Source organism: Pan paniscus, chromosome 12 (assembly GCF_029289425.2).
Source record: "Pan paniscus chromosome 12, NHGRI_mPanPan1-v2.0_pri, whole genome shotgun sequence".
NCBI classification, from domain to species: Eukaryota; Metazoa; Chordata; class Mammalia; order Primates; family Hominidae; genus Pan; species Pan paniscus.
Genome location: NC_073261.2, coordinates 34,633,185 through 34,777,363, shown reverse-complemented (window position 1 = coordinate 34,777,363; position 144,179 = coordinate 34,633,185). Strand labels below are relative to the sequence as shown.

At 45.5% G+C, this 144,179-nt stretch overlaps 2 protein-coding genes across 2 annotated transcripts; one reads left to right on the top strand and one right to left on the bottom strand.

Annotated features, from left to right (window-relative positions):
* The first annotated feature begins 51,236 nt into the window (after positions 1-51,236).
* LOC100972110 (proton channel OTOP1-like) lies at positions 51,237-83,275 on the top strand. Its single transcript, XM_034952266.2, is given in 8 exon segments — positions 51,237-51,735; positions 54,023-54,027; positions 64,650-64,830; positions 64,887-64,897; positions 69,264-69,410; positions 73,836-74,104; positions 74,106-74,783; positions 83,009-83,275. Coding segments are annotated over 8 exon segments (1,860 nt in total). The 5' UTR covers positions 51,237-51,337; the 3' UTR covers positions 83,180-83,275.
* A 14,885-nt stretch (positions 83,276-98,160) lies between these two features.
* Positions 98,161-133,697, bottom strand: LOC100971766 (uncharacterized). Its single transcript, XM_034952267.3, has 6 exons — positions 133,589-133,697; positions 132,145-132,178; positions 121,733-122,141; positions 117,190-117,324; positions 116,742-116,819; positions 98,161-98,864 (listed from the first exon to the last, which is right to left on the bottom strand). Exons 1-6 carry the CDS (start codon positions 133,695-133,697, stop codon positions 98,811-98,813), a joined length of 819 nt encoding a protein of 272 aa, XP_034808158.2. The 3' UTR covers positions 98,161-98,810.
* Positions 133,698-144,179: the final 10,482 nt, after the last annotated feature.

Sequence of the window (144,179 nt, the reverse complement as noted above, 5' to 3'; positions counted from 1 at the left end):
TAATGAGAATAATCTCTCGGAGCCATACCTCCCTGCTTGGGGTCTCAGTTTCCCCAACTGTCTCCAGACAAGTTAGGCTAGAAGGCCCCTGAGCCTCAGCCCCTCTATATCCCTCCTGTCACCCAGACCTGATCTGGGTCTTGCACCCTGGGTGCAGCATGACAGGGGTGGGCAGGGGCTGGCTCTGGGCCAGAGGACCCTTTCTGATGGACTTCAGCTGTTGGCCTTCCAGGGGAGACTGATCAACCTCACAAGAGTCATACGGTGAGTAGCAGTGGGCAGATCCATCCCCCTCGTCTTAGATTTATGGGGAGACAGAGAGAAAGAGGAGACACTCCAGGAAGACCTGCAGGTGGGAGTACCAGGTTGAAACCAAAGACACATTCCTGGAGGAGCTGCTGTTTGAGCCAGCTCTGAGAACAGATGGGGACAGGACTGGAGAGGAGGAGGGGGTCCCCTATGAGCAAAGACTGGCCACCACCCCATCTAACACCCCCACAGGGCCCCTGTGGCATCCCTGTCCAGTCCCTGTCACCACCCAGTTTTTCCCTCTGGACCCAGGAATTCAAAGTAAGCAAGGAGGTCCACTGCTCCAGTTGGCTGCAAATAATTACAACCTTGAGCCCAAGCAGCACTTTGGGTCCTGGTTTGGGACCATGAAGCGGCTCGGTGAGACTGAGAGGTAAGGCCAGGACAGGAATTGGGATAGTAGGATTGAACTCTCCCTGGGGGCCAGCCTCAGAAAGCCTATGGCCATGGCCTCTTGGCCAACATCAGATCCTGTGGTCTGGCAATGCCTGGGGTACCCAGACCTCACTCTGGACAGGCCCTGGGAGGGGGCCCTGGTGAGATTCCTGGCAGCCTCACAGCCACTCTTCTGTCCGTAGCTACAACATGTCATGCCAGCTGGAGGCTCCATCCCAGTTGGCTGGGAGCACAAAGGCCAGGAAGATAGACATCACCCACCACAGGGGCCAGTCGGGGCCTGAACCAGGGCGGGCAGAGGTTGGCTGCCTCGGGATATGGGTGGGCTCAGGGAGTCAGACAGCAAGGGACTAGCCTCCCATCCTACTGCTGACCAGCCCTGTGACTGGGGAGAGTCACCTTACTTCTCTGGGCCGAGTTTCCCCCTCTGTGGAGTGACACTAAATGCTCTCTCTGGAGACGGGAATCAATAGGGCACTGGTGATTGACCAGGCACTCAGCACATGCCTGGAGCACACAGTGCAGGGCTGTGGTGGGGAGGTGGCCTGAGTTCCTGGGGAGTCACCCATGTGTGCCTGCCCTTCCGACCAGCCACCAGGCCCTCAGGGCAGAGCCCACTACCAGCAGCAGCTCACACCCCGAGACCAGCTCAGAGGCGGCCCCTACCTCAGCAGCAGGACATCACGGACACTTTGAGCTGCTACTAGGGTGGCTTCCCCAGCTCCCACGTGGAGAGGGGTCCCAGCTGAGTCCCACTCACGTGGAGTCTCATGCCCATGAAAGTGCCATTCACCACTGGCCAGGCTCATGAGGCCGAATGAGAGGGGGGGTCACTGGGGAGGAGATATCGGGGTAACAGAGAGGGTGGTTGAATTTTTGTATAATAGGCAGTGCAAGTGTTTACCGTTTGGGAGGGGAAAGGTTTGTTATTATTAGCAATGCTACACTTGAATATTATACTAAAATCCACTTTCTCTATAACCTGGGAGTTGCTCTTTTGTTCTTTCTTGTCGCATCTTAATTAAAATGAGATGCAGACTCTCATGGTCCACAGTCGATTAAGAAATCTTGCACGGCCATCAGGTTATGTCTTGGAGAGCAGAGTTTCAGTACCATCAGCCTGGCAAGGAGTCGGGCCTGCTCCTCAGAGCTCCCGGGACTGTGAGAATTGGCATGTTCACAGGGCACTGTCACAGCCTCTGAAACACGCTGTCTTTAAAGACGTTTGCAGGCTGGACGCGGTGGCTCACTCCTGTAATCCCAGCACTTTGGGAGGCAGAAGCAGGTGGCTCACTTGAGGTCAGGAGTTCGAGACCAACATGGCCAACATGGCAAAACCCCATCTCTACTAAAAATACAAAAAATTAGCCAGGTGTGGTGGCAGGTACCTGTAATTCCAGCTACTCGGGAGGCTGAGGTAGGAGAACTGCTTGAACCCAGGAGGCGGAGGTTGCAATGAGCAGAGATCACACCACTGCACTCCAGTCTGGGCAACAAGAGCAAAACTTCATCTCAAAAAAAAAAAACACACACACACACAAAGACATTTGCAAGGACCATGTCCTCACCCAGAATGGTGCCTGCCTTTCTACAGTTTCTCAGGAAGAGGAAACATTTTCTGCTTCTCTCGCTGAGGTTTTTTTTAACCACGCATTAGGAACCTATAGATTTCAGGATCGAACACTGGGATTTCCTCAGCACTAAAGGAGGAAAATTGCAAACAGAGCTGAAAGTGTAATGTGCAAAGGTCAGGCTGAGGAAGGTTCTTAGCCAGTAGACCAAAGGCAGGAAGGACACTGCCTCCTCAGTCTCCCACTTTGTGATTCTTGTCCCCTGACCTCAGAATTCCTTGTCATGTTTGTTTTGTCTCCAAGGGAAGGGTTTGAATTACAGAATTTAAGGCTAGAGTGGGCCTCGTGCAGTTAACATTAACCCTCTCTCTACTTCGCTGGCCGAGGTGAAGTCCAGGAACATGTAGTTCTGACATCCACTCTCTCGGAGGATCACCAGTTCACCCATCTCACCCGGCAAGCTGGGCCCTAGTTTGGCGACAGGCATCTTCCACCTACCTGGGAGGCAGGGTTCTGCCTCTGATCTTGTTTCCTTCTTCTGCCATCTGCTTAGGCAGCCAGAAGGGGTTGTCCAGCCAGCACCTGGGCTTTGGCACTCCTCAAGCAGGTGGAGGAAGTTTCAGGCACCTGGCTCCTCAGGTGTCTGCCATCCAGCTGCTCTTCAGGCCTGCCCAGAAGAGCTCTCTTGATCCAGCTAGAACTGGCCAGAACTGACTCACTCAGGAATGTGTAGACTTTGACATCAGGGGCTGCTTTAATTTGCACAATTTCCAAATACCTCTTTTTTCTTCTTTTTCTGATGAGTCATCTCCCTAGACTTGCATTTTAAAGAGATAGATAGTTATCAGATTCCAGAGAAGACATGGTAGAACATTTATATCTCAAAGACACAGAGCTGAGACTTCAGGTTTAGATACTATAATTTGCCTAAACCAAAAAGGAAGGTGTAGGTAAAGTTCCAGTCAAGACAGGATGGCCAGGAAAAACACCTTAAACCAAGGGACGGCTTGCTTTGCTGATTTAAGCCAATGGCTTCTTTATCATAAGACTTCCCAGTGATTTAGTCCTCCCTCTCTTCCAGTGCACAGAGACATACCCCTCCTTACAAATAAAAATGTTCTTTATAGATGTAAATTTATTTTACAAAAATGTTTCAAAATAACCAGATTAAAATCATCCTTATGCCAGAAAGACTTGTTTTTTTTTCATTACTAGAAATGAAACAGTAAGTATTTGTTGTATTGACATACTTAGGCTTAGACCTATGTTTAACAAGAAAGCCTAATAATAGCACTGTGGTTAGACTGTAGCCTATTTTTCCAAATCATCATTTTATTATTAAGGAAACGAAGGATCAAATACCTTTCATTCATCTGATATGATCCTTTAAAACACATTCCACTAATAAGTCCCATTTGGAACAGCTGAAAATCTTTTAATAAAACTTTTTAAAGATGAGCTCATGGCTTAGTGTAAATTTCACAAGCTTAATTAGGTCAAATGGAAGGAACTCAGATGAGTAGTTGCCCAATCAGAGCCCATTATTTGTAAGTCATCAGACCCCTCCGTGACCTTAAAACTCCACTCTGACCTAATTATTGCAAACCTATATACAAAAAAGTGAAAGGATTAATTTTCATTCATCAACCTCTCAATCCCAGATTTTCAAAGAAAAAGCCTATGTAAGGAATACTTGCCAAAACCAGACAGGAAAATTAGAGCCTGCATACTTAAGAGTCAAATTTGTTCCACTACAGCCAGGTGGCATACGATTACATCATTTGGTTCTTCATACACTCTAGAACTGACTAGGACAGAGTTTAGCATAGAAAAACTGTAAGAAATAGGTTCTGAAACATAGAAATTGCAAAGTTCAAAAGGCTATGAAAAAAACTAATGCAAATGAGAGACTCCCCTCCCTTTGTTTTAAAGAAATAGACCCATCAGAGAAATGCAAATCAAAACCACAATGAGATACCATCTCACACCAGTTAGAATGGCGATCATTAAAAAGTCAGGAAACAACAGGTGCTGGAGAGGATGTGGAGAAATAGGAACACTTTCACACTGTTGGTGGGACTGTAAACTAGTTCAACCATTGTGGAAGACAGTGTGGCCATTCCTCAGGGATCTAGAACTAGAGATACCATTTGACCCAGCCATCCCACTACTGAGTATATACCCAAAGGATTATAAATCGTGCTGCTATAAAGACACATGCACACGTATGTTTATTGCAGCACTATTCACAATAGCAAAGACTTGGAACCAACCCAAATGTCCAACAATGATAGACTAGATGAAGAACATGTGGTACATATACATCATGGAATACTAGGCATCCATAAAAAATGATGAGTTCATGTCCTTTGTAGGGACACGGATGAAGCTGGAAACCATCATTCTCAGCAAACTATCGCAAGGACAAAAAACCAAACACCGCATGTTCTCACTCATAGATGGGAATTGAACAATGAGAACACTTGGACACAGGAAGGGGAACATCACACACCAGGGCCTGTTGTGGGGTGGGGGGAGGGGGGAAGGATAGCATTAGGAGATATGCCTAATATAAATGATGAGTTAATGGGTGCAGCACACCAACATGGCACATGTATACATATGCAACAAACCTGCACACTGTGCATGTGTACCCTAGAATTTAAAGTATAATAAATATAAAAAAATAAAAAAAGAAATAGATGTTCTGTAAAAATATACACAATTTTTACAGACAAATACATTTATAAGTTGTTTTTATCTTAAAAATTGGGGATATTTCATATTTATAACTAATTATTGAACCTTAAGTTTTCTTGGCCATTTCTAGGCTAATAAACTAAGAATCATGTAAACTAAGCCAAAGTAGAATAGACATAAAAGTCCTGAACACTTCAACTTCCTATCCTTCAAGAAGTATACCTCACAAAGCTCTTTTGAGAGAGGAAAAGCTTTCCTCCACCCTCTGTTTTACAGCGCTGAGGCTTCTCATCACATTTCTATGACTTGTAGCTTAAATCCATGTTACATGGTAACTGGCATTGTTAGTTCTTCTCTTTTAACACAGTAGGAATTAATCAATTTGGTGGTGTATTTAATTAATTCTATCACTAGAGGATTGTAAAATTACATATATGAATACCTCACTTTAGAGGCCACTTAATTTTTTTCCAAGGGGATATTTGACTACATTTCACTTGTGTCTTATTTAATGATTTTATAATTTAAACCCTAAATTATAAATCTAGATTTTAGAAAGTATATTTCCCCACTGGATTACATTTTTGGAAATATTATTTTATATGTGCACAAATATTACAAAATCACTGTAGACACCTGAAAACTATATTATCTTTTAAAGGCAATATTTACATTAAACTGGTATAACAAAATTGTTTGGTGCATTTTTTTCCAGTACATTTTGTATATATTACATGTTTAACCTTTTTTTATTCAGCAAATAATTTTTGAGTATCAACTAAGTGCTAGGTTCTGCATTACTAACTAAATTTAAAGAGTGAAATAACAGACATGGTCTCAGACAATAAAAATTAACATTAGGTCACCTATTTATATATTTTAAAATGGTAATTATGAAAACTTTTTGAGATTTTTAACTAGATAACATTATAATAATACACTTGATGTTGTTAATATTTGCCAGTGAGCAAAAAAGAAAATAAAAAGATGGTTTTATTCAATATACACTTTAAAATTGCAGAAAATAGTCAAGTTTCTCTGCTTTGCAGTTGAATGTCTATGTGTTTTTCTCCGCAACTTGCCTTTTGTGGAGTGAAACAATTATTCTTCCAGCCCAATAAAGGCAGAAGAGTAACAATAAATCTCATATTTTAAGTGCTTCTCAAAAGATAGTAAACATATTATTTCAGAATACTGAGTTCAATAAGTTGACCTACAAAAAAAGCCAAACTGACAGTATTACTGAATAAGGAAAGGCCCAAAGAGACAAAATACTTTTTATTTTGTAACCTCGGTATGACACAACTTACCCTAACTATAAAGACCCTAAATTACCAAGATGGGTGCTTATAATAAGGAGAGTAAAAAAAGTCATTTGACTTTTAGCTTTTTTATTTCTCTCAGAATAAAAAGTGTATAAGGAGTTTATAAAGAAGTTGATACTATAAGTTAGTACTACAATGACAGCACTTTTCAAGAAAAGACTTTTTTCTCTCTTACAAATATCATGTTAGCAGTATTTGTTTTCTCCAGAAATAATGAGGAAATAAAAACATCAGTATGTGGGTAATTAGTGTAGTTTCTTAAAGAAATGAGTTAGGCAACAGGCTAATAATGTATACTTCGCTGGCTTTTGAATGCCAACAATCATATTCTTTATAAGGCACAGAGAAGATTTTTCTAAAGAATAAGTATGTGAACCTGAAAAGTAATCACCACTTGGTAGTGACAATATGGATAAGGTGAAGGGCGTCATCAAGAAGCAATGAAAAGATACATTTGCAGTTCAATTTGAAAACCATGATGTTTAATACATATAGTAATAAAGAATACTTTCTCCTATTTCAAAATTATTTTACAATTTAAGATAGAAGCTAAAATACCTAGGGATAATGATATGACTATCAAAAATTAAAAATTAAAGGACATTTTGAGTATTATAAGAATGATAACTTATTACCCAATGAACAGGGGTTAATTCATTATACTCCATATCCATTGAATTAAAAGACAGGCCCATTACCTGGATAATTTGAAAGTTTAATTTTATTTAAAAGTCTTGTTTCATTCATCAAGCTAAAGGATTAGCTCCCAGAAATATTCTAGGATTGCATATCCCCAACTCTGTAGAAAGTATAGAAAGAATGTTATAAGGGCCACCATCTAAACATTATTATGTAAATAATTTAGTACCATTCCATTTGCCTTTGTAGATTTAAAAATGTAAATGGCTTTCTCATATTAGGAAACATCACTTTTCAAAACCCAGATAAACATAGTACATTACAAGAGAATAATTATTTTCTTTATTAAAAAAGAAATACTGGATGCTAAGTCCAAAAGACATAAATTATTTTATACTAATAAGTACTAATATTTTATTCATGAAAATATAAAGGTCAAAGATTTCAAAATGATCTTTAAATGATTAATAACATGTTGATCTTTTTCTTCTTTCTGTAAACCTTTTTGAGTCTTAAAAATACTAAACTATACAAGCAATATTAAATAGTATATAAACTTGGATTAAAATATTCAAATTTACTAGAATGTGGACATTGGAAAGAATGAAAATAAACAGAAGCATAAAGCAGCAGATATAAAATTAAGAAAGCAACTAAGAGTGTTTAAAGTACATATTCATCTGTAGTCTAATGTCTACCATAAACAATGACTCTTCTCAGTAAAACACAAATTGTTCATGAAGGGAAAAAGCATGTTGTATTAGAGAATATTCAACATAATTTTTTTAGTACTAACTTGTGCCTGGAGTATTATTGGTTTTTCTATTATGAACTTATGCACTTGTTAATTTTTTTCATAAAAATTATATGTACAACTCCATTCAAAAGCAGTTTTTGGTGGGTTTTTTTTTTTTTTTTTGAGACAGAGTTTTGCTCTTTTCACCCAGGCTGGAGGGCAATGGTGCGAATTTGGCTCACAGCAACCTAGCAACTTTTGCCTCCCAGGTTCCGGTGATTCTCTTGCCTCAGCCTCTCGAGTGGTTAGGACTACAAGCATGCACCACCATGCCTGGCTAATTTTGTGTTTTTAGTAGAGACATGGTTTTGCCATGTTGACCAGGCTGGTCTTGAACTCCTGACCTGAGGTAATCCACCCATCTTGGCCTCCCAAAGTGCTGGGTATGGGCAAGAGCCACCATACCTGGCCTCAAAAGCAGTTTTTAAAAGCAAACACAATATAACACCAAAGTTGAAAAATCTATGCTCACCCAAGGATGCCAGGTTTAATAAATTATTTATAGAATACTGCATCAAAAATAAGACCATAACCCAAAATATACCATTAAAGATGTATCCACTCCTACAACTAGAGATAATTAATCTATCTAGTAGCAAATGATACTTCAATCAGTTTCAGCATGTCTGAAATCTTTAAGGACAAAAGTGATAAAACATGACTTCATTCTTCATTAGACTCTTAGAACACTTGAAGGAAAATAATTTCTGAAGCACAAAGAAGTAAAGAGGTGTAATCTTTCAAAAAGATATTCAGTGTTCAAAATCCAAGAGTGCAATATCAGGCTGGGTGCGGTGGCTTATGCCTGTAATCCCAGCACTTTGGGAGGCCATGGTGGGTGGATCTTCTTAGGTCAGGAGTTCGAGACCAGCCTGGACAACAAGGTGAAACTCTGACTGTACTAAAAATACAAAAATTAGCCAGGCATCGTGGTATGCACCTGTAGTCCTAGCTACTTGGGAGGCTGAGATAGGAGAATCGCTTGAACCTGGGAGGTGGAGGTTGCAGTGAACCGAGATCATGCCACCTCACTCCAGCATCAGTAACAGAATGAGATTCCATCTCAGAAAAAGAAAAGAGTGTAATATCGGTATACACAGATAATATACTGAATGAAACAAATAGAATAATTTGAAGAGGTATCTTGATGAACAAGGAGTCATTAGAAAGGTTGTATTCATGTCTTTGAAGGAAATTGCAATGTGAGAAATTAATACTTTGACTACTATACTAAAAGTTTATTGCTAACATGTATTGAGTTATTAACGTGTGTTAGGCAGAGTACCATATAATTTACAAGTGTTACCTCATTTATTGTAGGTAAAATGTAATTTCGAACTCTGGGAGTATAAATGAATTAGATAGAATAAAATTCTATTTAAATGGCCATCAGTAAATTGGTATCTAGGAACAGGGTGATACGGTGCCCAAGTTTTCTATTCTTACTAAATGTTGTGTTTCATTTTCAATGTTTTCTTGGATATTGCTCTTTTTTGGTGATTTTGATTTTTTTTTATTTTAGAAAACTAATAAATTGACTCTTCTTGGTACTGACTCGGGTTTTATAGAAGAAAAAGTAATTAAATTATGTATATTTACCTTTACCTCATTTTTTCTCTTTTAAATTTACTTTAATTGACATATAATAAATGTACATGTTATGGGGTACAGAGTGATATTTTGATATATTTATGCAATGCGTAAAGATCAAGTCAGAGTCATTATCATATCCATTACCTAAATCATGTATTATTTCTTTGCAGTGAGAATATTCAAAATCTTTTATTTTAGTTATTTGAATACACACAATAAATTCCCGTTAACTACAGTCACCCAACAGTGCTGTAGAGAACTAGAACTTCTTCCTTCTCTCCAGCTGTAATTTTGTATGTATTAACCACATTTTTCTTATACTCTTCTTTCTCCTACTCTTTCCAGGATATGGTAACCAAAACTCTACTATCTACTTCTACGAGATTAAAAATTTTAGCTTCCATACATAAGTGAGAACACGTAGTTATGTGGTGTTTATGTTTCTATGCCAGGCTTATTTTACCTAACATAATGCCCTCCACTTGCATTCCTGTTGCCACAAATAACAGGATTTTGTTCTTTATTATGACTAAATAGTATTCCATTATATATGTATGTCACATTTCTTTATCCATTCATCTGTTGATGGACACTTTTGTTGATTCCATATCTTGGCTATTGTGAATAGTGCTGTAATAAACATGGGGGTGCAGGTAAGTCTTTGATATACTGATTTTCTTTCCTTTGGATATACACTGAAAACCATATGATTAAATTAATAAACACAATAAAAGTGTTTGGCAAAATTAAATATTCTTACATGACAAAAAACCTCTCAACAATTTAGTATAGAAAATATATGCCTTAAAACAGAAGGACATAAAGGACAAATCTACAGCTAAGATCATACTGAGTGTGGAAAAGGTGAAAGATATTTTACTGTGAACAAGAAAAAGATTTTACTGGAACAAGAAAAGGATGCCTATTCTCACCAATCATATTTCACATAGTGAAAGTCTTAGCCAGGACAATTAGGTGAGAGAAAGAAATAAAGGACATCTGAATTGGAAAGGAGACAGTCAAATTGTCCCTGTTTAAAGACAATGTGATCTTATACATGGAAAAAAATAAGACTCTACCAAAAGCTTCTTAGGGTGATACATGAAATTAATAAAGTTGCAGGATATAAATCAACATACAAAAATCAGTAGCATTTCTATATATTGATAGTAAACTAGCTGAAACAAGAAATTAAGAAAGCAATTCCTTTTACAATAGCTACAAAAATGTACTTAGAAATAAATTTAACCAAGGAAGTAAAAGATTTCGACAACAAGAATGAGAAATATTAATGAAAGAAATTAAAGAAAACACAAAAAAGGAAAGACATCCACGTTTATAGATTGAAATAACTAATATTCTTAAAATGACCCACTATCCTATGTGATTTACAAATTTGGTACAATCACTAGCTTGTATTTTTAAAAGCACCTTTGTTGCATATTCTTAAGATATTCAATGACAATGCCCAGATTTAAGTTTGAGGTATTATTATATCTATTTTATACTGGGCACAATATAATGTTATCAGAGGTAACGGTTTTGATTGGTCCTAGGTCATACAGTAATATATACATTGTGATTTATAGACATGCTATCTTTTAATACTCAGGCATTTAGAAAGTTCATTTAGACAAAGTTATAAAAACTTGCCGTCCTTTCTGCCTATATCACCTAAAAATCCTAATTTAAGAGGTAATAACATTTTTTATTTGATATACAATTTATCAACACAATAAAAATCTAACAATTATCATGTGCAGAGTGTGAAAATCTCATCAGATTAAGGAACACAAAGACATCTTTTTCATATTTCGAATGTAAAACTGTTTTGGAAACTGTTATTTTTAGAAACAGTTAAAAACATTTTTTCATTAGTTTTTCATGTAAAATTGCGACAACCAGCATGAAATAACTGTCATCACAGAAGCATGGTATATTCGATTCCAAAACATATTCTTTGTAAGTTTTAATATATTTATGTATTATTTATACTTAGATTGTAACCCATAATGTACAGATATTATTTTTCCTTCAACTCTTAAGAATATTCTTAAATAATAAAATTAAAATTAATGAATTATAATTTTTGTTGCTTGGGAAAAAGAATAGACACACACGTGACAGTGCATCACTTCACCCCATCATTTCATCTCATCATTTCATCATTTCATCTCATCATTTTATCTCATTTCATCTCATCCCATCTCATCTCATTTCATATCATCTCATCATTTCATCTCATCATTTCATCAAATCTCATCTCATCTCATTTCCATTTCATTTTCATTATTTCATTTCATCATTTCATTTCACTCATTTCATTTCATCTAATTTCATTTATTTCATTATGTCATTTCATATAATCTCATTTCATTTCATCTCATATTTTTGATATCATTTTTCATATCATTTTTCATCTCATTTCATCTCAATTCATCTCATCATTTCATCTCCTCATCTCATCATTTCCTCCTTTCATTACAACATTTCATCTCATTTCTTCTCAACTCATTTCAATTTCATTATTTCGTCTCATTTCATTATTTCACCTAATTTCATTATTTCATCTCATCTCATCTCAGTTCATCTGATCTCATTTCATCTCAGCATTTCATCTCATCATTTTTCAACTCATCATTTTTCATCTCATCATTTTTCATCTCATCATTTAATCTCATTTCATTTCATTTGATCTCATCATTTCAGCTCATTTCATGTCACATCTATTCATTTCATCATTTCATTTCAACATTTCATCATTTCATCTCATCATTTCATCTCATCTTTCAATTTCATTTCAATATCATTTCATCATTTCTTTTCATTTCATCTCATTTCATTATTTCATTATTTCATTTCATTTCAATTCATCTCATCATTTCATCTCATCATTTTTCATCTCATCATCTCATCATTTCATCTCATTTCTTCTCATCATTTCATCTCATCATTTTCTCATTTCATCTCATTTCATTTCAATTTCATTATTTCATTTCATTTCACTTCATTTCATTTCATCTCATTTTATCTCATTTCATCTCATCATTTCTTCTCGTCTCATCTCATCATTTCATCATTTCATCTCGTTTCATCTCATTTCATCTCATCTCACCTCATATCATCATTTCATCTCATCCTTTCATTTCATCTCATCGTTTCATCTCCTCATTTCATTTCATCTCATCTCACCTCAGCATTTCATCATTTCACCTCATCATTTCTTATTTCATCTCATTTTATCTCATTTCATCTCATATCTCAATTCAATTTCCTTTCATTATTTCATCTCATTCATTTCATCTCATTTCATTACATCTCATCATTTCCTCTCATCATTACATCTCATCTCATCTCATCATTTCATCATTTCATCTCATCATTGCATCTCATCATTTCATCTCATTTCATCTCATCATTCATCTCGTCATTTCATCTCATCTCATTTCCATTTCATTATTTCATTTCATCATTTAATTTCATCATCTCATTTAATTTCACCTCATTTCATTATTTCATTTTTTCATTTCATTATGTCATTTCATTTCATCTCATTACATTTCGTCTAATTTCATTTCATCTCATTTCATCTCATCATTTCATCTCATCTTTTCATCTCATCATTTCATCTTATCATCTCATCAACTCTTTTCATCTTATCATTTCATCATTTCATCTCATCACTTCATTTCATCTCGTATCTTCTCATCTCATTTCAATTTCATTTCATTATTTCATTTCATTATTTCATGTCATCTCATCTCATCATTTCATCTCATCACGTCTCATCATTTTATCATTTTATTTCATCATCTCATCATTTCATCTCATCTCATTTCAATTTTATTTATTTATTTCAATTTCATTTCATTATTTCATTTCATTTCATCTCATCAGTTCATCTCATCATTTCATCTCATCATCTCATCTCATCTCATCATTTCATCTCATCATTCATCTCATCATTTCATCTCATCATTCATCTCATCTCATCATCTCATTTCATCTCATTTTATGTCATCATTTCATGTCATCATTTCATCACATCTCATCTCATCATTTCATCTCATCATTTCATCATTTCATCTCATTTCAACTCATTGCATCTCATCTCATTTCCATTTCATTATTCCATTTCATCATTTCATTTCATTATGTCATTTCATCTCATATTTCATCTCATTTCATCTCATCTCATTTCATTTCATCTCATCATTTCATCTCATTTTATCTCATCTCATTTCATCTCATCATTTCTTCTCATCTCATCATTTCCATTTCATTTTCAATATTTCATCATTTCATCATTTCATTATTTCATTTCATTATGTCATTTCATTTCATCTCATTACGTTTCATCTCATTTCATCTCATCATTTCATCCATCATTTCATTTCATTTCATCATTTCATCTCATGATTTCATCTCATCTCATCATCTCATTTCATCTCATTATTTCATCTCATTTCATCTCATCTCATTTCATCATTTCATTTCATCATTACATCTCTTCATTTCAACTCATTTCAATTTCATTTCAATTTCATTACATTTCATTATTTCATTTCATCTCATTTTTCGTCTCATCATTTTTCATCTCATTTCATCTCATCATGTCATCTCATCGTTCATCTCATTTCATCTCATTTTATCTCATTATTTCATCTCATCTCATTTCAATTTCATTATTTCATATCATTTCATTATTTCATTTCATCTCATCATTTCATCTCGTTTCATCTCATCATTTCATCATCTCATCATTTCATCTCATTTCATCTCATCTCATCTCCTTTCAATTTCTTTTCAACTTTGTCATTTCGTCTCATCATTTCATCTCATCATTTCTACTCACCATTTCATCTCAAAATTTCATCTCATCATCTCATCTCATCATTTTGTCATTTCATCTCATCATTTCATCTCATCTCAAGTCATCTTATCATTTCATCTAAGTGAAATGACATAATGGAATCATGAAATGAAATGGATAGGATGCCCTCAGTGATGTTAAATTTAAAAATTGTTTCTTTTCATGCATGCATTTTTATATTTATATGTATTTATATTTATATTTACTAATATTTCTTTTTACTTATTTTTATTTATATTGTTACTTATTTCTTTATTCATAGACAAGGTCCTGTTCTGTGGCCTAGGCTGGAATGCAGTGGTGCATTCACAGTTCACTGCAGTCTCGAGAAAACCTCCCACATTAGCCTCCCAGGTAGCTGGGACCCCAGGTGCGCACCACCACACCTGGTTAATATTTTATTATTTGTAGAGATGGAGTCTTGCTATTCTGCCCAGGCTGGTCTCAAACTCCTGGGCTCAAGCAATCCTCCTGCATTGGCAACCCAAAATGCTGGGATGACAGATATGAGCCACAGTGCCCAACCTATTTATTTATTTATTTATTTATTTATTTATTTAATAAGGACAAGGTCTCACTATGTTGCCCAGGCTGGTCAACTCCTGGACTCAAATGATTCTCCAAACTTGGCCTCTCAAAATGTTGGGATTACAGGTATGAGCCACCATGCCTGGCCTAAAAATAGTATTATATTTTTGTATCATATAATTTTCAATTAGGTAATATGAATATTCTGTACAGGAAATATGCCCTTAATTACATAGGAATAAACATTTGTTACACTGAGAAAAATCTAATAGAGCTAAAAATAAAAATTAATTTGGAAAGGTCATTAGATACTGATACATTCTTACGTTTATACATTCTTTCATATATTCATATATTCTTTTAACAGTATCAATGGTTTGGAGTTATGTGTACAAAACCATGACCTATATGTAATACAACTAATAACAGGCATTTACAATTCAAGGCATATTATATACAAAGCTTTAACTTCTTATCAAAATATTTTGTTTTTTTTCTTCCTGTTTTGGCAGATACTATGAACACAACATTCAACTCACAGACACCATGGAGCCCTTACTAAGCATAAAGTACTGTGAAAGGCCAGGGCTAGGACAGAACTAAGACAGGGCCAGGGATAGGACAGAACAGGGGCAGGGTCATGGCCAGAGAAAAACCAGGGGCAGGGTCACAGCCAGGGACATGAGAGGACCAGGGCCAGGGCCAGAAGCAGGGCAGAACCAGGGCCAGGGCAGGGACATGGCAGGGCCAGGGCCATGGCAGGATCAGTGTCAGCAGAAGGCCAGGGCAGGGCTAGGGTAGCACAGGGCCAAGGCAGAGCAGGGTCAGTGTAGAGCAAGGAATGGGCCAGGGTATGGCAGGGCAGGGACAGAGAGGTCCAGGGCCAGAGTCAGGTCCAGGACATGGACAGGACAGAGCCAGAAATATGGCAGGACAAGAAAGGGGACAGGGCAAGGGCAAGGCCAGAGAAGGACCATGGAAAAAACATGGCCAGGGAGGGTCCAGGGCAAGGGCAAGGCCAGGGCAGAACCAGAGCCAGGGCAGGCCAAAGGCAGGGCCAGGGCAGGGAAAGGCCAGGGTAGGGCAGGGCCAGTGTAGGGTGAGGGTAGGGCCAGGGTGAGTTCAGGGCCAGGGCAGGACTAAGATAGCACAGGGCCAAGGCAGGGCCAGGGCAGGGCCAAAAGGAGGGGCCAGGGCCAAGCATGGCCAGTGTCAGACCTGGGGATTGTCAGGGCCAGGGTCAGGGTCAAGGCTGGGCCAGGTACAGGGCCAGAGCAAGGGCAGGGCCAGGGAGAAAGCAGAACCAGAGAGGATCCAGAGCAAGGCCAGGGTCAGGGCAGAACCAGGACCAGGATAAGGCAAAGCCAAGGCCAGGGCAGGGCAAGGCCAGGGCAAGGCAAGACCAGGGAAGGGCAAGGCCAGGGTAGAAAAGGCCAGTGTAGGGCCAGGCCAGGGTAGGAGAAGGCCATGGTAGGGCCAAGGCCAAGGCAGGGCAGGGCTAGGGTAGCACAGGGCATGGCCAAAAACAGGGCAGGGCCATAACAGTGGCAGGACTAGCAACAGGGCCAGGGCAAGCACTGGACCAGAGCATGGTGGGGACAATACAGGACCAGGACAGACAATGGCAAGGCAGGTCCAGGGCCATTTCATGGACTCGGTAGGCCTGGGGTCAGGCCAGGGCAGGGCAAAGGCAAGACCAGGGAGAAGGCAGGGCCGGGGCCAAGGCAGTGCCAGGGCAGGGCAGGACCAGTGCAGGGCCAACGCAGGGTGAGGGCAAGGCCAGGGCATGGAAGGGTAGGGCAGGACCAAGGAAGGGCCAGGAGAGGGCCACGGCAGGGTCACGGCCAGAAGGAAGGGTATGGCTGGGGTCAGGAATATGGTAGGACAAGGGCTAGGCCCAGGCTGGGACACGCAGGGCAGAGCATGGACTGTGCAAGGCACGGCCAGAGCCAGGCCATAGAGATGGGAGGGCAACACCAAGGTAGAGTCAGGGTAGATCCAGGGCTGAGCAGAGTCAGGGCAGGTCCAGGGTAGAGGCAGAGCTAGGGCCCAAGCAGGGCCATGGTGGCACCAGGGCAGAGGAGGGCAGGGCAATGCAGGACTGAGCCATGGCAGTGCCTGGTCAACTCCGGGGCAGGGCCAGAAGCAGGACAGGGCCAGGGCCAATGCTCAGGCCAGGGACAGGGCATGACAGGAAGTGCCAGAGCAGGGCTGGGCCAACGTTGGGGCAGGGCAAATCAGACCAGGACACCTCCAAGTCCAGCTCTGGCCCTGCCTTGGCCCTGGCCCCTTCCTGGCCTGACCTTGTCCCTGGCCCAGCCCTATCCATGCCCTGTGTGTTTGACCAGTATTTTATAACCAGAATCCTACAAGAAACTTAAATTAGTTCTTTTTGTGCATTTTTAGTAGAGATGGGGTTTCACAATGTTGCCCAGGCTGGTTCCAAACTCCTGAGCTCAAGCCATCTGCCTGCCTTGGCCTCCCAAAGTGCTGGGATTACAGGAGTAATCTGGCCAAGTATTTAACTTCTTTATGCCTGTTTCCTACATTTGGAAAATGGGGATGCTTTAAGTACCTAGCACATAGAATTACTGTGAGAATCAATGCCTCACATATTAACATATTGATAAAATTATACTCATAGAACACTACTGGAAGCAAAGATAGTATTAGTTAAAATTTAGTGATTACTGCAAATATTATTACTATTACAAACAATATAGTATAGACATTACTACTACTATAGTTATCTTAAAAATCTAAAATAAAAATAAAATAAAATAAAATAAAATAAAAATTTTACGTAATAGCCCAATGTAATCTCTCCTGCTCTGCCCTGACTCAGAGCCCTAGTGCCGGCTCTGCCCCTAGTCCTACTACATCCCTGGCCCTGACACTTCCCTGGTCCAGCCGCTGCCCTGGCCCTTCCCATCTTCAGGCCTTACCATGGCCCTACCCTGGTCCTGACCCTGCCCTGGTCTGGTCCTGACCCTGGCCCTACCCCAGAGAAGGGGTATGGCAGAGCCAGGGAAGGGCCAGGGCAAATAAGGGACAGGACACATCCAAATCCAGGAAAGGGCCAGGGCCATGACAGAGCCAGGGCGAGTCCTTGGCAGGGCCAGGTTCCAGGCCAGGGCCAGGAAAGGGTCATGGCAGGGTCACTGTATGGCCAAGGTCCAGGCCAAAGCCAAGGCAGTGGCAGGGTCAGGTCTGCATAAGGGCAGGACCACAGCCAGTGATACGGCAGGGCCAGGGCCAGGGCCAGGGCTGTGCCAGGACAGAACAAGAGCAGAGCAGGGCAGGACCAGAGCCAGGCCATAGACAGAGTAGGGCAAATGCCAAGGCAAGGCCAGGGTAGTGCCAGGGCTGAGGCAAGGTCAGGGAAGATCCAGGGCTCAGTCAAGGCTAGAACCAAGACAGGGGCAAAGGCCGGGGCAGATCTAGGGCACAAGCAGGGCAGGCTAGGGCAGGGCAACGGCAAGACCAGGCCATGGCAGGGCCAGCCCAGGATAGAACAGGGCACAGGCAGGGCAGGGCCAGGGCCACGGCTGGGGCAGGACAAGGACCAGGACTGGGGTCCAGGCCAGGGCAAGGGTATGGCCAGGGCAGAGGTAGGGCCAGAGCCACGGTCTGGGCAGGACCAAGGCAGGTCTATTGCAGGGCCAGGGTTCAGACCAGGGCCAGAGCAGGGCTGGGACAGGGCCAGGGCCAGAACCAGGAAAGGGCAATGTCAGGACAAGGGCCGTGGCAGGACCAGCAATGGGGCTGGGGCGAGGACAGGGACAGGGACAGGGTCAGGGCTAGGGCCAGAATAGCATGCCAGGGTAGAGCCAGGCCAAATTAGGGCCAGGACAGGGTCAGGACCAGGGCTGGGCCAGGGTATGGCCTTAAGTAGCGAATGGCCAGGGCCAGGGTCCATGCCAGTGCCAGCGCCGGTCCAGGGCAGAGGCAGGGCCATGGCCAGATCTAGGACAAGGCTGGGGCAGGGCCAAGGTCTGGGTCAGGGTCAGCAGAAGGCCAGGACAGAGCCAGGGGAGGGACAGGGCCATGGTAAGATCAGGTTACATCAGGGACAAGACACCTGCAAATCCACTTCAGGGCCAGGGTCAGGGCAGGGCCAGTTCAGGGCCAGGGCCAAGACAGGGCCAGGGTCAGGGCTGCCAGGGTCATTGGCAGGGCCAGGGCCATGGCAGGACCAGGGTCAGGAGCAGGGGTCAATGCCAGGCCAAGGCCACACATAGGACCAGGTCTGTGCTAGGGCCAGTGTGAGGGCCAAGGCAGGGTCAGGGCAGGGCCAAAGGGAGGGCAGGGCCAGGGCAGGGTGGAGCAGGCCCAGGGTAGCACAGGGTTAAGGTAGGGCATGACCAACCAGGGCAGGTCTATGGTTGGGGCCGGGGCAGGGCCAGAGCCAGGGCACAGCCAAGATAGTGGCAGCTCCTGGGCAGGGGCCAGGGTTAGGACCACGGACATGTCCAAGGCCAGTGCCAGGGCAAGAGCAAGGGCAGGGGCAGGGCCAGGTTCATCTAAGAACCAGGGACAAAGCCAGGCCCAGAGCTGGGCCAGGACAGGTACCTGGCAGGGCTAGGGTCTGAGACAGGGCCACGGCAGGACCAGGGCCACAACCAGGTCTGTGCTATGGCCAGGTCCAACACAGTGCCCAGGTAATGCTAGGGTGAAGGCCAAGGTAGGGCCAGGGCAGGGTCAAAGCCAGGCTAGGGCCAAGGCAGGGCCAGGGCCGGCAAGGCAGGGCCAGGAAAGCATAGGGCCAGGGCAGGGCAGGGCCAGGACAGTGCCAAGACCTGGGCAGGGCCAGGGCCAGGGCCATGGCCACGGCCTGGGGAGGACCAGGTTCGGGGCAGGAGCAAAACAATGGCAAGGACAGTGCAGGTTCTTGGCACAGCCAGGGTCCAGGACAGTGTCAGGGCAGGGCCAAGGCAGGGTCTGGGCCATAGTAAGACCAGCAACAGGGCTGGGGCTAGGCCAGTGACAGGACCAGAGTCAGGGCAAGGGCCAGAGCAGTGCAAGGCCAGGGTAGGGCCAGGCATTTCAGGGTCAGGGCCAGGGGAGAACCAGGGCAAGGTCTCAAGCAGGGAAGGGCCAGGGCCAGGACAGGTCCAGGGCAGGGCCATGACAGGGCCAGGGGATGCATTAGGGCAAGGGCAGGGCCAGAGCAAGGTAAGGGTCAGGGCCAAGGCCAGGGTAGGGACAGGGCAAGAAATATGGCATGACCAGGGGCAATGCCAAGGCCAAGGCTGGGCCAGGGCTGAGCCAGGACTGAGTCAGGGCAGGGCAGGGCAGGGCATGGTATGGCCAGTGCAGGACAGGACAAGAGCCGGTCCACAGAGAGAGCAGGGCTGATGCCAAGAAAGTGCCAGGCTAGTGCCGAGGCTGAGGCAGTGTCAGAGCATGTCCAGGGCAGGGCCGGGGCCAGGGCCAGAACCGAGCCAGGGCATAGCCAAGGCAGGGTAGGGCAGGGAAATAGCATGGCTGGGTCAGTACTGGGACAGGACAGAGCAGGGCAAGGAGATGGTAGCGGCAGGGCAGGGACAGGCCAATGCAGAGCCATGTTATGCCGGGGCCAGGACACCTCCAAGTCCACTTCAGGGCCAGGGCTATGGCAGCACAAAGACCACGGCCAGGATCAGGGCCAGGTCTGTGCTAGGCCCAGCTCCAGAGCAGGGTCTAGCGAAGACTAGGGTGAGGGCCAAGGTAAGGCCAGGGCAGGGTCAAAGGCAGAGTAGGGCCAGGGCAGGGTGATGACACATCCAGAGCGCAGCAGGGCAGGGTGATGGCAAGACCAGGGGCAGACCATTGCCAGCTCAGGGCCAGGGAAAGTCCAGTGCAGAGCCAGGAAAGGGTCTGGGTCTGGGTCAGGGCCAGGAACAAGGCAGAGCAGGGCCAGGGCCATGGCAGAGTCAGGGCAGGTCCTTGACAGGACCAGGTTCCAGGCCAGGGCCAGGGCAGCAGCAGGGGCAGGGCCTGGATAAGGGCAGGGCCAGGGATATGGCAGGACCAGGGCTAGGGCCAGGGCTAGGCCATAGTGAGGGCAGGGCAAAAGCCAAGGGCAGGGTCAGGGCAGGTCCAGGGCAGGTCCAGGGAGCGGCCAGCACCAAGTGGGGCCAAGTCACAACCAGCGCAGGGTAAGGCAGGGCAATGGCACCACTGGGCCATGACAGGGCAAGGTCAGTGCCAGGAGAGGGCAGAACAGGCAGGCCCATGGTGAGGCCAGGGCAGGGATGGGCCAAAGCAGGGCCAGGACATGTCCAAGGCCAGGTCAGGGCAAGAACAGGAGCAGGACCATGACCATTGGCAGGGCCAGTGCCATGACACGACCAGGGTCAGGACAAGAGGCAGGGCCGGAGCCAGGGCCAGAGCCAAGGTCAGGCCAGTGCAGGTTCAGGGCAGGGCCAGTGCCAGGGCAAGACCAGGGCAGGGACAGGGTAGCACAGGGCCAAGACAGGGTCAGGATGGTACCAGAGAAGGACAGGGCCGAGAGTCCAAGTAACAGTAGGGCAGGTACAGGGCAAGGCAGGGCAGTACAGGGCCAGATCCACAGCAGGCGCAGGGCAAAGCCAGGCCCATTGCCAATGCACCAGCCCTCCCTACAAGGCTCCTACCACCTGGCCACTGCTGCAGCCCGTCCATCGCTCTAAGCCTGACCCCCAACCCTGGCTGCAGCCGCCTGCCCTCCTAGCGCAGCCACTCTCCTACCGCTCTGGCGCACTGCAGTCTCCGTCACTGCCGCCCACCCGCAGCGAGGCAAGCCATGGTGTCGCAGGCTCTAGGTGTCTCCTCCTCCTGGCACAGAGCAGCTGGGCGGGCAAAGCCAGAAAAGCCTAGAGAAAGATGTGAGGGGTGCAAGGGTTAGAGCTTCAACTTGTCATGCCGGCCACTGGGTGGCAGGGGCCAGTTTCAGCAAAGGCACTCACACCCACCCTCCAAAGTCCAGCCTCTCCTTTTGGACCAAGCTGGGCAGGAACTGGGGTCTGGGGTGGGTGCTGGAGACACCACAGCACCCAGCTCCCCACTCCACAGGAACCACTGGGCCCACTGGGGCTGCACTCCTCGGGGAGCAGGAGAAGCAGAAAAATTCAGATCCAGCCAGCCCTCCACACCCAGGTGCCAATTCCTGTTCCGGACGCCTCCACGCACAGGGCCCTGTCCCCCGTGGTGTCCCCAGGGGTGCCTGGCAGCCTCTGAGGCACAGACCCACAGTACACAGGCCCAGGAACCACGGTGGGTGTGGGGGCTCTGCCATGCTCAGGATTCCCACGCAAACGCTGTTTGCCCTGCTGCACTCCAGTATGACCAAGAGTGGGTCGCCCTCTGGAGTGTGGAGTCAGGGAGAGGAGAACCACTCCTTCCTTGGATGCCAACTCTGTTGACCGACACCAGCAGTGCAGCCCCTGATAGCACCGAACTCGCCCCCGCTCCACGGCTAGTCCTGCCCTCAATAGCGCCCCCCACCTCCGTCCCCCAATGCCGCCAGTAGCGTATAACCGATAGTGCCCTAACCTGTCCTCCTCCATGGGCACTGCAGCCCCAGAAAGCACCCATAACCCACCCTCCCTGCCGTGGGCAGTGCAGCCCTGTACAGTGCTACCAACCAGTACCCCTAATGCAGGCAATGACACCCTGGATAGCGCCCCCAACCCACCCCACACTGCGAAAGGTGCAGCCCTGGATAGCCCCTGTCCTACCACTCTGGTCGTCCTGCAGTCTCTGTCACCACCACCACCAACCACAGTGAGGCAAGCCAGTGGGCCACAGGCTCTAGGACCCAGCAGCCAGGCATGGAGCAGCTCTCACTGATGGCTGGCTCCTACCACTCTGACCACGCTGCTGTCTGTCTCCATGGCTATCTTCTTTCACTACAAAGGAATAAAACTAGGTATCAATAAGAAAAGCAATTTTGGAAACAATACAATCACATGGAAGTTAAACACTACCCTCCTGAATAAATGACTAGCGGGTCAATGAAGATACTAAGACAGAAATTCAAAAATTTCATGAAACAAAGGGTAATGAAAACACAGTATACCAAAACTTGTTATGCAGAAAGCAGTACAAAGGCAGAGATTTACAGCTATAAGTGCCTACCATCCAAACAAAAGAAAACCTTCAAATAAACAATACATCTTAAAGGACTAGTAAAGAACAAACTAAACCGAAAATAAGAAAATAAATAAGATCGTAGCACAAACAAAATTGAAATAAAAAACACACAAGATTAAACGAAAAGTTGGTTTTCTGGAAAGCTAAACAAAATTGACAAACTTTTAACCAGCCTAAGAAAAGAGACAAGACTCAAATAAATAAAATCAACAGATTAAAAAAAGGAGACATTACAACTAATACTTCAGAAATTCAAAGGATCATAACTGGCTACTATGTGCCAATAAATTGGAAAGCCTAGTAGAAATTGGCAAATTCCTAGATGCATACAACCTACTTAGGTTAAACAATGAGAACATCCAAGACCAGAACAGATTGGTAACAAGTAATGAGATTGAAGCCATCAGAAAAAGTCTCCCAGTAAAGAAAAGCCCAGGAACTGATGTCTTCACTGCTGATGGCTTCACACCAATTTAAAGACCTAGTACGAATCCTGCTCAAACTATTTTGAAAAACAGGAGGGAATACTTCCAAACTTATTCTATGAGACCATTATTACTGTGATACCAAAATCAGACAAAAGCATCAAAGAAGGAAACTACAGGCCAGGATCTCTAATATTGATGCAAAAATCCTCAACAAAATACCGGTGAATCAAATTCAGTAATACATTAAAAAGATAATTCATCATGATCAAGTGGGATGTATCCCTGGAATGCAGGAGTCACTCAACATACAATGTGATACATCATATCAACCAAATAAACGACAAAAACAGTATCATCACGTCAACTGAAACCGAAAAAGCATTTGATGAAATTCAACATCCCTTCATGCTATAAATTCTCAAAGAAACGGGCACAGAAGAAACATACCGCAACATAATAAAAACTACAGGAAAGACACCCACAGCTAGAATCATATGGAATGGGGAAAAATGGAAAGCTTTTCCTCTAAAATCTGGAACATGATAAGGATGCCCCCTGTCACCACTGTTGTTTAACATAGTACCAGAAATCCTAGCTAAAGCCATCAGTGCAGCCCCTGATATGGCCCCCAACCCACCCTGCCCCTTACCACCAGCAGTGTCACCCCCCCAATAGCACACCCAACATACCCAAACTGCCCCGCCTCCCCACACCATGGGCATTACAGCACCCCATAGCGCCCTCAACCCGAAACCGCCCCCCCCCGACAGCCGCACAGTGCAGCCCCGGATAGCACACTTAGCCTACCTCACTGTTGCCAGCAATACAGTCTGGGATAGTGCCCCCAACCGGCTCCCCACCAAAGGCAGTGCAGCCCCAGTTTGGCCCCCAAACCACCACCCCCCCACCCCGGTGCAGGCAGCACAGCCCCAGATAGCACACCCAACCGGCCACCCAAGACGGGCAGTGACGCCTGAGATAGGGCTCCCAACCACTGTGCAGCCTGGATAGCGCACTTACCCCGACGCCTTTCTACGCTCTGGCTGGCTGCAGTGTCCATCGCTGCCACCAACCACAAACAGGGCTGCAAACAGGAAGGATTTTATTCACCGTCCATGCGGCCCCGAGTTGTCCCAAAGCGAGGCAGTGCCCCCAAGGTCTGTGCAGAGCAGAACGCAGCTCCGCCCTTGCGGTGCCACCGGCCGGCCCGCCCGGGTCTGTGCTGAGGAGAACATTGCTCTGCCTTCGCTGTATCTCCGAAGTCTGTGCAGAGGAGAACTCAGCTCCGCCCTCGCAATGCTCTCCGGGTCTGTGCTGAGGAGAACGCAGCTCCGCCCTCGCAAAGGCACACAGCGCTGGCGCCGGCGTGGCGGAGAGGCGGACAGCGGCGGAGAGGTGGCCAGCATTGGCGCGGCGGAGAGGCGGCCAGCGGCGGCGCGGCGGAGAGGCGGACAGCGGCGGCGAGGCGCGCAGCGGCGGCGCAGGCATGGAGAGGCGCTGGCGCGGAGAGGCGCAGGCCCAGACTCCACTCCCCAGCTGTGAAAGGGTAAGAACCGAGGGTGGCTGAGACTCGGGGTTGTTCAGGGCGGAGTGGGCTCTGGACCCAGCAGGCCCGGCACCCAGGTCAGGGCTCCAGGGGAGGCCAGATGGGCGAAGGCCAAGAAGGGGCTGGGGCTGGTCAGGAAGGGCTCCTGGTGACCAGAGCACTTTGCGTGTGTCAGCGTGGGAGGAAGGTGGGCTGGATGAGCCAGGGAGGCGCCGGGAGGGGCCTTGGCAGAGGCGACCCCCTCTGTCACCCCCAGGCCACTGAACCCTGGGTAGCGAGAACTGACAGGGGAGGCTGCAGACAGAGGAGTGGAGGCTCCCCGGCTTTGGGGGCTCTGAGTAGAAGCATCTAGGGGGTCCCTCAAGAGGCCCCCAAACGCTTCCCCATGGTGAGAAAAGAAGGCGCAGAGAGGGGCACGTCGCCGGCGCAGAGGGGCGCACAGCGAGATTTGCTGTGAATTCTTTTATTGCCCCAAGTGTACCTCATCTTGGTAGATTTCTATTGGCTTTAAAAATGTGTGTGTTTTGCTGTTGGGGAGTGGGGTATTATACGGATGTCAGATTTTGCTGGTTGACTGTTCAGATCGTTTGTAAATCCCTGCTCCTTTTCTGCCTAGTTTCACTCTGTCACTTACACTGGAGTGCGGTGGCACGAACATGACTCACTGCAGCCTTGACTTCCTAGGGTCAAGTACTTCCCCTGGCTTAACCTCCTGAGTAGCTGGTAGTATAGGTGTGTGCCGGCACACCTGGCTAAATTTAAAATTTTTTGGAGAGATGAGGCCTTGCTATGTTGCCCAGGCTCGAACTCCTGGCCTCAAGCTATCCTTTGTTTTTGCCTCCCAGAGTTCTGGGATTACAGGCATGAGCCACTGTGCCCGGCCTCTGCCTAGTTTTAACAGTTGCTAAGAGGAGGATGTTGAAGTAGATGTCTTCTTGGTGGGTTAATCCTTTTGTCATTAAGCAGTTGTTATGGTCACTTCCTTTTCACCCCATTGGTGAAGGAGGGGTCCCTGCCCTAAAGTGTAGGAGATGGCTGAACACGACACCTGACGTGGATGGATGAGATTGACAGCAGTGTTTTAGTCACATATACCCACAGCTCGGAGGAGGGCACTGCATGCCACACAGGGTCAGATGGGCACCGCACTCTGTAGTGGAGTGAGGGCTGGGGGCTGAGGAAGCAGCCGGGCTTGGTAGTAACAAGAGCACACGATGACCAATGGTTCCCGAGGGGGAGAGCAATTGGCTTGTTTGAATAAATTCATGGGCTGGCAGACAGGTGAAGTGAAACTTCTTAGGCTGAGGTGCAACTGTTCTGGCTGATAAAAGAACTAGCCAGGTGGGGAGCCTTTCCTGTTGGGTGGCGGGGTAGGGGGTGTCTGGTAGAAACAGGAAAACCCACGGCTAGGCCTTTGGGGCCCTGTGAGGCTCAAAGATGTCAAGGCAGCATAGGAAATTTTAGATCTTAAAATTCAGCGAAGACCCTCTCCAGCTCTGGTAAATTATTTTGCTTGAAGTCTACTTCATGAGATATTAATATATTCACTCCTGCTTCCTTAAAAAATTAATGATTTCACAAGATATCTTTCTCCATTCTTTTACTTTCAACCTACTTAGGTCCTTAAGTGAGTTTGAAGTTTCTTATGAACAGTATTTAGTTGGGCCATGTGTTTATTATAGGCTCTCCATCAATCTGTCTTTTGGTTTATTTAGACCATTTACATTTAAGGTGTTTATTGTTACATAATTGCTTATGTCTGATGTTTTTATTATTTGCTTTTTTGTTTCCTTTTTCTTTCCCTCCATCTTGATCTATTTCTGTATAATGTTGTTGCGTGTACCTCTTTGTATAGTCTTAAAGTGTTTGCTCTGGATGTTACAATAAGTGTATTGTAATATAGTAGTCTACTGGTACCAGTATTTACCACTTCAAAGTGTGGAAACCTGCCTTGCATTTATGTCTCTTTACCTTTTCCACTTGTATAAATCACTGGCTTGAGTATTAAGTGGTGGTATAGTTTTTGTTTCAGTCGTCAAATGTGATTTTAAGAACTGTGGATTGTCTCGCGTATGTATCCACATTTCTGGTCTTTCCTTTGTCCCTCCTCCCATAGTCCCATATTCATCCCTTCTGCATAAGAACTTTCTGTAGCCATTTTTTTATTTTGATTTTTTTGTTTTAATTTTTTGTATTGTGGAAATGACAGAACATATTTCTGTAGCCACTTTTTAGCATTTCTAAATTGACCAGTGACAAATTCCTATATTCTCTTCCTCTGAGAATGTCTTTATTTCTCTCTTCATTTCTGAAGGGTAGTTTCGTGGGATATAGAATTTGCCTTTCATGTATTCAGAGGTTTTCAGTATTCGTATAATCAAACCTGATAGTTTTCCTTTTGGTTTTGAGGTTGTGTCTTGTTTGGGTGAGTCTCCTACCCCTTTGACTACAGAAATGCCCTTTCATTTTAAATATCCTCCTATTATGAAACACATTTCCACATTTTCTAAATTTTTAATTTTTAGCTGAGAAATAAATTAGTAATTATTTAAGTATTAATTACTTTTATCTTGTTATTAATTATTGGTTTTATTTATTTACATGTAGTTGGCTTACATTTAGTTTAGTTTAACTTAATTACTTTAAAGTAATGTATAAATATCTGCAGTTTGTACCTCATGTTCTCACTCATAAGTGGGAGCTGAACAATGAGAACACGTAGACACAGGGAGGGGAACATCACACACCAGGTTCTATCCAGGGGTTGGGGGCAAGGGAAAGGAGAGCATTATGACAAATACCTAATGCATGCAGGGCTTAAAACCTAGATGACAAATTGATAGGTGCAGCAAACCACCATGGCACATGTATACCTATGTAATAAACCTACATGTTCTGCACATGTATCCCAGAACTTAAAGTAAAATTTAAAAAAATAATAATTAATTAAAAATATATATCTTCAGTTTGTAAACGTCCCAACAACACAGGAACAGAGTTAAAAGAGTGTGTGTCGTCCTTAGCTGCTCCCACCCCATCGTCTCCTCCCTAGCCAACCCAGCCGCCAGTCTGGCGTGCGCCTTCAAGGTTTCTTCCTAGACACTGGCAAACATAGATCACTATTTTCTGCCACATGGTATCTTTTAAACACACACGATTGTTTTGTGCAGAAACTTTCTATTTTTACCTCTCATAAGTGTCCTGTGGATTCTTTCCATGTCACTGTGGTGTGTGTGCATGTGTGAGATTCAAGTTCAGCTTGCTAATCTTGTAGAAAGAATTACACTCCACTTCCCCTGTGCTCTGGCCCTCCCTAACACAGCAGCCCATCCCTGGAGGCTGATGGAGCCCCTCGAGCACCTGCTTACCATTTCTGTTTGTTCTGTTTATTCAGGTTTTCTGCCTCCTGCTAAGCCAATTTATACATTCCAAGAAAATCTTCCATTTCATCCAGGTGAAACAGAACCTACTGGAATGAAGCTGGCCTCCCATGGAATGAAGCTGGCCTCCCATGGAATGAAGCTGGCCTCCCGTCTCCTTGATTTGAAGCAGCTTCTCCACGTTGGTTATTATGCCATTTTTCTAAATCTAACATTTTAAAATTTGTGCCTTTTCTTTCTCTTTTGCTTGACTTCTCGGAGGTTTTTTTAACGGTCTTTTCAAAGAAGTGGTTTTGGGTTTTATTTATCAAGTCTACTTTTATTATGGCTGTTTTAAAATTAAATACATTTATTTCTTGTTTCCCTTAAAAAAGCTTCTTGTATGTTTACTTAGTTTATATAATTTTATATGTCTTTTGTTGAAGCATATTAACAAACACTTCCAGCTATAACGTTTCCCCTGAGAACTGCTTTGGACACATCCAGAGATTTTGATAGGTCACACACTTATTGTAGTTTGTTTCTGAAAAGTTTTTCATTTTAGTTTTTATTTTCTCTTTTACTCAAATTATCATCAGCTTTCTCCTTTTATCCTGTTTCTGACAAATTAATCTGAGGATATAAATCTCTCCCTAAATGTCAATTTTGTTGAGTTTCATAATTTTAATATGTAATACCCTATTGCTATTGAGTTCCAGGCATTTTATAATTTTCATTGTGAAAACTAACTTTGTTTCCAAAACACACTTTTTCTTCTTTTTTGAGACAGAGTTTCACTCTGTCGCTCAGGCTGGAGTGCAGTAGCACAATCTCATCTCACTGCAACCTCTGCCTCCTAAGTTTAGGTGATTTTGTTGCCTCAGCCTCCCTAGTAGCTGGGTTTACAGGCTCTTGCCACTATGCCTGGCTAATTTTTTGTATTTTTAGTAGAGACAGGGTTTCGTCATGTTGCCCAGGCTGGTCTCGATCTCCTGACCTCGGGTGATCCACCCGCTTCAGCCTCTCAAAGTGCTGCGATTACAGGCATGAGCCACCGTGCCCGGCCCCAAAATGCACTTTTAACATGGTCTTTGTTACTGCATGTTTCTAATTTTGTTGCACCCTGGTGAGAGAATGTGATTTGTGTAACAGCAATTCTTGGGAAAGGGGCTGAGGCTTCCTGCTCCTTTAGCACAGCTAAATTTTCCCAAACGCCATCCATGAGCTTGGAAAGAGCCTTGTACTCTGTTGGGATGGGCTCAAATCTCTCTGTAAAAATGAGTGTTCTTCTGTTGTTGTTGTTCTGTTTTTTGTTTGTTTTGTTTTGTTTGTTTTTTGTCTCAGTCGTTTTGTTTGCTCAGATCTTTTGATGATCCGGATAATCTTTTAATTTATGCAGGATGTTTCTCTGCTTGTGCAGGCTGGTGGGATTGGGGACTGGAGAGAGGATAAGTGTCTGCTTGCCCAGGACTGGCAAACTGTCACTTGCCCTGGTTGTGCCTTGCCAGGAGCTCCCGTGCCTGTCTCTGAGAGTGTCATGAGCGCAGCGGTGGTAGTTGTGTGGTGGATGCATTTCCCCTGGGTTGGGGGGTGGGTGGCTGGTCCTAGCTCTGTTTGTTGTTGCCGATGAGACACAGCACACCTCTGCTTCCTGATGGATCTTGTCGGTCATTTGACTTCTTCCTGGTCTGGGCTCCTGAGCTGGCCCTCTGCAGGCCAAGCAGGAATGGAGCTGGCTGCTACAAGAGTTCCTTCACTAGAGGGCATCTCTCCTCTCTCCTCCCACACATGGGAACACAAGGGTGGGCTTTCCTCCACCCACTGTGATCCGCAGCCCGGCTTTCCCCTCCTCACCCTCTGCTCTCAGACAGACTTGCTTTTCCCTGGTGTCTGTGAGAGGTGATTCTTCACGGTGCCAAGAATGTGGATTTTTTTGAGAGCAGGCACTCTCACAGATATTTGCACACCCATGTTCAAAGCAGCGTGATTCACAAGAGTCAAAAGGTAGAAGCATTCTGAGGGTCTATGGGCGAGTGGATGGGCAAGCGAAATGTGGTTATGCATACAGTAGACTGTTACTGAACCTTTACCAGGAAGGAGATTCTTTTTTTTCTTTCTTTTTGTGGAAAATGCGGTCTCGCTATATTGCCCAGGCAGGTCTCGAACTCCTGGGTTCAAGCTATCTTCCTACCTCTGCCTCCCTAACAGCTAGGATAATAGGTGTGAGCCTATAATATCACCCAGCCAGGAGGGAAATTCTGAGAGGTGTGCCAACACGCATGAACCTTGAGGACATTGTGCTAGATGGAATAAGCCAGCCACAAAAGGACAAATACATTGTGATTTCACTTACATGAGGGGCTCAGAATGGGCAAATTCAAATACAGAAAGAGCAATGGTTAACAAAAGGAGGGAGTTGGTGTTCAATGGGCATGGTTTCCTTTTGGGAAGATGAAGAAGTTCTGGAGATGGACGGTGGTAGGGGATATGCGACAATGTGAGTGCACTTAATGCCAGTTATAACACGGGGAGTGCGTGTGCACACGGCTCTGGGAGTTCTCGTGCAGCACTCAGAGCTCAGCGTGGGCGAGGGCGTCACCCCTCTGGGGGCGTCCATGGGGCCTTGGAGAAGGGACGCTCCGGGGCACCAGAGCAGTCTACCGGGAGAGGCCGGGCCGAGCGCTTGTTCACCCCCAGCCCTCTTAGGGAACTTTCACATGCTTCTCCCACTAGGCCTAGGCACCCCTCCCTACCCTCCCTACCCTCCTGGTTCCCTGACCCTCAGTGACTGTGTCCTTCAAGACTGAACTCCAGAGTCCCCACCCGAGGACCCACAGTGCCCAGCCCCCGCGAGCTCGCGGGGTGTATGCCCACCCCGAGGCTCCACCGCGCCTGTGTGCTGGGAAGCCTGGCTCCATGGGACCCTCGGGCTCTGGGCGCGCCGTCGCTGCAGCTGCCAGGAGCTCCTGAGGAAGTGGCTCGCGGCCCTGGGGCGGGCCAGGCGTGCGGTGGGCCCGCTGCCCTCACACCGGCCCCGGCCGCACACAGGAGGCGCAATCAGCAGAGACGTTGGACAGGGTTGGACACTGGCTGTCTCTTTCGGGCCTCGGTTTTCACGTCTGAAATAAAAGCGAGCATCCTGGCCCTGGCGCTGTGCCTCTGCCGCGGTAGAGGTTTCCACCCCTATGAGCCCAGTGCGCCTTCCAGGCTCGAGGGAGAGGGAGTGTGCATGCGTGTGAACGCGTCACACTCTTGTGTGAACGCGTCATACGCTTGTGAAAGACTGTGCGTGTGCACACGCGTGTACGTGCATGTGAACGCGTCAGGGTGCCCGAGGATGCACACATGCACGTGTGAGTGTGCGCGAGTGCGTGCTCAGAGGACAGCTCTCAGCAGGCTGGGGACCTCCTTCCTCTCACCCCTGAGGGTTTTGGGGGACCAGCCCCCGTCTCCGGGTGCTGTGGGCTGCCCTGGGGTGAGCTCGCACCGCTGTGCTCGGGCTCCGGCTTTGTGGGGACCCGGCCTTCCCGGCCCGCACCACGGGGAGTTCCAAGCAGCACCCACGAGGTGGCGCCGCAGACTCGCTACCGCGGAGCGCGGCGGCTCCCGGCTCCCAGCAGCCTTGCCTACAGCTGTGGCCAGGGCGATCCCTCTCAGGCCCAGGCCGCTGCTGCCAGGAAGAGCAGGAACAATAGCCAGTCACGCCTGGTGATGCCCCTGAAGTGCTTATGCTCCCAGGCATGGGCTGCCCGCAACGTGCATTCTCTCCTTTTATGCCCCTACTATTTGGAACGCTGTATTTTTTCATTTTTATTTTTATTTTTTGTTGTAAATCTGCCACTTAAAAATACCCAGGGTGGAGCTAAAAGTACAGACACTGCTCAACTTACCCCTGGCTGCGGCCCGATAAGGCCGCTGCGAGTGGAAAATGACTGAGTCCACCTGACTACCGAATAGCACAGCGTGGGGGCCCACCTTGGCCTGCTGAGAACACTGCCCTGAGCCTGTGGTGGGCAGAAGCATCAACACGAAGCCTGTTTTGTAGTCAAGTGTCGGATACCTCATGTAATCATTGACTGCTGTACTGAAAGCGAAAAACTGGCTGTGTGGGACTCACACGAGGGTTTCTGCTGACTGTGGATGGCTTTTGCATCACTATAAAGTTGAAAACTGTTAAGGGGAACTGCAGTAAGTCGGGGCTGTGTGCACTAGAGACCTGAGTTCTGCCGCTCCATAGCTGTGTGACTTTGGACACATATTTGAGCCTGAGTGTCTTCTACACAAAATGCATTTCTTAGCATAACCTACACATGTGTACGTGCCCGTGAGCGTGCACGTGTGTTTGCATGAACACATCTGTGTATGCACGAGTGTGTGCACATTTGTATGTGTCTGTGTAAGTCCGTATGTACATTTGTGTGCATGTCTGTGTGTGCATATGTTTGTATGTGTGTGTGCTATGCATGTGTGTGTTAAGGCACTGGGGTGGAGCTGAGGAGTTGAGGGGATATGCTGGGAGGGCAGCCAGCACCAGGCATTTGTTGGCCAGGAGAGAAGCTGCCATCCAGGTGCACTCTGGAGCTCGTGCTTCAGTGGCACAAGGCTTTGGGAGTGAGGAAGCTGGGGGCTGGGGCAGGGCAGTCCTGCACCTCAGGGGAGGTGCAGAGTGAGGCCAGGAGGATGGAAAGAGTGCCAGAGAATGGGGGAAATCTGAGGCATCAGGAAAGGAAAACACAGGCCATGGAGAGGGCAGCTGGGCCCTGGGTGAGGCCAGCCCTCAGGAAGGAGGTGCCACAGGCAGGGGAGTGCCCAGATGGAGAGCCCAGGGGTATGGACCCACGGGTGTATGACAGTGGGGATACTCCTGAAACAGAGCAGTGTTATCCAACAAGCAGGGTTGGGACAACTAGTTATTTCATTTAAAAAAACAGGTCAATGTCAGTCCTCATACTGTGCTTTAAAATAAGCTCCAGATGGACTCATGTTTTACATGTAAGGAAAAAAAGGCAAAAAGAAAATAAAGAAAAGGCTTGTAAGCAGGTAGTTAATTGGAGGCAATCCCAGGATGCAGGAGAGAGGGGATGGAGCCACAGCAGGTCTGGGGAAGGGAGAGAAGCCGGCCCCGAGACCACGGCCCGAGGACCCATTCAGGCCAGCAGTGCCTTCTGTGCACTTCCACAAGGTCACACGTTCTTCCAAAGTTGCCATCATGGAGAGATAGGCTTCCACGTAGTCTTGACTCCACTGGATTTCAGTCCTTAGGTGACTTTTCTTGTGATCACACTCAGCCCTGATACAGTCATTGCTGGGGCCTCCCCTGGCTGGACGTTCCGCTTTTGGTCCACATTCTTTCCTCCTGCCCCGAGACTGGCCATGGACCTCCCGAAGGCTAGCTGGGAGGACCTCCCTTCCACGGCTGTGCTCTTGCTCTGCCCATGCTGTCGCCTCCATCTCCACCTCCCTCTCCATCCTCACCACCAGCCCTCGAGTCACTGGGGAGCTTTCCACTCACCAAGCCCAGGCAAGTGCATCACGTGAATTTCTCTTGCGCCTCCCGCTAGAGGTAGAGGCGCTGTTGTCACCCTATCTGCTGAGTATATGCTGGGGCTGGCAGGGGCCACCCAAGACCAAGGGTGTCACTGTCTCCATCCTGTGCCCACCCAGTCCTGCCCCCTGGGCTCCCTTCAAATCTTTTTTTTTTTTTTTTGAGACAGAGTCCTGCTCTGTCTCCCAGGCTGCAGTGCAGTGGTACAATCTCAGCTCACTGCAATCTCTGCCTCCTGGGTTCAAGCGATTCTCCTGCCTCAGCCTCCCAAGTAGCTGGGACTACAGGCACCCACCACCACACCCAGCTAATTTTTTATTTTTATTTTTGTATTTTTAGTAGAGATGGGGTTTCACTATGTTGGCCAGGCTGGTCTTGAACTCCTGACCTCGTGATCCCCCTGCTGCAGCCTCCCAAAGTGCTGGGATTACAGGCGTGAGCCACCACACCTGGCCCCCTTCAAATCTTAACAGAGAAGCCACCAAAGTCTCCTTGGGTCCATCACATGGATGGGCCTCCTGGGCCCCTCAGCCCCTGGGCTTCCCTTGAGGTCCTGGAGCTATGTGGGCTCCAGCTCTGGGAAGGTGGACCCCCATGCATGTGTCCTGCCGTCACTGTCTCTATGGAGTCTGGCTCACACTAAGTGAGCCATAAGGCCTTCTTCAAGGTCATCTGTCCCACTGATTTCAGACTCAGGGCGGAGTGTGAAATCATCTGTCCCCCACAGTGCACTCAGAACCCTGTCTGGACTAGGGCACACACACATGCATGCGCATATGAACACACATATGCATATGCACACACACATGCAAGGCTGCAAGTCTCATGCACACACACACATATGCACATGCATGCTCACATGCACAGGCACTCAGGCACCTAGAGCCTTCTCATCCTGCACTTTGAGTCCCCCCTCCCCTTGCCCATCCTTGCCCATCCTTCAAGGCCTCAGTCAAAAGCCATCTTTTACAAATTGTCTCTGGTTGACTTTCCTTTTTTTCCCCTCTTAGAAGAAGCGGTGCTGTCCTCAGTCATCAAGCATTCACTAGGCGCTTGGTGTGTGCCAGGCCCCGATGTGGGTCTTGGGCATGTTCCAGTTCTCACGTCCTCAGGGCTCCTTGGTGAGTCGAGGGTGAGGAGGACACAGAGGCACAGGAGGCCATGGGGCAGGTCTGGGTGCACTCAGGCTCCAGAGCTCAGCCCTCCCTGCTGAGTCAGGGCGAGCAGGATAGACGCCTGCTCCTGGAACTCAGTGGGCGAGGTGGACACGCATGCAGGGAGGTGCCAGCCTCAGGGGCTGTGGAACAGAGAAAGGGAGCTTCCAGGACATCAAACAATTCCTGGAGTGCCAGGGCAAGAGGGGAATCTGGGTGGAGGAAAGCGTGAACAGGGCAGAGGTTGGAGGTGGATGTGGCCCCCGAGCATGTCGGAGGCGACTGAGCTGCTCCTTGACTTTGGGCATCTTTGTTCATCTCTGCATTTGCACATTTGTTGAACAAACCTACTGAGACACTTGTTTTCTTTCCATGGTCCATACATTAGGAATATAGAGTTAGCTTCCTGGGGAACATTTTAAGAAGTATTCTTAGAGAAGAAACCAGGAGGCATCGTTGTGGGACGTTGGTCCAGGATCTTGGGTGTGTCCTTTGGTCTTTTGTGGGTCAGGTTAGCAGGAATTTTGTTCTGAGGTGTTGGAACTGCAAAGTGCAGGTTCCCTCCTGCCCGCACTGATGCCTTCAGGGAATGGCCTGTCCGCTTTTCTAAGAAGAACACTTAACTCAGCCTTGGCTGACTTCAGCTACCTGTGCTTTCTCCAGCCAGGCTCTGTGTTTTGTGCTTTTACTCTCAAAACAACCCTATTATTATCCGTGTCCCACAGATGAGGATGCTGAGCCCCTGAGAGGCTCAGTAGGTGCCTGAAGGCATTCCAGCCAAGAGGTGGCAGAGCCAGGGCCAGCCTGGCCTGAGGACTCTGAAGCTCCCACAGGCACAGCTCCTTCATGCCAGCTCTGTGTCGGGATTTTCTGTGGTCATCACAGCCATCTTCCTGGTCGGCTAAGTTACAGACAGGGTGGAACTAGGATGGCCAAGCTGGAAGCAGAGCTCATTCCTGAGCAGGGCACCCGGGCCCTGCCTACGGTGCTGGGCAGGCTCCTGGTGTGGAGGGTGGGCTCAGATCCTGCTGTCCCTGTGGCTGTGGGAGGCTTTTCTAGGCACCCTCCTGACTGCTAACACCAGGAGGGCCTATGATATGGGACCGCTGCCCCATGACGTGTGCCAGGTTTCTGCACGCGACTGCTGGGAAAGGCTGGCCCTGGGCTGGGTGGACCTGCACTGCCTGCTGGCCCCTGCACCCAGATGGTGCAGCCCACACCCCTCTGATGTCCACCCATGCTCGGCTCTGGGACTTCCCTCCTTCCACCGTGTCTGACCCTGGTTGCCCTTGTTCTGCCACTGGCTTGTAGCAGCCCTTCCTGAAGCCACGTCCTCCAGGGAGATTTGATTATGTCCTGGTGTTGCGACCTCGCTAATGCAATCAGGAAGTTTTCTCAAGACTTCAGCTGCTTTGCTGGCAGCCAGGCCTGACTCTCAGCAGCTCTGCAGGCTGGAAGGGCCCAAGAGACCCCTCACCCACCTGGTGTCTCCAGCAGCGGGGAGGGCTCCGGGGCATAGCCTATTGCTGCTCTGCTCTCCTTTCTTTGGGTAAGCTCCTTTGCTCTGATTTTATCTGGAATCATCGAGAGCCTCTATCTGTCTAGAAAAAGCACTTAGCAATGAGGAATCAGCACCGTGGAGAATACTCCAGAAAGCAGCCATTTTCCATCAAGATTAGGCTCTTAATTGAAAATTTTAAGAGGAGAGGAAATTAGGGGAGAATCCAGATATTCTCTCCATTATGGTAATTGGCTGTAATCAGAGCCCAAGAGCTGTGTTCAATCCTGGGGGTTCTTCCAGGATTACCAGAGCTGTCATAGTCACCTTCACTGACCTGCACTGGAGTCAGTGGGAGGGGCTGGCGGGGTCCGGGGCTGCTCTGGCAAGTGGATCCAGGAGGGCTGGGCTGGATCCAGGGGGCTGAGTTCAGAGGGGACTCTGCTTAGCAAGTGTGAAACACACGACAGGGCCTTCCAGGCAGAGGGAAGATTGAGAACTGTGGCCGAGCGAGTGCGTCCAGGGGCCCGAGTTTAGTTGAGGGCCTAAGTTTTCCCAGCAGGGCAAGGTTGAGGGTGAGGATGCTGCAGGCCAGTTTTCTATGGCCTCAGAATGAGGACAAGATAGGGGAGATGGGCCACAGGGATGAGGGTGCCTGCTCCCTGCAGCAGTGTGCACACCACGGCTGTGCAGAGGCAGCAGGTGGCAGGTATTGGGAAGAAGCCCTTCCCTTGTGTGTCCTAGGGGCTGGGCACAGCCTGATGGGCCCCCTTTGCTCACAGTTGCAGAAGCCCATCCATGTAGGGTCCTGCTGAACTGGCTTCCATGGGGCTGGGAAGGACTGGCCTGGCCTCTTTGCTCACTTCACCTTATGGGCAGTGTCCTGCAGGTTTCTGTGAGCAGAGCAGACAGAAAGGAGATGCCCAGTGACGTCAGCTGTCCCCCACAGAGCTTCCTGGAGCCTGGGCTCCAGGCTGAGGGTCCTTGGACAGATGTCATCTCCCTGGCTTCAGCAGAATCACCCACAAACCCACCCTGTGCCCACCCTCCCATCACAGAGAGCAGCTGCTGGAGAAGGCAGCATGAGACTTTGAAGACCTCGAGGAGCAGGAGACACAGGAGACAATGGCCAGGATGGTCATGGTGGCGCGGCTATGCCATCACTGATTTCTGCCTACCTGCCCCCTAAGTCTCACTTGCTACTACTCTCAATTTCCTACTTAATGCTTCAGAGAGCACCAGTCCTGAGATGAGAGGCGGGATGTTCACTCTCTGGGAGTTGAGATGGAACCCAGGCAGTTAGAAAAAAGTGCCACAGCCACGTGCCGAGCCTACTACTTGTCAGGAGCTCAGTGAGTCATCCAATTCCTAAAACAACTGTGCTGCATGTGCTCCACCACGCCTGGGCGACTCGGGGAAATGGGCTGCGGGAGGCTCAGTGACCTGCCCTGGGTGACACGGATGGCATGGATGCCCTGTCCATGCACGGGGCTGTGCTAGGAGAGGACAGGATCATCCCCAGAAGCTGGTCCTGTGTCCACTGCTCATGGTGGCAGCTGCTTGGGCTGACAACGCCCCCCACCTCCTGATCAGATAGTGATATACTTGGTCCAAACTTTGAAAGTAAAAAAGTTAAAACAGAAAAATATTCTCCTGGTCATTCTTGCTCTCTGGTTCCCTTTTCATTAGTATCTCTTTCTCCTTCTATTTATGGATCTAGTTATTTAAAGCACAGATGGTGACATTCTGTACATATTCTGCATTTTGCTTTTTAGGTCTATTTTATTATGATGTACAATACATATAGAAAAGTGGAAAAAACTGAAATGAATGAATTTTCATGAAGTAAGCATTGGGTAAACTGAGCCAGTACATTGGGAACCCCCTTCATTCTCCCTCCCAGTTACTGCACCATCCCTCCTGCCACAGGTAAATACTGCCCTGACCTTCATGGTAACTACTTGCTTTGCTTCCATTAGATATTCTATTTTTGTTTCAGCTGTGCTTTTGAACTTTATAGAAATGGATTCATACAGGGTGTATTCCTTCACATTGAGCTGGCCGTGTGCAGCATTGTGTGCAGTTGTTTCATACTGTAGCCGGGAACAGTGACTCATCTTCATTGCTCTTTAGCATTCCATTGTTTAATTGAATCCCAGTTTTCTTTTCCACTGTTGATTGTGTTTAGATTTTTTTCAGTTTGGGGTTACTATGAAGGATGCTATAAAGAGCATTCTTGTACATGGCTCTTGTAGCACAGTGAACACATTTCTGTTGGGTGTAGAGATGTATGTATGTGTGTGTGTGTGTGTGTGTATATATATATATATATATACACACACCCCAAGGGGTAAAATTGTTGGATGTACATACCTTTGACTTCAGTAAATCATGCCAAACTGCTTTCCAAAGTGGTTGTTCATCTTTTTTTCCTTTTGTTTTTCAGTGGATCCTTATAGTTTGGGATTCTTCCATAATGGTACATATAGATGTGTCTCATTTTTTTAAATAGTTGCATAGTTTTCACAGCATGGACATAAAATGATTTATTTAACCTGTCTTCTGTTGTTGGACTTTGTTATATTTATACTCAAACAATGCCACAATGAATAACCTTCTTCATAAGTTAATTAAATACTCGATGAAAAATACAGGGTTTTTTTGGGTTTATAAAAGTAATACTTGCTCACTGAGGAAAAAAAAAATCTGTAAATTACAGAAAAACACAAAGGAAATATATCCTATGATCCAACCAGAAAGAAAACTACTTTTCCTATGTTGTGCGTAGCTCTCTAGTTTTTTCTTTCTTTATATCAATTGGATTTTTTTTTTTTTTTTTGGAGACAGGGTCTCACTGTGTCACCCAGGCCAGAGTGCAGTGGCATGATCACAGCTCACTGAAGCCTCGACTTCCCAGGCTTAAGTGATCCTCCTACCTCACTCAGCCTCCCGAGTAGTTGGGACCACAGGCATGTGCCACCGCATCTGGCTATTTTTAGTATTTTTTGTGGAGATGGGGTTTCGCTATGCTGCTCAGGCAGGTCTCAAACTCCTGGCCTCAAGCCATCTGCTTGTGTTGGCCTCCCAAAGTGCTGGATTACAGGCATGCACCACCACCCCCGGCCTAATTGAATTTTTATTTTGGAAGAACCATATACCTTTAAACATATTCTTTCTATGACTTATTTTCTGTAGTTGAAGTTCAAGGGTGTTTGACAGTGTGATGTGGTTATTGTTAACCTGTATGTGGGGGCATGCAGATATGTTGTTTTACTTTTTCCCATAAGGCTAAGATCAACTCCAGAAATATTAATTTTTTAGACAGTGTGATTATAGTTATTTAATACTCATACTTATCAAAATATTATATATTAAAACCAATAACCATCTGAACTTATTTGAATATAGTTTTTCCTATTCTGTTCTTAGAAATTTCAGTCATTAACAATCTTTACACTTAGAAAGTGTTTTAATTTTACTTTGATGACAGGAATAGTGTTTTTCTCAATGAAATATATAATAGCAGCTTATAAGTGATAACTGTTTTCATTCTGTTTTTAAGAGAAAATACTTTGGTCTTTTTTACCATGATAGTTTAGTGTGTGATGTCATAAAAATGGGCTGTAGCCATTTAAATTCTTGTTCAAGTGCAGAAACTAAGAGACTTCAGTTTCTATTAAGCCATGTCAACTCCTATTAGGAGACCTTCAGTGGTTCCAGTTCCAGGGCCTTCTTGAAGAAATTGTGATTCTTGTGTAAGTATATCTAGAGTTTTCTTTCCAGCATTGGCTAAGTCACATAGCTGAGAAATATGATACATGGAGAAGGTTGCTGACTGGATGAACTTTTCTACATTGAATACTTTAAATCTGGATTCTAGAATAAAATATATTGATGCATATTTGAGTTGTCAACTGTTTATGTCTTGTTCTTTTCAGCTTCAACATTGCTTTATGGCATGTGTGGTCGTTTTTCACTCCATTGTTGTTGTTTACCCAGTTTATGGGGGTTGTAATGTTTATCACACTCCTTGGATGATTTCCGAAGGTAAGATATCTGGAATGGTTTTTCTAAAAATGAACTCATTTGAAAAATGTCTTTTATGACAATTTTCAGTGGATGGAGCTGTAACAGACTATTTGTGAATTATTTTCAGTCATGTTTACACCAGAGTTGTCCACACTAGAATTATCCATTCGTTGAACTCTGAGATAGACTCCTTTTTTTTGAGACAGTGTCTCACTCTGTTGTCCAGGCTGGAGTACAGTGGCATGATCACAGCTCACTGCAGCCTTGACCACCTGGGGGCTCAAGCGATCCTCCCACCTTAGCTTCCCAAGGAGCTGGTATTACAAACATGTGCTACCACGCTTGGCTAATTTTTAAAAATTTTTTTGTAGAAACAGAGTCTCCTTATGTTGCCCAGGCTGGCAGGGGTTGGGGGCTGAGACTCTTTCTTTTGTAAAAGTTGGTTCTAAGTGACTACTTTTTAGAGAAGGTACCCTGCCTTTCAAAGACCTCATAAAGACAGGATTTGTACCTTCCAATATAGTTAAATTCACACATTAGACCATTTTATGTTGAAATTATATTAATTTGTGTCAGCTTATATTCAATGACTGTTGGCTAGATCATTCTTAAGAAATGGGAATACAGGAAGAATGGACAATTTTACCCAACTGGGAAAAAAAATTCTACCATCTTCTAATTATTCTGACTTCCTCATAAAAATGTGTTGGATGACACAATCAGCTTTTGTTTGGTGTTATTTATAGAATTTCTGCCTCCCTACAGATCACCCCATCCTGAGATCTGCTGCCTTACACAGCGGAGGCTGTTTTCTGAGTGTCGGATAACTCTGTTATTAAATAAGTGCATATTGAGAATACTCACTCCAGATGCTTAGAGGCATGTTGAGAAGGACAAAGATAGTGCCTCCTGTCAGGTCACTTACTTCAGAACTTGCAGGAAACCTGCTTTATACAGCAGTTGACAGGTGTGGAAATTGAAGCTCATGGAAATGAAAGTTAATACACTAAATTTTCAAGGAGTTAATGAAAACTGACATTTCTGCTAAAAACAGCATGTTCTCCCTGTGGGATTTTAAAGGAAGGTCAATGGTAACTGTACAAAGAAGAAATGGACATAGTTTCATTGTTAGCAGTCTGAAAATAGTTGCTAGCACCTCCATGCCCACGCCAATGTCTCCAGCCTCCTTCAGTCACCTTGCTGTGTCTTGGAACCACTGGGAGCCCTCACAGGAGGCCCTTCGTTCCTGTACGCATGTGGTGCCACAAGCTGCTTTGGGCCCGGAGGAATCCTACACATCTCAGAACACTTCCTCACCTGACCCTGTCACCCATCTCTCCCCTTCTTATGTGCTCAGCCCCTTCTTTGACTCTTGAATTTTGAGTTTTTACAGATGTTTGGGAGCTCTTACTCTGACATGAATTTATCATTGTAATGGAGACTCAGACAATGTTGTAGATCACAGAGTGAACTATGCTTTTTAGTGTTAAATGCAATAGCTTAAGATAGAATGTTTTACTTGTTACATAAATGCTGGTTTTCTTTCAGATTTAAGGACATATACTTTTTTTCTTTTAAGAGATAGGGTCTTCTATGTTGCCCAGGCTGGCTTTGAACTCCTGGGATCAAGTGATCCTCCTGCCTCAGCCTTCAAAGTAGTCGGGACTACAGGCCCACGCCACCGTGCATGGCTGGACACGTAAATTTGAAGTGAATGGTTAAACATCCAGCTAGCTGAAAGCATGGCAGACCCTAAGAGAAAAGCTACAGTGTGTTTTTGCAACTATGAAGTGAATGGTTTCCTGGGGAAAATTGTGACTTTGTATAACTATTTTTGAAACCAGAATAAATTATATTTCACTTGCATATTCTTAAATTATTAAAATTTTCAGAAGTCAGTGATACAGAAATACTATTTTGCAATGTTAATCTGTTTGAGTCTTTGGAGAAAGTGGTTTCATTATAGGTACATGATGCACTCTTAGTATTTTAAACAAATAGTTCACTCTTCCACTTAAGGGATAGCAGTTCCTTGTATAAAATGACTGGATGTGTATAAAGGAATTATGTTGTCATGTGCCTTTAACCAGCTTTAGTAATTACTATAATCTCATATTTATGATAGTTTTGTTAGGTGACAGGACCAAATGAAAATATTTTATGTTTTCCCATCACTTTAGATTTTATCATTGTGTAAATTACTGGGTTTTTAGCATTTCCTAATGTGAAGTTTTAATCATTTTTAAGTATACATATTTTTTTCTGTACCATTTAAATAAAATATTTTTATAACTTTCTTGTGAGTTTTGTTCATGCAGACTTTGGAATGACTTCTGGTTTTTAGCTATTAGCACTTTGAATTAACCATAGAAATAACAAGGGCTAACTCTGTTCTTCAAAGACTTTATAAAGACAGTATTTGCACTTTCAAATGCAAATATATCTACATTAAATCTAAACAGCATAAGCATTGTGACAGAATGTACCTCATGTTGATTGTTTTCTCTGTAAGGTGACTTCTAGTAATGATTTGACTTAATCACCACTTGTCTCTGGTTCAGATCATACCCTGCCATTTACTAGCTGCAAGACCTTCAGTAGTACAGGTTTAGTATCCCTAATTTCAAAATCTGAAGCTTTTTGATTGCTGATATGGCACTCAAAGGAAATGCTCATTGGAGCATTTCGGGTTTTGGAATACAATGCAAATATTCCAAAATCCAAAACACTTCTGGTCCCAAGCATTTCAGAGAAGGGGTAGTCAGCCTGTAATCTTTTTTCAGCTGTGAAGTGGGAACAATATCTGTCTTGTAGGGTTGTGGGTAATAGTAATAATGTTTGTAAAACACCAATTACAGTGCCTGACACAGTAGGTGTCCACTCAATAAATGGTAATGGAGAGGGAAAGAAAGGGAAAGCAGAATCTAGGATCAGGAATATCACATCCCGTCATGATGTTTGCAAAGGGGAAAGTCAGGCATGATGAGTAGACAGAAGTAAACCCAGTTTGTTGTCATGGGTATGTGAAGGTGTGGCGAGAGTGTCATTTAAAATAGGGAGCAAGGCCAGGCAAAGGCCACAATCAGGCAGCCGAATCAGGCAGTGATGAATCAGGCAGTGATGTGAGGGTCCGGCACAACCAAGGCAGCAGCCCGGGAAGGGAGGGCATTTGGATCACACTCCCTGGAGGGAGCTTGGGTGGAGAGTGCCCCAGTGTCAGCCTTCACACATTTTATATCTTTTTTTTTTTTTCTTGAAGAGTATGTTTACAACATGGATAGAAATCTAAGGCTGGCATGTGTTTAAAACAATTAGTTAAAGCCCAGTTTCCCAAGAGCTAATAACTGGCCAATTAGGATGGTATGAAGATTGTCCTATTACTTAAAAAAAAAGACTTTTTGAGACAGAGTCTTTAACTCGTCATAACATGTCTGAACAGGATCTAGTTTGAGACACTAAGAAAGATAAGACATCAGTTTGAAAAGAGACCACATCAGTGCAACATTAATTCTGCTAAAATCGAAGCAAGAACAGACATCAATTTATTATGAAGCTTGGGTGAAAAATGGTAAAATCACTAATGCTTCATGAAAAGTTTATGGGAACAATGCCCCAAAGAAATCAACAGCTTACAAATGAATAACTTGTTTTAAGAAGGTATGAGATGATGTTGAAGAGGAAGCCCTCAGTGAGAGACCCTACACACGAATCTTTGAGGAAAAAATTCATCTTGTTTATGCCCTAATCAAAGAGGACTGATGATTAATAGCAGTTAACAATAGCAGAAACAATAGACAGTGTCATAGATGTCAAATTGGTTCAGGTTACACAATTCTGACTGAAAGCCAACTTTGCACTTGATGGGTGCCAAAACTGTTGTGCCCAGATCAGTTGCAAACAACAGCAGAGCTTTCAATGGAAATTTAAACAGTGGGATCAAGATCCTGAAGCATTTGTTCGAAAAGTTGCAACAAGTTATGAAACATGGATTTCGTAGTACTATCCTGAAGACAAAGCACAATCAAAGCAATGGCTACCAAGAAGTGGAAGTGGGTCAGTCAAAGCAAAAGCAGACCAGTCAAGAGCACGACTCATAGCAACAGTATTTTGGGGCTCAAGGCACTTTCCTTGTTGACTTTCAGGAGGACCAAAGAATGGTAACATCTGCTTATTATGAGAGGGTTTTGAGAAAGTTACCCAAAGCTTTAGCAGAAAATTCTTGGGAAAACTTCAGCAGAGTCCTCCTCCACCATGACAATGCTTCTGGTTATTCCTGTCATCAAGGGCAATTTTGGGAGAATTTTGATGGGAAATCATTACAGTCCTGATTTGGCTCCTCCTAACTTCTTTTTGTTTCATAATCTTAATCTGTAAAGGATACCCTTTTCAGTTAATTTGTAAAAGACTGCATTGATATGGTTAAATTCTCAGGACCTTCAGTTCCTTAGGGATGGGCTAAATGGCTGTAGCATGACTTACAGAAGAAGTGTCTTGAACTTGATGGAGCTTATGTTGAGACATAAAGTTTATATTTTCAATTCATTTTTTCCAAGTTTTGAAGTCCAAGGGTACATATGGAATGGCTAGATGGAGTTCATTAATATATGCATTACTTTGCATACTTATTTTTTGTGGTGAGATTTCTTAAAATCTACTCTTCACAATTTTTAAAATGCTATAAATTGTTATTAACTATAATTACTAAGCTGTACAATAGATCTCTTGAACTTACTCTTCTTACTTAAATGAAATTTTGTACCCTTTGACCAACATCTCCCAACCCCCAAATTCCACCTGCTGCCCAGCCCCTGGTAGCCACTATTCTACTCTCTACCTATATGACCTCAGCTTTTTTAGATCTACATATAAATGAGATCATGTGACATTTGTCTTTCTGTGCTTGGCTTATGTCACTTAACATAGTATCTTCCAGGTTCATATCCATACTGTTACAAATGTCAGGATTTCCTTTTTTTTTTCTTTTTTGAGACAGGGTCTGGCTCTGTCACCAAGGCTGGAGTGCAGTGGCACAATCTCAGCTCACTGAAACCTGGACCTCCCAGGCTCAAATGATCCTCCTACCTCAGCCTCCCAAGTAGCTGGGACTACAGGTGCACACCACTGGGTTTGCTAATTTTTTTTTTTTTTTTTTTTGAGAGAGAGTTTCACTCTTGTTGCCCAGGCTGGAGTGCAATGGTGTGATCTTGTCTCACCCACAACCTCTGCCTCCTGGGTTCAAGTGATTATCCTGCCTCAGCCTCCTGAGTAGTTGGGATTACAGGCATTTTTAGTAGAGAAGGGGTTTCTCCATGTTGGTCAGGCTGGTCTCAAATTCCTGACCTCAGGTGATCCACCTGCCTCAGCCTCCCAAAGTGCTGGGATTACAGGCATGAGCCACCACACTCAGCCTTTTTTTTTTTTTTTTTGTAGAGTTGAGGTTTTGCCATGTTGCCCAGTTGGTCTTGAACTCCTGGGCACAAGCAGTCCACCCACCATGGCCTCCCAAAGTGTTGGGTTTATAAGCGTGAGCCATTGTGCCCGGCCATTTCCTTCTTTTTAAGGTTGAATAATATTCTGTTGTGTATGTATACAATGTGTATACATACACACATTTTCTTTGTCCATTCATTCATCCATTGATGGATGCACAGGTTAATTCCATATCTTGACTATCATTTGTGTGTTATAGATTTAATTTTTGCTCACCAGAAGATCTGTTGAAATCTTAACCCCTGGTACCTCTGATTGTGGCCCTATTTGGAAATGGAGTCTTTGTAGATTTAATTAAGATGTAAATTACAATGAAGTCATACTGGGGTAGGTTGGGCCCTTAACCCATTATGACTGGTGTCTTTATAAGAAGAGGAAAAGAGACACAGATACAAAGGAAAGATGGTCAAGTGACAACAGAGGCAAAGATTGGAGTGATACAGCCACAAGCCAAGGAATGCTAGGGGTTGCCAGCAACCAGCAGAAACTGGAAGAGGCTGGTGGCGACCCCCAATTGGAGCCTTCAGAGGGAACTTGGCTCTTCTGACATCTAGATTTTGGACTTCTGGCCTCCCAAACTGTGAGAGAATAAATTTTCATTGTTTTGAAGCCACCCCGTTAGTGGCACTTTGTTAGACCCACCCACTTGGCTGTGCGCAGTGACTCATGCCTGTAATCCCAGCACTTTGGGAGGCCGAGGTGGGTGGATCATGAGGTCAGGAGTTCAAGAACAACCTGGCCAACATGGTGAAATCCCATCTCTACTAACAATACAAAAAATTATCCAGGCATGGTGGTGTGTGCCTGTAATCCCAGCTACTCGGGAGACTGAATCAGGAGAATCACTGGAACCCAGGAGGCAGAGGTTGCAGTGAGCCAAGATCACACCACTGCACTCCAGCCTGGGCGATAGAGTAAGATTCTGTCTCAAAAAAAAAAAAAAAAAAAGAAGTGAATACACTGTCTAAATCTTTTGTTCTTAAAAATACTGGGATTACATAGCTACCACCAAAGGTGACTGGGGGCAAAATGTGCTAATTGCCCCTTGGGACCTTCTATTATCTCTGGTAGTTGAGAGTGCCAGTGGGCCTCTGGCCTTGTGAAATCCTGTCAACTTCACTGGAAGAAGGGAGCTCATGTGATCATTAAAAAGGAAACAACAGGTGCTGGAGAGGATGTGGAGAAATAGGAACGCTTTTACACTGTTGGTGGGAGTGTAAACTAGTTCAACCATTGTGGAAAACCATGTGGTGATTCCTCAAGGATCTAGAACTAGAAATACCATTTGACCCAGCGATCCCATTACTGGGTATATGCTCAAAGGACTATAAATCATTCTACTATAAAGACACATACACATGTATGATTATGGCGGCACTATTCACAATAGCAAAGACTTGGAACCAACCCAAATGTCCATCAATGATAGACTGGATTAAGAAAATATGGCACATATACACCATGGAATACTATGCAGCCATAAAAAGGATGAGTTCATGTCGTTTGTAGGGACATGGATGAAACTGGAAACCATAATTCTGAGCAAACTATCGCAAGGACAGAAAACCAAACACTGCATGTTCTCACTCATAGGTGGGAATTGAACAATGAGAACACTTGGACACAGGATGGGGAACATCACACACTGGGGCCTGTCATGGGGTGGGGGGAAGGGGGAGGGATAGCATTAAAATAAATACCTAATGTAGATGACGAATTAATGTGTGCAGCACACCACCATGGCACATATATACATATGTAACAAACCTGCATGTTGAGCACATGTACCCTAGAACTTAAAGTATTAAAAAAAAAAAAAAAGAAAGGAAGGAAGGGAGCCCATGCCCGAGGGCACCATGCCTCCCTGTCCATCTGCGTGGTACTGAATCATCACTGGGAAGCAGCTGCCTGGTCAGGACGTTTCCAGCTTTTACACTGATTGAGCCATGCCACACAGTTCTCAGGACACAGTGTGGGCAGGGGTAACATGCACCAAATGTGGTGAAAACAGCAGGCCTGGGCACCACCAGAGCACCATTTCTGACCCCTTGTATCTGCCCATCATGGAGCAGGGGTCAGTGGCAAGAAATTGGGGGCCCCGTGTGGCTCAGACTTTTGAAAAAAATCTCACTGGTGGAAGGCAGAACACAGTGTGGGTAAATCTCTCAGTTTTATTTATGTATTTATTGAGATGGAGTCTCACTCTGTCATCCAGGTTGGAGTCCGGTGGCACAATCTTGGCTCACTGCAACCTCTGCCTCCTGGGTTCAAGAGATTCTCCTGCCTCAGCCTCCCAAGTAGCTGGGATTACAGGTGTGCACCACCACACCAGCTATTTTTTGTATTTTTAGTAGAGACGGGGTTTCACCATGTTGGCCAGGCTAGTCTCGAACTCCTGACCTCAAGTGATCTGCCTCGACCTCCCAAAGTGCTGGGATTACAGGCTCTCAGTGAGTTTTAACATTGTCTTGAGATTACAATAAAGGAGGCTGACTTTAGCCTCCAGAAACTTTCATTTCATTGCTTCTTAAAAAAATGCAGGCCAGGTGTGGTGGCTCATGCCTGTAATCCCAGCACTTTGGGAGGCCAAGGGGTGGATCACCAGGTCAGGAGTTGAGACCAGCCTAACCAGCATGGTGAAACCGCATCTCTACTAAAAATACAGAAATTAGCCGGGCATGGTGGCAGGCACCTGCAATCCCAGCTACTCGGGAGGCTGAGGCAGGAGAATCACTTGAACTCAGGAGGCAGAGGTTACAGTGAGCTGAGATGATTGTGCCACTGCACTCCAGCCTGGGTAACAGAGTGAGACTCCATCTCAAAAACAAACAAACAAACAAACAAACAAAAGTGCAGGCAGCCCAGAGATAGGCATTCCACTTGATTTTCAGATAGTGACTGATTGTTATTTATCTTTGTACTCAACGAGTTAAGGTACTGCTAGCTGCTGTAACATTTCAGACTTTGGTGGCTTAGCACAATGGAAGTTTATTTCTCACTGATGTAAGGTCCAGCTTCGGGAGGAAAAGCCGCCTCACTAGTCACTGGGGAGACACGCAGACAGGCTCTTCCATCTTCAGCTCAGCCTCCCAGGTTGCTCTGGCTGTTGGTAGGAAGAGGAAGGGAGAAGGTGGAGGATTCCCAGTAGGTTTGCTGGATCCTCTCTCTGGACTGCCTTTCCAGACCCCTGCTCCCTTCCACCTGGCCATCCACTCCTAAGCCTAAAGAATGTGCAGGAGGCTGGACGTGGTAGCTGGAGCCTGTAATCCCAGTGCTTTGGGAGGCTGAGGTAGGAGGATGGCTTGAGCCCAGGAGTTTGAGATCAACCTGAGCAACACAGCGAGACAAAAAACAATTTAAAAAAAATGAGCCAGGCGTGGTAGCACACACCTGTAGTCCCAGCTATTCGGGAGGCTGAGGTGGGAGGAGCACTTGAGCCCCAGAGTTCGAGGCTGTAGTGAGCTATTATCACACCACTTCATTCCAGCCTGGGAGACATAGGGAGGCCCTGTCCTTATTAAAAGATAAAAATAAAATAAAGAAAGAAAGAAGACTGTGCAGGTGTTGCCTCCTCCCTGAACCTCGCAGCCTTCCTGCAGACCTGGGCTCCTCCCAGGCCCCTGGTGGTAGCCCTGCTCAAGGGTGCTGTGCTGCTTACTCTGTCCCCACCCCCAAGCTCTTAGAAGTTGAGGGCTAAGTCTCACAGGTCACGCTCCCCAGCTTCCCAGTCAAGGCTCATTAGCTGTTTGTTTATTGCTGTTTCTCTACCTGAACATCAGCTCCACCTGAACAGAGCCTTTCATAGCTGAAACCCCAGCGCCTACAACAGAGACCAGCAAATGATTCATAGGTCAACACATACATGTGTGTTGATCAAATGAATGAATGCATGAATTGGAAGAATGATGGCGGCAAGGCAAGGTCCCCCAGGTTGACTTCTTGCCGGCCCAGGACTCCCCACCCCTCCTTTACTAGTCAGGACCTGCTATTGCAATTTGCTGCGCTTAGCGCAAAACAAAAACCTGGGCCCTCTTGTTCAAAAATTAAGAATTTCAAGACTGCAAGAGCCTTAAACCAAGAGGGAGAGGGTGTCTTCCGGGGCCCAGCCCCGGGCTGCTGCATGGTGGGATGGGGGCTCGCCCCAGGCTCGCTCCCAACTCCCCTCTCCAACCTGCGGCTGGGGGGCTGGGGTCCACCACCTCCTGTCAGCCACGCCCGACCGGTAGAACGCTCTTCTGCAGAAACTTCCCAGACCTCCACTTAATGGCACCCGAGCAGGGCGCCCTGGCAGACGCAGTCTCCTTCCGGGAGCAGGCAGGTGCAAGGCAGGCACCGGGGCTTTGGAAGGGGCTGGTGGAGATGCTTGGGCGCCGGTAGCCCCAGGGCAGACCCTGGGGCCTCCCTCATTCCAGCTCCTCTGCGTCCAGAACGGCTGCCGCTCCTTTGGGGGAGGGTGTGGGATGGTCTCTTTTCTTAGAAAGTGGCTCAGGTCTTATTCTGTGCCTGGGCATCTCTCAGCCGACACACAGGCACACCAGATGGACAAACAGAAAAACCCACAGAAGGCGGCCCCTCCCCCAATTCAGAGAGCCAGTGACTGGCGCTCCTCCACCCCTAACCAGACACACCCGAAAACAGACGGCCAGACACAGAGTGACCGGCACAGAGAAGACAATACAGAAATACGCAGGGACAAGGACAGACCATCGGACGCTCGGACACGGACCCAGGCAGGATCACCTGGACCTCTGGGTTCCCCAACGGAGACCCTCAGGGAAGGCCCGGAGCATCGCACGCCCCTGTGGAGCCCCGTGCGCCCCATTTGGCAGCAGCCACGCCCCCCGCGCACACCCCACCTCGGGCTGGCTCTGGAAGACCCCCTCTCCCCAGCCCCGCAACCCCGGGACCCTGGGAGGCATCTCTCGTCACCCAGCGTTTCTGGGGCGCCGGGACAGGGGCTGGGTGGGTGGGCGTCGGCGCAGGGGTGAGGGCTGCAGACGGTGGGCGGGGGCCGGGAGCGCGGGCGGAGGTGCGGGAGGACGCGCTAGTGTCGCGGCAGGGCTGGCCAGTATCCCAGGGATCAGGAGCGGGGAGCAGTCCGCGTGGGTCCCGGAGTGGACAGATGGCTGCCCCAGGCGTTGCCCAGTGAGGGGCAGTGGGCAAGGGAGCTCGTAGAATCCCGGGTCAGCGGGGTGGGGCGCTGGGTAAGTGGACAGGGTGGTACCTTGACTTGAGGACGAAGGGGCAGAAGAGGGGAGGGCGGGCGTCGGGAAGTGACAGGAGACGGGGCAGGTTGTCGGGGGCGTGGGGTAGGAATCGGAGGGGAGTTGAAAAGGGGGGTGCTGGTTGGCAGAGGCGTCGGGGCAAGGACAGGAGCCAGGAGCGCAGGCGGGGCCCGACGGCAGCCACCCCCGGGGCCAGACTTGGCGCGGGTGTCTTGAAGATGCTCGAGGGCCTGGGGTCGCCCGCCTGGCCCCGGGCAGCTGCGAGCGCCTCAGTCGCGGGGTCATCGGGGCCCGCGGCCTGCCCGCCTCCCTCGCCGTCGGCCCCGAGGTCCCCGGAGTCCCCGGCCCCCCGGAGGGGCGGTGTGCGCGCCAGCGTCCCACAGAAGCTGGCCGAGATGCTGAGCAGCCAGTATGGGCTGATCGTGTTCGTGGCGGGGCTGCTGCTGCTGCTGGCCTGGGCCGTGCACGCCGCGGGCGTGAGCAAGAGCGACCTGCTGTGCTTCCTGACGGCGCTCATGCTGCTGCAGATGCTGTCGATGCTGTGGTACGTGGGCCGCAGCTCCGCGCACCGCCGCCTCTTCCGCCTCAAGGACACGCACGCCGGCGCCGGCTGGCTGCACCGGCTGGTGAGTCCAGGCACCGGGCAAGCGGGTCTCTGCCTCCTCGCCCGCTGGCTGCATCCTGAGACGGCTCTGCCCCTTTCCTACCACTGCTGTCTTCCCTTCAGCCTTTTCTGCCTTGGTCTCTCTGTGCATCTTTCCTAGCTTTCCTATCTGCCCTTCCTTCTTTCCTCTCTCTCTCTCTCTGAAGCCTGGGTCGCCGCAGGAGCCTCCTCTCCGCCTCCAGACGCTTCCATCATTACAGCCACAGTTACAGAAACCTCTCCTGTCCTTCCCTGGCTTAAAGCCATACAGTGGCCCTACTGACCCCATGATGGAGGTCACGCTCCCTCTCCTGACACTTAGAGCCTTCTAGCACCCGGCCCCCGAGGGCCCGTTTCCTTTGATCCCCTCCTTTGTTCTCATCCTGTGCTGGGGTCATTCTCGAGGACTTTCTCTGCCGTCGCAGGATCTCTGCCTCTGCACATTCAGCATCTTTGGTTCCCTCCTCCAGGAATGTCTTTTCCACTCTCCCACCTGCCCCTCTGCTTTCCGAGACAGGCCTCAGGCCTCACCCCATTCTCCCTGCGAAGCTTCTCCGACCCCCTTCTCTTCCCCGCTTTGCAGGTCTGACCGCACGCTCCCAGCCCGCACTGGGTTCCAGTGTTCTTGTCGACATGTCTGTACCCTCCACTCCACTGGGGAGCTCTGTGATCCCTGTCTCTCGGTCCTAGAGCCACCTCAGGGCCTGGCACAAGTGGGTGTTGAGAAAATGAGGGGGGATGAATGATGTAATGAATGCGTGGATGCAGGGTGGGGCAGAGAGGGATAGAGGCTCCTGCTGGTACTCACGGGCATTGGCTGAAATCGTCAAGATAGGAGCTCTTCCTTTCTCAAGGGGCTGCCACATCTTTTTTTTTTTTTTTTTTTTTTTTTTTTGAGACAATGTTGCTCTATCTCCCAGGCTGGAGTGCAGTGGCACAGTCACAGCTCACTACAGCCTCTTCCTCCTGGGCTCAAGCAATCCTCCCACTTCAGCCTCCTGAATAGCTGGAACTATAGGTACACATGGCCTTGCCTGGCTAAGTTTTGTTATATTTTGTACAGATAGAGCCTCGTTGTGTTGTCTCCTGTTCTCAAACTCCTGGCCTCAAGGGATCCTCCTGCCTTGGCCTCCCAAAATGATAGGATCACAGGCATGAGCCACTGTGCCTGGCTGGGGTTGCCAGTCTTGAATGGGAGACAGACATGGTGCAGGTGAAAGGGAGGAGGCCGTGGGGAGCATGCCTGTGAAGAAAGCTTCTGTCATTTCACACCACGTGGTCTAGACACATCACACATTGCCACTTGGATTCTCATATTAGACCTGAATTTAAATCTCCATTAGAGTGGGGCTTCCGTGTTCCTTGCATGCATGACCTCGGGCAAGTTACTTGATTGCCTTCCTTACCCTGAACCCTGGTGTCGGCATCTGTAGAATGGGGATCTCACACTGGATAGGATCCAGTGACTGATGAGGTGGCTGCCCAGCACACACTAGGCCTCCTTTCCCCACTTCTTTCAAAGGTCCTGGCCAGATGCCACCTTCTTCACAAATGCCTGGCAGGAATTACTCCTCACTTCCATGGGCCACCATGGCCCTCCTTCTGTAAAGCTCTTTTGGTCCTTGTCTGTTTCTGCCTTGTATTATGACTGTTGAATAGTAGCCTTATCATCCAGAAGAGATTTTAGACTTCTTAGGCTCAGGGACTGGATCTAGTTCATCTTGCTTTTGGGGAAATTTGACACCATTGCAGGGTGGCCCAAATTCCTGTTCTGAAATTGGTTGTTTTAGGGAAGTTAATGGTTTTGTGACTCTGTGAATGACAGTGAATCTGGTGCTATTTAAAACAAGGCACAAAGTGTTATTTTAGGATATTGACTTACACAGGCTAAAAAGTATTATACACATGAGCCTTCACCTGTGTTTTCCTACAGTCAAAGCCCCCTTTTTTGTTCCTCACTTCTTTTTCTCCTCCATCCTTTTTTCTCCCTTCTTCCTTCCCTCTTTCTCCTTTCCTTTCTTCCTCTTCCCTCCCTCCCTATTCCCTCCCCTTCCCTTTTCTCTCCCTTTTCTTCCTTTTTTTCTTTTTTTTGAGATGGAGTCTTGCCCTGTCACCCAGGCTGGAGTGCAATGGTGCGATCTCGGCTCACTGCAACCTCCGCCTCCCGGGTTCAAACGATTCTCCTGACTCAGCCTCCCAAGTAGCTGGGATTATAGGTGCTTGCAACCATGCCCAGCTATTTTTTGTATTTTTAGTAGAGACGGGGTTTCATCATGTTGGCCAGGCTGGTCTCGAACTCCTGACCTCATGATCTGCCTGCCTCAGCCTCCCAAAGTGATGGGATTACCAGTGTGAGTCACCATGCCCAGCCTCCCTTTCCTTATTTTTTTCCTCATTTTCTTTCTCTCTTCTCCTCCTTCATCCTTCCTTCCTCTCTTCCTTCCTCTAGCCTTCCCTCCACTATCCCTCTTCCCTCTCTCCTCTCTTTCTCTTCCTTCCTCTCTTCCTCTCTCCCCTGCTATTTTTGTTTTTGTTTTTGTTTTTGAGATGGAATCTCACTCTGTTGCCAAGGCTGGAGTGCAGTGGCTAGATCATGGGTCACTGCAACCTCCATTTCCTGGGTTCAAGTGATTCTCCAGCCTCAGCCTCCTGATTAGCTGGGACTACAGGTGCACATGCCACCACACCCGGCTAATTTTTGTATTTTTTAGTAGAGACAGTGTTTCACCATGTTGGCCCAGTTGGTCTCAAACTCCTGAGCTCAGGTTATCCGCCTGCCTTTGCCTCCCAAAGTGCTGGGATTACAGGCATGAGACACCACGCCCAGCCTGGTGCATTTAGAATGTTCCTCCTTCTCCTTCTCCTCTCCTCCTCCCCCTCTCCCTCCCCCTCCCTTCCCCCTTCTCACCCTCCCCTTCCCCCCCTCCTCCTCCTCCTCCTCCTTCTTCTTCTTCTTCCTCTTTCTTCTTTTTTCTACTCAGTCTATCCTTATCCAAGGAATGCTCTTCTTTATATTGAAGTGCAGTTAACTTCCCAGAACCATCATCCTCTTCCCTGGAGCTTCTATCATCATTCACTTATTTATCCACCATGCATCCATCCACCCATCCACACTTATTCATCATCCATCCATCCATCCATCCATCCATCCATCTGTCCATCCATCCATCTGTGTTTTTTTGTTCTTCCTCTCTCTCTGCCTCCTTTCAGGTTGACTCCGAGCATTGGCGCCTGAGTCTATGGGTGAATGGTTGCACCATTTCCCAAGATTGGGAAGCCAAAGGGAAGAGCAGGGTGGGGACACAAAACCAATGACATGTTACAGTTCTCTTATGGACATGCTACATTTGAGGTGTCTTTGGGACACTAAGTAGAGAGGGAATAAATGGGCAAGGTAGAGAGAGCACGTGATAGGTGTTCAGTAGGTGGTAGCTGTTTAGACATTCAGTGAGTTGCCCCATAATAATGTAATTCAAGTGAGGTGTGTGTATCATGGAAATGGTGTTGGCTCTGGAGGGCTTGGCTTGAGGTCTCAGCTCTGTCACCTTCACCTTTCTGAGTTCTGCTTTCCTCATCAGTAAGATAAGAATCCCAGTCGACTCTCTGGGAGGAGCTGGGGGATGTTGAGAGAAGCAGTTTGCAAAGCCCTGGCCATTCCTGTGGGTTCCTCAAAGAAGCAAGAAGCTAATTATTAGTGTCGAGAGGCCCCGATGCCAAAAGGAAGCACCTTCAGCCCCAACAGGGACTGGGGTTTCCTCTGGAATTCTAGCTGGAAAGACAGGTTTGACCCGGGAACTCAGCTCTGCCCTGGTGTTGGTGACAATCTTAGATCAATAGGCAGAGGGCAAGTCCCTCAGGAAAAAGACCAGTGATCCTCAAGATCCATTCTGGGGCCACTATGAGGGTCTTGCTTAACTGCATGCATTTTCTTACTTATTTCTTTTCTTAGATGATATTTCTGGTCCAATGGAAAATATAGACATAGTGTCACGATTTCAACACAAACAAGCGAATGTGGCTGCCAAAAAATCAGATGCAGGCTTGGCTTTCATTGGAAAGGAAATCAGACTGTGTGTGGAGGGTCTCATCCTCCTTGAGCATTTCACAGGCCCTTGGAAAGAGTGGCGGCAGGAGGAGCAAAAGGAGGTTCAGTCCAGAAGAGAGAAGGATGCGGAGGTCACAGGGTAGAAAGTGCTGCTGCCTTGCACCTGTCAGCTCCAGGCCATCCTCTGTCTTTCAGCAAGTAAGAGTCATTTCCTCTGGGAAGCCTCTCCCGATAGTTTCAGACCAGGGGCAGCCCCCATGTTGTATGGTCTCATAGCACTCTTCATTTTCTTTCTAGCACTAATCAAGCAGGATATGGTATTATTCAGTGACTGTTGGGGTAGCCAGACTGAGCCCCTAAAGGCAGAGACCCTGTCTGAATGTGCTTACCATTGTATCCCGAGCTCCTGGCACAGTGCCTAACATGTAGTAAATGCCAATTCGTAGCTACTGAATAATTGAATGATTGAATGATTGGGTGGATGGATGGATGACTAGATGGGTGGATGAATAAGTGAATGATGATAGAAGCTCCAGGGAAGAAGATGATAGTTCTGGGAAGTCAACTGCACTTCAATATAAAGAAAAACATTCTAAAGTAAGCACCAGGCCATGTGTGGTGGCTCACGCCTGTAATCCCAGCACTTTGGGAGGCTGAGGTGGGCAGATCACCTGAGGTCAGGAGTTTGAGACCAGCCTGGCCAACATGGTGAAACCCCATCTCCACTAAAAATACAAAAAGCTGGGCATGGTGGGACACAGCAAATTATGAATCATTTGCTGGTCTCTGTTCTAGGTGCTGGGGTTTCAGCTATGAAAGGCTCTGCTCAGGTGGAGCTGATGTTCAGGTAGAGAAACAGCAATAAACAAACAGCTAATGAGCCCTCACTGGGAAGTTGGGGATCGTGACCTGTGAGACTTAGCCCTCAACTTCTAGGAGCTTGGGGGTGGGGACAGAGTAAGCAGCACAGCACCCTTGAGCAGGGCTACCACCAGGGGCCTGGGAGGAGCCCAGGTCTGCAGGAAGGCTGCGAGGTTCAGGGAGGAGGCAACACCTGCACAGTCTTCTTTCTTTCTTTATTTTATTTTTATCTTTTAATAAGGACAGGGCCTCCCTATGTCTCCCAGGCTGGAATGAAGTGGTGTGATAATAGCTCACTACAGCCTCGAACTCTGGGGCTCAAGTGCTCCTCCCGCCTCAGCCTCCCAAATAGCTGGGACTACAGGTGTGTGCTACCACGCCTGGCTCATTTTTTAAAAATTGATTTTTGTAGAGACAGGGGTCTCGCCATGTGGAGTGCCTGTAATCCCAGCTACTCGGGAGGCTGAGGCAGGAGAATTGCTTGAAACCAGGAGGCAGAGTTTGCAGTGAGCCAAGATCATGCCACTGCACTCCAGCCTGAACAACAGAGTGAGACTCCATCTCAATAAAATAAAATAAAATAAATTAAAATAAAATAAAAATAAAACACAAATAAAGTAAGTACCAGCTGGTGATGGAAGGGTGCGCTTTGAGAGATGTTGAGCCTCCCAGCCCTGGGCTTGTCCAAGTAGAGATCAGATGGCTGCCGGTCATGATGCATTGGAAAGCATTCTTGCATGGGATAGAATGCAGACTAACTCTGTGGGACTTTCTGCCCCTAAGAGGGGGGTTCAAGATTCTAGACTCCTAGGAGGGATTTGGGTGCCTAACAAAGAGGAGGGGGTTCCCTCTGCCATCAGTAGATGGGTACCCTATGTAGTCTTTGGATTATTCTCAAGTATTGTAGCTGGTAAACTTTCTAATTGGTTCTAATGCATCAACATTTTCTTGGCAATTGAGTGATGATAATAACATCCCGCTTATAGAACTTTCTAGGTAAGGAACACTGTTCTAGGTGACTTCCATGTAATGACTCACTTAATCTCCTCAGCACCCCTATGAGATAGGTGTTATTACTGTCATTACATCTTAGAGATGGGGAAACTGAGGCAAAGGTAAGTTAAGTAATTGCGAAATTATATATGTATATATATTTATACATGCATAAATATATATGTATATGTGTATATATACTTATCTATGTATATGTGTATATATATACTTGTATATATATATTTATACATATCTATGTGTTTATATAAATCAAAATCTGTTTTATTTGGGCACATGTGTGGCTGTTATAGCTTCCTCATACAGTCTTTGTGGTTTTTTTTTTTTTTTGAGACACAGTCTCGCTCTGTCGCCCAGGCTGGAGTGCAGTGGCGCGATCTTGGCTCACTGCAAGCTCTGCCTCCTGGATTCATGCCATTCTCCTGCTTCAGCCTACCAAGTAGCTGGGACTACAGGCACCCCCCACCACGCCCGGCTAATTTTTTGTATTTTTAGTAGAGACGGGGTTTCATCGTGTTAGCCAGGATGGTCTCGATCTCCTGACCTTGTGATTTGCCCACCTCGGCCTCCCAAAGTGCTGGGATTACAGGCATGAGCCACCACGCCGGACAGTCTGTCTTTTATTATATGTAGTGATAAAAGAGGAAGGATTCTTTATCCTACTTAATACATTAACTTTAAATCCCGTATGGTCTCATATTAATATTGCCATTCCAACTTTCTTTTTGTTTGCATTGCCTGATTCCTCTTTGTCCACTACTTTATTTTAAACCTTTATTACTTTGTTAAAGGTGCAATTTGTGTAAAGATCATGTAACTAGGTTTTGTTTTTAATTCAATTTTCCTATTCTTGCTTACTACTTAGTGGGAGGATTTAGATCATTCTAATTTATAGAAATAATTTATGTAGTTGACTTTTTTGTTTCCATTTTTCTTTTCGATGTTTATGATCATATATTTTACATTCCTATTTCTTCCTTTTCCTCTTCCACATTTGCCTTTTTTGAGCATTTGAAAATTTATTCTGATTTTTTATTCCATTCATGGCCATTTTTTTCTTCCCTCACTCTCATATCTGATGCATATTACTTCATTCTTTTTTTTTGAGCCGGAGTCTCACTTTGTTGCCCAGGCTGGAGTGCAGTGGCATGATCTCGGCTCACTGCAACCTCCGCCTCCCAGGTTCAAGTGATTCTCCTGCCTCAGCCTCCTAAGTAGCTGGGACTACAGGTGCCCATCACCACACTGGGCTAATTCCTTGTGTTTTTGGTAGAGACAGGGTTTCACCATCTTGGCCTGGCTGGTCTTGAACTCCTGACCTTAAGTGTTCCGCCCATCTTGGCCTCCCAAAGTGCTGGGATTATAGGTGTGAGACACTGCGCCCAGCTGCCTATTACTTCATTCTTATTTGAAAATAAAATATTGAACATTTCCCTCAGCAAGCCACACTGTGTCCCACTCCAAGATGTTCACTGCTCCCACTTCCTCTCTACCTAATGGGATGAGATCTTTAGGATACATTTGCCTCCCTATTCCTTTCCCTTCTTCCCTCTCCTTTTCCATTTATTTACCTTAAGGGCTTTCAAAGGTTTTTCTTTGTTCCCTATCCAGTCCTTTTCCAACTTAGGTTTTTTGTTGTTGTTGTTGTTGTTTTGTTTTGTTTTGTTTTGTTTTTTTTCAGATGGAGTCTTGCTCTGTCACCCATGCTGGAGTGCAATGGTGCAATCTTGGTTGACTGCAACCTCTGCCTCTTGGGTTCACACCATTCTCCTGCCCCAGCCTCCCAAGTAGCTGGGACTACAGATGCTTGCCACCACGCCAGACTAATTTTTGTATTTTTAGTAAAGACGGGGTTTCAGCATGTTGGCCAGGCTCATCTCGAACTCCTGACCAAAGGTGATCCATCTGCCTCGGCCTCCCAAAGCGCTGGGATTACAGGTGTGAGCCACCGTGCTTGGCCGAACTTATGGGTTTTGTAGAGATAGTTAATAGAATTTCGCCTCAAAATGTCTATTCTGTATGACAAGTCTTTATAGGGCATGTAAATTACACATCTCAGGCAGTTTATCCATTTGAATTTAAGTTCTTCTTTTCTCTCCTATTAATCTAATTATCTATCTCCATCTGTCTCTCCATCCATTATACCTCCACCCTCCTCTAGCCTTCCACAGAGTTGATTGGTCACTATAATTTGCTCTCCTCCTCATCTTCCCCTCTTTTGGGGACTCTCTTCCAGTTCACAAGCTCCTTGGTTAAAGTCCTTTGTCAGACAAGTTATGTGGATGACAGTTTTCTCTGTTCTCTGTTCAACAATCACCTCCTTTCCTGCCCATGTACCTTCAACCGCAGTCCCCTTTTCTGCTTTACTTTTCTTCATGCACTTAGCACTTCCTGACATTCTTTATGTGTTTACTATTTACCGGTTTATTTTTTGCCTTCCCCACTAGATGTGAAACTCCTCAAGGGCAGATACTCTATTTTATTGACCTTTATATCTTCAGTGCCTGGGACAATGCCTGGCCCATGGTTGCTGCCCAATAAATAGCTGTTGAAAAAATTACATTTTGTATACTTCAAACATCATTCTGCCTTTTGCCCTGACACATGGGCAACATCTTAGCTGAGAATAAGGTTTTTGAGGTGCAGTCCTTTCCTTGTGGCACATTCCTCCACTGTCTTCTAGTTTCCCAGGCTGCACAGAGAAAGTCTGTTGCCAGCTCATCTCTCTGATATTTTGTGCACACCCCAATTTATGCAATATTATACTCGTATATTTTTGTTTCTACAGCAATCTCCTATGTCTGTCTTTGAGCCCTTGGCACAATGTCTCATGCATAGTAGGAGTCCCCAAGGTGTTTGTTGTATAAATAACTGGCTGAATGAATCCATGGATGAATGGATGAACACAGGAAGAAAGGGAGGACTTAAAGAGTATATTATTGAACGCTTGGCATGTCAACCACAGAGATGGTCTAGACCAGTAGTTTTCAAAGCGGGGCCTAGATCAACAGTGGCAGCCCCACTCGAAAACTTGTTAGAGATGAAAATTTTGGGGCACCACCCAGACCTACTAAATCAGAAACTCTAGAGGTGGAGCCCAGGAATTTGTGTTTTAACAAGCCCTGCAGGTGATTCTGATGCAGTTTCCAGTTTGAGAACCACTGCTGTAGACCATCCGCATTTTCCGTATGGGAATCCTGAGGCTGGGAGCAGGAAGTGACTCATGTATTCTGTGAGTGTCCAGGTCTCCGTACTTTCAGGCCTGTACTCTTGCCACTCAACCACGCTGCCTCACCTGATCTTGCTATGTTTTTTGTAATTAAAACCAACCACGTATTTGTCAAAACATTTCAAAGCACTGGGATTGAATCTCCACTCTTACAAAGTTTCCGATTTCATTGGGGTGTTTCCAGGATTAAAAATGTGAGTTAGAGTTGTTTCTATAAGGCTTTGAGCAGTGGAAAAGTGCCAGGCGATTGCATTACTTTTCAGAGGAGGCTTCTCAGGCTGGGGCTGTAACGTTATAGCCCAATGTTTTGGCTCATGCCCTCCTCTCTGCTCAGTGCCTTAATGCATGTCATACATGATCCAGTTTCCTCCTGTTGGTAGGAGCAAATGTGTAAATGGCAGTCAATGCTAGCCCAGGAGGGAGATGAGGAACTCTGACTTGATCAAGCACTCATGATCATTGCCTTTTTCTCACTAATTTCTTCATTTGTCACCAAGTGTCTTTTTAATGTATTTTGTACATTCCTTTCCAGTCTTTTTTATATGCAAATTTTTTATTAGTTTGTCTTTATATTTTGGGCAAAGCCATGCTCATTATACTATCAAAGATTGCTTCCTTTCCTCAGTACACCTAGCACAGGCCCTTCCTCAGCTACTACTATAGAGCCCTTACCCATCTATTTTTTTTTTTTAATATACTTTCAGCCGGGCTCAGTGACTCATGCCTGTAATCCCAGCACTTTGGGAGGCTGAGACAGGCGGAGCACTTGAGGCCAGGAGTTTAAGACCAGCCTGGCCAGCACACCTGTAATCCCAGGTACTTGGGATTGAGGTTGAGGCACAAGAATCACTTGAACCTGGGAGGTGGAGGTTGCAGTGAGCCAAGATCGTGCCACTGCACTCCAGCCTGGGCGACAGAACAAGACCCTGTCTCAAATAAATAAATAAATAAACTTTCCATTTTAGAAAAGCTTTAGATTTATGGAAAAGTTGCAAAGACAGTTCAGAGAATTCCTGTATACCTGTATGACCTGCACACTCTGCACTCTTATTTCTTATTATTTCTTATTTATATATATATTTTGAGACAGAGTTTCACTCTTGTTGCCCTGGCTGGAATGCAATCATGCAATCTCGGCTCACTGCAACCTCCACGTCCCAGGTTCAAGTGATTCTCCTGCCTCAGCCTCCGGTGTAGCAGGATTACAGGCATGCACCACCACACCCACTACTTTTTTATTTTTTAGTAGAGATGGGGTTTCTCCATGTTGGTCAGGCTGGTCTCGAACTCCCAACCTCAGGTGATCCACCCACCTCGGCCTCCCAAAGTGCTGGGATTACAGATGTGAGCCACTGCACCCAGCCAGCTGCACTCTTATTCTTTAGAGAACAGGATTTTAGAATTAGAGAATTGAGATTTTTGAGTAGAGCAGTGACATTCTTAGATTTCTCCTTTTTGAAAAAGCTTCTGGGAGCATTCTGTTGACTGGACCAGGCTTCGTTGATTGTGTATCATTTGTCAGACTCTGGGCTATGGGGTGGGTACAATGATGAACAGGACACAACATCTGCCTTCTAGTTTTACCTTCGCAGCTCAACAGTAGAATTTGTTTATTTATTTAGAAATAATTATTATGTTATTTTTGGGTAGAGATGGGGTTGCTTAGGCTCTTGGCCTCAAGTGATCCTCCCGCCTTGGCCTCCCAAAGTGCTGGAATTACAGGCATGAGCCACCATGCCTGGGCTAGAATTTATTTTATTAATATATTTTTAATTGTGGTAAAACATGCATTTATATACATAAAATTTACCAACTTAGCAGTTTTCAAGTGCACAGCTCAGTGGTGTTAAGCACATATGCACTGTTGTGCAACCAACCTCCAGAACTTTTTCATCTCGCAAAACTGAAACTCTGTCCTCATTAAACACTAACTCTTCATTCTTCCCTCCATCTAGCACCTGGCAACCACCATTCTATTTCTGTCTATGAATTCGCTTACGTTTGATACCTCATATAATGAAATCCTACAGTATTGTCCTTTGGTGGTTGAGTTTATTTTACTTAGCATAATGTCCTCATGGCTCATCCATACTGTATCGTGTGTCAGAATTTCCTTCCTTTTTAAGCTGAATAATATTCTATTGTATGTCTATACCTCATTGTGTTTATCCATCCATCTGTTGATGGATGCTGGGTTGCTTCCACCTTTTGGATACTGAAAATAATGCTGCTATGAACAGGAGAATACAGATATCCCCTCGGGTCCCTGCTTTCAATTCTTTTGGGTATATACTCAGAAGTGAAAATAGATCATGCCATAATAGTATTTTCAATTTTTTGAAGGCCCTCCCTACTGTTTTCAGTAGTAGCTGTACCAATTTACATTCCTACCAACAGAGCACTATTTCTCTATATCCTCACCAATGCTGGTTATTTTCTATTATTTTCTTTTTTTTTTTTTTTTGACAGTAGCCATCCTGATAGTGTGAAAGTATTTTGTAGTTTTGATTTGCATCTCTCTAATAATTAGTGATGGTGAACATCTTTTCATGTACTTGCTGGCCATCTTTATGTCTTCTTTGGAGATATGTTTATTCAAGTCCTTTGCCAATTTTTAAATTGGCTTTTGTCATTGTTGATTGATCGATTTTTGGAGACAGAGTTTCGCTTTTGTTGCCCAGGCTGGAGTGCCATGGCATGATCTCGGCTCATTGCAACCTCTGCCTCCCTGGTTCAAGGGATTCTCCTGCCTCAGCATCCCAAGTAGCTGGGAATATAGGCATGCACCACCATACCAGGATAATTTTTGTATTATTAGTAGAGACAGGTTTCACCACGTTGGCCGGACTGGTCTCCAACTTCTGACCTCAAGTTATTCACCCTCCTCGGCTTCCCAAAGTGCTGGGATTACAGGTGCGAGCCACTGTGCCCAGCCCATTGTTGTCAATGTATAAGAATTCTCTGTAAATTCTCTCATAGCAGCATTATTTTCAGTATCCAAAAGGTGGAAGCGACCCAGCATCCATCAACAGATAGATGGATAAACACAGTGAGTTATAGACATACAACAAAATATTATTCAGCTTAAAAAGGAAGGAAATTCTGACACACGATACAGTATGGATGAGCCATGAGGACATTATGCTAAGTAAAATAAACTCAACCACCAAAGGACAGTACTGTACGATTTCATTATATGAGGTATTTAATGTAAACAAATCTATATATTGTGGATATTATTGACTTATTAGGTATATAATTTGCTAATGTTTTCTCCAGTTCTGTGGGCTCTCTTTCCACTTCGTTGGTAGCATCCTGTGATGTGCAAAAATTTTTCATTTTCATGCAGTTCATCTTATTTATTTTAATTTTTGTTGCTTGCATTTTTGGTGTCATAGCCAAGAAATTATTGCCAAAGCCAATGTCATGAAGCTTTCTCCCATGTCTTCTTTTACAAGGTTTATACTTTTATATTTAGATCTTTTATCTGTTTTGAGTTAATTTTTGTATATGCTGTAAGGTGAGGGTTCAAATTCATTCGTTTGCATGTGGACATCCAGTTTTCCCACATTTGTTGAAAAGACTGCCCTTTTCCCATTGAATGGTCTCAGCACCCTTGTGAAAAAATCATTTGACCATATACATAAGGGTTTAATATGTAATATAATTTATTTTGAAATGACATCAATGTATATTAATGGAATGTGTGTGTTTCCACTTCCCCCTTTATCCCACATTTAGGTAGTATCACATTGTTTGCAGTCATTACCATCATCCTGGGATGCCTTAAAATTAGATACTTCATTGGATTTTCAGAATGTTTATCAGCCACTGAAGGAGTTTTCCCTGTCACCCATTCAGTGCATACTTTTTTGCAGGTAAACCACTGATGTTTATTTATGTTGTCTCATTCCTGTGAAGTGTATCCCAGGTTGTGTAGAAACTTGTAACATCAAGACATGTGGCAAGTGGAGACAGTGTGCACAGCTGTGAACTGCAGTGAACTGAGGTGAACTGAAGTCTATCTTTGAGGCTTAATTCTTCAGCTGCCTCCATTGCAAAATAAAACTCTGTGTCCCCATGGACATTTTTGCAGGGATCCTATGAGGCAGAACTTCTAATGATGAAGAGTCAGGAAATTCTGCCAAGCCAGAGTCTACAGTAAAAGCTTGAGGGAGTTTTACTTTCTGGGTATGTAACAGGTTTATTGAGAGAATTCACATGGCATATAATTCACCCATTTAACATGTGGAATTCAACGGTTTAGTCTGTTCATAGAGTTATGCAACCATTGCCAAAATCAATTTTATTTTTTTAAAAAATTTAATATTCTTCCTACATAGAAACCTTGTGCCATTGCAATGCCTCCTCTGGGTCATGGAAGCGCTTTTGTTTTCTCATTTGGGGATTAAAGTCTTTTAGAAATGTATGAGGATTTTTCCCCACAGCATTGGTAAACTTGGTATGGCTCAGAAGGAAGGATTTGATAAATATAATTTAAATACATAGCTTAGGGTCAGAAAAATCTCATGGTTGAAAAGAATGTTAGATGGGCTTTCAGGGTAGTGTTCGCCCTTGGCAGAAATCCGTGGTAATGTTATCAGAGTCAGGATCTGAATTGTTGAATTGTCAGTCTCATTTTTTTTTGTTTTTTGTTGTATATGTTTAAGGTATACAACATGATTATTTGATATTCCTATCCATAGTGAAGTGATTACTACAGTCAAGCATATTTATGTCTGTCATCTCACATAGTTGTCTTTCTTTTTTTGGATGTGGTAAGAGCACCTAAAATCTATTCTCTTACCAAATTTCCAGTATACAATACAATAGTATTAACTACAGTCTTCACGTTGTCCATTACATCTCTAGAATTATTCATCTTACGTATTTGCAACTTTGTACCCTTTGACCAAAATCTTCTAATTTTTCCCCTCCAACTACCATTCTACTCTTTATGTTATTTTGTTTTTATTTATTAATTTAATTCAATTTTAGAGACAGGGTCTTGCTCTGTTGCCCAGGGTAGAGTGCAGTGGTGCCATCACGGATCACTGCAGCCTTGAATTCAGCTCAAGTGATCCTCCCGCCTCAGTCTCCCTAGTAGCTAGGACTAGAGGCCCACATCACCATGCCCAGCTTCTACCATTTATGCATTGGATTAAAAACGTTTTTCTAGATACCACATATAAGTGAGATTATGCAGTATTTTTCTTTCTGTGTCTGCCTTATTTCACTGAGCACAATGTCCTCCAGATTTGCCCATGTTGTTGCAAATGGCAGGCTCTGCTCTCACTTTTTTCTAACGAAGAAGTTGGAGCTCAGAGAAGACAAGTGACTTGCTCAAAGTCACTGCGGAGACACAATGATTATTTTCTTCCTGACAAGTCACCCTGGAAGACCATGAACTTGTTCTGGTGATACTGCCGTTGCTGGAAATATTTTTGGATTTCCAGTTTGAGAAGGTTCTTTGGAAAGTTTTCTACCTCTAGAAAACCAGGGATGACATTTTTAAAACTTCATCTTTTATCCAAAGTGACCTTCAGCTTGTACCCCCAGCTGACTTACCAGACAGCACTGGATGACCTTAGAGTGTTTCTCTAGATCAAACACATTCTCAAACAGTGAAGCTAACAGACAGAACATGCCCAGTGAGCCTGGAAACAGTTTAGCTCCATGGTGGCATGGTGGGATCACTGGGGAGCTTGCTGAGGGGCTCATTTGGAGGGGCTGCCTTGCACTTGAAAGCTGTTATGAACTGAGTCATATCCCCTGTGAAATTCATATGCCGAAACCCTCATTCTCAGTACCTGAGCATGTGACTGTATTTGGAGATAGGGTCGTTTAGAGGAGATTGAGGTTAAATAAGATCATTAGGCTGGCCCAAATTCAATATGCCTAGTGTCTTTATTTTTTATGTTTTTGAGACGGAATTTTGCCTGTTGCCCAGGCTGCAGTGCAATGGCATAATCTCGGCTCACTGCAACTTCCGTCTCCTGGGTTCTAGCAATTCTCCTGCCTCAGTCTCCCAAGTAGCTCGGATTACAGGCACCTGCCACCATGCCCAGCTAATTTTTGTATTTTTAGTAGAGATGAGGTTTCACCATGTTGGCCAGGCTGGTCTCGAACTCCTGACCTCAGGCAATCCACCTGCCTCGGCCTCCCAAAGTATTGGGATTACAGGCGTGAGGCACCGCGCCTGGCCCTGGTGTCTTTATAACAAGAGGAGAGAAGGACACAGACACACACAGAGAGACAGCCATGTAAAGACACTGGAGGAAATTGACCACCTACAAGCCAAAGAGAGAGGCCTCAAAAGGAACCAACCCTGCCAATACCTTGATCTTGGATTTCTAGCCCCAGGACCCTGAGAAGAGAAATTCCTGTTACTGAAGTTGATGATCTGTGGTCCTTTGTTATGGCAGCCCAAGCTGATCAAAGACAACTGGCTGCTCATTCCAGGGGAGCCAAATCCCGTGAAGACAGAGCCTTATAGTGATACAGTGACAATGTGGAAAGCTTTCGTGAGGCCAGAACGAACTGCATTCGTTCATTCATTTATTTTTCTTGCAGTTCATCTTTAAATACTGGACGAACATTGTTCTCAGCATGGGGAATACAAGGCTGCAAAGTCTGTGGCACACACCATGGGGGTGTCAGGTGAGAGGCAGTCCCCAAAACAGTGACAACGCTGGGCTCAGTGCTTTGACCAGAGTGTCCCAGAGCAATGAGGGAGCACAAAGGAGGGCATTTCGGCAGCTTGGGGTGAGAGTCATTTTCTGCCAGGGAAGGTCCCAGAACCGTTTGTGAGAGAGGGAGGAGCACAGGGTTAGTGGGTCAGAGGCCACTGGAAGAGGGTGTCTTTGGGACATGCAGTCTTTCCTCACAGTGGGGTAGCGGGAGGATGTGTGGGCACAGGCTGGATCCTTGTTTGGTGTAGGGCTTGTAAGCTTGCACTCTGGTCAGATTGCATGACTCTGGCTCTGACCACAGCTGTGTGACTTCAGGCAAATTACTTAACTTCTCTGGGCCTCATGGGTCTTACTTGCAAGGTGAGGACAATCACAGTACCTACTTCATGGGCTCGTTGTAGAGATTAAAGGCACATGTGTATGAAAAGCACTTGGCACAGGGCTAGGTGTGCAGCAAATTCTTGGTCAAGGCTGACCACCACCTAGGGGCTTGGGCTTCACCTCGAGGGCAGTGGGGAGCCACTGAAGGCTTTAGGCAGAAGATTGACTGGGACAGATATGAATTTTCAAAATATCCCTCTTAGTTGGTGGGTTGGAGATCCTAGCTTTCTAATTTAAGGCATTTTATTGGCCAGGCAAGTCAATGAATTAATCATTCTATACCTGTTGGACACTTACCATGTGCTTTTGCTACATTAGATGACTGGCGAATGGAAAAAAGTATATATAACAATTAGGCGCTGTTCTAAAAAACAGAGCATTTATTTTAAAATAGTGGCAAATACTGAAAAACCCGTAGATATCAGGATGAAATCGCTTTTGTCAGATCCAGGCAAAATAGGCCTGGGAAAGTGCTAAGGAGAGGGCACTTCTGTCTACGTGTCTGAGATACAAAGTGTTTCCAAGGACTTTCTAAAAACCCTTCATGCATCTCCTGCTTTGAAGAGGTTGGACATTACTAGACATTCTTTAGGACTGCAGTAAAGCAGATAAGATGCTCTTGGAAGAACACTTGTCCAGCACTGGCATCTCCACCAATGAACTGATGACAACTCTGGCTTTGAGCCTCTAGAACCGATGAACTCTTTTTCTCTGTGGATTATGTAAATCTCTCTTTGCTAATAACAGCGCCTCCTTACCCTTCCCTCACCGAATGCGCTGGTGGCTTGCCATTCCATGCATTCTGGATTGTAATTCCTATTTCCAAGTAAATCCAACATATTTAGTGATAATTTTCTCTAGTGTCTTTTTTTTTCAGGTTGACAGTCACATAACATTTACCATCTTAGTCATTTTAAGCGTATGGTTCATTAATGTTAAGTACATTCACTTGTTGTACAACCAATCTGCAAACGTTTTTCATCTTGCAAAACTGAAACTCTGAGCCCACTAAACAACTCTCTATTTCCTCCTCCTCTGGCTTTTGGCAAACTCTGTTCTACTTTCTGTCTTTATGAGTTTGAATATTCTAGATGCCTCGTATGAATTGAACCATACAGTATTGGTCTTCTTGTGTCTGGCTTATTTCTCACAGCATAACGTTCTCAAGGGTCATCCATGATGTAGCCAGAATCATGGCTGAGAAGGAGCCGTGTATTTGTGTGCACATGTCTGTCTCACCCTATGGTGCCTGAGGCTCTCCCAGGGCTGCTTGAGAACTGAGTCCTTGTGTTTTTCAGGTTTGGGGTGATCCACTTGGTGTTCACCAACCTGCTTCTCTGGGCCAACGGTGTCCTCAATGAGTCAAAGCACCAACTCAATGAGCACAAGGAATGGCTCATCACTCTGGGCTTTGGGAACATAACAACAGGTGAGTGCTGAGAGAGGTGAGTGGCCCCTCTGCCATGTTGGAATGTCTTGGAAACCTGCAGAGTCCACAGTGTTCAGAGATGGAGTGCAGGTTCCAAAGAACTTCAGGCCCACCAAAGTCAGCATCAGCCAGACAGCCCCCTGTTGTTGAAAATCTTCCAAAACCTGAATCTCTCATAAGTGATGTGTACTGAGCATAATTAAAGGTTTCTTCCATGACTCAGGGACTTTTAAGATCCACGGTGATCATTCTGATGGCCATTTCTCATGGTCCAGTTTGCCGCAGAAATAAATGTCTTTGTTTTCAACTACAGAAGATTGATGGTTGCCTCTGCTTGTGTTTTTAATTAAACCTCTATTACCAGTTCTTTCTAGTAAAAGTATGGCTTTTAAAAATTCATAAAAGTCTAATGGTAGGTTGTGGTTAATAGGCTGTGGTTCATTTAAAGTTTTAATTTAACTGTAGTTGGCTTATAATTCTAGCTCATGTCTGTTCTACCTTGTTCCTATTTGAGAGCCTGTTGGGTTAATCTTTATATTTTCATCTAAAATCCTTTAGCATTTACAATATGTCACTTCTATATGAGAACATTCAGGCTGAGGGGAATGTGGGGCAGGGAACTGGGTGTCTCAGGTTTGTTCCCATCATGTACAAGCTGTGTGACCTTTAGAAGACATTTAATCTCTCTGAGCCTCCCTTTTCTCATTTGTAAAGTGAGGGTATCCAAATCATGCACTTGCAAAGATCCCTTCCAGCTTTAACATGCAGCAAGTCTGTGCCAGCTGTGTGAACCCAGGCTGTCCTGGAGAGCCACTTTGAACCTGTTTTGTCATCAGTGGGGTGGAGACAACGAAGTCACCACCCCCAACCAGCAGGCACTCGGTGTTTGGGCCTCATGTCCTCCTTGGTATCAATATTAGTAGCAGCAATGACAACAATAACAAAAGTAAATTTTTATTAAGCATTTGCTGAGTGCCTGCCACTGTTGTTGGAAATTTACACATGTCATTTAATTTGTACCCCCACACTCTCTGGTAGGCTATATATGTGTGTATGTGTATATATATATATATATATATATATAGTTGTTTGTTTGTTTTGAGACAGAGTCTCACTCTGTCGCCTAAGCTGGAGTACAGTAGCGTGATCTCGGCTCACTGCAACCTCTGCCTCCCATGTTCAAGTGATTCTCCTGCCTCAGCTTCCTGAGTAGCTGGGACTACAGGTGCGTGCCACCATACCTGGCTAATTTTTGTATTTTTAATAGAGACGGGGTTTCACTATGTTGGCCAGGCTGGTCTCGAACTCCTGGCCTTGTGATCCACCAGCCTTGGCCTCCCAAACTGTTGGGATTACAGGCGTGAGCCACTGCGCCTGGCCTCAGGTAGACAATATTAACCTCATTATATGGATGAAGGCATCAAGCCATGGAGAAGTTAGCCCAGGGTAACACAGTGAACATGTGATACAGCCATGATTTGAATCCTAACAATCTGGCTTCAAGGCCCTCTGTGAAAGATGAGGTTGGATTAATTTTCTAAAAAAGGACTCTGTCAGCTGTAACATTCTGTTACTCTGAACTTTTCCTCCTGATTTCTTCCCTTGTCTTCTGCATAACACCGTATTGAATTGTAAGTGCTAGGGAAGCCCTGTGTGAATTGAAGATTATTACCAGGGGCAGTGACTCACACCTGTAATCTGAGCACTTTGTAATCCTAAGGCAGGAGCATTGCTTTAGCCTAGGAATTTGAGACCAGCCTGGGCAACAAAGGGAGACCCCAGCTCTGGAAAAAAAAAAAAAAAAAAGCCAGGCATGGTGGCATGGGCTCGTGGTCCCAGCTATAGCTACATGGGAGACTGACGCAGGAGGATCACTTGAGCCCAAGAAGTCAAGGCTGCAGTGAGCTGTGTTTGTGCCACTGCACTCCAGCCTGGGCAACAGAGGGAGACCCTATATAAAAAAGAATAAAAAAAGAAAAAGAAAATTTCATAGTGTTCTGTGAAAGTAAAATTAATGCTACGATATAGTTTTTCTCAGATTTTTTTTTTTTTTTTAGACAGAGTCTCGCTTGTCGCCCAGGCTGGAGTGCAGTGGCATGGTCTCGGCTCATTGCAAGCTCTGCCTCCCGGGGGTCACACTATTCTCCTGCCTCAGCCTCCTGAGTAGCTGGGACTACAGGCGCCCACCACCACGCCTGGCTAATTTTTTGTATTTTTAGTAGAGACAGGGTTTCACCGTGTTAGCCAGGATGGTCTCAATCTCCTGACCTTGTGATCTACCTGCCTGGGCCTTCCAAAGTGCTGGGATTACAGGCATGAGCCACCACGCCCAGCTGCTTTTCTCAGATTTTATAATATATACATATCATAAACTAAAACAATGACAAAGTGTGAAGCAAAAAAATCCACAACACTTACCCAGAAATGCAGTAAATGCTGTGAATGTTTGGTTATTTTTTTGTAGTGTGCCATTTATTTATAGTTGATTTTATACTATATATTTGATCTTTTTTTATTGCAATCTTCAATAAGAGACAGATTTTACACTGTAATCCAAACACGCACATACTTATGTGTGTATGCTTGATGAAATAATACTTAATTTTACTGTATCAGAGATGCTTCCAAATTTTATCGGAGTTGATTCCACTCCATTCTATCCTATTCTAGTCCACTGAAAATTATTTCTGCTACAAAAAAGTTGGTTGCTACCTGATTTTACAGCCTTGTACTGTGTTGTGACTTGCATTAAAGAAATATACAGTTTGTTCTTACTTTTTTCCATTTTCCTTGAAACGAGATTACTTTCTTAATATTAAAACACATCCTGGCTGGGTGCAGTGGCTTATGCCTTTAATCCCAGAACTTCGGGAGGCTGAGGCGGGCAGATCGCATGAGCTCAGGAGTTCAAGACCAGCCTAGCCAACATGGCGGAACGTTGTCTCTACAAAAAATATAAAAATTAGCCGGGAGTGGTGGCATGGGCCTGTGGTCCCAGCTACTCAGCAGGCTGAAGTAGGAGGATGCTTGAGCACAGAAGGCTGATGTTGCAGTGAGCCAAGATTGTGCCACAGCACTCCAGCCTGGGCAACAGAAGGAGGCTCTGTCTCAAAACAAACAAAAAACAAAACAACCCCCCCCATACCCAAAACCATAAAGCACATCTTAATTATAACGTGCAGTGGCTGTCTACTATCTCATTGTTGGGATATACTAAAATTTACTTAACAATTTCTAAATTGTTGGACCTTGAGCTGTTCCTCTCTCTCTCTCTCTGTCTCTCTCTCTCTCTCACACATACACACACAATTTTACCTGACTTTTTTTAAAATTATTTTTTGAGACTGAGTCTCACTCTGTCACCTAGGCTGGAGTGCAACGGTGCGATCTCAGCTGACTGCAACCTCTGCCTCCCAGGTTCAAGCGATTCTTCTGCCTCAGCCTCCCCAGTAGCTGGTATTACAGGCTTGCCACCACACCTGGCTAATTTTTGTAGTTTTAATAGAGATGAGGTTTCGCCATGTTGGCCAGGCTGGTCTCGAACTCCCGACCTCAAGTGATCCACCTGCCTTGGCCTCCCAAAGTGCTGGGATTACAGGGCTGAGTCACCACTCCTGGCCTTACCTGACTCTTTGATTACATTTTTTTATTTGTCCCTTTGAGTAGAAGGGTAGAATGGAAAGAATGGAATTATGGGTCAGAGACTGCATCACCTTCAGGGCTTTGGTGACCTGTTTCGTCATTTACTTGCAGCATCTGCCCTCCTGTGATGAGAGGGCCCTCCATATGACAGCCAGCTTCTCTTCCAGAAGGTGGTGCCCGTTTACTTTCCCTGCACTGATATCAGAGAGCACCTGTCTCCTGCATGCTTGCTAGCACTGGAGTCTTAAGAGGCATATCTTTTGCTAATTAAAAGGGGCATTTTCTCCAGAAAGTATTTTTTAAAAATAATCTTAAAAAATCACACATGTAAATCATCTTCACAGAGAAAATTTAGAAAATACAGGGAAGCAAAATCTAGAAGAGATTAAAAATCATCTGTCATTTTTCCACCCAGAGATAACAATTGTTGACATTTTAGTTTGTGTACTTCCAGGTTTTTTCCATCTGTCTGTGTGTGTGTGTATCCATCTATCTATCTATCATCTACATATCTATTTTTTACAACAATAGAGTCATCTTCTCTATCCTCTTTGGCAACTCACCAAATAAATGTGATTTAGGTAATGAATATGCTTTGGGGATACTCAGGGCTATCAAATTAGCCATGATATTAAACGTGATAATAAGCCATGACATGAAAAAGCTTGTAATCCAGTGGGAAGACCCAAGCCTGAATCCACAGTGGAAACAGTTTTCTGTGCTTTTCTGCTTCCCCTTGCACCTGCTAATAGCCCCCCTGTGTGATCAACCTGTCTCCCCTAGTTTTAGATGACCACACACCGCAGTGTAACTGCACGCCCCCAACTCTCTGCACCACCATCTCCCACGGGATCTACTATATCTACTACCTCTACCCCTTCAACATAGAGTATCAGATCCTAGCCTCCACAGTGCTCTACGTCCTATGGAAGAACATCGGGTGCAAAGTTGACAGCCATCAGCACCAGAAGATGCAGTTCAAGCCTGATGGGGTCACGGTGGGCACAGTCCTGGGCCTGACCGCGCTGGCTGCCACCATTGCCGTGGTGGTGGGTGGTGTACCTGATTCATATTGGGTGCTCCAAGACCAAGAGCGAGTCAGCACTCATCACGTTCTACCTGTATGTCATCACCCTGATGATGCTTATGGGGGCTGTGGGGCTGGCTGGAATCCGGAATTACAGGACAGATGAGAAATCACTGGACAAGTCCAAAAATCCGCCCCGCAAACTGGACTCGGACCTCTTGGTGGGCACTGCCTCAGGCTCCTGGCTTATCTCCTGGGGCTCAATCTTGGCCATCCTTTGTGCCGAGGACCACCCCCACTATACCTGGTACAACCTGCCCTACTCCATCGTGGTGATCGTGGAGAAGTACATCCAGAACCTCTTCATCTTTGAATCCATTCACCGAGAGCCTAAAAAACTCTCTGAGGACATCCAAACCCTTCGGATGGTCACAGTCTGCAATGGCAACACCATGCCCCTTGCTTCCTCCTGCCTCAAGAGTGGAGGTGTGGCCAGAGACGTGGCTCCCTGGGGCAGGGACATGCCACCAGCAGCCAATGGAAATGTGTGCCTGAGAGAAAGCTGTGACAAGGAGGAGAAGCAGGAGGAGAGCAGCTGGGGAGGGAACCCAAGCCCAGTCCACCTTCCTCGTTTCTTACAGGGCAACACCAAGAGAAAAGTCCTGAGGAATATTGCAGCCTTCTTGTTCCTCTGCAATACTTTGGTAATCTGCACCAAGTTATTCTTATTCTTTTAATTTTGCTGTAAACTTTCATTTTAGGTTCAAGGGGTACGCATGCAGATTTGTTACATGGGTAAATTGCGTGTCGCTGAGGTTTGGTGCACAAATGATCCCGTCACCCAGGTAATGATCATAGTACCCGATAGGTAGTTTTTCACCCTGCACCCCACTTCCGACCTCTCCCCCAGTAGTCCCTAGTAGTGTCTATTGTTCATATATTTGTGTTCATGACTACCCAATGTTTAGCTCCCACTTATAAGAGAAGACATGAGGTATTTGGTTTTCTGTTCCTGTGTTAATTCACTTAGGATAAGGACTCCATTTCTATCCACGTTGCTGCAAATAATGTGATTTCATTCTTTTTTAAGGCTGCATAATATTCCATGGTGTAGAGCTACCACATTTTCTATTTTTTTTTTTTTTGAGAGACGGTCACACCCCATTGCCCAGGCTGGAGTGCAGTGGCATGATCACAGCTCACTGCAGGTTCGACCTCCTGTGCTCAAGCAATCCTCCCATCTCAGCCTCCTGAGTACCTGGGACCACAGGCATGTGCCACCACACCTGGTTAATTTTAAAAACTTTTTTTGTTTTTGAGACAGAGTTTCACTCTTGTTGCCTAGGCTACAGTGCAATGGTGCTCACTGCAACCTCTGCCTCCCGAGTTGAAGTGATTCTCTTGCCTCAGCCTCCAGAATAGCTGGGATTACAGGCACCTGCCACCACAGTTGGCTAATTTTTGAAAATATTTTTAGTAGAGATGGGGGTTTCACCATGTTGGCCAGGCTGGTTTTGGACTCCTGACCTCAAGTGATCCACCTACCTTGACCTCCCAAAATGCTAGGATTACAGGTGTGAGCCACCATGCCTGGCCAAAACTTTTTTTTTTTTTTTTTTTTTTTTGTAGAGATAGGTTCTCACTGTGCTGCCCAGGCTTGTCTTGAACTCCTGCACTCAAACAATCCTCCTGCCTCAGCTTCCTAAAGTGCTAGTATTACAGATGTGAACCACTGTGCCCGGCCATAATACATTTTCTTTATCCAGTCCATTATTGATGGACATCTAGGTTTCTCTTGCCTTTTTAAAATAAGGAATGGAGGCAGCTTGTAATAAAAATACTGTAAGTATAAAATTACAATATGAGGCTGGAAAATAGACCTATATTCTACAAATCTACCTACTGAAGACTTGCTGTGTGCTAGGGGCTGGGCTAGGTACTAAAGATTAAAGTGGAAAGACTCAGTCTCTTTCCTCTAAAAGGTCTCAGTATAATGGGGGAGGGAGACAATGAGCAAATCTAATATAGTGAACAGGACAAGTGCTGAGATGGGCTTGTGCAAGGTGTACTAGGAGCAGGGATCCAGAAGGACTTCAGTGAGTAGTGGGTGCTTGAGGTGAGGCCCAGTGTCAATCAGGAGTGCTTTTAGTTGCAAGTGACAGGCAATTTGATTCACAGTGTCTTCAGTCTTAACAATGTTTAATTATCTCAGGAGAATTCCGGAGGTTGGCTGCTTGGGGTTGGCCTGGCAGCTGAACCATGTCATCAGGCATCCAGGCACTGTTCATCTTGTCACTTGGGTGGTGTGGTGTTTGTTGCGACATGGTCATGAGATGGCTGCAGCTGCACCAGGCATCACATCTGGGTTCAAGACAGAAAGCAGTGGGGAAGGGCTGGTGCCAGACAATGTCTCTCATGTGGGCACCCCTCACTGCAAGGGAGGCTGGGGAAGTGGACGGTTTGCTTTCCAGCCTCTCTGATGGAAGGTAGCAAGGGAGAGGAAGGTGTACAGTCACTCACCCATCTGTCTGCATCAGCAAGGAATGACTGGAAGTTCACCAGGTTATCAAGGCGGGGAAAAGCATTTCAGGCAGAGACACACAATATGTGAAGACACAGAGGCAAAAGACACCATGGCATGTTTTGAGAGCACCAAGTAGTTTGGCATAAATTCCATGTGTGTTAAGCAGAGTAGCAGAATGGGAAATAGGAGAGAGGGCCCAGGTAGGTGGACTCTGGCTTGAGCAGGGCTTCCTAGGCCTGGCTGGAGTCTAGTCTTTATGCTGAGGGAAAGGGAAGACTCTCTCAGATTTGTGTTTTGGAATGATCCTCCCAGTAGCTGTGTGTAGCAAGGATGGAGACAGATAGGGCCAGAAGCAGAAAGACTGGGAGAGAAAGCCCTGCAACAGCCCAGGCAGGAAGGGGAGGAGCTTGAACTAGGGCAGTGATGGAGGGATGGAGAGAAGAAAAAGGAATAAGAAGCATTGTGTGCTGTTGGGATTTTTTTAAAGACACATAAAGGAAGGATGGTGGGGGTCAGTAAGAAGGAGGGGGAAGCAGCCTTTGCTACCGCATGAGCCTCTGCAGTGATGGTGACTGGTGGCTGGAGGGGAGTGCCCCAGTCCACAGAGGTGCCTGCCCATCACTCTGGGTGAAGTCAGCTCTGTGCTACTAGCCTCTGTTATCAAGCCTGCTCCCTGTTGCCCCAGCAGCTCAGAGGCTTTTGAGCTTCCTCCCCTGAATTTCAGATGGTGCATACGGGGCCTGCGGCTTTTGATATCACCCTAAGAAGACAAAGCTGAGAAAGTAAGTCCCTTCTAAAGTCAGAATGGCTGTGTGTCTGCCAAGCAAACCTGATCCACCCTAGCCTTGGATCACCCAGGTTCCTTCAGTTTGCTAGGCAGTGAGGAGGGGCTCTGAAGGTGGAAGGCCCAGAAGAGTTTGGCTGCAGGGAGACCCTCTTCTCCATCTAACAGACATTTCCCAGGCACCTGCTGTATGCCAGGGACTATGTCAGGGGCACAGCAGTGAGTCAAAAATTGAAAGAGTTAACAAGAGAGATAGATACTGTAAGCTGCATTTTTTTGAGGTGCATATTCCAAAATGCAAATTCTTACAAAGTCAGAGCTAGTTCTAGAATCTTCCTCAAGTATATGCTTTTTGTACATATCCTGTGATTAATATTAATATACATATATTTTGAGATGGAGTCCTGCTGTGTTGCCCAGGCTGTAGTGCAATGGTGCGATCTCGGCTCACTGCAACCTCCGCCTCCTGGGTTTAAGTGATTCTCCTGCCTCAGCCTCCCGAGGAGGTGGGACTACAGGCATGCAACAACCACGCCCAGCTAATTTTTCTACTTTTAGTAGAGACAGGGTTTCACTAGGTTGGTCAGGGTGGTCTCGAACTCCTGACCTCAGGTGATCTGCCTGCCTAGGCCTCCTAAAATGCTGGGATTACAGGCGCGACCCACTGCTTCTGACCTAATATTTCTTTTTAAAACTAAGTTCTGAAAAGTTGTCTTTCCCTGGTTGCCTTTTTGGTTGACCACTGGGTGAAATACTTGGCTTGCATTTTTTGGACCCACTTGAAGAAAGATAGCACTGTCCAAAATACCAGAATCAAGTGGCAATTCATGGTCTGTCAGGACCCAAAAGCCAGACCCAGGGCCCAGTCCAAGGAGAAGGGTGGGCTCCGTCTCTTCCTCCCTGTGCTTGGCCCATGATGCCCCCAGGCACTGGTTGGGTTCTGGGGGGTTGAACCAGAGGATGGAAATCATCGCAGGGTGGAGTCTTAGGATACCCGTGCTGGCTCATGGGGTGGCACTTTGAAACCTTGTGGTTGACCCCAGGTGGTGCCAAAGGCATCTGGCAGAGAGCAAGAGCTGTCTTCTCCAGCATCGGGAGCCAGTCCAGAGGCCCCAGCTGCAGGTGCTGATGTGCACATCAGGTGGAGTGGGCTCCACTCCAGAGACGGACATGGAAATGTTAGGGAAATGTTAGTTGAATTTCCAGGAGCCGTGGCACTGGAGACAACAGAGGGTGGTTGTGGTGATGGGGAAGGGCAGGGTGCTGTGGGAGATGGGTCAGGGAAGGCCTCTTCTAAGGAAGGGTGTGGATGGGGCTGGGATGAGAGACTATCAGGGCAGAGCTGCAGGTGTGGGGAAGGGACGGATGCAAGGCAAGGCAGGGCTCACTGGACATGACCTGGGAGCACAGAGCAGAGGGCAGAGGGGAGACCACACAGGGCCTGCGAGCCAAGACTCAATCCTAAATGCAACAGAAAACCATGGAAAGGTCTACACTGAGAGTGACGGGATCTGACTCATGCTTATTTTGTTATATTTTTAATTGTGGTAAAAAACTCATCACATAAACTTTCCCATTGCACCCACTTTCAAGTGTGTAGTGGAGTAAAGTACGTTCACATTGTGCAAACATCACACCATCCATTTCCAGGTTATTCTCGTCTGGCAAAACTGAAACTCTGCCCCCATTAAATATGAACTCCCCATTCTCCCCAGCCCCTGACAACCACCATTCTTTCAGTCTCTAGGAATTTGACTCCTAGACTCCTCATATAAGTGAATTTGTGGAGTATTAGTCCTTTTGTGATTAGGTTATTTCACTCATCATAACACCCTCCAGGGTCTCCAGGTTGCAACTCGCAAAGGGTGACAGATGCCAAACATGACCCCTGCCTTCACACTTGGGTTCCTGGGGAGATGGTGATTCTATGTTGGAGATGGAGGACTCTGGAGGAGGGGCAACCTTGGGAGCAGTGGGTGGAGGTCAGTGTGGAAGGAAGAACCAGAGTTAAGTAATGAACGTGTTCTGTTTCAGGTGCCTCTGTGGCATCCAAATGGACGAACCCAGTAGACAGATATTTTGGTTTTCTATTGCCGTGCAATGAACTACCACTAATGTATGACAAAAGCAACATGCATGACTGTTTTTGTCCCATGGCATTTATTGTGACTCATGGCTTTGTGGGTTAGAAATTCTGGCAGGGCTTGGATGGGCAGTTCTGTTCCTCACAGCATCAAGTGAAGTTGGTGAAGCCTTGGCCAGAAGCTCTGTGGTCTGGTGCCTTGGGTGGGGGTGGCTGGGAGGCTGGGCTCAGCCAGGACTCTTGACTGGGGCATTCACAGGTGGGTCTCCAGCATGACGTCTCAGGGTGGTTGGACTCCATGCGTGATGGCTGAGGGCCCCAGAGCTGACCCTCCAAAAGACTGAACTGGAAGCTGCCTGTCTCCTAAGGCCTGGGCTTGGAAACTGCATGGTGTCATTTCTGCCATATTTTATTAGTCATGTAGTCACAGAGTCCATCTAGATTCAAAGAAAGAGGTCATAGGCCACTTCTCAATAGGATAAGTAACAAGAATTTCCAGCCAACTAAACAGCACATATAAAGATGTGGATTTCAGAAAAGAGGTCCCATTTTCCTGCCTTCCTTTCTTCTCCCTTTTCCTCCCTGTCTCCCTTGCCCTTCCTCTCACCCTTCCTTTAAAAGGTGTCCCTTAAGTACCTACAGAGGTACAGGGACTGCTATGAATGGTGAGAGTACAGCAATGACCAAGATCTCTGGTCTTCCTCTTATGGGGCTTACAAACCAGGCAACAGCAGGTGAAACCATCAACTGAGCAAGAAAGACACCTTATAGTGTACCCGTGTTAAGCAGAGAAGTGGAAAAGGAGGGTGTGGGAAATAGCTCTTGGGCTGCCATTGTAGATCAGATGGACCAGCTTAGCGGGAAGGCCTCACTGAAGGGTGACATGAGACAGGAAGGGGTTGGCCACGCATGTTCAGGGCAGAGGGAACAATGGCTGGTATAAAACCCCCAGTGGGAGTGAGCGGGTCTGGTTTGAGAAACAGGAAGAAGGGTTGCCTGCAATGTGGGTGGGGTGAGTGGGGAGAAGCGTGGGTGGTTAGAAATCAGCTAACAGAGCACTTTATCACTCCGTGCGGGAGTGTAGAATTTATTTTAAATATTTTGGGAAGTCTTTAGGGGTTTAATCAAGGTAGGGACAGGATCTGATTTCCATAAAATGTAAATCTGGTGGCCGAGTGGAACCCTAGTTCGAGCTGGGAGACCGGGCACGGGGCCACCGCCATGGTCCAGGTGAGAGAGGCCGGCTGGACAGGTGGAGAGAGAGAGCCACAGGTGGGCTGAAGATACTGCTTTGGAGGTGCACAGTGGAGATGCGCTGAGGGACTGGATGGGAGGGGGCATGGTTATGAGAGTAGGAGGGAGATAAGGTTGACACCTGGAGCCTCGATGGACCACCTGGGAGGACGATGTAGCTGAGCAGATGGAGAAATGGGGAAGGTGGGTTGAGTTTGAGATGTGTTTTAGACACCCAAGTTGCCACCGGAAACTATGAGTCTGGGGTTCTTGGAAGTGGTCCAGGCTGGAGATTGAGACTGGGAAGTCATAGGCCTATAGCTGGTATTTACAACCAGGGACTGGGAGAGAGCCCCAGGGTTCATGTGTAGAGAGAATAGAAAGGGACCCAGGAATGAGCCCTGGACGCTGGCTAACATTAAGAGGCAGAGCAAAGGATGAAACAGCAAAGGAGACTGGGAGGGACCCGCCGAACAAGTAGGAGAGCTCCTAAGAGTCACAGCAGCCAGTAAGCAAAGCAGAAGAGAGGGGGTCTTGGTTCCAGGGCCCCCGTGGTGTATACCAAATGCACAGATGCTCAAGTCCTATATATAAAATGGGGTAATACTTGCATGTAACCTACCCATCCTCCCGTACACGTTAAGACATCTCTAGATTACTTAGAATACCTAATACAATTTAAATGCTATGTAAATAGTTGTTACATTGTATTGTTTAGAGAATAATGACAAGAAGAAAGTTTGTACCTATTCAGTACAGACACAACAAACCATTTTATTTTTTTAATTAATTTATTTTTATTTTTTGAGACCGAGCTTCACTGTTGCCCAGGCTGGAGTGCAGTGGCATGATCTTGGCTTACTGCAAGCTTCGCCTCCTGGGTTCAAGGGATTCTCCTGCCTCAGCCCCCTGAGTAGCTGGGATTACAGGCACATGCCGCTACACCTTGCTAATTTTTTGTATTTTTAGTAGAGATGGGGTTTCACCATGTTGGCCAGCCTGGCCTTGAACTCCTGACCTCAGGTGATCCACCTGCCTCGGCCTCCCAAAGTTCTGGGATTATAGGTGTGAACCACTGTGCCCAGCCTACTTTTTGAATATTTTTGATCTGTGGTTGGTTCAATCCACAGACACAGGTCCCTGGATACTGAGGTTGGCTGTATATACCAGGGAGTGTTCTGTATGGAGATACAAATGAAGGCTATGTGTCTCAGTTACCTATTGCTATGGAAGAGACCACCCCAATACTCAGCAACTTAAAACAATGTACATTTATGATTTCATAGTTTCTCTGACTTATGAATCCAACTACAGTTTTAGCTGAGTATCTCTGCACAGGGCCATTCCCAGGCTGAAACTGTTGGCTGGGGCTGCATTCATTTCAAGGCTTGACTTTCCGAGAGGTGGCAGAGGATTTGTTTCCAAATCTACTCATGTGACTGTTGGCAGGATTCAGCTGTGGCTTGTTGGGCTGAGGGTCTGAGTTCCTTGCTGGCTGTTGACAGGAGTACTCCCTGGGCCCCTTGCCGCATAGGGTGCTTCGCAGCATGGCAGCTCTGCCACCTGTCTTTCAGGAGAAGATGAGCAAGAGGGATAGCAGGTCCTTTTGCAACCTAATTTCAGAAGTGACTTCCTGTGTCTTTTGCCATATTTTGTGAGTTGGAAGTGAGTCGTTAGGTGCATCCCACACTAAAGGGGTGGGGACTCCACAAGAGGGTGACTGCAGGAGCTGGGGATCATTGAGGGTCATCCTAGAGGCTGCCTGCCACAGCCAGGGAGTGGAGGAAGCTGAAGAAGGGTGCAGCCTGAAGCGGGAGTGAGGAGCCTGACAACTCAAGGGGTGGCAGAAAGGGAGAGAACTGGGACAGAGAAGAGCCTGAGAAGCAGGGAACAGTGTGTAGGTTCCGTGAGCAACACAAACAAAAGTCACTGCTTTCAGTTTTGCAAACTTAATTCTCATCTAAGCCCTCTCAGACACGTGTTAGAATTCCCATCTTTCAAATGAGGAAACTGAGGCTGGGTGAGGGCTGTAGAGATGGAGAGAGTTGGATGGGTTCAAAGAGCGCTCATTAGGGATGGATTGCAGGGAAGGGTGGGTGAGGAAGTGAGCAGGATCATGGCAGACATGGATTTGGTGGTTTCTGTGGAGATGGGAAATGCCACGAGGTCTCCTTATTGTTCTGTCAGGGGTGACTCAGTCCCCGTGCATCAGGGTCAGCTCCCATGAGGCCTGGGACTTGAGTGAGGCCTCCGTGGTGGCTTGGAAGCTGCTCCCCACCACAGGCCATTTTCTCTTCTCTTGCAGCTTTGGATACCTCCCGCTTTTGGCTGTCGACCTGAGTATGACAACGGATTGGAGGAAATTGTCTTTGGCTTTGAACCCTGGATAATTGTGGTCAACCTGGCCATGCCTTTTTCTATTTTCTACGGAATGCATGCAGCTGCCTCCCTCTTTGAGGTCTATTATAAGATATAGTCTGGGTCCACAAGAGACCGAGGAGTGAGCTAACAAGAGTTCATTGGAGCCAACTGGGAATGGCCAGGTTGGACAAATATTGCCTGACAAACATGAGAAGGGCCACCTTTTGTCTGCAAAGATTGTGCTTCCTGTGGGCTGGAACTGCCCATCACCCCTGATGAATGTAAACAAGTTAGATCAAAATCCATAAGGTGGCTGGAATCTGTCCTTGGTTAGTTAAATGCTAATGAAGCCCAAATTATTTTATTGCCTTCTAAATGATTTAGAAGAATGTGATTCTGGCTTGGGAAAAAATCTATCCAGTTTGTTTTTCATAAAAAGCATTTTCTTTGTGTCATTTATCATGTGACTCCATACAACCTTTTCCTGACCACCTGCATAGTAATTTACACTTTAAAAATTTATCCTTCTCAAAGCCTATGAATTTAGACACAATCACTATTGTTTCTGAATAGGTTTAATTTCTTGAAGTTATTTTTATCAGCTGGATAGAAATTTGTATACAGACCAATATAAAAACACATTTCTTACCTGAAATGTTGGCACATTTTTGTGATCATTTTCAAGTATTTTTAAAAAGAAATTTCACTGTTCTCTCTTTCACTGTAAATACATACATGTTTATTGTAAAAAATTTGGATATTTCAGAAAAGTAGAGAGAAAAAGTCACCTACGATGCCATTGTTCAATTAACAATTACTTTTAATATCTTGGTGTATTTCTTCCGACCATGTTGATGAGATTCTTTTTATTGTCATTATTATACCTTTGAATGGTGATGTAACATATTTGATTTTGTATTCAGTTATTTTCCTACCTAACAATATGGCATAAACCTTGCCCCCATATTGTTATAAGTTCTTTATAAATATCATTTTAATGCTGTATGATAGTCTATCAAGTGAATGTACCTTAATTAACATAGTTTCCTATGGTTGGTTTTACAGTGTTTATAACTTTTTGCTTTTATAGGTAACTCTGCAAAAATCAACCATATTTGTGAAGCATTTCCTATATTTAGAATTGCTTCTTTAAGATATGGAATTACAATTAGGATGCCTAGTCCAAAAATTAAGTTTATAAATATTTCAAAGGTGCCTAAGGAATATTGACATTTGGGAGGCCTTTGTATAGTTTTTCCACAGCTATTTTAAAATAATAATAAAATTAATTTTCTTACTGTAAGTATTAATGTATCTTTTCATTTGAGTGTATTTTTTTCAGACAGTGCAGGCAATGGGACAGTAATAAATACAAGGTTTTTTTTAACATGACTAAAGTACACTTATTTTAGAAAAAACTAAAAAATAGGCATATATACTAAAAAACAAAGGAAAGCATCATCTATACATGTCCCATCTAGAGAATCGGTTCTCCAACTGGGGACCTTGTTCCTTGAGGGGACATTTAGCAATATCTGAAGACATTTTTTAATATTTATTTTTTATTAAAATTAAAATAAATCTAAATTATACATAATATTTATACATACTTACAGGGTACATGTGATATTTTGATATAAACATATAATAAATAATAATCAAATCAGGGTGACAGATATTCATACCCTCAGGTATGTATCTTTTTTGTGTTAGGAACATTCTAATTTCACTATGTTAGTTACTCTAAAATATACAATAAATTATTGTTAACTATAGTTGTACTTTTGTGCTACCAAACACATTTTTGATTGTTACACTACTGCACCCAGGGATACTGCTAACACCCTACAACACACAGGACAGCCCCACCACAAAGTCTTCTGGCTGATTGTCAATGGTGCTGAGGTAATCTAGAGGTAACTGCTGTTAAGTATTGTTATCTAGGTAGCTATTAGTACACACACACAGGCTGGACATGGTGGCACATGCCTGTAATCCCAACACTTTGGGAGGCTGACACGGAAGGATCGCTTGAGGCCAAGAGTTTAAGACCAGCCAGGGAACACAAACATAGTGAGACCCTGTCTGTACAAAACACAAAACAAAAAACCCAGGTGCGGTGGAGTATGCCTGTAGTCCCAGCTACTCATGAGGCTGAGTGGAGAGGATCACTTGAGCCCAGGAGTTTGAGATTGGGTAGTGAGACAAGATTGTGCCACTGCTTTCTAGCTTGGGTGGCACAGCAAGACCCTGTCTCTAAAAAATAAAAATTTAAAAAATTATATATATATATATATATTTTTTTTTTTTTTAATTTTTTTGAGACAGACTTTCACTCTTGTCACCCAGGCTGGAGTGCAATGGCATGATCTTGGCTCACTGCAACTGCCGCCTCCTGGGGTCAAGCGATTCTCCTGCCTCAGCCTCTGGAGTAACTGGGATTACAGATGCCTGCCACCACGCCCAGCTAATTTTTGTATTTTTAGTACAGACAGGGTTTCATCATATTGGCCAGGCTGGCCTTGAACCCCTGACCTCAGGTGATCCATCTACCTTGGCCTCCCAAAGTGCTGGGATTACAGACGTGGGCCACCGCACCCAGCCGATAATTTTTTTTTTCAGAAGTACGTATACACCCACACCCACACCCACATGAAGGCGGTGTTTTTATGTATACTGCGTTTGTATGTAACTTGCTTTTTTCCTCTTGATACACCAGAGTGCTTCTTCCCTATTTTGGGTCCCAGGCATTGATGCTCTGGCTTTAGTGTGTCTGAGACTCATCTGGGGAACTTGTTAGGATTCCTGCCCTCCAAGCTGGAAGTGCAGATTCAGTCTGGAGGGGGGCCTAGAAGTCTGCACTTTCATGAGCATCTCAGGGGATGCCAACTCCCTTTGATAAGCATCTCCTTGGACGTCCATGGACCCCAAGCTAGGACTCCTGAGTAAGTTTCCTTGACATTGTATATCCATATGCAGTATGATTTTGGGTGGATTTAAGGTACATTCCATGGAAGGATGTACCATTCCTTATTTTTTCAAACGGTGATGTTGGACATTTAGAGATATTTAGGTGGTTCCTTTTTTTTGGTGCTACTGTAAACAATGCTATGGTGATCATCTTTGTAACTGAGTCTTTGAGGTCAGTAACAAACTATCCTCTGGAGTGATTTATGCTGACTAAGCAGTGACTGAGCAGGAATACAGGTTTCCCCATTTTGGTTGGCATTACCTTTACCCCTGTTCTAAGCACATTAGAAAAGCCCTGAGGCCTCAGCTGTGGGTTTTGGGCTCTTCCAAGGAGACAAAGGAGCTATCATAATGCTGGGAATGATGGATCCAGGCTGTGGGGATGCTATTGTGGACACAGGGCAGCATCAGAGCTTGGAAAAGCCTGCATGGCTGGCCAGGCTCAGCGTTTCCAAGAAAGGATCTAAAGATGGATGAAGCATCTCCTATCCTCAACAGGCAGCCTCAGGGATGGCTATTTCAGCCAGGTGCTTTTTACCTCCAAGTAATTAAGCATCCTGACTCAACCAGCGTAGGTGGCAAGGAAAATTTACTATCTTAATGCCAAGGCAATTTGCCAAAGAGGAACCAGAATGTGCAATACACAAGTGTTAAGGTCTCAGGGATTAATACAGGGAATACAAATTGAAATAATAATGAGTTACCACTTCCCATTCATTAGATTGGCAAGAGTTGGCAAGAAGTGAAAGAAAGACTCATATATACTGCTAGTGGGAGCGTAAATGAATAAAATCAGATAGGACAGCAATTGGCAATATTGACTAAGGCTGGAGGTACACATTCCTTACGACCTAAGAATTCTGTTCCTTGGCATGTGCTCCAGAGACAGCCTCACACCTGTGTTCAGGAATGTTCACTCAGCATAACTTGTAATTGGGAAAATGGAAAACAGCCTAAATGCCTGTCAATTAGGAGTGCAGATAGACACACTAGGGACAATTTCCATGATGGACTATTTCACAAGAGGAAAAAATGAACACAACAGAATTCATGTATCAACATGGATAGTCCCCCAAAACAATGTTGAATGAAACATTAAGTAGTGTAGGGGTATAATTGGTATGATACCATTTATATGATGTCTAGGAACAAGCAAAACAATCCCTGATATTGCTGGGGGATATGTCCATATGTAGTAAGATTACAAACGCACCTGAAGAAAGAATGCATGCCAAGTTCAGTGTAGTGAGAAGGGGAGGGGCTTGGAACCAGCAACTGAGTTCATGCTGTGTCCGAAATATTTTTTCTTAAGCAAAGAGGTATTCATTATGTTTTCATCTGCACTCTTAAAATGTACTCTTTAAATGTACTTTTAATGTATTTTAAAGAAATTTTAAATGAGATATTTAATAATACAAGTATTTGAGAGCAATAAAAAAAAGAAAGTCCATACAAGGAAGATGAACTTAGACAGAGCTACCAGAGCAGGTAAATTTCCAGCATTCTTCCATCATTGTTGAGAGATGGGTGTCAAAGCCAGTGGTGTTCTGTTCTCCTTGGCAGGTAGATCCCCAAGGTGGGGTAGCTCAATGCAATTAGCTGGTAAGATCACCGGACTCACTCTTCCAGGGATGACTCCATGCACATTAGGAAACCTGACATTGGTTTGCCTTCCAATGTCGCTCTTTGCTGTGGGGGCAATGCCCTGGGCACACATATTATCAGGACAATCTGCAATGGACTGGATGTTTGTTTCCCCCTTAAATTCATATGTTGAAGCTTAATGGCAATGTGGTGGTATTTGGAGGTGGGGTCTTTGGGAGGTAATGAGGCCATGATGGTAGGACCCTTGTGAATGGGATTAGTGCCTGTAAGAGGGGGCCAGAGAGCTTGTGCACTTCTTTTCTGTCATGTGAGGATGCAATGAGAAGACAGCTGTCTGTGACCTGGAAGAGGGCCCTCACCAGAACCCGACCATGCCAGCACTGGCACCCTGATCTTGGGCTTCCAGCCTCCAGACCTGTGAGAAATAAATGCCTGTTGTTGATTAGCCACCCAGCTTGTGCTATTTTGTTACAGCAGCTTGCACTGAGTAAGTTACTCCCTTACCTGCTGTAACCGTATACAGGAGGGGCCTGTGCATTTGGTAGCTTGGGTTCATCCCTGAGCCTGTGAAACTCAGATTTGAACTCATGTATTTTGGGTGCCATGACTCTTGTCGAGGCAGAGTGGAAGGGCAAGGGCATGGAGCTAGATATCCAGGGTGACAACAGGCTCCCATGGTGCCTGAGTGTGCATTAAAAAAAGCACCCCTTCCACAAGACATTCTCCAAACTGTCGAACCAAACCCACCAGCATCTTCCTACCTGCCCATGTGCCGGGGTGGGGGGAAAATTAGACATGTTTGTCTCCCCACTACAAATGTCGGCCAAAAGATCCAACTGGAAAATGCTTGCTACTACCTTCCAGTTTCACGACCCTCTCAGCTAAGGAAGCCCTTCCTGCATCCATCTCTCTCTATGCCTGTCTGTGAAGTCTCAGCTCACAGCTGACTTGGTTAGGTAAGCACTGTTATTTTGTTTCAACGGAGGGAACCTTTGGATTACATGTACATAGCTAGTCAGTGGCAGCATTTGGTTCATCACGCTGGTTTTAAAAACTCCATTGCCTTTTCTCTTCATTAGTCCTATCATCTTATGAAGAAAGTCAACTCAGTAAAAATATCCGTCAAACAATGGCTTAGGGATATGCGTACAGAACAATCAAATCAGCTGACAGAATATCTGGCTTTTCACCCAGTTATAAAATGTTGTGCTTTGCTTAACATGGTGAAGAATGAAAGCTGCTAACAGCTGATTTCTTTCTCCCAAAATGTGAGCCCCGCTATGGGAGAGCGCAACCAGCAGGGGGCGCTGGCGTCTTTCCCTGAACTTCAGGGCACGCTTGAGAGAGGGTACCTGGCGGGTGGGCAGTGGCCTCAAGTTACCAAACGAAGGGGTGGGCGCAAGGTGTGCTGATTGGACTCCATTGGCTGCGCTGGGTTCCCGTAGCGTATGTGAGAGATACCTGTCACCACTTCCCGGCTAAGACCCAGCCAGTTTCAGCAAGGACGTTCCCTCCACTGGACCCACCAGGACCCACTCCTTGCAGGGCACCATGGTCCCTCTCAAGAGGCTTTGGAGGAACGTGGGAGTTACAGGGTGTTCCCCTGATGGGAGAGTCCCTGGCATGCTGCGTGTGAATGGGACTGAGTTGGGTGGGGGAGGCTGGGAGGGCACTTGTGCTGGGTGTGATGGGGGAATGTAGTCCATGTTAGTTCCTCCTAAGAGCAGCCACTAAGAGGACTCTGGGGAGGGACAGATGGGTGCAGTGTTTTAACCCACAAATGGGAGGGTAATTCTGGCATGATGGTGGTTTTAGCAATGTTAGTAACGCACGGACCACCATAACCATGATAGTGAAGCTACATGTCTAAAAAATGTAAATCAAATCAGGCCACCTGCTAAAAACGATTCAATGGTTTCCCATTGCCCCCCCCAACTTTTTTTGAGGTGGAGTTTCGCTCTTGTCACCCAGGCTGGAGTGCAATGGCATGATCTCAGCTCACTGCAACCTCCGCCTCCTGGGTTCAAGCGATTCTCCTGCCTCAGCCTCCTGAGTAGCTGGGATTACAGGCACGTGCCATAACACTTGTCTAATTTTTGTATTTTTAGTAAAGATGGGGTTTCACCATGTTGGTCAGGCTGTTCTCGAACTCCTGACCTCAGGTGATCCACCCGCCTCGGCCTCCCAAAGTGCTGGAATTATAGGCATGAGCTACCGCGCCCCGCCCTCCCATTGCTTTTAGTAGAAAATACAAACTCCTACCCGTGGACTATTGGGGCTATCACGATCTGGGCTCTGCATCTCCATCTTCTCATGCCAATCCCATCCTCTGCCTCCCCAACCCCATAGCCCTTCCTCCTGCATGGCTGCAGCCACACCTGGCTTCTTCTCTTTAATATTCCTACCATGCCTGCCCCACAGGACCTCCACAGGAGCTGCTCTCTCTGGGGTGTGCACTTCTGGCTCAGGGCAAGGATCCATCTTTCTCACCCTTCAGGCCGTGTGTAGATAGATGTCCCTCTGTAGTGAGGTCCTCACTATCCAGCTCATTACGCTTCACTTCGGCACCCTGTCCAGACCCTTCACAGTCAGCTGCCAGCTGTGTTTTCTTATTTATTGGTGCTCATCCAGTCCAGTCCTGGATGGGACTGCCTGCCTCATGAGGGCAGGAGCTTTGCCTTCTCCTCTCCCAGAACCTCCCTGATGTGGTTGCTTGGACACGTGGGCCACCCTCCCAACACCAGACTATCGCAGGGTGCGGGAAGGGCTGGGGCCGCCGCGGGCCTTGAGGATCGCCATGTTTCCTTCTCTAGTTTTTGAGGCATTGGTGAAGATCCTCTGCCTGCTTCTAGCACACACATCCTGACCTCCTTCTGCCTTCAAGACACAAGATGGCGCTTTAAGCCTGGTTGTTAAGAAAGAGGACTACAAACGCTTGAGTTTCTTCCCTCTGCTCGCCCTCAGACGTGGCTTGCGAGGGGATTTGTGGGGTCCACCTCTCCATAGCTTGGTGGGTGGGTTCCGTCCTCCTCCTCGGACAGGGCAGGACCAGCAGCCAGAGAAGGAAGTGGCACTCAAACTGTTTTTCTGACATCAGTAATATCTGCCTACACTCCTCCAGCAGGCATCTCTGAAACATCAGTTTTGGGTGATTGGTCTAAGCCAAGCACCTTTGATAGCAAGGGTAAGCCCGCTATCCTTTGCTGGAGATGGGCACGGAGAGGGCATGTGAAGAGTGCCAGACCAGGTGTTGACAAACTATGGCTCATGAGAAGAATGGAGTGTACATTTTTAAAGGGTCATCTCTCTCTCTCTCTCACACACACACACACACACACACACACACACAGAATATGCTGCAGAGATCATATGTGACCTGACAAGCCTAAAATACTCACTATCTGGTCCTTTATAGGAAATTCTTACTAACCCCTGGTCTAAACACTGAGAGGTAAGGGACCTCTGCTGCACCGCCCTGGAGGGATTTTTGATCCCTAAATAAGAAGAGGGGAGGAGGAAGCCTGCCCTTCCTCCTGGCCTGAATGTGCTTCTGAGAGGCAGTCAAGCCTGGAACTGTGGCAGCCGGCTTGTGACCATGAAGCAACCAGCCCAAGAAGAAATGCCAACCTGCCAAGGAGGGAACAGGAGCCTGGGGCCTCGAGGACTTTGCTGAGCCTTCGTGTGACCCTGGAGCCACCTTCCTCTGGAGTTCTTGTGATGGCAGATAATTCAATGTTGTCATTGTTCAAGCCAGGGGTGGGCGAACTTTTTCCATAAAGGGCCACATGGAAAACATTTTAGGCTCTGTGTGGGCCATGAGACCTCTGTTGGCACTACAACCCTAAAAACAACCACAGACAATGTGTAAATGAATGGGTACACCTATGTTCCAATAAAACTTTATTTATAAAAATAGATGGTGGGCTGAATTTGGCCCTGAGGGCCAGAGTTTGCTGTGTATTTTGTTTGTTTGTTTGTTACTTGCAGCTGACCTATCCTAACTAGTACTCCCTGAAGTCTGCCTCAGCTCAGAAGCGTCCTTGGGTTCCAAGCCACAGGGGCTAAGCTTGAGTGTGGGTGGGGTCTGCAGCAGGGTGGTGGGAGGGATAAGCACATAAAGGCCCACATATTGATCTGCCCTTTCTATGGTCCAGGTCGTGCTTTCCTGCAATATCTTCTCATCATGGGCCTAGCAATCATGATGGGAAGGCCCCACTTTAAGAGAATGCTTTCAGCATTTCCAGGCGGTCCCTGCTTGCCCTCAACACTACATGTAGGCCTCAGCCTCCACACCTAGCATGTTTGTTAAGCAAGACTAAGCCACATGAAGCAACAGGGCAAGGGGAGGGCCCTTGTGTTCTCAGGGTCCCACGGCAGAAGTGTGGTTCCGGGAGAAATAGGGGAGCGTGCCCTTCCCTGAACAAGCATATTCCCTCAGTGTGGAGGAGCCCCTCCAAAATTTACAAGTGCTGTGATGACACGATGCTCATTCAGACCACCGGCTGCAGACAGATTGCAGAAATACGTAAGGGCTCTGTCCTTGGAGGTAGGATCTGGTTGCTCCTTGTCCCTAAGCTTGGCCCTGAAGGGAGGGCAGGATTCCAGCCAGAGTGAATGAAGAGTGAGGCTTTGGGGAAGGGCTCGGATTGCCTCTCGTGCTTGTGTTCAGATTCCTGCTGATTGGTTGTTCCCCAGGGAGACGAGGGTTCGAGGCCAGGTCTCTGCTCTGAGTTAACTTCACCACCCTGCACCTTGGTGGCAGTAAGAGAGCAACCTTAAAGGGCCGCTGAGAGAATTGAGGTGGATGCCTGTACAGCTCTAGGTATGGCACCCATTCCGGCCCCTGGCAAGCTCTTGCTACGGTTGCAGGTGTAATTTCCAGTCTCTGCCTCCAGGGATTGCTGCTGAGCAGAGACACGTTTCTCTGCTCACAGAGTGAGGCCGCCAAGATGATTCTCAGATCTCTGGTTCTGTATACAGCCCAGATAGCCTGTGAAAGGGGGAATGATAACCCCCAAAGATGTCCACGTCCTAACCTCCAGAACTAGTGAATGGGATGTTGGCAGAAGAGACTCTGTGGATGAGATTACTTCAAAGATTTGCAACGGGGAGACTATCGTGGGTTATCTGTGTGGATACGCAATGTAATCACAAAGTGTCCTTATAGATGAAGAGGGAGGCAGAGGAGATTCGACTACAGAAGAGAAGGTGATGTGACCGTGGAGGCAGAGATTGGAGTGATGTGCCCACAATTCACAATGCCAGCAGCCACCAAAGAGGCAAGGAATGGATTCTCCTCTAGGGCTTCTACCAAGGGTCCTGGCAACACCTCAGTTTTAGTCCAGGAAGACTCGTTTTGGATTTGTGACCTCCAGAACTATGAGAGAATACACCTGTGTTGTTTGAAGCTGCCAGGTTTGCAGTAGTGTGTTAGAGCAGCGTGGAAAATCCATTCAGTCCCATTGCCCTGCTTTTTATGCCTTGTACAAAAGCAGAAAATGGTATGGATGGAATGGGAGGTCATTATGTTAAGTGAAACAAGCCAGGCACAGAAAGACACACATTGCGTGTTCTCACTGGTTTGTGGGATCTAAAAATCAAAACAGTTCAACTCATGGAGCTAGAGAGCAGAAAGGTGGTTACCAGAGGCTGAGAAGAGGAGTGGGGGGCTGAGGGCAGGTGGGGATGATGTTAGAAAGAATGAATAAGATGTACTGTTTGATCACACAGCAGGATGACTGTAGTCATTAATAACTTAATTGTACATTTACAAATAACTAAAAGAGTGTAATTAGATTGTTGGTATTAGAAAGGATAAATGTGCCGGGTGCAGTGGCTCAGGCCTGTAATCCCAGCACTTTGGGAGGCCGAAGTGGGCGGATCATGAGGTCAGGAGATCGAGAGCATCCCCGTGAACACTGTGAAACCCCATCTCTACTAAAAATACAAAAAAAATTAGCCTGGCATGGTGGCGGGCACCTGTAGTCCCAGCTGCTCAAGAGGCTGAGACAGGAGAATGGCATGAACCTGGGGGGCGGAGCTTGCAGTGAGCAGAGATCACGCCATTGCACTCCAGCCTGGGTAACAGAGCTGGACTCCATCTCAAAAAAAGGAAAGAAAGAAAGAAAGAAAGAAAGAAAGAAGGAAAGAAAGGAAGGAAGGAAGGAAGGAAGGAAGGAAGGAAGGAAGGAAGGAAGGAAGAAAGAAAGAAAGAAAGAAAGAAAGAAAGGATAAATGCTTCAGGGATGGACACCTCATTCTCCATGATGTGCTTATTTCACAGTGCATGTCTGTATCAAACCATCTCATGTACCTCACATATATATGCACCTAATGTGTACCCAGAAAAAAATTAAAAAGAGCATAAAAGAAAAAAAAAACAAAAAACAAAAGCAGAAAAGAGGGCAAATGAGAGTCGGGGACTGTGATCTCATTTTGCCCAGGATGAAGCTGGGTGACAGAGCAAGCCCCTTGGCTTCTTGAGCTCCCATGTGCAGAGTGAGGGGCGGATGCAGGGGCAGGGTGTGACTTTGATGAACATTCCCTCCAGGTGGCTCTGCCCTCGGCCCCCTCTCAGGATTGTTTGTAGCTCTTTGCCTCTTCTTGGCCATTTGGAGTTTTCAGGGGCCCTACTAGGTCCTCTTGACTTCTCACTTTGCTCTCCTTGGTGGTCTAATTCATGGCCAAGGGCCCACCTGCCGTCCAGACACTGCTTTTCAACCTGACCTCTCAGCTCCAGGCTGGTTATTTCCAACAGCCTACTTGGGTGTCTCAAAGGCACTTTACACTCAATGTGTCCAACACTGAACTCAAGCTCCCGGCATCGCCATTCAGTTATCCCTCCACATTTCCAACCCTATGGATTGCACTAGCATCTGTCCATTATGCAGGCCAGGCTGCAAAGGCTGTCTCCACGCTGCCCTTATGCTGTCGGGGCTTAGAACATGACACCCCAAAGCGTGGTGCCTCAGCCTGAGTATTTTGAACTGAAGGACATTGGAAGGAACTCAGAAGCAAGGTCTTTCCAACCTTCTCCTCACACCCTCTCTTCTGCTTGCCTTCATCCTCCAAAGTGAGTCACAGAAACCAGAATTTATCTTCCTCAAGATGGGTCATAGAACCTAGAAACCCTCCTGCTAAAGCAAACCATAAAACCTAGAAAGGTCATTCTCTATCTTCTCCTTCTCCTTTGAAAACTCTCATTTCAGAAAGGGTCCTGCCCCATACCCAGGAGGAATGGAGGCTACACAGAGAGGCTCAGAAGAATCTGAGCAGACAATTTTGCTGGGTCCCCTTTCAGTCTGTTCCCAGTAGGTCATACCCGTTTGTCCAATCACATTTCTATCTGGCTGTCCATTCTTCATCTAATCTAAGCATAAAAATTAACAGTTTTCCCTGGGCCTTTGGGTTGTCATTTCTGAAGCCTCCCATGTCACATAAAACTTGGATTAAATAAATTTGCTCTGTTTTTCTCTTGTTAATGTGTCTTTTGTTATAGGAGTGTTGGCCGTGACCCTTAAGATGGATAAGTAAAGGACTCACACCTTCACAGCCCTACAGCCCCATCTCCAATAAGTAGCCACACCTGCCACTTCTACCCACAAATACCTGGATTCCGCTCATCTCTTCCCATTGTCATTCCTACCACTCAATTCCCTGTCACCATCATCTCCTGATGGGTCTTCTGGAGCAGCTTCCTCACTCATCTCTCCAGTTCATCCCTTGCTTCTACCAGTCTGTCCTTGCTATGGTAAAACGGGCATTTGAGAAAGGCAATTACACGGTTACCCCTCCCCTGCTCAGCACTCTCCAATTTGATGGACACCAAAATCCTTGCCTTGGTCCCCTTGGTCCTGCGTGCCCTCCTCTCTGGCCTCATCTCAAGCCACTGCCCTCGTGCTGCACTCTTCCTCTGTAATCCACACTGCTGGCTTCTTTTCCTTGAATGTGCTATGCTCCCTCCTGCTGCAGGAGGGCCTTGCACTTGCTGCTTCCTCTTCTTTCTTCTAGTGAATTCCTATTCCTCCTTCAGCTCTCCATTCAAGCCAGTGCCTCAGGGAAGTCTTCCCTCACCTCTAGACCAGGTCTCGTGTCCCTGCCATGAAGCCTCACAACACCATCCAGCTTTCCTTCCTTGCATCTGTCATAGCTTTTGATCATACAATGATGTGTGGGACTTTCTGAATAGTGGTCCCTCTTTACCAATTAACTGTGAGCCTCAAGAGGAAGGAATAATGTCTGTTTGCTCCTCCTCTGTATCCCTAGTGGTGGTAGAAGAGGAGGTCAATAATCATCCTCAAATGAACTAAAATGAATGGATGCTTAGTTTCTTTTTTTTTTTTTTTTGAGACAGGGTCTTGCTCTGTTGCCCAGATGTGATGATCATGGTTCACTGTAGCCTCAACCCCTGGGGCTCAAGTGATCCTCCCACCTCAGCCTCCCAGGTAGCTGGAACTACATGCATCCACCTCTATGCCTGGCTAATTTTTTTATTTTATTTTATTTTATTTTTTTAGAGATGGGCTATTTTTACGTTGCCCAGACTCGTCTCGAACACCTGGGCTAAAGCAATCTGCCCACCTCGGCCTCCCAAAGTACTGGGATTACAGGCAGGAGCCACTGTGTCTGGCCCAATGCTTAAGATCTTTTGAGACAAAAAGGAGGAAGTGGGAGATAGTTTCAATACCACAGGAAGCTCAGAAAAAAAAACACCCCCCAACCCCCCCAAAAAACATACATGTATTTATTTGATATTTGGCTGTGCAGGTTAAAAAGTTATTTATTTATTTATTTATTTGCTTTTGGAAAAACTCGAGTCAGCTTGATGAGGTCACTTTTTCCTGCTACTCCTTCTTATTTGGGGAGTAAAGGGACTTCCATGATCTGGATGGATGATTGTGATGAGGAGGTTACCAGGATTGCCCTGAGAGAATGGACTGTGAGCTTTCAGGGATGGAAGCTGCATCTTCATCTCTATAATCCCTTGTTTGGCACAGTGTCAGCCTGAGAAGATGCTTGGCGGCAAATATGAATTATGGCACACACTGTTAATTTCTTACCCATGAGCAGTTCCTTTGCTTGCTAACAGAAAATCCTGATTTTGCTTGGATAAACAAAGTGTCCAGTGTCAGGTGATGACTCAAGGTTGGTTTAAGCCAGGCTGGGGCCTTCTGTTCCTTTTTGCCTGATACTTGAAAGAGTTTACAGTAGGGACTGTCCTGTGGTCCACTTCTGGATAATGAGACATAAGGAGAAGTCTGCTGTGTCCTTCTAAGAAGATTTTCTTCACTGGTTAAAGGCGAGAGACACATCAAGAAAAGCCCCCCTTGACATAGCTTCCTCCATCTTGTTCCTGGAGTCTGAACTTGGTCATGATGGCTGGAGCTATAACAGCCATCCTGTGATCATGAAGCTCCAAGGGTATAAAGCAGTAATACTCAGGAAGGTGGAGCCTTTGGACAAAATGATAAAAGGAATCTGGGGCCTCAGCTACATCACTGAGCCTTTCAAGTCCTTGCCTTCTTCCTCTTAAATCCTGTTATGTTACATAACTAAATGTCTTTATTGCAAAAGCCACAAGTAGTCAGGCTTTCTGTTATTCACAGCTGAAAGCATTTCTCTTATTTTCAAATAATTTCAGACTTATAGAAGAATTAATTGTAAGGCAAAGAACTTTCATGCCCTTCACCCACCTTCACCAATTGTTATTTGCCACATTTACTTTCTCCATCTATATAGTCTATTCTACTCTATTATCTTTCCCTGAACCATTTGAAATTCAGTTGCAGGCATCCTTCTCCTCTCCCTTAAACATTTCAGAACATATTCCATCAGAACAAGAAGACTCTAGTGCTCAAGTTCGGGGAATTTGAGGTTGATGCCATACAATCGTGTAGTCCTTGATAATTGTCTAATATACAGTTCACTTAAAATTTCGCCAACAGTCCCAATAATGCCCTTTAAGGCACGTTTCCCCTGATCCAGCTGTCATACCTTTTTAGTCTCCCTTAATCTGGAACAGTTCCTCTGCCTCTTTTTGTCTATCATGGGTTTGACACCGAAGAACAGTTCAGGTCAGTCCTTGAAGGTCCCTCCATCTGTGTTTGTCTGATGTTTCCTCCAGGGACCGGAATGCTACAGAAGCAATGCTGTGTTCTCAGTGTATCACATCAAGAGACACTTGGCACCCATTTGTCCTATTCCTGGTGTTGTTAACTTTGTTCAGCTCATTAAGGGAGGACCTGCTGGGCTTCTCTACTGTTAAGTTACCACTTTTTCTCTTTGCAATTAATAAACCATATGAGTGGAAGTGCTATGAGACAATGAAAACATACTTTACCTTCTGAAATTTTCACTCAGTGATGATTCTTCCTTGAATAAACTATTATGATCATGTTTGCAAATGGAGTTTTCTATTATTCCCTCGTATTTATTCATTGGCATTCTACTGTAAGAAAGCCTTCTTCCTTCTTCCCTCCCTCCGTCCCTCCCTCCCTCTCTCCCTCCCTCCCTCTCTTCTTCTTTCTTTTCTTCCTTCCCTTTTCTTTCTTTCTATAGCTATAGGTTCTCATTTTATTCAATAGACTATAATCTACCATTATCATTATTAATTTGGATGCTCACATCATCCCAGATTTGGCCAGTGGAAGCCCCTTGAAGTTGATTGATGTGTCCTTTGACATGTCCCTGTCATTTTTTAAATGCTTCCTTGCTTTCTGGCACCACACAGCACTCTGGGCTCACCTTGTACTTCCCTACCCCAGCCTTAGCATCAGCCATTTCTCCAAGGAGCTCTGAGTCCTTTTAGTGAAGGGTGGTATTTATAAACCACAATCTGGATGGTTTGTGGATATTGCACAGCATTCAGTCAGAAGCCATGGGAAATGAAGCGACATTTATTGAAACTTGTATTAGTCAAGCAACTTAATGCTTGGCTAAGTTGCAGTGAGTAATAATCCCTAACCCCAGTGACAGTGCAGAAAAAGAAGGGTTTCATATGTGGAGTGTGATGCATGTCAATGGGAGTTTCCTCCACCTGGTGACTCAGGTATCCAGGCACATTCATCTCTGCAGGTCTGCCATCTTGACACGAGGTCATTGCAGAAGGAGAGAGGGTGTAGAGTCATGCCAGCTCTTAGGTGCTCCTGACAAGGAGATCTGCAGCACTCTGCTCACATTCCTGTTTTCCAGAACTCAGCCAGTACCCAGTGCAACTGCCAAAGAGTCTGGGAAGCATAGAGAGTACACAGATAGCTGGAGATCCCTCATCACTACTGTCATGATATGTTCATTTATGCAATACATATCAATGGGTTCACCCCAGTCAGGCTGACTCCAAGAGGCTAAGATGACTTCACCTTGGGTGGTTTGTAGCTGAGAAAGAAAGGCAAGTCAGCACCAATCGAACAGATCATTCACTTCAGTGGGCTGTCGAGCTGTGCTAGAGGCAGGTGCAGTGTGCTGCAGAAATACAGATGGTGACTACTACCCTGGAGTCTTGGGGAGATCCTGGTGTGCATTGGTGTGGGGTTGGAAAGGTGAGTTGGCACTCACTCCCTTCAAGAAGAAGTGGGAAGGACATTTCAGACAGGGGCAAGTGCAAAGGCACAGGGCCTGAAAGAACTAGGTTGGGAGAAGAGGATGGCATTGGAATGGGTGGGAGAGGGGTCTGCTGGGGAAAGCTGGGGAGGCAAGAGATGAGGCTGGACAAGCAGATTGTGAAGGGCCACACTGAGAAGCTGGGGATTAGTACATTAATTTTTATTAATTGGATTAATAATTAATAATGTGGGTTGCAGGGAATCATAGGGAGTGTGAAGAACACTGTGGTTGTGTTTTAGGAGGATTGCCTTGGTGGTAGAGCGTTGGATGGAGGAGATAGGAGTGGGGGTGAACACATCAACACAGAGAGACCTGCCCAAAGGCTCTGGCAGCCATGCAAGCAAAAAGCGTCGAGGACCTGAATTAGGAGGTGGCACTGGGGATGGATAGAAGGGGTTGGCTTGTGGAGCCATTTTGAGATAATGAATCAATAATAGCTTCCATCTATTGTGGATCATCAAGATGTATTATTGGCTCACAATCCTTCCTGGCCTTCCCACATTCCTGCGACTTCCCTGTGGACAGGACAGAGCAGATTTCTTGCTGTGCACATGACCAGCTTTGGCTAGAGATGCATGAGCAGAGTTAGTGCATGCCTGGTCTGACTGGAGGCTCTAACTGAATGTGGTGTTGGGTGGCAGCACTGACCCCACCCCTGCACAATGAGAAGAGCAAGCTCCAGGGAACCACCGGCCTGTGAATGAGACACACAGAAGCAAACAGAGCCTGGCCCCCAGTCCGAGGCAAGGCTTCCCAGCTCACTGCAAATTATTAGCAAGAAATAAACACTTGTTTTAAGCTGCTGAGCCCCTGGGGCTGTGTGTTATGCAGCAATGCTGTAAAAACACTTGACCAATACAGGGACTTGCCCTTTCGTAAGTACAGCATCTCATTTACCCATGATATCTCTTCATAGTAAGGATTAGGGATGCCATTTTAAAGATGAGGCAACTGAGGCTTAGAGAGGTTACGTCACTTGCTTAAGGTTCCAGAGCTGGTAAGTCAGAGAAGGATTTGAAGCCAGGACTGTCTCGTAAGCCCATCCTTCTGCCTCTGTCTACACAGTGCTGCCTTTCAAAGGTGGCAAGCTCCTGAGTTAGCCATTTTAACCTGCCAGAAACCTCCTTGCTCCTGAACTGGGGAGAGGGACTGAGCTTTGGATTTCAAGAGGAGGATCTAAGGCCACCATCAGGGGTCCTGTGCTTGAGGTGATGTGGCTGGCTCATCACCTGAGCCTTTCCACCTGCCCCTCCCCATCCCCTCCCCTCTACCCTGCTCCCTGCCCTGTGCCAAGCTGAGCACATTGGCAGGGCTGGTGGCTGGGAGCTCAGCGTGTATCCTGTACCCACAGAACAGAGCTTTTGTTGCTATAATACAGAGTTCAGTCTTGATATCAGCAGTGGGTGCAGCAAAATCCCACCGATTTTCTTATCAAGTTTTCCATTTGTGTCAGTGAAGCAAATCCAATTTAAAATACATCTTCAGAAAAAGGAGGGTCAGTGAGTTCAAATAGAAGAATATTTGCTAACTGGATCAGGAAACCTCGCTCTGTGCTAAACTGTTTGAGGAAAATCCTCTTAGCACAATTTTGCAGGAGCCAGGCATGTGAAAGGATCATTTCCTCACTATCATCCCCTGAGATCAGGGCTCTGGCTGGATGAAACGAGGCAGGAGTTTATTAGCTGCTTAGCTGATTAGAGCCTGTGCTGATGAGGCTGAGCTCTGACAAGTCAACATCAGAGAGAGATCTTGGTTTCCAGTAGTTTTTAATTCTGCCCAACTCTTTGTGGGAAACAGCCTGGGTAAGACAGGACACCAACTACTTGCTCAAAACCACCATCCCCACCAGACAAGCAGCTCATGGAACCCTCCCTGGGAAAGACTGAAGGCTGTGGAGACCTAGCTGCATATTATATTATATTTTGCATTATAAGGTCTTATCGATACAGAGAAAACTCTCAATTTCAAAAAATGATGAGAAACTCAGTCTTTTTTTTTTTTTTTTTTTAGATAGTCTTGCTCTGTCTCGTCTCCCAGGCTGGAGTGCAGTGGCACGATCTCAGCTCACTGTAAACTCTGCCTCCTGGTTCAAGTTATTCTTCTCCCTCAGCCTTCCAAGTAGCTGGGATTACAGGTGTCTGCCACCTCACCCAGCTAATTTTTGTATTTTTAGTAGAGATGGGGTTTTGCCATGTTGGTCAGGCTGGTTTGAGCTCCTGACCTCAGGTGATCTACCCACTTCAGCCCCTAAAGTGCTGGGATTAAAGGCGTGAGCCACCACACCTGGCCAAAAAATGAAGAGAAACTCAGTGTTTTGGATAACAGGGAGAATGTTTAGTGTTCTAAAAATGTATCCTTTCACATGTAAAGCTTCTTGCCTCTGAGCCTTTGCCAGTGCTGTTCCTTCTGCTAGGGTCGTACTTCCACCCTGCATGCTGGTGAATTCCACTTTGCCCTCCAGCCCAAGCATCATATTTTCCAGACAGCCATTTGCCGTGCTGCCCACCAAACAGGCTGTCCCTTGTTCTCATGCCACTGCTGAACATTGTTTATTCCTTGTGCTAGGCAGGGCTTTGTCAGTTGTAACAACTGAAACTCCACTTAGACATGTTTCAGCTAAAGGGTGACTTATTGATTTTTATAACTGCAAAGACCATGGTATGCCTGAATTTTGAGGTTCAAGTAAGTTATTTTCTCTCTCTCTCTCCTCTTCCTCTCCTCCTTCTCATTTTCCTTCTCTTTTTCTTTCCTCTCCTCCTTCCCTCCGTTCTTCTTTTCCTTCTTTTTCTCTTTCTTCCTCTCTCCTTACTTTTTTCTCTTTCTCTCCCTTTAATTTGCTCTATTCTCTATATGGGCCTCATTCCTTCTACTGCAAATAAGGAAAATGACCACCTGGAAACCCAAGGCCCACCACATCCCAGCAGAGCCACCCCAGCTGAAAGAAACCCAGCTTCTCTCTCCAGCATCTACACATCAATCCAGGCCAGAACTCCATCTGACCCTTGTGAGACATGCTTCCACACCTCGGTGGACCACTGAGGCTCAGGAATTCAGCATAATGATGGGCACTTCTGGGGTCATGGGCCTTCCCTGTAGTTAAGGTGACAAAAGGACAGACTGGTCTGGAATGTCCATGCCAGCTGGCTTACATGCTCAGCCATTGATGATGGCTGTTTTCTGGGAGCTCAGTTGTGCTCTAGACCAGAAAACCTCCATGTGGCCTCTCCACATGACCCTCATTTCTCAGCATGGTGGCTGCGGCCCAACGGGGAGACTCTCATGAGCAAAGTTTCCAAAAGACCAAAGTGGCAGCTGCGAGCCTCCTCATGGCTGAGCCTCAGCCCCCATGCAGCATCAGAGCCACTGCAGTCTTGGCTTCCCAGGAGGCCAGCCCAGAAGCAGCAAGAAAGGGGACCTGGAAACCAGGAGGTTTGGTTCGAGGGAAGGCCCTCTGATATAATTTGGATATTTATCTCCACCCAGATTTCAAGTTAAATTGCAGTCTCCAGTGCTGGAGTTGGGGCATGGTGGGAGTTGTTTTGACCATGGGGGTAGATCCCTCATGGCTTGCTGCTGTCTTTGAGATAGTGAGTTCTTGTGAGATCTGGTTATTTAAAAGTGTGTGGCATGTCCCTCCCCACACCCACCGACTCTCTCTTGCTTGTTCCTGCTTTGGCCATGTGATGTGCCTGCTCATGATTGTAAGCTTCCTAGGCCTCCTTAGAAGCCAAGCAGATGCCAGCACCATGCTTCTTGTGAAGCCCGCAGAACAATGAGCCAATACAAACTCTTTTCTTTATAAATTAACTTATCTCAGATATTTCTTTATAGCAACGCAAGAATGGCCTAATACTCCATCTTTGGAGACTAGCTAGCACATGGGCCTTCTCCATCTGTAGCTACACTTCTAGAACAGACATGGCTTCCAAGGCCACTGCAGCAGCTGGAGGAAGAGCTCAGGATCCTGTGGGATGTTCCTCAGGCTCAGATCTGTGGTTCTGCCCACATTCTATTGGCCATAATCTCGCTCCCTAGACTCCACTTGACAGCAAAGAACCTAAGGGAAGGGATCTGCTGAGGGCAATCTCTGCCACAAGGAGCAAGTGAAAGCAAGTAGAGAGGAAGCCAAGACTGATGCCCAAGTGGGAGAGGTGCTGAGGAGAGAGGTCTTTTTTTTTTTTGACAGAGTTCTGAATGTTTCAGAGCAGTCCAAGTGCACCCAAAAGCACAATAATTAAATGAGGGGCAGGAGAGTGGTTTACAAGAAGATTGTTTTTCTGGATTCAGCTCCAACAAAGTTTGTCCTGCAGGTCTTGGTGCTGTGCCATGGTCCTTCTCGCCAATAATATTCAGCCTGGATACCCCGCTGTGGCTCTACCAGGGAGGAAAATATTTTCCTGCCACTGCCCTGAGCCTCCTGACTGACCCCAGCTGCCTTGGACATCCCAGCTTTTGGGACTACCCCAGACCTCCCTATAACCAGCAATCAGAGGCTGGCACAGCCTCCAAAGGGTGCTTTGGAACCCTGCCTGGTGCTCCAGGGTGACAGGCAGCACCTGCTGTCATTGGTCAGTGTCTGTGCAGTATTTGCTAGAGTTTTGTGGATCTCAGCCCTGAAATCTGTGTCTTTCTACAGCCAAAGGATCTGAGTTGGGAGAAGGCACCTAGATATGCTCCACCATAGCGTTCTGGTGTTTCCTGTCATCTCTGAAGCCTCTGAGCTCTTATAACAGGGGCTTAAAGATGGTAGCATTGAGATATGAAGGCTTGTAGTTGTTGTCCAGTTCAGGGGACTTTAACTCCAGGTATCTGGAACTTAGAATAAATCCTCATGCCCTCACCATGGCAACAGGGCTCACCTCCTCTGTCTCATACCTCTCCCTCCCTTGGCCACTATTGCTACAGATATCCTGACCCTTTTACCTCTTTATCAAATAAGCCCACTCTGCCCCAGGGCCTTTGCATGGGCTTACTTTCCTCCAAGAATAATTTACTCCGGATATTTGCCTGACTAAATCCTTCTCACCTTTCTGATTGCAAAGAGGCTTCCTTGAAAACTCATTCTGAAGCAGCTTTTCCCTCCAGTCTAGCTACTTTCTCTTTCGTTATTCTGTTTGATTTTATTTATAGCACTTAGCACTGTATGACATTGTTTATTTTGAAATTGTTTATTTCTCTCTCCTCAATAATATAAGCCCAAAAAAGACATGGAATATGTTTTTGATTCTGTTTCTATCCCCAGGCCCTAGAATAGGGTCTGGGAGATAGTTACAGCAGAATCCCTAGCTGAAATGGCAATCTTGTGCTAACTGGAAAAAAAGAGCTCCCTTGCCCCCATCTCTGTTTTTTTTTTTTTTTTAGATGGAGTCTCCCTCTGTTACCCAGGCTGGAGTGCAGTGGTGTGATTTTGAAGAGAGCCCTTTCTTGATATACTTTGTCATCTTCTGCTAGAAGTTTTTTATACTCATTATACAAACCCACCCTATCTGTGACTTACACACCCTGTATGGCCCTGCTTCCACCCCAGCAAAAATGCTTGTGGAATGAATGAATGGATTGGTGGAAGTCAGGGGGACTGGAATATCTGAAAACAAATGTCAGTGTGTGTGGCCAGCGTCTGTGCACCTTTCTTAACTGATTGAATCTTCTGTGCATTGATTTCATGGTATTGGGCACAGAATCCCCTTTTTTGCTCATTACCAACAAAGATTTGTCAAGCACCCACTCACTGTGTTCACTTGGGGAATTCAGACATGAACAAGACACAGTTTCTTGATTTAAGAAGCTGAGATTCTAGAAGGCCAGGCAGTGATGTGAAAGATGGTGCATTCCAGGGTCATAACGGCTGCACTAGGAGCCAGCCCAGGGCTCTCCTGGAGCATAGGACACCTGTTCAGTGCAGAGGACTCAGTAAGTCTTTCTGGAGAAGTGATTGAGCTGGCTCTGCAGGATGGAGAGGTTTGAAAATTGCTAAGTGCTTTGTACAACTTATAAAAATCCACGTTGCCCAGTTTCCAAGCAGTCTCATGTTCAGTAGACAAAAGGCAATTTTCAAACTGAAATTCTTTACTTGCATTTCTATTTCTATTTTCCTTCCTTCCTTTCTTCCTTCCTTCCTTCCTTCTTTCCTTCCCCCACCCCACCCCCTGAGTCTTGCTCTGTTGTCCAGCAGACTGGAGTGCAGCGGTGTGATCTCGGCTCACTGCAACCTCCAACTCCTGGGTTTGAGTAATTCTCCTGCCTCAGCCACCTCTCTATCTTTCTGTAGCTGGGATTACAGACACATGCCACCATGCCTGGCTAACCCAGATGGGGTTTCACCATGTTGGCCAGGCTCTTCTCAAACTCCTGACTTCAAGTGATCCACCTGCCTCTGCCTCCCAAAGTACTGGGATTACAGGTGTGGGCCACCGCGCCCGGCCCTTTACTTGCATTTCTTAAGTTGTGTGAAGTCAGTAGGGATTGTTCTCTAGAATTTCCTTTTACTCTCCTATCCACATTCCCCCAGATTGTAGTTCCCTCACCTCTTTCACACAATCTTACCTGCAAAACTCTACCCACAGCTTTCAATACCTCTCCCCACTTCTCTGCTCTTTATTGTGAAGACAAGCACAGTTTCTTCCTTTTGGGACCATTCCTCCCTGCTCCGGCTTTTCAGGTCTAATAATGTATCCATTCTCTATCACAAAAGCCAAGCTAGAATCCTCTTTGGAGCACAGCCCAGGTCAAGAAACTGCATAGATACAGCAGAGGGAGAAACGAGGTTCAGAACACTCATGCATTAATTGTTTTGATCTCATCACAGTTTCTTTTTTTTTTTTTTCTGAGGTGGAGTCTTGCTCTGTCACCCAGGCTGGAGTGCAGTGGTGCCATCTTGGCTCACTGCAACCTCTGCCTCCCACACGCCATCATGCCTGGGTAATTTTTGTATTTTTAGTAGAGACAGAGTTTCACCATGTTGGCGAGGATGGTCTCAATCTCCTGACTTCATGATCTACCTGCCTCGGCCTCCCAAAGTGCTGGGATTACAGGCCTGAGCCATCACACCTGGCTGGCCTCATCACACTTTCTAAATGACTATTATTAACTCATTTCCCAGATGAGAAAACTGAAGCTCAGAAAGATCAAGCGACCTGCCCAATATCCCAAAGCTATTAAGTGCCTATTCTTCCTGCCTGCCATACTTCACTTCCCTCTGTCTTCCCCTTTGCCTACTTAACTGTGATTCAACCCAAAGAGAAATTTCCCCAGGAAAGCCTTTCCTAAACATCTTGCCTTGGCCAACCTCCCCAACTACTGTACACTTCGATAAGGCTGTGAACTTTCCCTTCACAGCCCTTGTCACATTTGTAATTGTTCATTTCCTTGGATTATTCCTGGGTTAAAGTCTATCTAGACTTTACGCTTTTTTTTTTTTTTTTTTTTTTTTTTTTTTGAGATGGAGTCTGGCTCTGTCGCCCAGCCTGGAGTGCGGTGGTGTGATCTTGGCTCACTGCAAGCTCCGCTTCCTGGGTTCATGCCATTCTCCTGCCTCAGCCTCCCAAGTAGCTGGGACTATAGGCGCCTGCCACCATGCTCAGCTAATTTTTTGTATTTTTGTAGAGAGGGAGTTTCACTGTGTTAGCCGGGATGATCTCAATCTCCTGACCTCATGATCCACCCACCTCAGCCTCCCAGAGTGCTGCGATTATAGGCATGAGCCACTCTGCACAGCCTAGACTTCAAGCTTTTAGAATAGCGTCTCTCTCTCTCTCTCTCTCTCTCTCTCTCTCTCTCTCTCTCTCTCTCTGTCTCCCTCCCATTGTATAACCAGTGAGTAAAACAACATCTGGGACATGTCAGTACTTGCTAAATATTTACTGAATAAAAGAATGAATGACTGAAATTCAAACCCGTGTCTCCAAAATCCAAGTTCTTGTCTGACATCATGACTTGTTGTTCTCCAGGAGAACAGGAGACATCTCTCTCCGTCTCCTAGGCTGAGATTGCAGTGGCGCAATCTCAGTTCACTGTACCCTCTGCCTCCTGGGCCCAAGTGATCCTCCCACCTCAGTCTCCCAAGTAGCTGAGATCATAGGCATGGACCACCATGCCTGGCTAATTTTTGTATTTTTAGTAGAGACAGGGTTTCGCCATGTTGGCCAGGCTGGTCTTGAGCTCCTGGCCTCAAGTGATCCACCTGCCTTGGCCTCCCCAAGTGCTAAGATTACAGGCACGAGCCACCATGCACAGCCATGCATATCTCCTTTATGTAACTTAACAACATCTGCAACGTTTGTTTGTGTGAGTTTTTTTATTCTGCCTGCATTTGTGTATGTGAGTCTTTTCCTATGGATTTTTCCCACCATGGCTGTAAGCACCATGAGAGTGAGGAAAATAGCTGTTTTGCTTTATCATATTTTCTCTGGTGCCTAACAAAGTACCTGGAACACAAGAGAGTCACTAATGGGATAAATACACGCATTAATGGGATTTGTCAATGAAGGGAAAAATTTAGTGCATTAGCTTGAATGAGGAGGTGGGTCCTACTGGCCTCTTGGGTAGAGGCCAGGGCTGCCACTAAACATTCTACAATATACAGGACAGCCTCCCACACCAAAAACTATACAACTTAAAATGTCGACAGTGCTGAGGTTGAGAAATCCTGGTTTGACATATTATTCCTGTGTTAAAATTAATATATGTAAAATAATTTCCTCAGTTGTTAACATGGCATTTTTATCAAGCAATTTTGTTTTCTCTGAAATATCCCTCAGATTGTTTTTAGTTTTTCCAGGGGAAACTTTATTCATCTTTTACTAGAGAAAAGAATATGGCAAACAGTGAATCTGTGTTTCAGGAAGGGTAACGTCGTTTTTCTTTTAATTTCCCTTTTGAAGCTCTCGGGGTGCTACCAACATCTTGGAAATCTGGATAATTTGAGTATTACTAAGGGAATAGTTTCATTCTACATGCTACAAATGTTTAATCATTTTATTTAGCTAAAGCTCCTTTCTTGGCCAGGTGCGGTGGCTCATGCCTGTCATCCCAGCACTTTGGGAGGCTGAGGCGGGTGGATCACCTGAGGTCAGGAGTTGGAGACCAGCCTAGCCAAAATGGCAAAACCCTGTCTCTACTTAAAAAATATGAAAATTAACCGTGTGTGGTGGTGCGTGCCTGTAATCTCAGCTACTTGGGAGGCTGAGGCAGGAGAATTGCTTGAACCCAGGAGGTGGAGGTTGCAGTGAGCTGAGTTTTTGCCACTGCACTCCATCCTGGGCAACAGAGAAGGACTTCTTCTCAAAATGAATGAATGAATGAAAGAAGGAGAGGGAAAGGAAGCTCCTTTCTCTTCTATTCCCAGTATTGCACCCCAAAAATAAGTAATCCATAAACCCCCAACGTATATTTCTGTTTTCTTAACTAGTTCTGAACAAAATGTTCAGTGTTGGCTGGGCATGGTGGCTCATGCCTGTAATCCTAGCACTTTGGGAGGCTGAGGCTGAGGTCAGGAGTTTGAAACCAGCCTGGCCAATGTGGTGAAACCCCCTCTCTACTAAAAATACAAAAATTAGCTTGGCGTGGTGACGTGTGCCTGTAATCCCAGCTACTCAAGAGGCTGAGGCAGGAGAATCACTTGAATCCTGGAGGCAGAGATTGCAGTGAGCCGAGATCGTTCCACTGCACTCCCGCCTAAAACTCTATCTCAAAAAAAAAGCAGGTGTTTTACTCTTAAAATAAGACATTAAAAAAATACTTCTGTTGTCTCCCCTCTTAGAATTGGTAATCTCTTCTTTCTCCACCCTCATCCCCTGCTGTAATTCTATATTGAAATATCATTGTATTTTGTGCCAGATGTCTTTGTATAAAACCAACTTAGTTCTGTGAGAAGAGTTGTACGTTTTTAATATTTTTGTTCTTTTTGTAGACTGCAGGAACAAAAATAGCCTTCCTATAGTAAGGTGGCAATTCACATTAAGAATGTAGATAAGCAAATTTAAACTTTTAAATGTAATTTGTCTAAAAAAATTGAAAAACAGTGTATAGTAAAAATCTCTCCTCCAACAAACGGAAAGTACTTTTATGTAAGATCCTTTAAGTTACTGACTTGAATCTTTACGTAACGTAATTTGCTAGTATCTATTTTATAAATAATGTTATTTAATACTGTTTTATTTTCTATAGAATCCTGGTGTTTTTCCATGTAAATTTTTAAAAATTCTTAAAGTATGTATCCCCCATTTTCCCCTATAGTTGTTTGCTTCTACTTCTGTTTTTAAGAGATAGCATCTCAGTTGTTTAAGCTGAAATGCAGTAGCATGATCATGGCTTACTGCAACCTTGACTTCTTAGGCTCAAGCAGTCCTCCTGTCTCAGCCTCTAGAGTAGCTGGGATCACAAATGCATGCCACCATACCTGGCTAACTTTTCTTTTCTTTTCTTTTTTATTTGTTTGAGATGGAGTCTCACACTGTCACCGGGCTGGAATGCAGTGGCGTGATCTCAGCTCACTGCAACCTCTGCCTCCCGGGTTCAAGTGATTCTCCTGCCTCAACCTTCCAAGTAGCTGGGATTACAGGTGCCCACCACCATGCCCAGTGAATTTTTTGTATTTTTTTTGATAGAGATGGGGTTTCACCATGTTGGCCTGGCTGGTCTCGAACTCTTGACCTTGTGATTTGCCCACCTCAGCCTCCCAAAGTGTTGGGACTACAGGCGTGATCCATCACACCCGGCCAACTTTTTTTTTTTTTTTTTTTAAGAGACAGGGTCTTGCTCTGTTGTCCAGGTTGGTCTCAATTCCTGGGCCCAAGCAATTCTCCCACCTGGGCCTGCCAAGGTGCTAGTATTATAGGCGTGAGCCACTGCACCCAGCCCTTTATAGTTTTTTTCTTTTTTTTTGAGATGAAGTTTCCCTCTGTCACCAGGCTGGAGTGCAGTGGTGCGATCTCGGCTTACTGCAACCTCTGCCTCCCTGGTTCAAGCAACTCTCCTGCCTCAGCCTCCCGAGTAGCTGGGACTACAGATGTGTGCCACCACGCCCAGCTAATTTTTGTAGTTTTAGTAGAGATGGGGTTTCACCATGTTGGCTAGGATGGTCTCAATCTTTTGACCTCATGATCCACCCGCCTCGGCCTCCCAAAGTGCTGGCATTACAAGCATGAGCCACTGTGCCCAGCCAGCTCTTTATAGTTTAAGAGAAAGGATAAACCTTAAGAGATCACAACACTATATTTGTGTCAGGGATCCACAAGACTGCCTCCATGTTTGGAGATTTGCTAGAAGGACTCATGGGATCAGCTTAGGGTTGTAATGGCTAAGATTTATTACTGTAACATAGTATGGATATAGAGTAGAAAGATCTCAATGGCAAAAGACACTGACAGAGTCTGGAAAAATCCATGTACCGGCTTCCTTATGTGCTGTGCCTTCCATGAGGATCCCACAGACTACCTTCTTTCCCCCTTAATGAAAATACAACAACCTATGTGACTTCCCAAGAAACACAGTTTTTATCTCGGCTGGTCACATATGTGTACTCTGCCTAGCATGTGTGAAATTTCCAGACTCACAAAAAGAATAGCAGGATAAGCCACATTATTTTCATAGTCTAGATACAGTAAACCATGATTACCAGTTAGGGAACCCTCTTGAAATTCAAGTCCTCAGAAGCCAGCCTAGGACCAACTGTGCAGACAGACAGACCCTCCTTCACAGGATAATATAATTGTCTCAGATCTGCTTTGTTAATTTTTGTTTGCATAGAGTTTTATAATTGGAAGGTGTCTCAAATGCTACATATTTCTGTCTAATGGACTTTAGTAAGAGTGTTGTATAGTATACAACATGGAATTATTCTCCATTATAGGCAGGCTGTGATAAGTGTTCTAATGTTTATACAAAAGAACTTTGTAACTTTGAGCAGAGTAAAGAGAGTGTTAATGATACTTTTGACTGCAAATAGTCGAAAAATGTTGTGTTTAACTCTGAAATATGCTTTGCCTGATATTAGTATTTCTACTCTAGCTTTCTCTTTACTAGCGTAAGCATGGTATATATTATTCCATTCTTTTATTTTAACCTGTTTGCATCTTTGTATTTAACTTGTGTTTCTTGAAGGCGATAGTTTTATTTCTCTGATAAAAACATATAAGAAGACAATCACATTAAATGTATATGGTCTAAAACCTCTGCTTTTTAATTGGGGGTATTTAGACCATGTACATTTAATATGATTGTCTTCTTATATGTTTTCTATTTATCTCTATCTGTTCCTTGCATTTTTCTTGCATCCCCCACCTGCCAAGATGGGGTCTTGTTCTGTCACCCAAGCTAGAGTGCAGTGGTGTGATCATACCTTACTGCAGCCTTGACCTGCTAGGCTCAAGTGATCTACCTCAGCCTCCCAATAGTGGAGACCACAGTTGTGCACCACCATACCCGGCTACTTTATTTTTTTATATATGGGGTCTCACTATGTTGTCCAGGCTGGTCTCATACTCCTGAGCTCAAGTGAGTCTCCTGCCTTGGCCACCCAGAGTGCTGGGATTACAGGTGTGAGCCATTGCACCTGGTCTTCTTGCATTCTTTTACTTTATTTATTTTTTTTTTTTGAGAGAGAGTCTCGCTCTGTTGCCAGGCTGGAGTACAGTGGCGCTATCTCAGCTCACTAGAGTCTCCGCCTCCTGGGTTCAAGCGATTCTCCTGCCTCAATCTCCTGAGTAGCTGGGATTACAGGTGTGCACCACCACACCCAGCTAATTTTTGTATTTTTAGTAGAGACGGGGTTTCACCATGTTGGCCAAGATGGTCTCGATCTCCTGACCTTGTGATCCACTTACCTCGGCCTCCCAAAGTGCTGGGATTACAGGCGTGAGCCACCATGCCCCGCTTACATTATTTATTATGATTCCAGTTTGCCTCTTTTTATTACTTTTACCTATTTTTAAAAATTATTTTTGTGGTTCCTTTGAGATTATAGTGCACATTTAGAGAGGTCTACCTTCAAGTAATATTGTACACTTCATCTATAATAAAAGCATTCCTTCATTTACTTTCTTTTCCTCCCTCCTGCACTTTGTGCTATTGCTGCCATGCATTTGACTTTTACATATGTTATAAACTCTGTAATATTTTGCTGTTTTTTTATTAAACATGTATCTCTTAGAGATTTAAATAATAAAAAATTTAAAAGATGTTTGCTCATATAGTTACCACTTTGGTGCTCTTTATTCCTTCGTATTGATCCAGATTTTCATCTGACATCATTTTGTTTCTGAAGAATATCCTTTAACATTTCTTGCAGTGAAGGTCTCCTGGTGATGAATTATTTCATTATTTATGTTTCTGGTGTGTCTTTATTTCACCTTCATTTTTGAAAGATATTTTTGCCAGGCATAGAATTCTAGTTGGCCTTTTTTCTTCTAGAACTTTAGAGATGTACCGCTGTCTTCTCACTTGCATTGTTTCTCAAAAGAAATCTGATGTTGTTCTTATCTTTGTTCTTCTATAGGTAACATGTCTTTTTATACACCTGCTATTAATAATGTTTCCTTGATTTTGAACAATTTGATTATGTTATCCCTTAGTGTAATTTTCTTCATGTTTCTTGTGCTTGGGGTTTGCTGAGTTTCTTGGATCCGTGAGTTAATAGGTCTTGTTATGGCTAGAACATTTTCAGCAGTTGTTTCTTCAAGTACTTTTTTTCTCTTTCTTTTTTTTCTCCTTTGGGGACTCCAGTTACCTGCATATTATTAGGCCATTTGAAGTTGCCTGACTGCTCACTGATGCTTTTTAAAAATCACTTTTTAAGATTTTTTTCTTTTTGTACTTTAGCTAGTGTCTGTTCTTGTATCTTCAAGTTTGCTAATCTTTTCTTCTGCAGTTTCTAATCTGCTTTAGTTCATCCAATGTAATTTTCATCTCAAATGTTTTTGTCTTTGAAAGTTTGATTTTGGCTTTTCTTGTTTATCTCCCATGTCTCTATTTAATGTTTTGATTATATGAGATACATGTATAAAAACAGTTTTAATGTCCTCCTCTGCTAATTTTAACATCTATTTAAGTTCTGGGTCAGTTTTGGTTGATTATTTTCAGTTTGCATCATGATTGTCTGCTGCTTTTTATGCCTGGTAATCCTTATTTAGTTGTAAAATTTACCGACAAAAGCAAAGTGACAAAAGGAGATAGGAAATATCATGAAAACAATTTCTCTAAAAAAAAAACTTATGATGCCTAATCCCCTGAATAAAGACATTTAAGCCTTTCTTGCTTCATATATAGACAAAAATCTTCCTGCTTATGTTCCTATTTCATCTCTGAAAAGAGTGTAAGCAACCAGTTGTCCGAGGCACCATTCTTGGACAGTAATAATGTGCTGTCCTTAGTATATGAAGATGTAATTACTGTAGTAGCAACAAAAACCTAAGCTTTTGGATTGGATTCTGTTTTGGTTTTATTTTCTTCTACCACTACAATAAATGACACATAATCTTTCACTCTTAACGATAAATGGTGCATAATTTTAAGACAATTATGTGGAATTCAGAGAGAAATTCATGCTCATGGAACACGATTTATATTCTGTGAAGTATTAACAATGACTTAATGAATGAACACGTAATCTGATTTAACTAACACCATCTTATTAATTGATATTACATACACAGATCAAAATTTTGTAATATATTGAACAGGACTTAACAGAAAACTACATATATGTAAGTGATTAATAATCTTTCAATACGATGATGAAGCCAACAGAAAACTATAAAAACTATATTTGAGAAAGATGGAAAGTGGTAATAGGAGTATACATGTTCTCCAACTTCTAAATTAGAGAAAATCTTACGAGTCAGCAAGTTAACACTTAATTTGATTATTTTTGATGTTACCAGCCCCAGAAATAGCATTCTGAAACAGATTACAGGCTTTCTTCTTTCTATTTGTTGATACATCAACTACCACAACTCACCTTTCATTTTGTTGCTAAATTTTCAGAATAAAGTGTGTGTGTGTGTTAAAATTCTCCTGCTAAAATAATCTTTCTATGTTCTTACATATTTAGGTTTGGAATATGGTTCATGATGGCAGAACTGTCCAGGTCAATATAGTAAAATACTCTGACCAAGACAGTAGGACCCAGACTCAAGCTGGGGAAGAGATAAATAAGCTCAGTTAAAAAGAAAAAGAGGGCCAGGAATGGTGGCTCACACCTGTAATCCCAGCACTTTGGGAGGCCAAGGCGGGCAGATCACCTGAGGTCGGGAGTTCAAGACCAGGTTGACCAACATGGAGAAACCCTGTCTCTACTAAAAAATACAAAATTAGCTGGATGTGGTGGTGCATGCCTGTAATCCCAGCTACTGGGGAGGCTGAGGCAGGAGAATCGCATGAACCCGGGAAGTGGAGGTTGTGGTGAGCCAAGATCATGCCACTGCACTCCAGCCTGGGCAACAAGAGCAAGACTGTCTCAAAAAAAAAAAAAAGAAAAAAAAAAGAAAGAAAGAAAAAGAAAAAGAGGTTGGGCATAATGTCTCAAGCCTGTAATCTTATCACTTTGGGAGGTCAAGGCAGGAAGATGGCTTGAGCCCAGGAGTTCAAGACTAGCCTGGGCAACACACTGAGAATCCATGTCTACAAAAAACTAAATAACTTAGCGGAGCAGGGTGGTGCACACCTGCAGTCCCAGCTACTTGGCTGGGAGGCTGAAGTGGGCAGATCACTTGAGCCAGAGAGGTTGAGGCTACAGTGAGTCATGTTTGTACAACTGCACTTCAACCTGGGCTACAGAGCAAAATCTTGCCTTAAAAAAGAAAGAAAAGAAAAAGAAAAAAGAGAAGAAGAAAAGAAGAAAGAAAAGAAACTTGCTGCATAGACATGACCATATTCATTTGAAAGCAAGTTAGTAAATATGTATCCTGAAAAGATAGTTTAGAAAAGAAACTTACAGGCCATGACCAGAGTGATTATAAAACATTCTCTTAACAGTTAGCAGGTGGAATAAAAAGTGTATTCTTTAAAATGATTTCATTACTAGTAAATAGTTCTATAAGGAAAAGTAGGGGGAAAAAGGCAAAGAAATATGAAACTAAGTCAATGAAAAGCAAATAGGCTATGATCACACATCTAAAGGCCATGAACACGGCAAAGAGTATTTTAAAGAATCTAAAAAGTGTACTTTGAATTTTAAAGTATTTTAAGAGATTAATTTTATAAAAGGAAAAACAGTGTTATCACGCAGAAGGACCATATTTAGTATAATCAAAAGTTTAAGAAATTGGCCAGGCGTGGTGGCTCACACCAGTAATATCAGCATTTTGGGAGGCCGAGGCGGGCGGATCGGATCACCTGAGGTCAGGAGTTCAAGATCAGCCTCGCTGACATGGCAAAACACCGCCTCTGCTAAAAGCACAAAAATTAGCCAGGTGTAGTGACGCACACGGGTAATCACAGCTACTTGGGAGGCTGAGGCATGAGAATTGCTTGAATCTGGGAGGCAGAGGTTGCAGTGAGCCAAGATCACGTCACTGCACTCCCACCTGGGCAATAGAGCAAGATTCTGTCTCAATCAAAAAAAAAAAAAAAAAAAGAGTTTAAGAAATTAAGGAAAGCTGAGTGTAATGAAACCTTTTCAAGGGTAGTAGTGGTATAGCTCAAACCTGGTTTGAATTCCAGCTTTGTCACTTACTGAGTAAGTAAGTAGCAGCCTTAAGCCCAACTGGTGTTTGCTATTTGCACGTATTTTCAGAAATAAAAGTGGTCTGTAATGTTTTTACAGTGTTGTTAAACTTCAAGATTATTAAAACTATTAATATCCTGTTTAATGTTTAAGAATAAATAACTATTTGATATCTTTTAACTACTGTCCTATCACTGACTTTTAAGACTCTTACTGACAATTTTGTGATTTTTTCATGTAATCATCCTTTATATCTTACTTAGCAAGTTCTCTATTAGACATATGTCTGCTGAATGAAACTTAATTACAGATATTTTTGAACATTTATTACATTTAAATTATATTTGTACTTGTAAGAAATATTTAAACAATTCTTTTTCTAAAATAAAAGAAAACCAATAGCACAAACCTTCATTTTCTAAGTGTGTCAAGTTGTTTTGTTTTTTTTATTTGCTTGTGTGTTTGTTTTTTGAGACTGAGTCTCCCTCTGTCGCCAGGCTGGAGTGCAGGTTGCGAGCTCGGCTCACTGCAACCTCCAACTTGCTGGTTCAAGTGATTCTCCTGCCTCAGCCTCCCAAGTAGCTGGAATTACAGGCATGTGCCCCTACGCTCGGCTAATTTTTTTTTTTTGTATTTTTAGTATAGACCGAGTTTCACCACGTTGGCCAGGATGGTCTCCTCCTGACCTCGTGATCCACCCGCCTTGGCCTCCCAAAGTGCTGGGATTACAGGTGTGAGCCACTGTGCCCGGCCTATTTTAACTGTTTTATGTCTTCTGGTTTCGTGTGACAATGAAATGAGTTAATATTTCCTGCCTGCACCAACCACATTTAGGCTCTACCTTAATTGTTGATGAGGTCTTGGAGCCTCCCTTCTGCTCCCAGAGGCTTTTCTTGCTCATGTCTCCAGCCACAATATCCTGGGGGCAGCAGAAGGGTATGTCACAAGGGCAGACCCCTGGATCTTGGGGAGCAGAAGCCCTGGGCCCTTCTCTCCTGCCTTGCCTTACCTGGCCAGGGGACCTGGGATCTGCCTACCAAAACTTTTTCTGTGCGATCCCAGTGGAAGAAGCAGGGAAAGGAATAAAGGTGCCATCCACCTCCACTCGGACAACACAGCCTTCTACACCAGCAAGGGTGAACCCAACCCTACTGCAATACCTCAGGGTTCTGTCTGCCCACATTCATCCTGGACAGTCCCACGCTTGTCTTAACAAGGAAACCTGGCCTGCTACTAAACTCCCCAGTGCTGGCTCTGCAGCCCAGCCTTGCCCCTGGAGGGGACCTTACCTTGCAGGACGGAGTCTTGGCTGCAGACTGAGCCTGTACCTCACCCGTCTCCCACCAACTTTTGGTACTGGACGCAGCCATGCTGGGCAGCTCTATGGAGGCCTGGCGGGCTAGCTTGGGGGTCTGGCCAGCAGTCTGCAGAGGAGGAAAAGCATCAGGATTACCTTAGTGGACAGCCACCGTGGTCACATCAGAGGGTCACACTGGGAAACCCTCTGCTTTGTGTTTGTGTTTTCCCTGGGAGCGATTTCCCAATGCAGCCCTAGAGTGGGGATCACTGGAAAGATGTGCCTTCCTCCATTCAATGCAATTGTGAGACACCTCCCTTTCCTGAAGAGCATCAGGGAGATGATGGCGCACAAGACAGATGTGGGTCTGCCTCCATGCTGCTCATGGGGTAGGGCTGGGGGACCATGGGATGGATGGAGGAACATTGAATGGATGGAGGTACAGTGGTTAAATTGCAGAGTATTGGTTGGATGGAGGAGCATTGATTAGATGGAGGACTATTGATTGTATAGAAAGGTGTTGATGAACGAATATTGATTGGATGGAGGAGTACTGATTATATGAGGGAGTATTTGTTAGATAGAGGGGCACTGATTGAATGCAGTAGTAGCCACATGGCTGGGGGCTGCTGGGCCTCGTTCCACGTGGGGAGGCAGAGCCTGGGGTGCAGGGGCCCTCATGCTCACTCACGCCCCCACTCACGACCCAGCCCCTCCAAATGGAGGGCGGCGCAGAGCTGGGGCAGAGTATTGAGGAGGTGGAGGGGTTCCATGGAGAAGAAGCCTGGCTATGTTGCTCCCCATGTTCCCATGTCCCAGCCCCTCCATGTGAGCAAGGTCTCAGCTGGGGTGTGTGTCCTTGGGCCTGGGGCATGAGATGGAGCCCAAGCTCCTCCTTGGACCTGGGCTTCCAATGGGTCCAGGGCCCTCACTCCAGCTCCACAGACCCCCTCCACCAAGCCATAGGGGAGGCATGGCTTGGAAGCACACATTGGCACAGAGACCCCAGAAGCCCGTGTGCACACGTTTCCTTAGGTCCACCCCTAAGGGCAACGAGCCCGGGCCCCAACAGCCCCATAAAGGCCCTCACTCTGCTCACAGCTCATGCCCAACACATGGAGTGCGGCCGGGCGCGGGACTCCCTAGGCCTGGGGCACATGCAGGTGCACACCCAACTCACACACATTCTCCACGAGCCCACGCTCCAGCCACACAGGCACACATGCCCGCACCCCATGCACATACAAATATGCATGTGCTCACACACGGGAACCCTTGACATCCACGTGCATGTGCAGACAGGCTTGGGAACAAGGGGACCACGTCCCCCTCCAGGGATCCCTTCAGGGTGCTGCAGCCTCACTTTAGTGAGGCAAACATTGACTGCTTGCCTTGCCATGGCCCCGACAACGGCGGTGCCGGTCCTGGCACGAGGCCCAGGTGTGTACTCTGGGAACATCATCCATGCAGAGCTGGGCCCCTGGAGGATCACTCTGACTGAGCTCTCCCTGGCTAGGGGCCTGGAGGACAGAGTGGGGATGCAGAGTAAGCATCTCCTGGTGTCTCCCCTAAAACCCAGTGCTGGGGAGAAGCCCTGCCAGCCCCTGGTCTCTGACCCAGCAGAGCTGAGGACGTGGAGGCCTCTGGGCCCCTTCTCCATCTCCTCCCTTTCCCCTACCCCAGGATATGAGTCATGCGGGCCCCCTCCCCATGACCTCACCGCATCACTATTCCACAGCTGGGCTCCGTTCTGGGAAATGAAAGGGGGGCAGCTCTCCTGGGGTGGGGTGGGGGCCTCTGGCCTGGGAAAGACGCCCCCCGGCCAGCGGCCCAGGCCCCTTGGCATGCACCACGGAGCTGTCAGGACTCTGGGATGGCCGACCCCGCCCGTGGCCCTGGCTCAGCCCCGTGAAGCTGCGAGGGATTTGGTGTTCCTGCGCAAATGCAATTAGGCCATTTCCTATGTCTGTTCTGGCTCCGAAGTCCAAGGTTCAGCCCAAGCGGCCAGGCGGTGGTGGGGGGGGGGCTCCATCCACCTCCCACCCCAGCACACCCCGCCACCCTCACAGTCCCAGGCTCCACTTTGGGGCCTGGTCCCCAGCCAGGGACACCAGTATGCACAGAACCCTGAAGGATGCCTCGTTCTGAGTGCAGCTCCCCAAGCTCAGGTCTGTTCCTGTCGGCCTCGTCCACTGCCAACCACCCCCGACTCGGGACACTGGCCCTTCTTCTCCTTCCTCCACAGACCTCCCCACCTCTACCTCCCAGTCCCCACTGAGGGCCTGACAATGCCCATCTTCGGCCCAGCACTCCCAGCTACCCACTGCCGTCCTTCTCCTGCCTGGAAGTGCAGACACTTCCAGAATGGGTGTCCGGCTCGGTCCCCATCCTGACTCTGCTCCCTACAGGCAGCTCCTGTGGCTGCCCCACCCAGCTGTCCTGAGCCCAGAGGTCGGCTGGAGAGGGTCAGTCCTCTCTGGGGTCCTGGGGAGTCAGGAGGCTCTGGTGAAGAGCAAGGGCTGCAGGGAGGATGTCGAGGGGAGGAGGAGCTTCTCCTCCAGGCCTGACCACAGGTCTCCTGGACACCACAGGGAGCTGGCAGGAGGCCTGGGGCGTTGGGCTGGGCCTTCCACCAGGGTGGTTCGGGACTCCCTGCACAGCACTGAGGTCTCTGGTCCCCTCATTAGCCCAGCCTCCCGTGGGATCATAGACTTGACCCCTCAAGTCACTGCAGAGCCCAAGAGTGGAGAGACACAGCACCGTGTGCCAGGAAAAGGTGCCCACAGGGGCCCTTCATGGCTGAGGCTTCCAGAGGGTAGTGGACGGCAACCCCGCTCCCCACCAGCCGCCCATCACAGCGTTCATGATACAGCTTCGGAGTGTGGGTCGGGGTCTATCTGGGAAACCAGGGCAAAGGCGGTGGCAGCTGGCAGCACCCACACCCACAGCTGGGGCACTGCTCACATGAGCCCCCATCAGCAGGCCCCTTGGTTGTGCCACAGGCAGGGGTCCTGCCCCAGGGAGGGGGTAGTCCGGGGGGGAGCTCGAGGGTGTGGCACAGGCCAGCTGTCACTCCTCCCTGGAGAGGCAGCTGGGGACGCAGCTGGGAGGGGAGCCAGGAGCAGAGACAGCCCGGGCCCTGCAGGTGGGTGACAGGTGGGGCAGCGGGAGGGGCACGAGCTGTCCGCCTGGGGCTGGGGTGTAGAGACGGGAACCTGCCCCCCAATGCCTGGTGCTGGCCCAGCCTCCCCCCGGGGCCTCTAGCACCTTCCCAGTTGTGTCTGCACCCTCCTGGGCATGGCGGGGGAGGGTGGGGGTCAACCCCTTTCCTTGTAGTCCCGCGCCAGTGGGCAAGGGAGACGCCCCAGTGAGCAGGAGCCTAGCCTCTCTGCCTGGGGAGGCCAGGTGATGAGCCACCCGAAGTGGGACGAGGCCTTGAACATGGGTCTGAAAGATGAGCAGGGGTTTGCTGGGCCGGGTACAGGCAAGAGCTAATGCAGGAAGGCAGAGAGCAGGAGCGCTTAGAGGGAGTGGCTCTGTGCAGCCAGAGTCAGATGGGTGACCCTCACTCAGGAGGAAGCACTGGGACCCTCTCTCCTCACGCTGGGTCCCCCGCCTCCCTCTAGGATCCCCACACCCAGGTCCTTCTGGGCCTCTGCCACACAGATCAGGTCTGGAAGGCTCCCTGGAGGAGGTGGCGCCTAGACTTGGACATAGGCCTGCAGAGCTGGTTTCCCTCACAACCCTGGGAAGACAGAACTCCTCAGCGGGTTGATGTGGAGGAGGGCGGAGCCTCCCTCCAAGGCACCAGTCCAGTGCTGGGGGCGACACAGAGAGCCAGAAGCTGGCGGAGGCGGGAGGCTCTGCCCCCCAAGGGCTTTACATGCCGAAGCCCCATGGCCGAGCTGGGACCCAGGGTCAGCCCAGGCAGGCCGCGAGAAAAGAGACTGTGGGCCCCACCCCATCACACAGGGAGGAGGTGCTGTGCCCGCTGGGGGGGCAGCTGCCCCTCTCTGGGCCCTTTGGGTGGGAAGAGGCTTGGTGAGGTAGAAAGCCCAGCCCCAGCCAGCAGCGTTGCCTTCTCACAGTGGCAGCCCTTTGTAACCCGGGGGGGGTCCCTGCAGGGCCTCTCCCTGTTTTCTCACCATGGGGCAGCATTTGGGGGCCTCTTGAGGGACCCCCTAGATGCTTCTACTCAGAGTCCCCAAAGCCAAGGAGCCTCCACTCCTCCGTCTGCAGCCTCCCCTGCCGGTTCTTGCTACTCAGGGTTCAGTGGCCTGGGGGCTGACGGAGGGGGTCGCCTCTGCCAAGGCCCCTCCTGGCGCCTTCCTGGCTCATCCAGCCCACCTTCCTCCCACGCTGGCTCACGCAAAGTGGTCTGGTCACCAGGAGCCCTTCCTGACCAGCCCCGGCCCCTTCTTGGCCTTCGCCCCACCTGGCCTCCCCTGGATCCCTGACCTGGGTGCCGGGCCTGCTGGGTCCAGAGCCCACCCCGCCCTGAACAACCCCGAGCCTCAGCCACCCTCAATTCTTACCCTTTCACAGCTGGGGAGTGGAGCCTGGGCCTGAGGTCTCCTGTGCGCCTCTCGGCGCCTGCGCCCGCGCTGTGCACCGCCCCGCGCCTGCGCCCGCGCTGTGCCTTTGCGAGGGCGGAGCTGCGTTGTGCTCAGCACAGACTCGGAGAGCATCGCGAGGGCGGAGCTGAGTTCTCCTCTGCACAGACTTCGGAGATACAGCGAAGGCGGAGCAGTGTTCTCCTTGGCACAGACCCGGGCGGGCCGGGGGCACCGCGAGGGCGGAGCTGCGTTCTGCTCAGCATAGACCCGGGGGACACCGCAAAGGCAGAGCAGCGTTCTCCTCAGCACGGACCTTGGGGGCACTGCCTCGCTTTGGGACAACTCGGGGCCGCATCGACGGTGAATAAAATCCTTCCTGTTTGCAGCCCTGAATAATCAGGGTCAGAGACCAGTTAGAAGGGTTCAGTGTGGAAAACGGGAAACCAAAAGCCCCTCTGAATCCTGCCCACCGAGGTTCTCCCCAGCCAAGGTGAGGCGGCCGCAGTGCGAGATCCACACCGCAGCCTGGGAAGACAAATGCAGCATTCCTAATGCAGACATGACACTCAAAATATGACACCCCCTTGCTCATGTAACAAGCACCTGTAGTGCTAATGCACTGCCTCGACACAAAAACATTAATATAAGATCCACAATCCCCTCGCTGCCGTGCAGTCCTGAGACAGCGATCATAATAATCAACATTGACATAGTCAATACAAACGTACTAACGAACCTAGGGTTAAGGTTGGTGTTAGGGGTTAAGTTTAGGGTTAGGGGTTGGAGATAGGGGTTGGGGTCAGAGTTAGGGGTTAGGAGTCAACATTTAGAGTTAGGGGTTAAGAGAGGTTGGGGGTTAGGGATTAGGGGTTAGGGTTGGGTTAGGGTGAGGGTGAGAGTTGTGGTTAGGGGTTAGGGTTAGGGATTAGGGTTAAGGTTAGGGGTCAGGGTCAGGGGTCCCACTCTGTTGGCTGTCTATTTACTCTGCTGACTGTTCCCTTTGCCATGCAAAAGCTCTTTAGTTTAATTAAGTCCCAGCTATTTATCTTTGTTTTTATTGCATTTGCATTTGGGTTCTTGGTCATGAAATCCTTGCCTATGCCAATGTCTAGAAGGGTTTATCCAGTGTTATCTTCTAGAATTTTTATAGTTCAGGAATTAGGTTTAAGTTTTTAATCCATCTTGAGTAGATTTTTGTATAAAGTGAGAGATGAGAATCCAGTTTTATTGCCCTACATGTGGCTCGCCAATTATCCCAACATCATGTGTTGAAAAGGGTGTCCTTTCCCCACTTTATTTTTTGCTTGCTTTGTGGAAGATCAGTCGGCTGTAAGTATTTGGGTTAATTTATGGGTTCTCTCTTCTGTTACATTAGTCTATGTGCGTATTTTTAAACCAGTACCATGGTGTTTTGGTAACTATGGCCTTATTGTACAGTTTGAAATCAAGTACTGTGATGCCTCCAGGTTTGTTCTTTTTGCTTAGCCTTGGTTGGGCTACATGGCTCTCTTTTGGTTCCATATTAATTTTAGAATTGTTTTTGTAATTCTGTGAAGAATGATGGTGGTATTCATATGGGGATTGCATTGAATTTATAGATTGCCTTTAACAGAATGGTAATTTTCACAATATTGGTTCTACCCATCCATGAGCATGGGGATGCGTTTCCATCTGTTTGTGTCATCTATGATTTCTTTTCTTTCTTTTTTTTTTTTTTTCTTCAGAGGGAGTTTCGCTCTTGTCGCTGAGGTGGGAGTGCAATGGTGTGATCTCGGCTCACTACAACTTCTGCCTCCCAGGTTCAAGCGATTCTCCTGCCTCAGCTTCCCGAGTAGCTGGGATTATAGGCATGTGCCAACATGCTTGGCTCCAACTATGATTTCTTTCAGCAGTGTTTTGTAATTTTCATCGTAGAGGTCTTTTGATTCCTTTGCTAGGTATATTCCTAAGTTTTTTTTTTTTTTTTTTTTTGCAGCTATTGTAAAAGGGGTTGAGTTCTTGATGTGATTCTCTGCTTGGTAGCTGTTGATGTATAGAAGAGCTACTGATTTGTGTACATTAATCTTGTATCTGGAAACTTGGCTGAATTCTTTTATCAGTTCTAGAAGCTTTCTAGAGGAGTCCATAGGGTTTTCAAGGCGAAAGATCATATCGTCAGCAACCAGTGATAGTTTGACTTCCTTTTTACCGATTTGGATTTCCTCTATTTCCTTCTTTTGTCTGATTGTTCTGGCAAGCACTTCCAGTACTATGTTGAAGAGGACTGGTGAGAGTAGGCCCCTCATCTTGTTCTAGTTCTCAAAGAGAATGCTTTCACCTTTTCCCCATTCAGTATTATGTTGGCTGTGGGTTTGTCATAGACGGCTTTTATTACATTAAGGTATGTCCCTTGTATACCTATTTTGCTGAGAGCTTTAATCATAAAGCAATGCTAGATTTTGTCGAATGCTTTTTCTGCATCTGTTGATATAATCATTTGAGTTTTTTTTTAATTCTGCTTATTTGGTATATCACATTTATTGACTTGCATATGTTAAACCATTCCTGTATCACTGGTATGAAACCCACTTGATCATGGTGGATTATCTTTTTGATATGTTGTTGGATTCAGTTAGATAGTATTTTGTTAAGGATTTTGGCATCTGTGATCATCAAGGATATTGGTCTGTAGTTTTCTTTTTTGGTTATGTCCTTTCATGGTTTTGGTATTAGGGTGATGCTGGCTTCATAGAATGAATCAGGGAGGCTTTCTTCTTTCTCTGTCTTGTGGAATAGTGTGAAAGGATTGCTATCATTTCTTCTTTGAATGAAAGAAGACATTCTTTGAATGTCTGGTAGAATTCTGCTGTGAATCTGTCTGGTCATCGGCTTTTTTTGTTGGTAATTTTAAAATTACCATTTCGATCTTGCTGCTTGCTTTATTGGTCTGCTTGGGGTATCTACTTCTTCCTGATTAAGCTAGGAGGGTTGTATTTTTCCAGGAATTTATCCAACTCTCCTAGGTTTTCTAGTTTATGTGCCAAAAGGTGTTCATAGTACCCTTGAATAATCTTTAATATTTCAGTGGTGTCAGTTGTAATATCCCCTGTTTCATTTCTTAGTGAGGTTATTTGGATTTTCTCTCTTATTTTCTTGGTTAATCTTGCTAATGGTCTATCAGTTTTATTTATCTTTTCAAATAACCAACTTTTTGTTTTATTTATGTTTTGTATTTGTTGTTATTGTTGTTGTGTCAATTTCATTTAGTTCTGCTCTGATCTTGGTTATTTCCTTTGTTTGCTGGGATTGGGTTTGGCTTGTTCCTGCTTCTCTAGTTCCTTGAGATGTGAACTTAGATTGTCTGTTTGTGCTCTTTCAGGCTTTTTGACGTAGGTGTTTAGGGCTATAAACTTTCCTCTTAGCACTGCCTTTGCTGTATCCCAGAGGTCTTGATAGGTTGTGTCATCCAGTTCGAAGAAATTTTTTACATTTCCATCTTGATTTCATTTTTCACCCAATGCTCACTCAGGAGCAGGTTATTTAATTTCCATGTATTTGCATGGTTTTGAAGATTCCTTTTGGAGTTGATTTTCAGTTTTATTCCACTGTGATCTGAGAGAGTGCGTGATACAATTTCAATTTTCTTAAATTTATTGAGACTCGTTTTATGGCCTATCATATGGTCTATCTTGGAGAAAATTCCATGTGTTGTGGAATAGAATGTGTATTCTGTGATTGTTGATGAAATGTTCTGTATATATCTGTTAAGTCCATTAGTTCCAAAGTATAGTTTAAATCCAGTGTTTCTTTGTTGACTTTCTGTCTTGATGACCTGTCTAGTGCTGTCAGTGGAGTATTGAAGTCCCCCACTATTATTGTGTTGCTGTCTATCTCATTTCTTATGTCTACTAGTAATTGTTTTATAAATTTGGGAGCTCCAGTGTTAGGTTCATGTATGTTTAGGATTGTCATATTTTTCTGTTGGATGAGACCTTTACCATTATATACTGTCTGTCTTTGTCTCTTTTAGCTACTGTTGCTTTAAAGTTTGTTTTGTCTCATATGAGAATAGCTACTGCTGCTCGCTTTTGGTGTCCATTTGCATGAAATGCCTGTTTCTACCACTTTCTTTATGTAAGTCATTATGTGTTAGGTGAGTCTCCTGAAGGCAGCAGATAGTTAGTTGGTGAGTTCTTATCCATTCTGTGGTTCTGTATCTTGTAAGTGGAGCATTTAAGCCATTTACAACCAACATTAGTATTAAAAAGTGAGGTACCATTGCTTTCATCATGCTCTTAGTTGCCTCTATACTTTGTTTTTTTTTGTTGTTTTTGCTTTTTAACTTGTATTTTTGTTTTATAGCTCTTGTGTGATTTATGCTTTAATGAAGTTCTGTTTTGATGTGTTTCCAGAATTTGTTTCATGATTTAGAGCTCCTTTTAGCAGTTCTTACAGTGATGGTTTGGTAATGGCAAATTCTGTCAGCATTTGTTTGTCTGAATATGACTGTATCTTTCCTTCATATATGATGTTTAGTTTTGCTGGATACAAAATTCTTGGCTGATAATTGTTTTGTTTGAGGAGGCTGAAGAAAGTGCCCCAATCCCATCTAGCTTGTAAGGTTTCTGCTGCAAAATCTGCTGTTAGTTTGATAGGTTTTCCTTTATAGGTTACCTAGTGCTTCTGTCTCACAGCCCTTAAGATTATTTCCTTTGTCTTAACTTTGGATAACCTAATGACAATGTGCCTAGGCTAAGATCTTTTTGTGATGAATTTCCCAGGTGTTATTTGTGCTCCTTGTATTTGGATGTCTAGGTCTCTCACAAGGCCACAGAAGTTTTCCTTGATTATTCCCCCAAATACATTTTCCTGGCTTTTAGAATTCACTTCTTCCTCAGGTACACCAATTAATCTTAGGTTTCATCGTTTAACAGAATGCCAGACTCCTTGGAGGCTTTGCTCATATTTTCTCGTTCTTTTTTCTTTGTCTTTATTGGATTGGGTTAAATCAAAGACTTTGTCTTCGAATTCTGAATTTCTTTCTTCTACTTGTTCAATTCTATTGCTGAGACTTTCCAGAGAATTTCACATGTCTAAAAATGCGTCCAAAGTTTCCTGATTTTTTATTATTATTATTATTTTTTATTTAAGCTATTTCCTTGACTGTTTCTCCCTTTACTTATTGTATCATTTTTTGGATTTTCTTGCATTGGGCTTCACCTTTCTCTGGCCCCTCCCTGATTAGCTTAATAACTAACCTGAATTCTTTTTCAGATAAATCAGTGATTTCTTCTTTGTTTGGATCCATTGGTGATGAACTGGTGTGATTATTTGGGGGTTGTTGAAGAGTCTTGTTTTGTCAGATTACCAGGGTTGGTTTCCTGGTTCCTTCTCATTTAGGTAGACTTTGTCAGAGGAAAGGTCTAGGGCTGAAGACTGTTGTTCAGACTCTTTTGTCGCACGGAGTGTTCCCTTGAGGTAGTACTCTCCCACTTTTCCTATGGGCATGGCTTCCTGTGAGCCAAAGTGCATTGATTGTTGTCTCTCTTCTGGGTCTAGCCACCCAGCAGGTCTACCTGGCTTTGGGCTGGTACTAGGGGTTGTCTGCATAGAGCCCTGTGATGTGAACCATCTATGGGTCTCTCAGCCATGGATACCAGCGCCTGTTCCAGTGGAGGTGGTGAAGGGTGCAATAGACTCTGTGAGGGTCCTTAGCTTTAGTGGATTAATGCTCTATATTTGTGCTGGTTGGCCTCCTGCCAGGAGGTGTTGCTTTCCAGAAAGCATCAGCTGTAGTAGCATGGAGGAACTGGCAGCGGGCAGGGCCCTAGGACTCCCAAGATTATATGTCCTTTGTCTTCCACTACCAACTTAAACATTTGTGAGAATTTCAATATCAGAAATTTATGTGTAATCAAATTTATTCTGGTAGCCTAAATTCTGGTAGCTTATTTTCTTATATGCTTCAATCTTTATAATTTAGTTCTCACATGAGGGAGATCTAATATTGGAAATACTTTCAATCTGTATGTTTATGTATTTATTCTAGTTGTCCTGGCACAAGGTTATCAATGTTGCTGTGTGACCAGCCATTGGCTTTTCACATTTACAACTCCTCTGAATTTTTTCTTGCCTCATTTCTGGTGCTGGGAAATTCTGATATTTTCTCCTCATCTCCATTGTACATTTTAGGGATTCTTGAAACTTGTGATGCACAAACATCCACACCTTCCACATAAGTAAAATATTTTACTTAGATATTTTCTAGCAGACACTGAGTTCTCATGAGAAATCCTCAGTCTCTTTATTTGGAACACCCCCACCACAATATTCCATATGGAGTAGTTATGTGTAGAATGTGATTACTTCATTAATATGTCGAAGTATGGGTACATTTTGAACACATTTGTGAACTTGTAATCCCTTTCTTGATGAATAGTACCTGCGGATGAGCAGAATTGATATTTTCTCTGGAGCAGTAAGTTAGCACTGGTAGAATCTGTTCTGTAATCCCAGGTCCCTGGGCTCCAGTGTCAATGCTTCCTCCTTAGATCCTCCCTGACCCTGTAAATTTACCTCAGTCTCTATTTCTTAATCCAATAGCTATTTCAATTGATCTTCAATTACTTTGCATGTGGCCAGATATTATTTATGGGTTATATTCTAATTCACATTTTTCTGATGTAATTTCAGAGAGCCTAGAAAATATAATAAACTCCTTCTGACAGGTACTTGAGCCTCAGTATTTAAACATGAACAAATACAGCATCTATTCCCTATCATGAGCACTCTTAATGGCAGTTGAGTGTTTATATCAAAAAAAAGTCAGGAATCATAATCATTTAGAGATAAAAGAGATCCCAGATATGAAACGTCAGCTAGCTTAGGAGTTTCAAGACTTTAGGATTTCACAAATCAATAAAATTAAAAAGAAAAAAATGTAAGGTTTAACATAGAGATATCACTTAAACAATGACTACTATTTTGATAAAAGGACATTCAACGGTAAAGATGTGGGAAATATAACCTCAGAGATGAAAATGTAATAGCTTGGGCCAAGCTCATTAAGTGTCCTTATTTTTGTGTTTCCACCATGGATGGCTGACACTGTCACCTCTGGCATGAGTCCACATCAGCACCCGGGAAATGCCTCCTATAGGGTAATCCTGCAGAAGGCACTAGCACCCCCAGACTCGGGCAGACAGCTGGCTAGACAGTGCTGCTGGGAGAGTACTGCCTCTCAAAACCCGTCTCTCTGTACCAGCTGCCCAGTGTTTCTGTTTCTGCCTACTTGGAGGAACAAAAGCAATCCTGCTCCTCTCCCCAGAGACAGGTAATTATGCCGCATTTTCTTTCCTGTTTCTTACATGACAAGCACTCAAAACTTGTCACTCTTTTGGTTCTATCCAGTGCCCTCCAAACAGTCCATGTTCAAGCCAAAGAGGAATCACTTCTGCTTACCATGTTAACTTTTAAAATAGTTAACTGCAGCCTGCATTATGAGGATAGCATGCCAGCATAAGGAAGTTAGCATCATCTAGAGTGACCACAGAAGCTGCATCTGTCCGTGTGACTGGACACTGTATATGTCCAGATCTCTGCAAGGAAGAGTCATGTCGTATTTTAGAGTATGACTGAGTCACACTCAGAGGGAAGTGATTCCCACAAGCAGCTCCCAGCCAGTAACTGAGCTTGGCAGGGATACTGAGGCAGGCCCCTTCCTGGGAGAAATGGGACTCCAGAAGTCCTGGACCCTCTCTACTTCTTTTTATACCTGCTTACAATTTAGCCAATTCTTTTCTGCACTCATCTCTTTCTTACAGTAGTGACCAAGGGATGTTACTAACGTTCAGTTTCCCCATCTTTTCACCTTAAGCTTCAAGTTCCTTCAGCACATCATCCGCCCTTCAAGTTATTCCTACAACAGCTTTACCAAATATTTCACCACTGCATAACATAGATTACCATCTTTCCAACCCTCAGTAACGGTTCTCTTGCTGACTGCCATCTGGCCCTAGAGCCACATATTTTAGGGTTTGTGTTTTGGCTGCTCCCCACTCCTGGTACCATAACACCATCTATCAAATCTACCTGTAGATCATGAAATTACATAGGGCTTCACCTAAACTGCTATGGAGGTGGGGAGAGGGACAATTGGAATGGAGCTCAGAAAGCTGCACTTGCAGAGTCATTTATGTAAGACTGTGATTGTGCTGCTGGTCCACATCAGAGGATGGGGACTACCATGGTCTGAATGTCTGTGTCTCTCCAAATTTCATATGTGGAAACTTAATCAAGGTGATAGTTTTAAGAGGTGGGGCATTTAGGAGCTGATTAAGGCATTTGGACAGAGCCCTTCTGAATGGGATTAATGACCTTATAAAAGAAATGAAGATGAACAAATGACCCCTTCCACCACATGAGGACATAGCAAGAAGGCACCATCTTAAAGCAGAGAGCAAGCCCTCACCAAGACACTGAATCTGCAGATGCCTTGATCTTAGACTTCCCAGCCTCTGAAACTGCAAAAAAAATAAATAAATAAACTTCTGTTGTTTATAAATTACCCAATCTAAGGTATTTTGTTTTAGCGGCTCAAAGGAACTAAGACAAAGGTCATGGAGACCATAGGGTGAGTCTCAAGACTTCCCCCAGCTCTACTTGGCTGGTCTCCTGCTGGTATTTTCCGTCTGTAGAGAGGAAAAAGAACTCCCATTTTATCTTGCTTACCTGCACTTATGAAAAGTCAAACTGAGTCATGTTGAGAGCCAGGGAACATAGGAGTCGGTTCTTCAGCAGGAGCACTCAGCTAGTTGAAGGCAATGTGGAGTGATGGGAAGAGAGCAGTGATGCAGTGATGCTGGCACCAACTCCTTTACTATGGCATCCATTGTACCAGCTGCCATACACCTGGCTACTTCTACACCTTATCTCTAATCACTCCAGAATACGTATTAGTTTCCCCATCTTCTAGAAAGGAAAACTCAGACCCAGAGACACTAAGCAAGTAGCTCAAGATCACACACGTTATCTGTGATTAAGCCTCAGTTAGAACTGGAGTCTTGGATTTCCACATTTACGCCCTTTTCATGAAGCTACCTAACTTTGATCCTCAAGTTTTCCCATCTATAGCATGGGACTGCTGGACTAGAAATCTCTAAGTCCCCTTTACCTCTTGAATTCTGTGTCTCTAAGGATGAGAATAACAAAACTCCTTTGCCTCTAGCACTTTCCAACTCAAAGCCCTATCACTCTCATTACATCTAATCACTGCAGCCAGAAGCATTAAATAAAATGGAAGGACTGACATTGGGAGTGGGTGAGGCAGAGAAGTTGGGGGCGTGGAGAAACAGCTCTTTTTACATAACGATTGCTACTATGATTTGGTTATAAATAACCAGTGAAGACAATCAGGCTTTTCTGGCAGTCCCTAATTGTAGTGAATGTTGGAATACAGTGACCACCCAAATGCTCTAGACTGATTGGGAAGGTGCCACTTCTAAATCAGCTGGGCTAAGTGCATTGCATAAGCTGAGTATTTAGCTTAATGATTAGAGCCAGCTGACGAAACACAAGAATATGGAAGCCTCCTGCTACTTCTCAGAAGATAAGACAATGGCATTCCACCACCAGTGTTTACTGTGGTACCCAAAGGGAGCTCCAGTTACTTCCCTCTGTGCCTATAACCCTTGGATCACCTGGTTGCACCAGACCCATCCTGACTAAAATCCCTCCAAAGGACCAAAGAGGAGATACGGACAAAAATAAAAAATAAATCTCATCTGCTCTCTTTCCTAAGGACCCAGCAGCCTCTATCCATCCGTCGTTCATTCACTCATTCCACACACTTTCATCTAGCCCCTGCTGAATGCCAAGCACTGGGCTGGAACTCTGGGGACTGTGGAGGTGGAATAGGAGAATATGGGCTTTCTGTGAGCAGTGATTGCCTAAAATATATACATCAAGGTTGTAGGATCATATGCACCACTGCACTCTAGCCGGGGCGACAGAGTGAGACCCTGTTTCAAAAAAATAAAAAAAAATTGTAGGATCATGGAGAAAGTGTCTTAAGTGTTTGGTGCTGTGGACAGGCAACACAGGCAGAAACTGGTGGCTAGGGAATCAGAAGTTTTCAGGAGGGAGCATTTGACTTGGGCTTGAACTGAGCATCATAGGGCAATATAGAAACAAGTTTATGGATAATTCACTGAATTGGTGGCAGTTTATAACTTGAATCTTCCTTCAGATGATTGAAGTTAGTAGCCCAGCTATGAAAGTCTAGGTTACAGATGTCTCAGCCACAGCTTGCATATATATGGATGAGGTTCATACATATGCAGACTTGGGCTCCTGCCAAGATATGAGAGTTTTGGTCAGTCTCTGTCTCAATTCTAATGTCTCTGCCTACATACTTGAGTCCAGAGTTGTCATGCAAAGAACAGAACCCTGGAACAATCACACAAGGATTTGGTACTAGGCTTAGCCATTTTCTAGCCATGGGGACAAAAGAAAATTACTGAACCTCTCTGAGTCCCAGTTTATTTGTCTATAAAATAGGGATAGTGATACTGGGGTTACAAGGAAATTGTGAGAATTAAAATAGTTCAGGAGAGGTTAAGTTGTCCTGGGGCCACCTTTGTCATTGCAGTGACCACACTCTGTAGTGAGGGCACCCTTGAGAGCAGATAGCAGAGCTGCTATGTGATTCATCTCTAGAATCCATGATTCTTGGAACACTTCCTGAGAGCTATTAGGCATTCAAGAAATGTTAATGGTAGATCATAGTATAATGGTAGATCATAGTATTGTGATAGATCATAGTATTGTATTATTGTTCAGCAAACATCTGTTTTCCCTCCTTTCAATGGAAGTGGTGTACTTCCCCACCCCACTGACATTGGGCTTAGCCATGTGACTTGCTTCAGCTAATGGAATGTGAGTGACTCAGTGAATGCCACATCCAAGCAGAGGCGTTAAATATTCCTGCATGGCCTCTGGTGATCCTGTCCTCCAGCATGAGATGAACATGCTTCAGATAGCTGCTGCTACTCCCCTGGATCCTCTTCTGAGAGCCAAGTGAAGCAAATAGGAACCCAATTCACCACCCAGATCCAGGCCCATCTGAATCTAGCCAGCCCAGAAGAGCCCTGTAGAACCACAGCTGACCTATGGAAATGAGAAGTAAATGTTTGTTGTTGTTAGCATTGAGATTTGGGGATTACTTTTTATGTGGCATCATCACAACAAAGCCTGACTAATATATTGTATAAAGTTAATTGAGTACTAACAACATGCCAGGTATTGTTCTAAGTCCTTTATATAAAGAATCCCATCTAATCCTTACAGCACTGCATAAGGAGGTATCATAAATATCTCCATTCAGCTGATTAGAATTGAGGCATCTGGTCAATCCCCTTCATGTTATTCCTCCTCACTTCCTGCATCCGAATGAACCAAGCCTCCTGTGTTCATTAGAACCACAGACCAAGCCTGCTGGAGAAAGACAGGGCTGTGAAGATGGGAATGAATTGGCAAACAGCTTTGGGATGACAATGTTAAGGCCAGGCAAATGCTCTCAGTAACCTCAAATGAGTGTTGATGTTCATGAAGCCTGCTCAAAAAAGACACAGAAATTGACGTCTTTTATCTGAGGACCCTTCCTTAGCCTCAGGACTTAGGCTATGGGAGCATGAGCCACATAACCATGAGAGGCAGGGGGTTCAGTGAGAAGAATAAGCTCAAGAGTCTCACCTGTGGGTCAGAATCTCAGCTGTGCCACACATACTGTGTGATCTTGAGCAAATCACCAAACCTCTCTATTCCTCATTTTTGTCACCTGTAAAGTGGGACTATTACTTGTACCTACATCCTGGATTTGTTGGGACAATAAATGAGTTAGAGTTCCCAAGATGCTTAACACAGAGCCTTTGCATGCAGCAAGCACCCAGTCAATGCCCATGACCATGGCCCCCTGCTCATGCTGCTCTTTGGTTCCCCCTGAGGTCTTTTGGGGACAGAGAGTGTGAAAATGCCCTCTACCCACACAAGGAAACAGGACTCAGGGACAGAGGACCTGTGCCCTGACCAAGGCAATGCATCCCTCACCATATATGCAGTGGTGCATCCTTTCCTGTTGCCTTTTGGATCAGCAATTAAGGCTTTAGTCTTTTTTGTTTGTGTGCAAAGGTATTTTCTTAATGGCCCTGCAGCCCAGCCATCACAAAAATGCTTTCCAGCTCTCAGGGAGAACATTTCTGATGCATGCTGAATCCAGAATTCAAATGAAGCAAAATAAAGGCACCAGGGGCTCTTACGAGACAGAGTGACTCAAAATAGAGGGAATGTGGGGACTTGGGGCATAAGATTGATCATGAATCACCAAATAGAAAAACCTTGGGATGGCTTTCAAGAAGAATCCTCCTTGAAGTTTTAACTTTCACCTACAAGCAAGTTTTCTCACTGCTCTGTACAGCAGGGTAAGGACAGCAGCCTCACAGCATCAGTCTGAGGATAGAATGGGTTAATGCAGCCAGGCACAGTGGCTCATGCCTGTAATCCCAGCACTTTAGGAGGCCGAAGCAGGCGGATCATGAGGTCAAGAGATCAAGACACCCTGGCCAACATGGTGAAACCCCGTTTATACTAAAATACAAAAATACTAGCTGAGTGTGGTGGTGCATGCCTGTAGGCCCAGCTACTTGGGAGGCTGAGGCAGGAGAATTGCTTGAACCTGGGAGACGGAGGTTGCAGTGAGCCAAGATCGCACCACTGCACTCCAGCCTGGGTGACAGAGTGAGATTTTGTCTCCGCAAAAAAAAAAAAAAAAAAAAAAAAAAAGAATGGGTTAATGCCTGAGAACTCTTTGGCACAGTGCCCAGCACAAATTCAGCAGTCACTCAGTGTTGGCTATCATCTTTGGTGATGTTGGTCCCAAACCCAGACCTCTGCTCTTGTCCTCGGCTCATACACCCACCTGTATAGCCCATATGCACTTTAAACATGAGTCCAAAATGGAATCCAAAATATGAGATGCCCTCGTTGCCACCACCAGGTTTGCTTTCCTCTCAAGCCGCTGAGGGATCCACAGAAGCAGAGACCATGATGAGAACCCATCTTTAACTCTGGGTCGCTAGCACAGGGGCAGAGTAGGCAGTCACTACATCTTCAGAGCTTGTGAGTTTTATTTTGCTTTGTTTTGCAATCTGTCATCCCCACACTCTTACTATATAAGACAGTGCCTAGCCAGACAAGCATAGGTTTAAATCTCCACCTTGTCACTTCTTAGCTGTGTGACCCTGAGTGACGAGCTTCAGTTTTCTGAGCCTCAGCACCTTTAGCTGTACAGTGAGAATGAACAGACCTCCTCACAAGGCTGCTATAAAGAATTAATGAGGCTGGGCATGGTGGCTCCCACCTGCAATCCTAGCACTTGAGGCCGAGGTGGGTGGATCACCTGAAGTCAGGAGTTCGAGACCAGCCTGACAAACATGGTGAAACCCCGTCTCTACTAATAATACAAAAAATTAGCCGGGCATGGTGGTGGGCGCCTGTAATCCCAGCTACTCGGGAGGCTGAGGCAGGAGAATCGCTTGAAACCAAAACCGGGTGGCAGAGAGAGGTTGCAGTGAGCCAAGATTGCACCATTGCACTCCAGCCTGGGTGACAAGAGTGAAATTCCATCTCAAAAAAAAAAAAAAAAAAGGAATTAATGAGATCACTCTGCACAAATCCTAATGTGGCATCTGATACAGGGTGAGTTCTAGTAAATGAGCATTTTTTACACTCAAGATGTAAGAGTGATGGTTTCATTATTAGAGATGAGAGAACCAAATTAATAAACGTTTAATCATGTACTTAAAATCACACAACTGGGACTCATAACCAAGCCCTTTTCTTCCTGGTCTGATGTTCATTCCTTGTTGTCTGAAATGTCAAATCATTTTACCAGAATAGCAGGGGAGAGAGGGACAGAACGCTGCTTAAATTATTGATTTTGTTTTAGCAGCCTCTCATCCTGCAAGAGGGGCTTGCAGTAACAAAGGCCTGGCACCTTTGAGTTTGTTTTTGGTCCATTTTTTAAATCTTCATTCCCTTTAGCTCTTGTTGAAAATGGCTTCCTGCCACTTTGCACAGAAAAATCTCTTTCATGAAATACCAAAACCAAACAAAAAACAGGCCTTCGAAATGCTGTTTTGCCTCCTCCTAAGAGCTAACATTTGCCAGTTGTAAATTAACATTCCTTTCGCTTCTTTCAATAGAAAATCAATCAGGGCCCTAAAATCCCTGCACATCTGTATTTAATCCACAAATAATTCAACAATGTTCTATCTTAATGGGATATTGTGAGAAAAGCATAAATGTCATCAACTTCTTTTACGTGGAAAGAACAATAGGGCATGAACTTGTTTGTGCTCCTGATGTCCTTTAGAAATGGATTCCTAAGGACCAGGAGTGTTCTCCCCACCGACGGTGCACAGTGCCACAGCAAGGACAGTCAACTGGGAGTTGGGAGACCTGGACTTCAGTTCACACCACTTTGCTGGGGTACTTGGGCAAGTCCCTCAGGGCCTCAATTTCTGCATCTGCACAATATAGGGAGTGGTCAACATGATTTCCAAAGTCTCTAGCCAGATTTCAAATTTGTTTACAGCACACAGAAAATTGCTAAAGAGAAAAAACTATAGTGGCCATTTCTGTTCAGGCTGCAAAATCTTGTGCACTATTTACATATTTAGGTATGAACTGTCTCAAAGGGTCTTTCATTTAAAAATGACCAACATGGAGAAACCCCATCTCTACTAAAAATACAAAATTAGCCAGGCGTGGTAGCGCATGCCTGTAATCCCAGCTACTCCAGAGGCTGAGGCAGGAGAATGGCTTGAACCCGGGAGGCAGAGGTTGCTGTGAGCCGAGATAGCACCATTGCATTCCAGCCTGGGCAACAAGAGCGAAATTCCGTCTCAAAAAAAAAAAAAAAAGAGGATGTAGGCTACAGCCATATACCCTGAACATGCCCAATCTCATCTGATCTTGGAAGCTAAAAAGGGTCAGACCTGATTAGTACTTGGATGGGAGAAAATGAAGGTGGAGATAGTTCTTTGTGAAGACACATGTGTGTACTTATTTGTGCACTTGTGTGCTTGCAATTGCATCTTGGGCACATGTGTATTGTGGAGGCAACTGTGTGCCTGTGGAGTGTGTATACATAAGTACCTGATGTATGTTTGGCTGCAGAGGCACAGAAGGTCAGCAACAGCAGGTGGCTGCATGCAGGGGCACTAATAATTACTCATTTTATACAAACTGTTTAGCAACAATGTTAGCTATTCTACTGCTGACTTTACGAACAGAGAAAATGTGGCCGGACACAATGGCTCCTACCTGTAATCCTAGCACTTTGTAGGGGCTGAGGCAGAAGAAGCCCTTGAGCTCAGGAGTTTGAGACCAACCTGGGTGACGTAGTGCGACCTAGTCTCTAAAGAAAATTAAAAAAAAAAAAAAACTATCCAGGTGTGGTGGTGCATGCCTATAATCCCAGCTACTCGGGAGGCTGTAGCAGGAGGATCACCAGAGCCCAAGAGTTTCAGGCTGCAGTGAACCATGATTGCTCCACTTCACTCTAGCCTGGATGACAGAGCAGGACCCTGTCCCCCTGCCACAAAAAAAGAAAAGAAAAGAAAAGAAAAAAGAAACATAGAATAGAAAACGTCTCCTGGTTTGCATCCTGGAATAGAGAAATGAGCACAGGCTTTCAAATCAAACAGTAGTGATTCATATCCTGCCCCTGGCACTCACCCAGCATCTCTGAACCTGAATATTTTCATCCAGGTTGACTTAAGGATGAAATGGAAAAAGGTTTACAAAGTACCTGGGGCATAGCAAAGGATTCAATAAATGTTCTCTCCCTTTTCTTCTATATTAGTTATCTATTGCTAAATAACAAATTAACCCAGAACTTAGCAGCTTAAAACAGAAAGTGTTTTTCTGATAGTGTCTATGAGTCAGGAGCCCAGGCAAAGCTTCGCTGGGTCTTCTGGCTCACAGTCTCCCAAAGGCTGCAATCAAGGAGTAATATAAGGCTATGGTCTCATCTGAAGGCTCAACTGAGGGATGCTTCCTTTCCAAGCTCACTCATGTGATTATTAGCAGGTTCAGGTTTTGGCTGGCTCTTGGTCAGACACTCCCCCAGCCTCTGGTTTCTTGCTACTGGGCCTCTTCATAGAACACCCACAACATGGCTGCTGGCTTCCATCAGAACAAGAAAGCAAGAGAGCAAGAGAGGGTGAGCAGGATGGAAGTCATTTTCTTCTTGTAACTTCTCAGAGGTGCTGTTCATCAGTTTCACCATATTGTGTTTGTTAGGAGCAAGACATTAGGTTCAGCCAAGATATAAGGGAGTGGAGAGGATTATACAAGGGCATGAATACCAGGAGACATGGATCACTGGAGGCCATCTTAGGGGCTCCTGGGAAGCCTGTCCTCCAGCCCCCAGTGATTCACATCCTCCACCCCATGCAAAATACACTTGTGTCCTGCCAAGATCCCTAAAAATCTCCTCCCCCTTCAGCATCAACTAAAGTTCAGAATCTCATCAAATCAGGTGTTGGGGTGGGGACTTCTTGAGAATGACTAGTCACATGCAGCTCCTAGAGTACAGTTCCTCTCTCTCTGAGAGCCTGTGAAACTAGAGAGACACAGTATCTGCTTCCATATGCCTAGCATTAAATGGTATAACAGGCATGGGTTAGCTCTATATCTGTCTCCTTTTTCTCTAGATGTTTGATGAGACAAGTATTTTAATTTTGTATTCCACTAATTTATTCATTCAACAAATACTTATTAGGTACTGACTATAGACTCTTTATTTATTTTGCATTCCCATTTTGCCAACAAGGAATCTGAGAATCAGAGGCAAAATATTACAGCTTGGCCCACTGAATTATTTTTTCTTCTCTGAAAGGACCTCTAGCGTTCTCCATCAATGAGGACTTTCTAGTCACAGCTGCAGTGAGGTTTGAGTTTAGCTGATTAGACCATCAACCACAAAGACTATACATTCAAATACTTTTATGTGGCAGAATATCTAAGAATAATTCAAGCTAATAAAAGATCTAGAGAATAATTAGATATATTCATTGTTAATAAGAGCCCATTTAATATTGTAGCAAAGGCAAGATCAGGGCAGGATCAAGGCAGATAATTTTCAAACATGCCTAATGATAGGGTAGACCAATGGTGTTTTTCAATTGTGGCTATATACATTCTAACACATTCAATTTTTTTTAAAAAGTGAAGCTTAGGTCCTATTCCTTAGAAATTCAGATTTAACTAATTTGGAGTGGGCCCCAGACATCAATATTTTAACTTTCAAGTGGTTCTAGGACAGACAGGTTTAGGGGCTGTGGAGAGACACAGAATGGCAAGTACTTAGAACATTCACACATCCCCCACCTCCAAAGCTCCTAATAGAAATCATTTATTAACCAGTCCCCTCAATGTCATTGGTTGGAATGCAATTGTGTAGTCTTTCTCATCCCAGGACTCCAGGCAGCCCCTACCCATGAAGCCAAGTTGACATATGAATGAAGGCATATGTGTTAGCCCTGACAAGCCACACTGGGCATGCTTTCCCAAACCTACAAATTATCAAGGGTGTAGAAAAATAGAGCCCTCTCCATGCTGAGCAGATCTCACTCATGTAGACAACTGAGGTCTAATTACCCATTGGAAAGGGCCATTGGAAGAGCACAGGAAAAGGTCCAAGATGGAGAGGGAATTTACAGCCAAGTCTGATAATGGTTTCAGAACCTCAAAATACTTCACCTGGAGAGGACCCATGGGCAATATACACGAAGGAGCTCTCCTCTTCCTGAGTCCCTCCAAAGAGTTGTGTAAAGCCCAAAAGGGGGGCTCTCCAGGAGTAGATGCTCTTCAAATCCCACTTCTATCCCTTACTAGAAGTATAACCTGGCTTGCTATTGAGCCTCTCTCAGCCTCCTTTTCCAAATGAGGACAATGGTGCCTGTGTCACAAGAATATTGCAGTGATTCCATGAGAAGATGTATACAAAGCACCTTGCCCAATATATACTCAACAAATGCTGGTTGTCACCTTTATTCTGTCAGTGTTGGTGGAGTGCTGGTACTCATAGTTCACTAAGAGTTTTTAGGACAGCAATGATCTTAGAAGAGAATCAGATCAAAGTTCTGAGTGTTTTCCCTGGAACTGGCATTGTATTATTAATATCCTACAAATGGGAGACATGTATCCCCTGGTCTCATACCTGGAATATCAAAATGGTACTTCATTAACAGTGTCAAAGCAAAAGTCTGATGGCTCTGCCTGCTCTTGTGAGTAGGGGTACTCATATTCCCTTTAAGCCCTTCCCCCAAATTGGCCTAGAGGTCCAGGGGGTTCCACATGGGCTCAACGTTCTCTGATTAACTCTCCCCTCATATCAACAACTTCCTCCTATCAAGCTTGACATCTTGTCCTATTTCTTCCTATTCTAGGTGTAGGCAAGTCTAGTTTGCTCTTCAGCTACTCTATCCCTCTCCTGCATATTGACTCTTGAATTCTCGATCCCTAGTATCTTCTCACACTGTCTGTAAAATGGAGCATGGAACCACTACATAGAAACAGGAAGGTTCTGCCCTGTACTCTCAGCTCTTAAGGGCACAGTCACAAGAAGACCATTTTTAAATTCTCATTGGGTAACACCCTTACACATTCCACATGCATCATAGCACATAACTCTGACAATAAACTACAAGGTAAGCAACTAATTATTCCCTTTTTAATATTTTTTAAACCTAGGAAGGTAACTTAATCTCTTTGACTTCCAGTTCTCATGAACTAGAACATTAGAGAATCAAGATTTGAACCAGAGGTGATGGTTTTTAAAATATGTCTGCTAGATATCAAAATGAGTGCATGGGATTTGATATATGTACATAGGTAGGCATAGGAATAGATAGAGATGCTCAAGGATATGTGTATATGCACATATGAATATGTGTATATGCACATATGAATATGTGTGCATGTATATACATGTATCCATTTCCCAACTCTGTCTTTTAAGAGGATATAGAAACAATATCACCCCAGTAACAATAAACACCCTAGTGCCCACATCTTGATTTCTCCATACCATTTTCTGCTAGAAGGAACCCTGGTCTCCTTGGAAAAATGGATGATTCCAAGGCTTGGACAGGGAATACACAAGATGAGTCTGACATATCTCATGTTGAAAAGAAACTACTCAAAGAATAATGACAGCATGTCAAAAGGACACAAGAACCAACTTAAAGGGCTCCCACTCACCAAATCTAGGGCAACCTAAATATCATGATAAGTATGGATACCCTCAGTTCACTGAGAGATTTGAGGTCAGGGACAGTCTTAGAAGACAATAGAAAACAGTGTTCTGAGTGTTGCCCCTAGAATGAGCATTGTGTTAATATCATAGAAATGGGACACATGTGTCCCCAGGTCCCATACCTGGAATGTAAAAATAGTATCCATTAACAGCGTCAAGTAAAAGATTATAACCTATTATAAAAACTAGAAACCCGGGCTGGGCATGGTGACTCAAGCCTGTAAATCTCAGCACTTTGGGAGGCTGAGGTGGGAAGTCTGTTTGAGCCCAGGAGCTTGAGACCAGCCTGGACAACATAGGGAGGCCCCGTCTCTACAAAAAAAAAAAAAAAAAAAAAAAAAAAAAAAAAAAAAAATTACCTGGGCATGGTGGCATATGCCTGTGGTCCCAGCTACTTGGGAGGCTGAGGTGGGAGGATCACTTCAGCCCTGGAGTCAAGGTTGCAGCGATCTGTGATCATGCCACTGCTCTCCAGCCTAGACAACAGAGTGAGACCCTGTCTCAAAAACAAACAGAAAACTAGAAAACCAAGATTCTATGCCGATGTCAATAATATAAACAAGTGTTCTTCCTTACAGTAGAAAACCAACAATACATTTAGAAAGATTACAGAATTTTTTTAAAAAACACGATTTGACAACCACAGTAATAACTGATTCAGGGAAGGGCTACTAATAAATGCTAAAACCAATGGATGCAAGTTTGAGAAATAATAGGATATCTTCATAGTCTCAAAGTATTTCTCCAAAGGAAATACATATTAATTATAAAGAGTAAAATGGTGGACAGCGCCGTAACCCCATGAACAAAGTTAACATTGCTAGTAATGGGACTAATTAATAGCACCTGCCCCTCATGCCTTGAGCTACAGGAACTCAGCATGGCATCAGTGATATTCCTGCCCAACATGCATAACAGAATCTAATCATGGAAAAGCACCAAAAAACCGAAGTTGAAGGACAATTATACCAAGTAACTGGCCAGGTAATCTTCACAAAGGTCTGTGTCAAGAAAGACAAAGCAGCAGAAACTTTCAAATTACAGGGGACAGCTAAATGCAACACATGGTCTTGGATTGTTTTGTTATAAAGGACATTATTGTGAAGTCTGAATACAGTCTGTAGATGAGATGAGAGAATTCCCTGTTTTTAGGAAATATGCAACAAAATATTCAAGAGTAAATGGGCATCACACCTTAGATGACTCAGAAGAAAAAGGGAAGAACAGAGATAAGTGATACAGTGAAACCCTGATGTTTGGGGGATCTGGGTAAACAATATTTAGAAATTCTTTGTACCGTGTTGCAAGGTTTCTGTAAGTCTGAAACTATGTGAGAACAAGTGTTTAAAAATAAAGCATAAAATGTAAAACATCTCTTCTGCAAATTCTTTGGCACTCCTCCCATGAAGAGGTAAAGTCTAATCACCTCCCCTTGAATATGATTTGGACGTAATGACTCATTTCTAACCAATGAATATGGTGTATGGATGCCTAATTATAAAAGAAGATTCAGCATGTATCAGAACAAGGAAGTTCTGGGGCATGTGTTTTGTGTAATTCACGCTCTGTGTGGTTCATGTGCCCATTGCTCAGATAAAGAAGCTGGAGCTCAGAAAGGTGCCCAAATTCAGAAGACTAATAAATGGTGGAGCCAAACTTCAAACTTAGGGCACTGGAGCCTCCAGTCCCAGGCAGGTGGCCTTGTGGACGGGGAGCTGGGACCTGGAGTCTGCCTGCCTGGCCAAGGCCTCTCGAGTGCTGCAACATGGGTATTTGGGGCCGGATAATTCTCTGTGCACCATAAGTTGTTTAGCAACATCTTTGGCCTCTACCCAGAAGACGGCAGGAGCACCTGACACCCAGTTGTGACAACCAAAAATGTCTCCAGACATTGCCAAATATCTGTGGGGGTGCAGGGTGCAAAGTTCCCTCATTTAAGAACCACTGACCTAGGGTGAACCGTGGTTCCACTACTTACTTTTCACATGACCTTGGACAAACAACCTTGTCCTCAAGGTCCTCTGTGCCCCCATGTCCTCACCTGTAAAATGGAAAAATAATAACATGTGAGGTTAATGTAAGGAATAAATAAGAATCCAGGAAAGCACTTGGCCCATCATGTAAGAGCTACTTTGCCCATAACCCTAGGGTGCCTTCCCTCCAAACACAAAGCTGTGCACAGAGGAGGTACACAGTGAAGATCTGCTGTTGTATAGCTGTGGGGATGAGTCAATTAACCATTTCAGTAATAAATGAACAAAAAACTGAATGTCCTGATCTGTGCACTAGTGCATTTGCTGACTGAAGATGTCCTGGCATCCTCTCTCACCATCAAAGAGCAGTTAGGATTAAAGACTCCACAGCCAGGCTACCTGGGTTCAAGTTGAGCTCTGCCACTCAGGAGCTATGTGACCACAGGCTGGTTATTTAGCCTGCCAATGCCTCCATTTCCTTATCTGTAAAATGGGGTAATAAAAGTGCTTACCTCACAGGGCAGTGAGAGTGAAATGAATTAATACATGTATTGTACCCAGCACAGGCTGGGTCTCCATCATGCCTGCTGCAATTGCTGCTACAGCAATTAACATTAATCCTATCACACTCCTCTTTTATAGCCCTCCAGCCACACTCCTCCGAGGCTGCCAAGAACAATCCCATTTCCAAGCCTTTGCACTTGCCACTCCCTCTGCCTGGATTGCTCTCCTTCCCAGACATTAGCAGCCCTCCAATCCTTACTTCATCAAGGTCTCTCTTCATGTGGCTCTTTGGAAAGTCCTCCCCTGACCACCATAAATAAAACAGCAGCTTCACCACCCTACTCACCCTGGGCTTTTTGCAACATAGCAATTACCCCTGCCTGGCATTATCTATCCTGGTCAGTACAGCACAGTGCAATGCAATGCAGTATAGTACAGATCTCTTTATTGGCTTATCTCTCCCCCAGCTCACATAAATGTTCCAAGAGAGCAGAGAATTTGATTGACAACTATATTCCCAGCATCTAGAACAATGCCTAGAGCATAGTACGTAATTATAATGAATGGTGAGTGATATTTTACAGAAGGA

What these genes read in the sequence shown, in the direction of transcription:
- LOC100971766 (XM_034952267.3), bottom strand. Translation starts at nt 133,697, where the DNA reads ATGGTCATGGGCATTGACTGGGTGCTTGCTGCATGCAAAGGCTCTGTG. An exon ending in AATCCAGGATGTAGGTACAA is followed by an intron (nt 132,179 to 133,588) that starts GTAATAGTCCCA and finishes TGATTGTTCCAG; the next exon opens with GGTTCTGTTCTTTGCATGAC. An exon ending in AGACCTCATCAACAATTAAG is followed by an intron (nt 98,865 to 116,741) that starts GTAGAGCCTAAA and finishes TATGCTTCCCAG; the next exon opens with ACTCTTTGGCAGTTGCACTG.